The following is a 144,179-nucleotide window of genomic DNA, read 5'->3' on the forward strand; positions in this document are numbered from 1 at the left end:
GCGTGGCCCCTTATGGTCCTGGCCAGATCTCAGAGCTGTGGGTACCTAATTTGATTCAGCACTGACAAGTCATTGTCCATGATGGCTGCTCCAGTCTCCATTCCCTTCCACATTGCAGGTGACTTCCTGTTACCCAACATCCCCACTAAGTAGATGATTTTATATTACCTACTGCCTGGCTTCCAATAGGAGGTCTGTTAGTAAGGTGTCAAGTCTTCCGGATGCCTTATAACCTGCTTCTCAACCTCCTAACTGTATGTTCTCTATTCAAATAAAAATCCCATTAACTAAGAGAATTGTTGTCTAAATAAAGAGTTCAGAATGAAACACATAAATGGCTCTCTATTTACTTAGAAAGTTCTGTACTAACAAAGATTACCCAACTTGTTGATGTCAAGATTTTTATCTCTTTTTTGTCTGGCTTTTGGTGATCTCTTTGTGGTATGGAGCCATGAATTTTATTTAAAGTCATATGACACAAACATTAAGAGAAAATGAAAAATGTCTTCTTTGGAAAGGCAAAGCCTGTCTTTCAAACAAACTGAAATTCAATCCATCACGTATTTAACTGAATGAGAACCTTTTCTTGAGATAAAGCTTGGGAAGGTAGGAGGTAAAAGTCTTTAGAGAAGAAAAGTGGATAATAGTTTTTAATAGGAGTAGTCTCATTTCTTACTCATCATGCGGACTTTTAATTTTAAACTTCATTGAGTCTCAGCATTCGAGACATTTATCAGGATACGAGTTGATAAGCTGTTATGGAATTTACAAACCACTGTGTGTAGAAGGGCTGAAGGGACCTTAGGAAAGGCCAGACCCCACTGCCAAGATATTCTTGCTGTAGCATCTATTCTGTTACTTAAAAAAAAAAAAAATGCATCTCCTGTTTAAATGGACTGGTGGCTACAATGGTCTTTGTTTTCTTCAAACTATAAAGTCAAATCACACAGGGATGCAAGAAGAACGAAGAAGATGAAAACAGACCCTAATCTCCTAGTAGAAGTGGAGAGAAATGCACCAGGCTTTTGACGGGACAGCCGTCATTTGTCTCGGGCGTCAGGACTTTCCTCACTGAGAGTGTTCATGCATGCCTTCAGGGGTGCTCTGCTCTCACTGCATCCACACCACATACCTGTTCTTTGAAACCCTCAGGCCTCAGCCCTAATACCTGAGGGTCACATGGGGAGGCCAGAGGACGGGAGCCACCTCTACCTGAAAGTTTTTGTTTAATGTTTTAAGCTTCCAATAATGTTTCCCAGAGATGCCAGCAGATCACCTCCACTTCCCCAGTGGCTCAATTAGTATCAAGACAGCATCCTGGATGTTTAAGCCAATCCAGTCCAGTTAGCCTCCTCCCTGCAGAGAGGAGTAAACTAAGGCCCAAAGAGGGAGAGCAACTTGCACCAGGACACAGAGTTTGTGGAGCTAGGAACAGACTCAGTTCTCCTTGACTCCTTGTGCAAGAACATTCCTCCTGTCCCATATAGCACAAGAGCATAAGAGTTTGGGGACAAGGGTGGGCTGTGCTGCGCGTTGCTCCTTTCTTCTATCCTTTTTCTCAGCTTCCCCAGCTCTGAGATCCATCGGCTTGAATCTCAGTAGTCATAGCCTAAAGTTCTAAAGGTCAATTTCAGCCTTGCAGCTCTCTGCCCTTCGCCCTACGGCTTCCTCTCCCCTATGGTACTCTCTGCAGGGAGCTTATTTATTTAAGAAGGAGAGAGTTAGTTACCCGCTTGCTCCCAATCTCTCTCTCCAGCTCTTCCTCCCTGCTGGGTTTTAGGCTCAGATGGAGTAGCCAAAGGGAAACAGGGAGGCACTGGGGCCTGTTAGCTGAGCCTGAGATTCAGCTCTGGGTCTGATTCCAACACTCAGGTCAATAGTTGGTGGTTGTTATGAGTGAGGTGGAGGGCTCTCCCCCTTTACCTGGAGGTTCTGAATGACACCTATTAAGGACTCTTGGGATTCCAGGAGGATTTTCCCAGAGTGTAATAACCCTGGCTCGGCCCACTAGAAGGAAGTGAGCTTCCAAGTTCCCTCCGCTACTTCTTCCCCAGGCAAATGACCCAAGTCTCTGGGAACTCTGATGACAGCAAAGCCTGGAACTCTCCTCCAGCAGTCCACACTTGGTGTGTCCCCTTCCTCTCACTCTCACACAAAGTTAGAGGGTGGAAAGGAGCCAGGTTGTTGTAAATGGCAGTATTTCATCTTTTCTTACAACTGAGTAGCATTCCATAGTACACACATACCACATCTTTCTATCTAAACATCCATGGAAGGACACTTTTGTTGTTTCCAGACCTTGGCCACCACAAATAATACTGCAATAAATGTTTCTTTACAAATAAATGTTTTCAAAATTTTCAGGTGGATAACCAGAAGAGGGATTGCTGGGCTACATGGTAACTCTACTGTTAATTTTTCTGAAACCTCCATACTGTTTTCCATAGTGGCTGTACCAGTTTATATTCCCACCAGCAGTGAATGAGGGCTCCTTTTTCCTCTACAACTTAGAATTCTAACATTTGTTATGTCTTGTCTTGTTGATAACAGCCATTCTAACAGGTGTGAGGTGTCTATTTTGATTTTGATTTGCATTTCTCTTATAGCTAGGGAAGTTGAACATCTTTTCATGTATCAATTGGTCACTTGTATGTCTTCTTGAGAGAAGTATCTGTTCAGGTTCTCTGCTCATTTTTAATTGTATTGTTAGGGGTTTTTGGTGTTGAGTTGTATGAGTTCTTTATATATTTAGCATATTAGCCCCTTATCAGAAATATTGTTTGAAAATATCTTCTCCCATCTGGCTCGTTACCTATTTGTTTTGTTGATGGTTTCTTTTGTTGTACAGGAGTTTTTTCAGTTTGATAAAGTTCTATTCATCTAAAAATTGTCACTTTTCGCAGATAGCATGATTCTTTATATAGGAAACCCTAAAGACTCTACCAGAAAACAATTAGAAACAATAAACAAATAAAGTAAATTTGCAGGATACAAAATCAATGTATAAAAGTCCACTGTATTCCTGTGTAATGGTGATTTTCAACTTTTTAAAATCTCATGGCACACACAAACTAATTACTAGAGTTCTGTGGAACACCAAAAAATGCATTATATATATTTTTTGATCTGACAAAAATAGATATAATTTTGATTGATTTACCAAAATGGTAATTACCTACCCTTTTTGCTCCAAAGTGACTTTTTAAAAAATTAGGCGTCTATACTTGTATATAAGGATTTCTGATACCAAGAGTTAACCAATCAGATGCAATGTTATTATGTGACATAACCCAAAAGATGCAACTTTATTATGTGACCTGTATAGGGTTAGGGTTCAAGACAGGCATTCATACCAGAGGGCTATTGTTGTGTTAACCGTTGTGTTAGCTGTTGTCACTTTTTCAAATTTGACAATCTAAGGGTAAAGAAGTCAGTGTCCCTGACTAAATAGTCAAGTATTGCATGTTTAAAAATTTTTGCAGCACACAAGTTGAAAATCACTACTGTATAATGACAATAAAATTCCAAAAAAAAGAGAAATAAAAACAAAATTCCAGTTGCAATTGCAACAAAAAGTATAAAATACCTAGGAATAAACTTCACAAATGATGTAAAGGACCCATACAGTGAAAACTACAAGACATTATTAAAAAGAAATTGAAGAAGATGCAAAAGAATGGAGAGCTACTCCATGTTCATGGATTGGAAGAATCAACATAGCTAAAATGGCCATTTAACCTAGAGCAATATACAGATTTGATGCAATCCTTATCAAAATCCCAAAGGCATTTTAAAAATAAATAGAACAAAAAAATCATCAAATTTGTATGGAACCACCAAGCCCTGCAGCCAAAGCAATCCTGAGAAAAAAGAACAAAGCCAGAGGTATCACTTTCTCAGACTTCGAATCATACTATGAAGAGGCAATCAAAACAGCACGGTATTGGCAGAAAAACAGGCACACGGACAAATGGAACAGAAGTGGAAGCCAGATAGAACCCGCATGTATATGGGCAAATCATTGTTAACAAGGGAACCAAAAACAAACAATGGAGAAGAGGAAGCCTCTTCAATAAATTGTGCTCGGAAGATTGGAAAGCCACATGCAAGAGAATGAAACTAGACTGCTATTTGTCACCACACACAAAAACTAATTCAAAATGTATCAAAGACCTAAATATAAGACTTAAAACAAACAAAATACATAGAAAAAAACATAGGTACTAAACTTATGGACCTTGGTCTTATAGAGGATTTTATGAATTTGACCCCGTAGGCAAGGGAAGTAAATTCTTAGTCCAATTTTAGCAAGAACCCTGCTAAATCAGTTTAGAGAGAATACCCTACCTTTGATCAGATCACCCTTGATATCTGGTCAAGTTCCTTGTCCTTCACCTTTAATGTTTAAGTCCTTCTGTCTTCAGGAAGAATCCTCCCCACTTACTCCAACCCTTGCCTAAAAAATCCTCAGCGGTTTTTCCTGTAGTTAGAGTTAAGCCTGATCTATTTCCCCTATTGCCAGTCTTGACACCTATTGTACTGTTCCCAAATAAAGTCTTCCTTACCATTCTAATGTGTCAGAATGCATTTTTACTTTAATAGTTGTGAAGGGTGGAAAGGCTCTAGCACTCTTACTTTGTTGCCTTCAGACATTAGAACTGGCCGAATAATCCACCTTGTTTTTCTTTTTATGTTCACCTAGAATCTGATGGATTCTAGCTTCCAACATTGTTTAAAGGTTAAAGACAATATTCACCGTTTTATAGTTCTCGTTGTTAATTAATACATTGGCACTGATGCTGGTTTAAATACCTCTGTAATTAAGTTAGTCATGGAGCAGTATCCCCAACGTCAAGCGCACTGACAAACATCAAGTTTCTGGGGTCACAGAAAAGGGACCAGAAGGTGAGATCTGGCCATAATGAATGATAACATTGAAGAATTCCTGCTGGATCTTAGAAGACACAGCTAACTAATAAACAGCAGCAGCCAAAGTTTTTGAAAATTTCTTATACGTTAGGGATGGGGAAGTAACATGGGTGATATAAATTATTTTGGCTGTTGATTTCAAAAGTTAAACTTTCTTCTTTCCCACTGTCTGTACCCCAAGACCCAGTCATGTCTATGTTTTTACCCACTATCTCTCAGACCTACCGTGGCTTTACCTTGACCTAGGGATCTTATTTAAAGGCAGGTTCTGGTTCCTAGGCCCTAGCAGGGGTGGGGGACAGCAGTCTGCATTTCTAGGAAGTTCCCAGGTATTGCAGATACTGCTGGTCCAGGGACACCCCCCCCGACTTTGAGTACAGGAGGGGAGGTGCAGTATCTCCAGTTATGGAGTATTGCCACGAACTCTTAATTAGCTCCCCTGTCCCCTCTTTCCAATCCATTCCCTGCCCTACAGCCAGAGGGGTCTTTCTAAAAGGCAAATGTGAACAAGTTCCTCCACTGTCCTCACCTCCCATGACCTGGGATCCTGCCCCTGCCTCCCACTCTGCCTTCAGGCTCCCACTCCTGTCTCAAGCTCACTGTTCCTGCCCCCATGAATTAGGCTCAATTCCTACAAGCACCCTGTGATTTCTACTTCGGACCTTTCTCACAAGTTGTTCTCCTCATCTGACAAACCTTATTTCCCTCCTAATTACCATCTGCACCCTCCCACACCCTCTCAGGCTTTCGAAATCCAGTTCTCTGTCCTTCCTCTGTGACTCCATAACAACCTGGACTTTTATCATTGTTCTTATCAACCCATATTACTTTTCTCGTAATTCTATTATTAGATCACAAGTGAAGGAGAGAGAGGAGTACCTGTATTTGCTTTCGGTGTATCTCCATCACATTGTTTCACATATAGAAAATGTTTAAAATACATTTACGAGTTGAACTGGAAAAGGGAGACTATTCAGGAAGTAGACAGTGATAAGGGATTCAGACTTATACCTCATTTGGTCTTTTTCCTAGACTAACAGTCAGCATTACTAAATGTTAAAGATACAATTAATTAGGTTGTCAAACGGAACCACACAATCTAAAGATAACTACTGTAGCATAACACTAGGCTTGCAGTTCTGTTTAAATTCTGTCTTACCTAAGCAATACAGAATACATATTTTATATATGAAACAAGGCCGCCCTGAGCAACTGTTTTCTAGTTTTATAGAAGAGCTAGCAAAATATAAGCATAAATTGCAGTAAGATATGCAAAATAAGGAAAGACTGGATGATAAGTAAGGGGTGGGTTTAAATGTGAAATAGCCTTGTGAGAGACACTTCCAGAAAGATGTTCTATGTGATAAGCAGTTCTTGAATCTTAGTATGTGACATGTTGTGGATGGATCCAATTCTAATTTCTAATGAAAAATTACATAATCTCTTAATGAAAAATTTTAATTAATGTAAAGTTTTAAGGTCTCATAGGCACTGAAGCACAGAAATTAAATGAAATCTTTTCAAGAATAAAACAGGTACACAGGCTCAACATAAAAATCTATGTGGTTGAATTACAATACATCACTTCAATCTGGCTTATTTATTTTATTATATACATAATATATTGATAACTGCTATATTTTCATATCTTTCTTTTTTAATATATTTTATCAATTATGCTATTACAGTTGTCCCAATTTTTCCCCCTTTGCTCTCTCTGCCCAGTACCCCCCTGCCCTCCAGCAATCCCCCCTCTAAGTTCATGTCCATGGGTCGTGCATATAAGTTCTTTGGCTTCTCCATTTCCTATCACCATGTCTATTTTGTACCTACTATCTATGCTTCTTAATCCCTGCACCTTTTCCCCCACTCTCCCTCTTGCCCCTCCCAGTTGATTACCCACCAAATTATCTCCATATTTATGATTCTGTTCCTGTTCTGGTTGTTTCCCTTGTTTTTTGTTTGTTTGTTTAATTCAGTTGTTGATAGTTGTGAATTTGTTGGCATTTTAATGTTCATAGGTTTGATCTTCTTTTTCTTAAATAAGTAAGTCCCTTTAACATTTCATGTAATAATGGCTTGGTGATGATAAACCCCTTTAGCTTTATCTTGTCTGGGAAGCACTTTATCTGCCCTTCCATTCTAAATAATGGCTTTGTTGGATAGAGTAATCTAGATTGTAGGTCCTTGCTTTTTCATCACTTTGAATATTTCTTGCCAGTCCCTTCTTGACTATAAAGTTTCTTTTGAGAAATTAGCTGATAGTCTTATGGGAACTCCCATAAAGTAACTCTCTGCTTTTCTTTTGCTGGTTTTAAGATTCTCTCTTTATCTATAACCTTTGGCATTTTAATTATGATGTGTCTTGGTGTGGTCCTCTTTGGGTCCAACTTATTTGGGACTCTCTGTGCTTCCTGGACTCATATGTCTATTTCCTTCACCAAATTAGGGATGTTTTCTTTCATTATCTTTTCAAGTTTCAATTTCTTGCTTTACCTCTTCTGGCATCCCTATAATTCAGATGTTGGTGTGTTTGGAGATGTCCTGAGGCTCCTTATACTGTCCTCATCTTTTTGAATTCTGTTTTCTTCTTGCCATTCTTGTTGAATGCTTGTTTCTTCCTCATGCTCCAAATTGTTGATTTGATCCCAGCTTCCTCCCTTTCACTGTTGGTTCCCTGTAGATTTTTCTTTATTTCACTTACTGTAACCTTCGTTTCTTTATGCTGTTGCCATACTCAGTGAGTTCTTTGAGCATCCTGATCTCCAGTGTTTTGAACTCTGCATCTGATGGGTTGGTTATCCCCATTTTCTTTTGTTCTTTTTCTGGGGTCTTGTTCTGTTCTTTCATTTGGGCCATGTTTCTTTGTCTCCTCAATTTGGCAGCCTCCCTGTGTTTGCTTCTTGGTATTAGGCAGAGCTGCTTTGACTCCCTGTGTTAGCATGGCCTACTGTAGAAAAGGCACCTGTAAATTGTGTGGGGTGGAGCCTAGGTAATTACCAGGGCCAGACAACCTGCTTCACTGCTTTGTGGCTCTGTGGGGGTTGGGGAGGGCTCAGAGAGAAGACAGTGCTGGTCCCTGGCTTCTGGAGGTTTGTTTGGCACTTGCCCCATTTCCAGTCATTTTACCTACTCCCCATATGCATCTGATGCCCTTCCAGCTGTTGCCCTGATGCTGACTCCCAGAGTGGGTAGGTTCACATATGTTCTAAGACTGTGCTGGCCCTTTAAGTGGAGTCTGCTGAGAATCCTGCAGTTTCTTCTGCCTCCCCAACCCCCACTGGTTTTCACAGCCAGAAGTTATGGGGATGTATCTTCCTGGCACTGGAACCCTGGGCTGTGAGGTCTGACCTGGGCCTGGGATCCTCACTCCCAAGGTATCCCTCCCAATTTTTATCCCAATTTTTATAGAATGTGGGACTGCCTGTTCTGCCACTCCATGCCACACCGCATCTCCTCGCCTCTCTGCCCGTCTCTGCGAATCTGCCTCTCCCAACTGTCCGAATGAATGTGACTTCTTTAAATCCTTGGTTGTCAGCTCCCATACAGTTTGATTTTCTGACAGTTCTGGGTGTTGTTTTGAGGTTTAGTTGTAGTTCTCTCTGTGGTTGTGCAAGGTGAAGCGTGTCTACCCACACCTCCATCTTCGCTGGAAGTCTCATAATCTTCTTTTACTATGCTTTCAACTAGAGTTTCTTTGATTTTCCAAGGGAAAAATGGCACAATAAAACCTCTAGGCTCCAGCTTACCTTTTTGTTTTCTCATAGTTACCAGATCCTAAAACTCTCCCCTGTTCTGGCTCAGGGTTCTGGTGTAGAATAGATCACTTCATCCCTATCAGGTATTATCTGAAATGGAAAAGGTCAACCCTGGGAACCCACCTGCCTTGTCCTGTGAATTCCTCACTAGGAATCAATGCTCTTATTGTCTTTCTTCATGCATAATCTACAGAGCCACACCGAGAGGCCAACAGCACCTGCCCACACTCACCTTCTTAGAAAGAATAAAGAGAATGGAGAAACAGGGAGGGCTGGAGTTAGGAAGTGATTTAATATATTGAAGTATCCTTTTATGTTTTGTATGTGAGAGTATTCAGTATTTTCATGGGTGTGAATCTACTTTCAATACAAGGATAAATCTACTATTATTGGGTACCTCTCCAAAGAAAGCGAGGCCTGGAGAGAATCAATCCCCATCAGTGGCTGATGCAGGAATCAGACTTGGATAAACCTTATTTATGAAGCCCAAGTTCTTTCCTCTAAATTTTGCTGCTTCCAAGAAAGCACAGTCCCAAAGACAATCTCATTTGGGATTTTAATAGTGTTTTTATTTAGTAAAAAAGTAGAAAAAAAAAGGAATGCATGTATGAAAGGAATCTATTCAGGCATCCAAACAGTACGTGACAGGTCAGTATTTGACCTGGGAAGGGCTATTGTTCCCCACCCCCCCTCCAATACTTCCTTCTCTCTGCACACACAGGTGTAACCTTGGCTGCATGTTAGCCAGGAAAACTGCAGGCACCCAGAGACATTGTGTTAGGTAGCAAGTGGAGAAAGCACAGGAGGATTGCAAGCTGCAGGAGACATCTGGGAGTCTTTAAAATATATATTTAGTCTCTTCTTGTTCATTTTCACTGCCACTCCCCCATTCGATAACTTTGTAATTCTCCATTTTCAAGTTGCCCTCTCCCAATAACTTTGTAATTCTCCACTTTCAAGTTGCCCTTCTCCAAACTCCTGCCCAGTCAGATCTTGTCACTCCTCTCTGTGAACCTTCTGTGGCTGCCCATTCTCTAAGGATCAAGTTAGACATCTTTGAGGTGGCCTCCCAGTCCGTCCTCGTTCTGGCCGGCCCAAGCTCTGCGCTGGGGCTTCCGCATCTGGTCTTGCACCACCTGTTGCAGCCAGCCTGGCTGGCCCTCTCCTCCCTCAGGTCCTTGGCACACCGCGTCTGTTCTTCTGTCCAAACCCCCACCCCCCGCCAAGTCCCACTCACCCTCAGGTTCTCAGCTTAGATGTCACTTTTTAAAAGGTCTTTCCTGGGTGATCCCCGCCCCCGTCTCCTCAACTGCCATCTAATCAAATCCCCTGGAATGTGCTTCACTAGCACTCTTCGCGGCACCGATTGCAAACGGCAGGGCGCCTGGCAGCACGGTGCTGGATCTTAACTTTGAATGAATGGACTTGAATTAGATCTTAATTGTCATCATTTTGATCCTTCCGTCACGTTCCGAATCCCTCAGGGGCGTGCCCACCTTTTTCTGGCGCACTCACGGTGCTCTTAGGCACTTTGGGGAGGACCCCGACACAGCGCACCTCGGGGCAGGTGTCACGGCCAGGTGACCTCCGTGCTCCCAGGTTCAAGTGCACTGGAGGAGAAGGAACAGAGGAAGAAGGGATAGTGAAAGCCCAGAGCTCCTGGAGCGCCTCCCGGCTCTCCGACGGCGGCTGCCGGGGAGCTGGACTTCCTCCTTCGGGGGCCGGCGCGCGGGGCTGAGCGGGGCGGGGCGGGGCGGGAGACGCCCCCGGCGGCCCCGGCCGGCCGCCCCAACGGGATTCGGTGCCGGGCGGCCGGTCTGCCCAGTCCCGGGCCCGCGCTCGGCCGCGGAGGAGGCGGTGCGGCCGGGGCAGCCGCGGCGCCGCGCCCGCCGAGGGGAGGCCAAGCCTGCAGAGCTGGCGACTGGCGGGGCTATGGTGGCCGGCGTCCGCGGCGGCTGCGCGCTGGCGGCGGCTGCCCGGGGCGGCCTCCTGGCCCTGCTGCTCGCGGTCTCCGCCCCGCTCCGGTTGCAGGCGGAGGAGCAGGGTGAGTGGAGCGCGCCCGTGGGCGGCGGGCTGGGCCTGGAGGGACGGAACGCGGGAGGAAGTCGGGGTCCAGTCTGCACCCCGCGGGGTCCTGCTCTATTTGGCCGGCGGCAGCTCGAGTAAAACTAAGTTGCTGCCTTCGGATCGCTGCCCGTCACCCCACCCCCAATCGCCTTTGCCCCTCAAACGAGAGAATCCACTGGCGCTTCCCCACTTCCCTCTTCGCAGCCCCACTTAGTTTGCAGACTTCCTGACCCCACCGGCGCGGTGGGAAGTGGCAGGGCTCCGGGGTCGCGAGCGGACGACCCCTGCCGCCTCGGGGGAGAGTCGTAAACGTGGACGCTGCTCTCCAGCGTCCTTTGGACCAAGCTGCTCAGCGATCGGACCGCCGGGCCCTCCCTGCTGCCTTTCCCCCGGCGCGGCTGGAATCCCCAGCCTGTACGCTTTCGGCTCGTACCGCAGAGTCGGGAAACGTTTGCGGGAGGTTGGCGGGCCGTGCCTCCTCCCCTCCCGAGTGTGCTGTCTGCACCCGAGTCGGGTTCAAGTGGCTGAGCTGCTTCCTGGGAGTAAGAGCGAGTCAACCCCCAACCAGGCTAGTCTTTCTCTGGACCTGATCCTTGGCTTCAAGTTGGACCTAATTAACCCACACTGAGTTTACGTCTGCATTTCCACCAGATTATATCAGTAAACCGTTTACCAGTTTACGCAAATCCTTGCTAATTAGTTCTTTTGATAGCAAGGGGCAGCTTTCTGCGGAGTTTTTAAAGTTCTTGGTCCCCTCCTCCTCTACTTCTGCCCTCTGCAACAGCGGTTAGTACGTAGCAGTAAATCTGTCCAGAATACTTTGACAGCTCCTCCACCCCGTGTTTTCTAATGAGTCAAGAATCAAAACTTAACCCAATGCTTTTTTTTCCATCACTGAACAATGTATCCATTTCCAACCTGAAACATTTATACTCAGGATGTTGGTGGTAGTGGTTACTAAGTTTGCTGACATACCAATTTCTATTTTTTAAGGCTCAGGTTTAGATGAGATCTGTCTTAACCACTGTAGCAGAATAGGCAATAGTATAAAATTTTGATAAATATGTGGGATTTTTTGTCATGGGCGTTTCAAGCATTAAAAATGTTTCCCAAGTTCCTGTTTGAAGATGTGCGTTTCATACTGCACGTCTGTGACCAATCCAACATTGTGTCTCTGTACTAATCCCGCCGAAACTGTTGCCCATCTTCCCTAACGAAGTGCAGGTTGGTCCAGGCTGTTGACTGCGTACTTTGTAGAGCAGTTCTCCGCCGACAAGGGTGATTGCTCAGATTCTTTCTGAGCCTCAAATTTGGACTGCTGCGGATGACTCAAGGAAAGAAGAAATTGTCATTTGAATTTCCATGAAACATCCTATATATTTAGGATGTTAAGAGAGCCAATAAAAGTGTGGGTGTTCAATCACAAAGAAAGTTAAATATAGATTTGGAGCATTTACTGGAGAAAAAAAGTCTAAGAACCCCAGTTCTGATACCTCTTGCGTGAAGAGGCATAGTCAGTGATTTTTGGAAATTTCTCACGTGTGATTTTCCTAAATAGCCCTTAGTCACTTATTTTTCAGTTTTCATAAACTGAAGTATGCACCCCCGTTTTAGGTTGTGAGACATGCTGCTGGCTATGCGGTTGGATGATGTTACCAGTGACATTAAGTGTTCTCAGTGTTTAGAAGATCAGAGAGCAGCCTCGCATAACAGTGTGTTTTTTGGCGAGAAGACACCATTTATTACGTTTTACCTTCATTGTTCTTGGAGTCAGCTTAGTCTGGCACTTCTTGCCTCCCCCAAAGATCACCACTCTCTCCCAAAGCTTTGTAAAGCCCCAGCACAATATTGTGAATCAGAATTTCCAAAGGGTGGGGCCTGGGAAAATGTGCTTTTCATAAGTTCCCCCAGGTAATTCTGATTCCAATCAGCTTTGAGATGGTAGAAACATTTTATAATGTTAGGATTATGATAAAGTGCTACCATCTGTGCTGTAGACAATTTAATATTAGAATATTAGAAGTTCTCTTCTTAAGCTGATATCTGCTGTTTTTGGTGAGCGACTTCTTAAAAAGTAAGCACAAGTTCAATCTGGCACCGTCTGTATCATTGTGTGCACTTGCCCAAACTTCTCTTCATCTCCAAGGTCTGAGATCCTATCAGCGCGTAGACTAAATTCCCAGGGGGAGCGACTAGGATTGTATTCATCTTCCTAGCACCTGACAGGGCGTGCAATCAATGTTCCTTGGGTTAAAGTGAACAATCTTTTTTTTTGGTGTGTTTAGGAGGTATTTTCAAATTTTCTAATTAAGGAAAACTAAGTAATAAAAGTTTACTGAAATTCTTTATGATCGGACATCTGGTGCTTCCACTAATTAATTTTGTTTAATAAGCCCAGCTAGCTCTCTTGGCGTGCTTTCTGTTTGCAAGGATGCCTTCTAAATGAAGTACAGCAGAAAGAAGGGAACATGCCAGAAGAACAATATGTTCCATATCGTTTGGCTCTAGTAGATATGATTTGTAACACTTGAACATTAAGTTACACCACATATTTCAGAAAAGAAAGACTTGATGTTAAAGGATTCATTAAACAAATCAAAGGATGTTATTAAAGCAGGGTTTGAACTCTGAATAGTGTCCCAAACTGTATCTATTAACTTTTCATCACATAAATTGATCCCTTTAACCTTGTGGTACTGACTTGGACTTGAAAATCATGTTTAAAAAAACCCATAGCATGAAAATAAGCAAGACATATGACATTTACAAAGAATCATGTTTATATTTATTTATTTTTAAAGACTTTATTTATTTATTTTTAGAGAGAGGGGAAGGGAGAGAAGAAGAGAGGGAGAGAAACATCAGTGTGTGGTTGCCTCTCACATACCCCCTACCAGGGACCTGGCCAGCAACCCAGGCATGTGCCCTGACTGGGAATCGAACTGACAACCCCTTGGTTCATAGGCCACATTCAATCTACTGAGCCACACCAGCCAGGGTGAATTATGTTTTTATTTTAAAGATTTATAAGGAAGTTAAATTAATTGCATCTTTTAGCAAAGGTTTTAGTCATGTTAGGGCAGAAAAACAAAAGCATTTCCAGGGAAACCTTTCTATAGAGTTTTGGACCTACTGCAGAAGAACCAACTGTTCTACATTTTTAAGGAGGTAATACACATAACCCATCTGGAATTGCATTTAGCACATAGTAAAAGCTCAGTAAACACCAAATGCCTTACAATTCACTACTGTTCATTACTAGGATTGCTATTAATGTGACAGATATGTAGGGCCCCTTTGTTCTGCCTCTCCCCACTGCCTCTTGGACCTCATTCTCCAGCATACTCACCCATACTCACAGCCATGCTGGCTTACTTGCTATTTCTCAAAGGTATCAGGCACCCTTCACACTCAGAGCCTTTGCATGTGCTGCTCCCTCTGCCCGGAAGTGTCTTGCCCAAAATATACAGTCCACTGCCTTCAGTTTTTGTTCAGACATTGCCTTCTTGGGAAGGATATCCCTGACCACCTGTAGCCCACTCGCCATCCCCAGAATTTCACATTCCCTTCTCTGCTTTCAGTTTTCTCTAGAGCATTTATCCTTTTCCAACAGTGTATAACTTGTACTTTTATTTAATTTGTTTGTATTACCCTTACAAGATCACAAGGCCCATGAAGAGCTTTTTAGTTTGAACAGTGGCCGGCACAGGATGGGCACTCTGTAGGGATGGGTGCTCAGGGGTAGGTGGTAGGGGCTCAGGGATAAGAAGGCAGTGAAAACTCAGTTGCTGCCCGGTTGTTAAAGACTTGGGGCTGACTCTAGCTAAGAATCAAAACCTGTAATGACATTATATGTCTAGTCAAACTATTGTTTGTAAATAAGAAGTCTGCAAATAAGAATTTAACATAGAGGAATATGTTAAATTCATTCTGCTATATTCAAAGACTGGCACTGAGGAAGGAAGGAAAAGTATTGCCAGACTTTCAGATTGCTTTTTTTTTCATTTGACTAGGAGTAATTTTCCCTTTTTGCAACTGAAAAGTCATATTGATATCATCTTCCAGATGTTCATTCTCTGCTTTGTATATATTTTTTAAAAAATTGTTGTTTGCCTTGGGGCGAGAGAGTGGGAGAGACTTAAATGATGCAGATGGGATGGTGTTTTCTAACCCAATATGGAAATAAATTTTAACTGTGAGCCTTAGTACGAATCTGGAACCAACTACCAACCTCGACTTTCAGGGGGAGTTGAAAAGAAGGGGTTTTATTTTGCAGGCGTGGGTTTGGGGAGGTGGGGAGTGGAATGGGAGAGAGTAGAGACAAAATGGATTCTTTTTTAGTCACCCCCTGTACCTGGTACAGTGCCTGGTAGATGACGAGCTTCAGGTAACTATTTCCTGAGGTAGCACAGGAATGCTGTGGCTGAGGTTTGAGAGAATGAGGTGAAGGGTACTATTCTATAAGTTATTTAAAGAGAAATTGCATACATGACTATTGTGATGTCTTAGGAAACACTGTGCATGTATTCAAGAAAATGACTAAATTCAACTCCGATAGAGTCGGGGAGTCTCTGGGCCTCCCCTCCAGTCTGTACCTGGAAAGCTACCCTGAGGCACGCACTGGCGTTCTTAAGAATAGAGGAGCAGGTGGTGTACTGATTTGAACCAGGTGGGCCAGTGGGTCCCTGAGATCTGCAGATGCTTGTACACTGAGGCCATCTGGGACCTCTTTCACCTTGAAGATCATTTGGGGACAGTGTTTAGACATTTGTGACATTAGCACTCTATTAAGCCATAATGTCATATATGCCTTGACTACTTCCTGCCACCATTTCTGTTTGATCTATTAACCTAGTTTTCATGAACTATGTCCTTGGCAGCTACATGCTGTATGAAAGTATATCCTATCTTTGCAGAAATTTCTTGGGTATTGTATATGAGAATTTTAAGTGAGATGGATTTTTTTGTAGGAAAGGCTGCAAAGAACATTGAAACAAGGTAAAAGCTAATTGGTCCCATGTTATCTCATGTCTCCCTTTTTATAAAGTTACATTGGAACTTTTTTAGAAAAAGAATAAATTTCTTTTCGGATGGAGATTTCTCTCCTGTCTGCTTTCCCAAAGCTCTTCCTTCATGCTTACCAGGCAGAGTAGCTGTGTAACAAGCAGGGTATTGACAAATGATATTGATCCAATGTATCAGAATCCTGCAAAGAATATGTTATACAGAGAACCACTAAGGACACATTTTTGGCACATATGTACACACACACAACTGTATATCCCCACAACAAATAAACAAATACACACACATGTATATACCATCTACTGTCTACTATTTGCTTCTAGTAAATATAGGTAGACAAATATATTTTACTAAATATTATATATATCTAATATATAGATATAGATACACCTAATATATAGGTATATAATATGTGTAAGGTATAAATACAACAACAAAAACTAATACCTGGATACTCCACTGTGTAGTGACTACATGCTTTTATATTCTGCTTTTTTTTTGAACTTAACATTTTATGAAAAGCTTTTCACCATACTAGTTGGAAAAAATTCCAAGTTTATATTTATTTTTACAGTTAGCCTTCAGATAAACCAAGAATTCATTTTCAAGTAATTTATTGAGACTGAGGAATATCCAGTATAAAAGGAGAAATTTTGTTTTGCCCAATTAGCTGTGAGTCTTACCAAGATTCTTGTCTTTTGTGTGATCCAAATAAGTCTTCCTTGCTTATGAAGTCAGAAGTAATTTGCTCATCTGTATTTTATTTGAGAAAAATATTGAGTTAACTTTAAATGCACTAAGTATTAGAAAGGTAATGTGCATTTCTTGGCCCTTCCTGGTTGAGATTTTTAATTTGCATTTAAAGGGGTCATCCTTTAGCTGATTAAACTGTTTGCAGTTTCTTTACTGAGAACTACATTTGTTTTTATATTCAGCCCCCCCCCCTTTTTTTTACACTGAGAGGGGAAGGGAGGGAAAAAGAGAAGGAGAGAAACATTGATGTGAGAGAGAAACATTGATTGGTTGTTGTCTGTATGCTGCCCAACCAGGGACCAAACCCGCAACCTAGGCTTGTGCCCTGACCTCAAATCGAACCTGCGACCTTTTGGTTTGCGGGGTGATGCCTAAACAACTGAGCCACACCAGCCAGGGCTATATTCAGCATTTTGTAACTCAAATTACAACCACTATCTGTAGCCTTTTAATTCAGTATTCAGCATATTTATATTTTACTGGAAGGGCAAAGAACAGTCTTTCTTTTCTTTCATCACAAAATTGAAATCCTTGGAAACCAGCACTATGCGGTTCCAGTTCATTACTGGGTGGGTTTGGTGGGTGTACCTAAAGTTTGTAGGTAATGATATTACCTACAAACTTTATGTAGGTAAAGTTTGGAGTGCTCTATGGAGCACTCTATTCTTGAAAAAAGGAAAACAAAACTTTATTTCACTATTATTTCTGACAAAGAACAAGGCCAACAGATATTAAAACTTATGAAGTTCAGTGATATTTGAATTACTAATGCATAAAATTTCCTTCAGGGAAAATATGTAAACAACTTCTTGGGTCCCTCTTAATTTTTAAGAGGGCTGACTAGATTTAATTCAGCCTTTTTATTGCATTTCACAAAAACAAATTTACATCAGATTGAAATGTAGTAGATTTTAGCCCAAAGAAGGACACTTTTGAGATTTATTAGCCCATGGGACCACTGGAACATGAGATCTGTTTATTGAATTGCTGCTTCTCTCAGGAGTTTAGAGAGGAGATTGCTTATTTTGAGAATTACATGGACCAAGATTTGCTTTTGTTCCTTCCTAGGAAGTCCCTGCTTTTCCAAGAGACTAAAATAGAAGATAGCTTAACTCTACAGATAGAGAAATGGCTGGAACCTGCTGTTACTCCTAGCCCAAGGGTCTAAAAATCTTTTGAGACCTTGTAGCCTTTTAGGTAGGAAATACCCTTTTCTTTCCTCTTTGTCTTCTTTCTCCTTTTTCATCCTCTTGACAACAGTTGCTGTGCTCCACTATAAAGATCTAACAGACACACAGTTTTTCTTCTCAGGTATTTAAAATACCTGGCATTTCTTCACTAAATATTTCATCCGCATCTCTCAACAGTTTCCTACCTAACCACGATGCTGTGAGCACACCTAAAAATACTAATAGTGATATCTTCATGTTTTGCCAGTTAAACCACGCGTCTTTTGACCATTGGTTTGAATAAATGAAGATCCAAACGAGGTCCACAAATTGCAGTTAGTTTTTATGTCTCTTAAGTCACTTTTCATCTAACACTGACCCCCACCCAAAAACGTTTTATTTTCCTGCAAGGAAATCTTTCAGTTGTCCTATGACACAGCTCACATCCTAAATTGGACTGACTGCTTCTGTGTGTTGTGTCTTATACTTGGTGCATCTGTATTCCTGTATAAATCTGAGTTAAACCAAAAGACTTGATTAGATTCAGGCTAAGTGTTTTTGGTGCTATGTAATGCTAAATGTATCACAAGATGCATATATTATTGTTGTTATTATTATTGCCCCACTTTTAATGATGCTAAAGATGATCAGTGACTTCAGGCTTGGTTCCCTTACCCCTCCTGCAAGTAATCTGTGGGATAATACTCTTATTAAAAATACTGTCCCTCATCAACATTTCACACAATGGTTTAAGCATCCTTCGATTATTGTTGCATGTCCAATCAGATTTTTGAATGTAAAAAAAATTTAAGAACCTATTTTCATATGTTTTGATTTACCAGGTGGGGGGTTTTTTGTATCTAATTTAATGCCAACAATTTTAAGAGCTATTGAGGGAACTGGGATTTAGAGAGATGGAATCATTGACCCCAGGCACATTCACATTGTATGTCCAAGTGGGATGCGGGTGCATGTCCTCCAGTTCTAAATGCCTTAGGGTGCTCTCCTGCTCTTCGTTTTCAAGGCAAGTTCATGTCCCGCTGAGATCACGTTAAAGAAAAGAAGCCTTGGAGAAACACATGAATTTATGCAATACATTTCTAAATTAACAGTCTGATTTCTCTTAGACGTGATCACATTCACCACTGAACTATTAAGACTTTTTCTTTCAAATTCCAATTAATAGCTAACTATGTGTTTTTATCAGATTGTGATATATTCAGCAATGCAGAATGTGGAATGTGCAAAGCCAGTGCAATTTTCAGGATTGTGGAATGTGATATGAGTTTTATAAGGTTTCTTTTTTCTTTCTCAAATCTTACACTTCATGCTTCCTTGGATGTATGATAAGATACCATGTCTCTCAACTGAGGTTTGCTAGTCAATGAACATTGATTGCTTTTTCTTTATATATGGTACATACGTGTATATTCACAAACACTCTCATCCTATTTCTTTGTATTTTCCCCTGTATGCTCGAATAATTCCTAAATTGACGCTCTTGTCCAGGTGTCAGAAATCACACCCTGGCTAAAATATATATCCTGAAACATATTGTTGCATGTCCTAGTCTTATAAATGAAATCTAATGTGAAAATAAGTGTTGGAGAATTGAAAATATTTAGGTATGTTCCAACTTTAGGAATAGATATCAAAATAAAACTATACAAAACTGCTATCCCAAGGATTTTTAATTTCAAAAAAGATTCACTGCAAGATCCCAATAAAAAATGAGGGTACTTTTAGTCTCTTTCCACTCAGAGTATATCTTAAAGGGACAAACAGAATGGTCATTACCAAGAGCTTTGGGCATGCAGAATTTCCAGGCCTTGCATGTTAACAAAATCCCCAAGTGATCAGTGTGCCCATTGAAGTTGGAGAAGCAACACTTTAATGCTTCACTCACAGAGCAGTTTTTAGGAGCCGCATCGATGCTAAGCAAAGTGAACCACCTTTGCTCTAGGTAAAATAGTCACTTCTCATTAAACTATTCCCTTAATTGTCTGGTAAAAAGTGCTTACTTTAATTAAAAAGAGAGAGATAAAATTTCTCGAAGTTTCACAAGAAACTAAATTAACCACGGCTACTTTCCCCATGCTAATTTGGAGACAAAAAGGTAGGACTGTAAATAAACTGATGTAATGGGAGTTTTAATACCAGTTGTGCTTTTCAGTAGTAGTGTGAGCTCGGGCAGTGTCTGAAATCTCTCTGCCTCGGTGTCCTCACCTCTAAGAAGGATGACTTTGACAATGGCAGCCTTAGAGCACAGTGACTGAGTTCCATGGTCTCGAGGGTCAGACCGGCTAGGTTCAGATGCCAGCCCAGACCCCTGGGCTGAGTTACGCAGCGTTTCAGACCCTCAGCTTCCTCACACACACGACAGGGAAAGCAGGAGGAATGTGTGATGAAGAAAGGGTGTTGCGGGCATCAACTGTATTTATTGGAAATATCCTATCTTATAAGCTATGGGGTATATAGTTGGATGTTTGAGATATTACTGTGTGTATATGTATATCTTATGTGTGTATGTGTGTATATACAGGGGTGGGCAAAGTAGGGTTATAGTTGTATGTGAAACACAAAGTTTATTCTTGTATTATTATTTATTAATTATTGTATTATTTATATTATGACTGTAAACCTACTTTTCCTCATCCATGCATACACATACATATGAAATATTTATAATTTTAAAAAGGAAACTAATATTAACTGTCAAATATGATCATCTTGAAGATTAAATAAGATAATGTAAAGCCCTTAGAACGCTTTGTAGTGTCTGTCACCTTTTACAAGAAATGCTTGGATAAATGTTCAGGATTAGTAAGATCTCTTTCAAAATTTTATGATTTTTTTCCTGTTTCAATAACTGTTTTGGTTCTTATTGACTTTTTGAAAACTGTATTTTGTGAAAGTGAAAACACGCTTGTGTTCGAAAGAGAGACTACTTACCGTTTTAACTTTTAGAACTCAAGTTAACTTTGTCTATACTTGGTTATATTGGATTTTTTGGACTCCAGAGAGAAAAGTCAATATTGAGTTATGTTTATCTGAGTAAGGGTGATATGCGTGTTTAACATGAAACCAAGATTAGGAAATACAGCACGTTGTAGGGACAGGAAAGACTTCTCCCATTTATCTTCAACTTCACAGTCACAGATTGGACATTACATCAACATCCTGGCATTAGGAGGAAAGGTCAGCAGCCACTTTTCTCCGACTTCCTTATCCTAAGCATCTATTCAACAGAGATAAAACAGTTGTCTTCGACCTGTTTTGCTGTACAAACAAGTTTTTTTTCCTTAAGTTTTCATCTGTGAAATTATGAAACTTCTCCCATCCAATGTGTCTAATGTGTTGCAATGATCCCAAACACTTGTGACTTAAAAACAACACTGTAAATCTTGCTTTTGAACATCAGAATCATGTAATGCAACTTCAGTATTGTTCTTAGAACTCTAAAGGCCAAAGTACACTTCTCCATGTACAGTCTTTAACCCCAGGAGCCCCTTTATGGAATCTCTGTTATGGAATCTGCTAGCCTTTTGAGAGGCTAGCCCAAGAGCCGGACAGTGTGTCCCACAGAACACAACTCCTGGGTAAGGGCCCTCTGAGGAAAGAGTTCCCTGGGAATATTGCAAACTGCATCCCCTGCTAGAGCTTCCCCGTGCTCTGCAAGGACTTTGAGATGTCCTATGGTGCAGAAAAAGGTAGGATTCTGCAACCTTACTTACCTGAAACTCAAACTCTCTTTTGGAGATGAGGACTTGACCTCCTGTAAAACTTCTTTTTGGACTTAGGTTAGGAGTCCACAATGCCCACTCTGGGAGATGCTGGCTTAGCAATGAATGTGCCCTTGGGAAATAGCAGGGCATCCATTGCAATTAGGCTTTCCGGCATTTAGAGCACTTAACACACAGACTCATTCCTCTTTGCTACACTCAGGCATCGTGGGGCATTTTAAAGATAAGGAAAACAGATACATGCTAAGTGGGTAACTTAAGCTCACAGAACCAATGGTTGATGAAATTTGGAGGAAGTTGGCTAATTCAAAGCAATATTCTTGATACTTTCATGTATAATATTTTAAAATAGAAATAGCAATTAAAATATATGGAATTATTGTTAGATTGTTATTAACTTCAATGTCTCTGGTTATATTTTGTTTGCTTTTCTCTTCTGTTGATTATGTTCCAGTTAAAGGTGAGATCATATGATATTTGTCCCTCACCATCTGGCTTATTTCACTTAGCATAATGCTCTCCAGTTCCATCCATGCAGAGACATTGAAGTTAAGAACAATCTAATAATAGCCAGGGGGGAGTGGGGAGGGGACAGTGAGGAGAGGGGATTACAGGAACTACTATAAAGGACTCAGGGACAAAATCAAGGGGGAGGGTAGAGGTGGGGGAGGGAGGTGGGATTGGCTGGGGTGGGGTGGAGGGATGTGGAGAAAAGGCATACAACTGTAACTGAATAACAATAAAAATTTTAAAGAATATATGGAATTATTACTATATGCTAAAATATATTACTATATGAATATATTTTAATTCAATAATTAAAATATGTTGAATTATTACTATGTGCTCAATACTCAACCATCATTACCTCACTGAGTGTTCATGCTAACCCTGGGAGCTGGGCACTCTCCTTGTCTCGGTATCACAGAGGATGGGTGGAAGCCTGGGGAGGTGGAGAGACTCGCCTGAGGCCATTCTTGGGTAAGGCTGTGTGGGATCCCAGTGTGAGAGCCGTCGTTGCGGTCACCTCCCAAGTACAAAAACATTTACGAAATCAGAAAAACGAGAGGTGTGCAAACTCTCTTTCCCCCATACCCACAACCCTTTCTGTGGGAATCACAAGACCTGGAGTGTCACCAAAAACTTTAGAGTTTTAACTGGTTTTACATATAGCATATTAAAGAGTAGCATTAAACCAGATTTTGAGATTCTTTCCCATTGGGTATCCATGGTCCCTTTCAATATGCTAACAGTAAAATTGTGGCTGTCTTTGCACATTGATGGATACAGCCTCACATTACATAGTGAGTTGCGGATAGGACCTCTTGAAATTTGTCCTGTGTTCATACATTCAAACTGATTGAGTTTAAGTCGTGTTTTTAGTTGATAGGAAACATTGTATGAAGGGTTTACACAGAAGGGTTTACTCTTGACAACAAGTCCCTTGTGGTTCCTCCCATTCGACCCTTCGGTGCCTTTCATTTGTTGAGGCAAAGGTATTGCTATTATCTTCACGAGATGATTAGTCATATGATTAGCATCTATTTTCTTTGTGGTGAGAAGAAGGTTTGAAGAGACTCTAAACAGTTTTTCGGAACTTGGCCATCTGTTTCAGTCTATAGCTAGAACATCTTTCAGCAGAGTTTTCATTTTCCTTTCAGGAAAACTAAAGATGTTGAGTAATTGAAGTTTTATCATTATAACTTCTGACTTTTTATTTTCACACAGTCACTCAGGCCCTCCTGCCCTTGTCTTTCCATCCCATTCCAGGGAACACACAAAGTAAGAAAGTTCAGCGCCGCTGGAGAAGAGCAAAGTCCGTAAGAGTGTCTGGCTGAGGATGAAATTAGTAATACCTTAGGAAATCTGTTCGCCTTACCCTCAGACAAAGAGCTCTGTAATAATTGCGGGCTCCTCTTCGTGGCTGAAAAGACTGTAGTCATCAAGAGCGCACTTGCTCTTAGACACGGGAAGAAATGTTCTCACACCCGCGCATGGATAATTGTGTTTGTGTTGAGACCTGTTGTAACTTGATTATTAGAAGCACAAGGATATAACTGTAATAAAAGCATGTTTCTAGAAATGGTTTTACTTCTGTTATATTTTAGAGCACTATTGCCCAAATTGCAGGCTGTGGCTTATTAGTAGGCAATAAAATCAATTCAGTTGACACACCCAGCATGCTTGCTTGTAATTAAAAAATGAAATGGAATAGAATAGGAAATGTCCCAGTGCATTAGATATAATTTAAAAAGTCAAACATTAGACTTCCGTTTGTTATCTATGCATGTGTATCTATGTGTGCTTCCTTAGGTTGGGATTTGGGATAAAAAAATCTGTGTTCTAACTATAGGTCTTAATAAAAAAAATTGAAGGCTGCTGTCTTCTTTTAGGGACTAGTTACTAATTAATCTTAAGGATATTTTCCACTGTTTATTTATCTTCACCCAGATACTTTTCAAATAGGTGTAATTCAGTGAAAAGTTTTCTTTTAATGCCTAAATCATGTTCTGTAGTATGGCAGAGCTTAGTCAGTACTGGGTATATCTTAATTTCACTTTTGTGTTAATGGAACATGATTTGTTATCGAAAGGAAATAGTCTTTTAAGGAAGTTATTGTGTCTCTTTCTTAGTGAGTGGAATTACAGTAGGCTAAATAGATCTTTGGCTTGTGTAGACAAGCACCTAGGATTTGTTTTAAGCTTATTTTAAAAACACCTCGTGTATCCATACCTCTCAAATAGCTGATGTTAAAGGCTGAGAGGTAGAATCACATCCATCAATTCACACAAGTCATTTAGAGACCAGATAATCAGCCTGTGTCTCTGTTTTTGGGCCTGTCACTCTACTCTCAGGAATGACATACCTCTCCCCTTGACTGTGAAAAACTTCAAATGGAAACGGCATTATACCAAGTCCCTAGCTGTCTCTGGCGTGAGTTTTTAATGACAACGTGGGTATATTTGTTTATAGAGAGCTCTTCCAGTCTGTACCTTAAGACTAATGCTGAAAATAGCCTTTAATGTTACAAAGAAGACTAGGTGACTTTGGCACTTTTAATTATATTATTTTATTTATGTGGAATGTTTCCCATTATAGAAAATTTAGAAAATAATTGTAAAAAAATAAAAATCACTTATAATTTCAGGCCATAGAAGTAAACACTTTAGACATTTTTTTCCTTCATATCTATGTGTATACTCTATATTTTGTTCTAAAATGAAACAGTCTTCTACAAAAGCTGCACTCCCAGATTCCTCCCTCTTCTGTTGCCTGCCGTGGCCCCATCCAGAAAGCCATGTTGCCCAGGTTCTGACCAGAGAGGACAGAGAGGCCCAGCTCCTCACCCAAGTTTGTTGCTTGGCTCACCTAGCCTTTGTACTCTGGCCAGTCCTGTGAACTCCGGAGCCTGAGTTCATACCCAGTTCCACCACTTACTGACTCTATGGCTAAAGCCATTTCATTTCTTTGAGCCCCACATAAAATAGGTTTGACTTCCAAAAGTAAATTAAATAGTCTTCTAAAACATGAGCTTAACTTTTTCTAACTATGACATTTCTTGGAGGTATCATCGTTTGACTGTTCTTTTCTAATTTAGATTGTTCCCAAATGTTTAGAATTAAAATACTTAAATAGTATATAGAGGTTACTTGAGTAATTATATGAATGAGTATTATACTTGCAGCCTTTTGCAGAATCTAAACATCATCCATCCAGTTTTATTTTTGTAAGTTGTTTTGAGGATGTGGTTGATCAGTCTCACAAACCAGCTGTGGCTCTGAGCAAACCCCAGGATTTAAGCCTGCTGTCGGAGGGACCGGCCTTCAGATTCCCCAGAGTGGAGAGCTTTCAGTCTGAGGGGAGCAGGAAATGATGCACAGTTTAGTCATCATATGCTTTGGCCATTCAATTACAGCTCCAGGGAAGAAAAAGATAAACATTGTGTGGTAGCCACTTCTGAAGAGTAGACACATTCCCTGCGGCAAAGCTTCTTCCTTCCCCCTTCTCTCCACATTCCCCCTTTGATGTTAGGTGGGTGGCAGTTTAATGTAGCTGTCACCTTGAACTACAGCACCACTGTGCTTCACCGCCCACCAGTCCTCCCAGCACCGCATGGAGCTTAATCATACAAGCTGGACTGTACTTTTTTTCCCTTAAAGATTAGCCTTTATTTGTTTTCCTTTTAATTCAAAAAAAATTTGGGAACCCTTATCATCCAACTACAGCAAGCATCAAAACTTCCCCATCCTTTCCCCCTTACTCTGCCCCCTCCCCTTTTTGCTGATGTTCATTTTTGCAGACAAATCCCAGACCTCATGTCATGCTGTCATTTCAGCCCTAGATTTATGTCAGTGGGCACGCCTAAAAGAAGACGTTTTCTTAGACAACTTCGATACCATGATTGCATCTAGTAAAGTAAATGGTACTTCCCTGATTTCATTTCATACCTCGGTTACCTTTTAAAAATGGTTTTGTAAGTTAGGTTTTTCAAATCAGAATCCAAACAAGATTCACTTGGTTGTCATGGTTCTTAAGTTTTATTTAATCTAAAATGGACACTTTTGAAAATGTCTACTCATGCAGTTCATGGTTGGAAAAGCTGAGTCACTGGCACCCAGAACGTCACAGCCCGAATTCGGCTCATGGCTTCCTCACAGCGTCCATAAACTTGTGCCTCCAGCCCCTACGTTTCCTACAGAGTGAAGATAAACTGGAAGGCTTCATGAGATTCTGAGTCAATTATTTATTCATACATTCTGCTTTTTGGCAATAGTTCTTCTTACGCGTTGGTGTGTTAGAGCACGTTTTGCCTGTGGAGACACGTACTTTCTGTTTGTCTCACCTGTAGTCATTGCGAGATCCACCTGTGGGCTTAGAGGGTGGCACACCTGCACTTCCATTTTACATTCTCCTCAACTTTACCCAGTGGGTTTCCGCCCTGGTGGACAGACCATTGCCAGAGTCGGATGTTAGGGAGCTGTTCATTTTAATAGAAAAATTTTGTGAAAATATCTAAAGGGAGATTTGATAGGGCAAGAGTTTGGGTGGTTTTCCAAGGTTAAACACAAACACGTATGTTAGAAAATCAAATAAAGAGGTGAGACACAGAGTTTTTAAAATTCTAGAGCCATTGCTAGAACTTCTGAGCACTGTAGTCTGGGATCAACCGTCAGTTCAGTAGGGTTAAGGAACGTCCACACACAGTTGTTTTTCTCATCTGTAAACTGGGGCGTGTATTATGATGTCCCTGCAGATTCAATACCCTACGCTCCTTTAGACAAATTTGAGGAACTTTGATAATGCTTTTGGAACAGAGATGTTACAATAAAAGTGGCCTCCTTGATTGATTGTTGTCATATAGATCTAACTTTCTAATGCAAGTTTGTATAAATATTCAATTAAAAATAATTTATATAGAAGACATAGAGGATAACAAAATACAAAGGGTATAGAAATGTATATCATATAGTCTCGCCTATAAGTGGAACCTAGACAACAAAACAAACAAGTGAGCAAAATAGAACCAGAGACATGGAAATAAAGGACACACTGACAGTGACCAGAGGGGAGGGGGGATGGAGATAATGGGGGAAAGAAGGGGAAGGGTCAGGTCAAGGAACACATATAAAGGACTCATGGACAAAGACAACGGGGTAGGTGGGGGGGCCAAGGAGGGGAGGATTGAATGTGGGAGATGTGGTGTGGGTAGGGCAGGGGAGAGTAATGGGGAAAAAATTGGGAGAACTGTAATTGAACAAAGATAAAAAAATTAAACATACACACACAAGAAAAAATAAAAATTATAATAATAATAAAAAATAAAATAAAATAGGAAACAAAAGCCCTTTTATTTTCACCCCCTTCATTTTACACCCTTCCAAACTTAACCAGACTGAGAGGGGTTTTTTTTATTTTTTAATTAAACTTTTTATTCTGAGATAAGGGTAGATCACATGAAGTTGTAATAGAGAGAGATGCTGTGTACTGTTTACCTAATTCTACCCAGTGATAACATCTTGTAAAACTACAGTAGGATATCACAACTGGGATATTGACATTGATATAGAAAATATGCAACATGAACTGATAGATTTTAAACACCTTGTATCTTCCTCCTTGTCCGTGATTTTCAGTTGAGGGAGGCCATGGGATGGAACTACCTGGGTGGGGAACAGTGCTTCTCCACTGGCTTTCATTTGCATGTGTCTGTCTCACTCAGCACGTGATGCCTTAGGCACTTCCTCTCCCTAGCGGTTTTCCATTTTCCCCTTTGGCATATTTCTAGTTCTTTTTTCCCTCGCACGTCATAACTGACATATAACATGGTGTAAGTTTAAGTCTACATTGTATTGATTTGATACATTTATATACTGTGAAAGTACTACCACTGTAGAGTTAGCTAACACCCCCATCACCTCACTTAATTACCATTTCTTTATTGTGGTGAGAACATTTAAAATTTATTCTTTTAGAAATGTTCAATTATATAATGCATTCTGAACTATATCTAGTTCTTCAAAATCACCAAAACTGTGGAAGAACAATAGGGTGAAAATTCCTGATGTAGTTCATACCCTTGGAATGAATTTATCATATGAGTGCTTGCCACAGAAGACCCCATAAATAATCTACTTCCATAGGCAAGAGTGAAATTACAACTTCTGTTGACAGTTTGCTTTTTAATAAATTAGGACACTGCAGCTCCTTTCAGGTTTTTTGGCAGAACGAAGACTCAGGATTTCTTTTTCATAGTGGTGGAAAGCGGGCATTTTCCAAAGAGGCACGTATCCCTCACACTTGGTGGGGACGGGAGGGGTTCGCATTAAAACTGCTCACATTCTGCCTGGATCACAGGATGAAATGAGTTTCCTCTTGGGCTTCAGAGTAGACATGAATAGAAAGAAATTTAATTACCGGGTTGAATAAAAGTGACACCCTGGGATTTTCCTTTGTCATGACATGTCACTTAAGTAAAATTTAGAGTACAGTAATCATGTGTAGGTTGATTCATGTATGATTGTTCTTCGTTTTATATTTAGCTGTGTTTCTAGTAATAGTTTTCACTTGCTCTTTTCTTATTAAAACAGAATTTCACGGTAATAAGAAAATAGGCATTTTAATGTTCACTGGGTGATATCTTGGTGGCGTAGGGGTATTTTTGAGCCTATTTACATGCACAATCATTTGTTTGTACACTAGTTACCTAGTGTTGCCCTATCAGAACGCTCAAAATTAATGCCTCCGAAGGTGTAGGGCAAGTCACAAAAAACGAGAGGCCAGGAACTGGTGGGGAGCTAGGGGGTTGGTCTCTTTTAAAGGGGCAAGCACCAGTCACGAGCCCTGTGAGAATGCCTGTTGGTATGGTTACCATGTCTTCCAGTTTTCAAAAGAAACTACAAACTGAATTTTTTTAAAAAAAATTAAAGCATTTAAAAGAAGACAAATAATTCACATCTTAAATGAAAACCCTGGGCATTATGTGCTTCTCCACCATGTGCTTCACTCTGGTATAATTTTCATTTAATTCTCAACACTCTTGTGCTTACTGCCAGGAAACCCAAGAAATATAGCTATCACCTCATTTAACAAGCAAATTGACAGGCTTTGCCCCAAACCTACTTGCTGTGCTGGCGTCCCTTTCTGTCTGTCTCGGCCTCAGTGTTCCAATCCTTTCTGGACTCGAAACGCAGTGTTTATTTCTCCTCTTGTCTTTCCCACTCTAAGCAGTGAACACCTGAGCCTGCTGATACTTTTCTTGTGCATTTTCTGGGGTTTCTTTCCTTCCTTCCTCCCCTCTTTAGCCAGCTCATTTCCAGCCCGCCCACTGCTCCTCTGACCCAGATGCTCCCAGGGTTCCAGTTCCTGTCATTACCCAACCAGGCTGACCCACTCTTTCAAATGCCTCTTTCATTATGCCTCTTCTCAAAAACCTCTGTGGGCCCCTGTTGCCTACAATACACATTCCACAACTTCCATTTAGACCTCCAGGTTGCAGAGTAGTTTTATCTTAGCTGTCCCTCTGCATTTCCCTTGTATTCTCTAACCTCATCTTCTTCAGGTCAGCTTTCTCCAGATCCAACCTCCTGGCCACCTGCCCAGAATCACGTGGGAATTTCTGGGGAATGGGTGGACCCTTTCCCTATACCTTTTCTGCTGAAGTAAAGGCAGATTCTGGAGTTCCCTCCTCCACCCCCCAGACATTTTTTAAAACATTTTATTTATTGATTTTTAGAAAGAGGGGGAAGGAGGAAAAGAGAGAGAGAGATAAACATCAATTGGTTGCCTCTCTGACCAGGGATTGAACCCACAACTCAGGCATGTGCCCTGACCTGGAGTTGAACTGGCAACAGTTCGCTTTGCAGGACGATGTCCAACCAACTGAGCCACAAGGGTCAGGGCCAGACTTTTTTTTTTTTTTTTTTGACAAGGCCTGCATTATTTAATCTGCTAGAAGAAAGTAGATTGAGGATACCCTCAGGTGAATTCTCCTCTAGTTTAGGGAAGAAGCAGGAAAAGGAAGATGGCTGCCTTGGTCTTTAGCTTCCCAGTATGCCCTTGTTAGGTTTTCCATGAAGAGGCCTTGTTTTACCACCTGAGAGAGTTCCTTCTCCAAATGATTTCTGTTTTCTTCCCTTCCAGCTAAGGGTAGGAATTCATGACTGTTTTTTTGAAGCCATACTAACCACAGGCATTTTGCAATCTGAATGCAGTGTGTGCTCACTTGCCTTGCAGCCCCACCCACTTGTGAGTGCCATCAGATGTCTGCGTGATTAACGTGGTCACATTAATCTACTGGGCCAGGTCGTTGATCAATTGACGACATTTCCTATTCAGGGAAGTCTGAAGATATGTGTTGCTTGAGTGAAGTAGTGATAATTCAGCGAAAGAGAGTCTTTCTTGTCTGCCTCAGCACTTCGTTCGAGCCTCTGACAGGACACGTAGCACCTAGTACCGTGGTCATTCGAACATGCGACCATCTTCCATTTCACTCTGCGCTTTTGCGTGTCCCACGGGCCAGGTCTGGTGTGTGTCAGGCACTCAATACAGCAGATTCTTGACTTCCTCTAATTATCTACCCTGACTCTATCAGGAACCACCAAATCTGTGACTGCCATAAACTGAGATATGAATGTTGAATGGTTGTTAGTCCTCAGCTAATGACAGGCTCTTAAAGTCCTCTCAGCCTAGGCAGCGAGGTCGCTCTCTGAAGTAATATTATTTGCTTCATTGCAGATTTTTACATGACATTGGCTTGCTAGTAGACAAAACCACAAATGGTAAATCTGTAAATGCCAAGGGCCCATGGTGTGCAAGTTTGGATGGGTAGACAGATGATTAGAAAAAATAATATGATTAAATGGTGTGTTTGCTAATGACTTTCCATTGTAATATATGAAACTTTTTGATTGATGGTGTTCAGAAGGTTAAACTGGGAAACAAGGGAAGAAATAACCTGAAACAATACATACTGTTTAATAATTTAACCTTATGTTTTAGTTTTAATTTTTTTCAAAGAAGGAATAAAATACATGAGTTGGCAATTGTACTGGACTCTCTCAATTCTCAGTAAGAGTTAATTTCCCTTCTTAACCCCTTTCTTGCTTTAACAGGTGATGGCTGTGGGCACACAGTGACCTATCTGGACAGTGGCACCATGGCATCTAAGAATTACCCAAGGACTTACCCCAATCATACTACTTGTGAAAAGACCATCACAGTACCAAAGGGGAAGAGATTGATTCTGAAGTTAGGAGATTTAGATATTGAGTCCCAGACCTGTGCTTCTGACTACCTCCTCTTCACCAGCAATTCCAATCAGTATGGTAAGAAAAGGGACCTAGATTTCTGTGTGCATCAAAGCACTTGCTGTTTGGGGGGTGGGGGGATTGTCTGTTTCTTAGTAAAGTAGCCTGGGAACATTAGAAGAGAGACTCGCTTTTTGCAAAGTCTTGGGGTAGCTCACATGGTACATTTGCTTCATAAGCTACAACAAAGACATCCAAGGACATGTTAGTGTTAGCCTGGTGTGCATGCCTCAGGAGCTTTGTTTGAGTTTATGTCTTGCTGGGAAGAGAATTGGGGATGCATGGCATTTGGCTAAACCATCTACAGTTCATTCATTCCTGTGACAAGTATTTATTGGATAGTGATCACATGTCCAGGAGCTCTGTGAAGAACTGGTTGGGACAGAGCAGTGAAAAAACAGAGCCCTTCCTTCATGGAGCTTATATCGGCGGGGGGTGGGGGGAGGATAGGAACTAAACAAACCCATCCATAATGTGAGAGGCAGTGAGGAAGGAAAATGAGAATGGGAAAAGACAGACACCCTCGGGGAGAGGGAGCCTGCATTTGAACTGCTTGTGCTGCTTCCTGCGGGATGGTCAGGGAGGCTTCCCCACTAAGGGGCCGTCTGAGCGGAGGCACAGATGAAGGGAGGGAGTGGACCTCACTTCACACATGTCTGGGGTCAGAGTTTCCTGGGTAAGGGAACAGCAAGTGAGAAGGACAGTTTCCAAAATAACCTTTTGAAATTCAGCTTTTTGTATTTGGGAGTGTACTGTTAGCTCATTGGCGTCTGAGATCACCGTTAACAGTGACCCCACAATCCCAAAGCCAAGGAAAGAGCTTGAGTTTAGACAGTTTGAAAACAAAGACAGAATCTCATATAGAGGTTCTTTTGAGATTAGAGATTCTCTGAAATTCTCTATGCACACAACTCCACAAATATTACAGGTTTTAGGTAAAATTCGGTCCGCCTATTCATTCTATAGGCAGTTTCTCAAACACACAGCTTTCGAGGCTACATCTTCATGGTTACATCTAGCCTGTGGTTGTTTCCTCACTGCAGGTGCCTCTCCCCAGGTGGAGGTGCAGACCAGCCCTGAGATTATTCAGAGGTCTAAACTTACCTAGGCCTTTTCGGGGACAAAATTTTAAAACTTTTTTTAGCCCTGGGAATATTATGTCTATTTTGATGATGGTTGAGTTACTCTTTAACAGAATAAAGATAGTTGATTTCATATAATTGTTTGCAATTTTTGAACTCCAATTTGACCCAAACAGGAAAAATGAGAATTCCAGGGATGCAAAGGTCCCTGGCAACACTTACTGTGCAGCTGCCCCTGGGCAGCGAATCCAGTTAACTTACAGAGGCGCCCTTCAGGGAATCACTCGTTAGCCAGGGAATTTCGTTCAGGTTCAGAGAAGACTTGTGTAAAAGCTCCAGTGTAAAACAAGAGGCGAAGGGTTGCAGGGCCAGAAGCCGCTTTTCCGCGCTGGTGTGTCTAGGGGAGCATGTGCTTTCTGGAGAGATGAGGAGTTAGTTCCACTAGCTGCCAGGGCAGCCGAGGGATCCTTTGCTTACCTCTCCAGTCAGAGGCCAAGGTGAGAAGATCTAGAAAGGGGAGCAAATCTTCCCGAAGCAGGATTGTAGAACTGACGTGGCTTTTTCACACTGGGAATTGACTCCGTCATCTTTGATATATATTTGCAAATATACAGAAAGGAGGAAAAGCGTGGAATGAACTACATATTAGGAGCGAGGCTAGTCACAGTCAGCCACAGTCACAGTTACTGTTCTCTACATTTCTAGAGTCTTGAATTTTCAAGACTTAGACCCTTCACTAGGAAATGAGTAATTAATTAAAACTACCTCGTAGCAGTAAAGCCAAGTAAATTAATTCTTATCTTTAATTTTTTTCTATAGACAGTTCTGTTTGTCTCTTAAAGACAAGTATGCGCTCATTGTAGAAATAAACATAGTGTCTTTTGTATGCTAGGTACATGCTCATCCTTTAGGTAGATTTTTCTGGCATCCTTACATCCACCCTGCAAGGTAAATATTAACTCCTTTCTACAAAGCTGCGTCACAGTGACATTTAAGGAAAATTCCGAAGATCACAACATCTCGATAAGGCTGAAAGGGAGATTTATATCTGCCCCCGTGGCTCCGAGACATCTGCTCCCAGACGTCTCCTTCCCTCTCTGGGTCCCACCACCCAAAGAAAACCATAACAAATAACTACCTTTTCCAGGTGACCAGCCCAATATTACATCATATGGCAATTTTGTTTAAAACACAAGTGTAGGTAATATTTTGGGCATGTTTTTAAGATAAAAATGCTCAGAATTTCTTTTATGGCTAATTTAAAGATTTTCTGATCATTCATGCTAAGGCAAATAACAGACAAGAATAGCAGAAGTTAGCAATAAAAGGAATACATGAAAAGGAAATTAGAATATTTCAATCCTATGAGCATATTTTAAAAGGATTAAATGGCTTAAGGACATGTAGCAAGTTTACAAATGCAGATATCATCTGTGTTGCATGTATATGTTTGTGTCTTTTGTAGTTTTGAAGAGTATTCTTGGAGTAGTCACTTATCCATGTATGTGTAGTGTTCATAATATTTAATCCAGTGACTTGATTATAGGAGATATTCAGAGACAGATGATTTTAAAAGTAAATCATTAAGTTCAATAATAAGGAACTGCTAAGTAAATCAAGTTATAGTTACTTGGAATATTAAATAGCTATTTTCTTAAAAGACTATTAACCTAGAAAGCTGCTTATGCTATAGTATTAGGTAAAATACGAGTATGTAGTAATGTTATAATGATAGAAAAGACTTTGAATACAATAAGTCAGCACATAATGATAGCAAAATACTAAGTAGGACTTTAGAAGGTTTAACAGTGGGTATTATGTCTTCTGTCTACTTTCAATTCTTTAATAAACATATGTTTCTTAAGACAAAACAAATAGATTTCCTTGGACCAAAACCACTAACTAGACATACATTTTAACATAGTTAAAATAGTTCCCTGGTCAGTTTGAACTTTCCCGAGGAGAGCAGGCATCCACAGGGAAGGAGGGGGAGGAGGCAGAAGTGCTTTGTGGTCCTGCACCCGAGCTCAGGGAGTGAGCATTCCTGAGGCTGTTGCTGAGCTGGATGGGAGGGTGGGAGGCCCCCTGCAACCCTCGTGGCCACAGATGCTGGCCTGACTGTGGAGGGAGGGCCTCGTGTCAGCACAGTGTCCCAGGGACCCGGCGCACTGTTTCCTGGGCTGGTGGCAGAAGGCAGTGGCAGTGGAAATGCTGCAGAGGGGAGCTTATGTCCTGGGATACCTCCTGAGATTCTGGTATTCGACAGCTCTGCTGATTGCGATTGCATGTGTGGCTAAAACAGCTGAATAGTTTTACTTTATCCAGCTCAATTTATTTCATTAACTAAGTAATTGTTAAAACCCATGGCCAAGAGATTTGAAAACTCAACACTATCAGACTTTTGAACATGCAGTTACTGTTTTGAAAAAGAAGAATGTTTTCTGGCATTAGTGTTGGTGAGCTCTGCCAAGAGTGGGCCCGCTTGGAATGTGACTGCATCGCCCGTGGTGAGCATGCTGGAGACTCACAGTTTGAATCTTTATGCAGTTCTTTTCTAACGGTTCTCCCCCATGCCCATTGTCTGAAACCTTTGGTTCCTATACTTCGGGTGCTTTCTATCGTCCACGTTTGCAGTAGCAAAATGCACTGTAAGCAGTGTGCCCACACCAGCGTCCATGGTAATCGAGCATAATATGCACTCATTCATGTTAAAAGGCCTAATATGTACAAGGCGGGGTTATTATCATTCTGTTTGCTGTGTATTATAATTATGGCTGATACTGCAGATTCCAGCATCAGTTAGAATAATGTATTTACATGTCCATGGCTAAGTTAAGACACAGACTCTCCCTTTCAAAATACCCTTGAAACAGCCAGCAAACAGCAAAGTTGATAAAGTATATCAAGCTTACATTAGAAAATGTGTTTTTTAAGAGCAAAGTAAGTGTTTAAAGATATTTTTAAAAGCAAATTTTACTTGTAACCTTATACAACATTTTGGATATAAAATATGCATACCAACTTTCAGGGTCATGTGTGCTAATATCCTGGCCAAAAAAGTTGTTCAGTGCCTTACTTTGCTTAGTAGTGGTTGTTTTTACTGTAACTAAGGGATTGCTGAGGTTTTGTTTGAGACCAAAGTAATTGAAGTAACTGAGTCTCCCTTCAAAGGAAACACTAATGTCGCTTTTCCTGTGTCGGATCCAATTCACGATCACAAAGCATTTAGTTCTCAGGGCTCCTGAGTGTCCTGAGTCTCCTCTAATCTGAGACAAGGCCTTAATCTTTCTTTGTCTCTGGTACGCTTTTACAGAGTGCTGACCAGTTATTTGGTGGAAATGTCAGTTGATGCGGGTTGGTTTGATGTGCCCTCATGATTAAATTCAGATCGTACGTTTTTAGCAAACATAACATTATTACTTTTTAAAGTGATCCTTAAAAGTCTTGTTTACATTAATTCCCAGCCCTAGAAACTGTGAGGTCCTACATCCCGCCAGGAATAAGAACTAATTCTGCCATAAGCTTCTTCGCTTCCCTGCCCCCTGCCTTTGTCAGGCGGATGGCATTCAAACTGCTCTCATGGAGGTTATGTCAGTGACTCTCCCAAACAGCCCTCTGGTGTTCTGAGAGGTCAGTGTCATGTGAGACTTCGAAAGGACTCAGCTATAAGGGGACACCTTGTTTTCAGAGGACAGTTTTGGGAAAAAAGCTCATCTAATTTTTGGACACATGAGACCATAGATACTTGACTCAGGTAGCGAACACTCTTCTAGGGTGGAACAAATTCCCTGTGAAGCCTGGAATGTGAAGATTTAAACAAGGGGTTTGTTTAAATAACATTTCTTTAAATTTAAAATGTTGTATACTGCAGTTCAGATGGCTGCTTTGGTGCTGAGATTTGGCTTAGTTATATAAAACATGAAAATATCTTTAACTTGGGGGGAAATTGGTGCTAATCCAGGCACTGTGTCATTCCAATATACTGCATTTAAAATATGAAAAAAATAACACTTTCATTTAAGATACTAAATAGGAACGTCTCTGAATTCATACTGAAGGTCATTTTCTGAACTTTTTAGTGACCCTGTCACCTTTACTAGCCCTCTGGTTAGGTATCACTTCCAGACTTGCTGACCACAAGGACAGAGAGATTTGAATGTACTCGGGGCTTTATTTCTGCCACCACTGCTACCTGGGACTCCAGAGGAAATGTCATTTCTGTTTTCCTGATATTTCAAAAGATTTTGGATCCCAGTTTTCACCTGAAAGTTGCTCTTCCCCTGGTGGGCGGAGATTAGGGTTGTTCCCAGGTCCCCTGAACACCTGCTGGAGGAGCCTTGGTGGGAACCAGGTACCTGGTTTCTCGGGATCTCGAAAGACCTTGTTCTGATGGAGTCTTCTAGACCTCCCCATCCAGTGAACTAATAAAACCAGTCTGGCCTTCAGAATGGATTGAGATTAACAGTTGTGTTCCAGCCTAGATTTTGTTTCCTTGTGCTTAAACAGGTAGACTCTGGAACTAGACTGCCTGTTTTCAATTTCCTGCCTTAGCACTTATTTTTAAATTCTTAACCCCAAGCAAATCACTTAAATCTTTCTGTATCTCCATTTCCTCATTTTTAAAATGGGCAAAATAATAGTATAGACCACATTTGAGTGATTGCAGCATAGATGATAGATGGATGATAGATAGATGATAGATAGATAGATAGATAGATAGATAGATAGATAGATAGATAGATGATAGATAGATGACAGATAATCTAGGTCTTAAAGGAATGATGCCTGCCCGACACATACTAAGCATGCAGGATGTGTCAGCCATCACCATCAGTCCTGCCCCTCCTCTCCTCTTCCTCCTCCTCTTCCTACCTGCCTCCTGAGTTGTCTTTATCTCAGGTATCTAAGCGCAGAGAACGCCTTGGCCCCTCTCAGTACTCTGAGCAGTCTCATTCCACCCAGCCAGGGCAAGCTGCAGCAGCAAATCCTTCCCGACTCCTCCTGGTGCATCCCTAGTGGCCTAAGTTTGCCCAGATCACTCCAAGCCTGCGGGAGGAGTTCCGTAAGCCGGAACTAGCTCCAGATTTTCTCCTTTCAGCCTCAGGAGATGAGGAGAACACACAATCTCTAAGCCTATGGTATGTTCAGCCTGGCTTTTTTAAAAAAATATTTTCACTGCCACTGCCAGTCTGTCTTTGCATTTATTCCTTACTTTAAATGCCTCCTGACTTTCCCCGCTCTTTTGCCAGTGCCCATTCCCTCCAGGCCATCTGAGGTGATCTTGCTAAATATTGTTGTCATAATTTCTTTCCTTATTTTATAATTTTTGTGCCCCACTGTCCGCAGAAACTTGTTAGCCTCCTGTGCAGACTCGCTCACTCTTCCCCAGCCGCACCTCTGCTTCACCTCTGAGTCTCCTCATCTCTGCACCTTTTCCTGAGCGTGTCACACAGGGTCATGCCCCGGGACACTTGTTGATATACCTCCGTGTGTCCCTCTCTTTCTTCCTTTCCCAGCTTTTCTGCCCCTTCTAACAGACACATATGAACATGCACACATACACACCAAGTAAAGGCAAGCCCGGTCCAAGGCTGCCCAACCTAGAGAACTTTCTCTGATGTCCGTCAACTCTAGTCACTGCCTCTTTGTGGCTCATGTTGTTTTTCTAAGGCCTCAGTAGTGCACCAGTCTCAGGCCGAGATAATTATTTTAGCTTCTCTATCAGATAAGAGGTTCCTTGAGCAAGGAATCTTTTTACCATCCCCTATTGCTTAGCATAGTCTTGCAATTAAAGATGATTAATTAACTTTGAATAAACCAGATCACATGTTGCTTGATTTTGGCAGACATATTTAAAAATCTGGATTTTTTACAAAGGATAAGTTATTTTATTCATACTGTAGAGAGATTTATAGTAAGATTCCTGTATCTATAAATGTCCTGACTTCATTGAAAGGAAGACTTGATTTATATAAAATTTTAGGACTCTAATTATTATGTAGAAAAGACTATACAATAATGTAGAAGGTGCCTGCAGTTGAGCATTCAACTATATGCTACTGTATGCTGGGTTTAGTCCTTAGAGTTACTAACTCATTTATCCATACAATAGCCCTCTGAGAGAGGGCCTGTCTGTGACATCCACACATAAGGAAATTGAAGCTTAAAAGGTCAAGTAACATGCTTATGATCTCTTAACCAGATCTGGGATTCGAGTCTGGGCATTTGACTTCAGAGACCTGCTCTTAAGCACTGTGCTTCCGGGTTTGGTATGACAAAAGCCATCTGATCAGGGGCTTGAGCATGAGATGTGGGCTGTGTGGTGCTTGGTGGTTATTTGCAAAAGGAAATCGAAACTTCTGAGAGCCTTCCCCGTGGGAGTATACTGGAAATAAAATGGATTTCTGAGAAATCACTCCCATACAGAGTCAGTATAAATTTAAGCTTTAAAAATACTTAGTCAAAATGCTTAAGGAGGCATCATGGCCAGTGAAACTAATTATAGTTAGTGAAATTATTCAACAGTGTGTCCTACTAAATGATTTGCACTATAGGAAAACCAGGAAGTTCCAGAATTGTCCTCTTACATTTCCTGTACTTCCACCTCCACCCGCAATATTTTTTTAACCATTGTTCATAGGCTTAGAAGTACAGCCATATGAAGTCAACTGTTAATATTTATATTACACTAGGAAGAAGAGAAATGGGAAAAGTAGGAAATAATACTAAGTGTTTTGCCTCACAATTGCAACAAGATTTCTATTACAGTATTTTACAATAATATATCGCTGGCATACTGTAATACGATCCAACCATTATGCCTTGTCTATTGATTTTTTTTTTAATTCCAAATAGAGAAAAACACAAGATTGGCAGCTTCTAGTTTACAAGTCTCCCAGTCACATGGTAGGGAATGCAAAATTCTTGTGACTTTTAAAGAGGAAACAAAAACCTTTGAAGAAATTTCCAGCTTGTATGCAAAGTTGTTTTGGGCCTCAGACACTGTAGAATTGCATTTTTCTCTCCAACAGGGGCTACCGTGGTGGAAATTCTTGAGAAGGACTGCTCTGTTTGTTTTGTTTTGTTTTGCCTTTTGTGCCAAGATAGAATTCAGAAGAATTTTAAACTTATAGAAACCTTTATATCAGCCAGAATGTTCCACACTAGACATCTTATTAATGTAATCATAAGCCTCAAGGAGAAAAAGGTATCAGCCTCCTCCTCCTTCTTTTCCCCAAATACTCCCCTGGAGACTGCACTGTGATTTAGTTTCAGTAATCCCCCTCTTTTGTTGAGAGAGAAGTCCTGGCCTAGGTGGGCTGTGAGCTCCAGTGGTAAGGAGCTGCTCGACGTGCCTTAGCCCCAAGGAAAGCCACACCTTTGTCTAGGAATCCGCCTGGTTCATTTATCATCTGTCACTGATTTTGTCTGGGAACTGGAGACCAAAACTCTCCAGGGATACCACTTACATTCTTACGTGACTATGGTTTCAATGTCACAGTCCGGGAATATCCCTTTTTTATGTTAATTTCCTTCCTTTTCAAAGAAAATGGCCCTGAAAGTTCAGTAATTTTGTACAATGACACTATTGCAATTAGCCAGCAAGGACAAACCTTAGCACTTGACTGCAGTGAAAACAAAGTGGAAGACGGCATCTGCAGCTTCAGCATTTCTGGAGACTGTTGCCCGAGCACGCCTCCGAAAACAGATCTGGGCCGAGCTGGGCACCACTCGTCTGGCCGCTGATCGCGTGCCACGTGGCTGGCTCTGCTGTGGCCCTCCCAGGGAACGTCACTTAGTCTCATGGGCTTGTTCCATTTGTCATAAGAAATTAAACGTGTGCTTTGGAAGCTGCTCATATGGTTAATGAAGGTTTTTAGGAGGATGTTTTGTTGTTTGATTTATGACAAACCTCTCAGGAGTTAGGTTTTCATTTGGTCTCTGGGTTTTTCACCACTGAGAGAGTGGTTAAGCAGGGGGAGGCTCTCTTTCTTTTTAACAGTATGCATCCAGTTTTGAAACACATCCCTTTCACAGATGAAGCAATACCAGTAACTTAGTTTCATCAGTTTCAAGTTCAAAAGCATAGACACACCTGAAGTCACTTGGAACAGTTATTAACCAAGCTATTACTGCCCGCAATGTCCAGGGGTGTCCGACCCGCAGCCTGCCCGCAGCATGCGGCCCAACACAAAATCGTAAATTTACTTAAAACATCATGAGATTTTTTTGTGATTACGTGTTGCAATGTATTTAATGTGTGCCCCAAGACAACGCTTCTTCTTCCAGTGTGGCATAGAGATGCCAAAAGGTTGGACACCCCTGGTAGAGACTTAGGCAGACAATCCATGGAGAACTGAGAAGTGCTAGAAATTGCTGCCTGGATTTTTCAATTGCCAGAGAAGCAAGAGGGCTCGGGGCTTACCTTGGGCAAAAGGTCATTCTTCCTTGGTGGACAGTTTTCTTGTGTTCACACGTGGAAAGATAGAGGGTGTCCCCTCTCCGCTGCTCATGGGATAGTGGCCCCAAACAAGGGATGTGGAGCTGGCCTGCTGTGTTCAGAGCTGTGGTTCCTGTCCCTTTATTCCTTTTTTCCAAGAAATCAGGCCATTGTCTGGTAGGCCTTGGCCTCCTATCAGGTGCCAGATGCCACAGTGCTGTTCTGTTTGGAATCATTGGTAGCTCTTCCCACAATCCAGGCCTACAATTACATTCCACAAAATGTCGAAGTATTTGTTTTTCCTGATTGTTCTGCCTACTTGATGAAGTGCCTTTCTGCTGTGTCCCAGTCTGAGGGAATTTGGGGCCGTGGGAGTTAGGCTGCAAGTGCAAGTCCTATAGAACAGCACCGGCAGTAGTGAAGCAGAACTGTGAGTCCTACTTTGAGGTCTGCCAAAGGTCTTAAAACCCAGTCAAGAAGGGCTGGGGTTCAGCCTGACTGCGAACTGAGGCAGGTTTGCCAACCCAGGAACACCGCCCAGGATGGAGACTAGAACTGTGGTCAAAGTTAGAAGTCACCAAGCTCTCCTTTGGGTTTCCAATGATACTGTCTTTGGGAATGTTTACGTGCAGGTATAAACCCTTCTTTAAAAGTCAGGTTGGAGAGTACTGACTTTTGATACAGTGATACAGTGAACGGTATCATTTGGGCGGGAGTGGGTGTAGAAAGGCTTTGATAAGAAGAGATCGTCCTCGAGGAGTCTGGCTGAAAACTGAGAGCATTGCTTAGGACAGACTGATAGGGTCCTTCAGGGGGTTCCCCTGAACTACGTTTCCCTCTCACTGACGCTCACATTTTTCTATTTTCATCTTTTTCCCCTTTTAACTCTAGGAAGGCATTAACTTCCAGTCTGTGAAAAGGCATCTTTATCTGTCAGACTTCCAGAAAGGCAATGATTGGGATTTTGTTTTGTTTTGTTTTTGCTTTTGCCATAGGCAATAGAACAGCCAATACTTAACTTCTGTCCCTGCCCTGGACCGAAACTGCCTCCTGCTGTTGGGACGGTGGTACCGGGCTGAGCCCATCAGAATGGGTTTATCGGTGGCATTTATACAGAGAGGGCACACATATCCCATTCACTCTAGGAGGCAGGTACATTTTTGCAGCATGTTGACAAGAATGTGACAGGGATTCGTGCCCCTGGGGTAAGGGTGATTAGAAGAGTGTGTGTGTTTACATTTTCTTTCTTTTAACTTCTTCCAGAAATATGTGCGTGCCTGTCATGAATTTGGGAGGGTGCAACCAAATTATAGAGTTTTACTATATTTACGTGTTTTTTGATCTAGAAAATCATTTGTATTGTACCACAACTTAGTGTGATGACACACACCCTTACCTATTGGTATAAAATACACACGATGTTGCAGCCTTTCCTTTCAACTACCATACGACTGTAAAAACTATCTAATTATTTAGCCATGAGAAAGAAGGACATCTGCCATTCGCAAGAACGTGGATGAACCTCGAGCCTATGATACTAAGCGAGATCAGACAAAGTCCAGTGCTGTCTGATATCACATATGTGGATCTAAAAACGCCACGCTAATAAAAAGCAGTAGAAAATACTGGTCACCAGGGGATGAGGGGCTGGGGAGTGGGACGGATGTAGTTTAAGGGCGCAACTTGCTACGAATAGTAAGTCAGTCCTAGCATAGGGATGTGATGTATACTGAGTGTAGAAAACAGTGTTGTGTTGTAACCATAAAGCTTCCTAAGACACTAGAACTTAATTGTTCCAACCACACAAAGAAATGATAATTATGTAACATGGTTGAGGTGCTAATTATTCCTACAATGATGATCATATTAAAATATATAAATGTTTAATGAATGTTTTACACCTTAAATTCTACACAGTGTTATATGTCAAATAGATTTTAACTAAAAAAAAAAAATCCAAACAAGTTCTCAGTGATAATCAATTTAGACTTGTTTACCTCATTGTTTTTTGTTAGAACTTATTGGAATGCTATAGAAATTAAAGGAGAGATTAGTATCATCACCATTTGGAAAGGAGTACATATATGTTTATTTCCTTTAGGAAAAGATATGTGTGGTTAGAAAAATATTTTAATTAATAATAGCAACAATTTACTAATTACTTCATTTTTATTCTTAGCTTTGTAAAACAAGTATCTTTACTTATCTGTGCAACGAACAAAGAAATTTCAAACATAGCTAAACAAACAGAATAAGTTGCAAAAGTCAAGCGCAGTAATCCGACTCACTTTAATTTGGCAAAAATACTTATCATTCTACTTTATTATACAAAAATGGATTTAGTATAAATTGCCTACCTACACTGCTTGTGAGTGCTGTTACTGTTCATCAAAATCTGTGTATCCGTTACACTAACGATTTCATCTCTTGCTTTTCCACACTTCTCCTGACTTCTTTATGGTATTTTAAAATGACAGAGTGAAATATTTTACGTATCTTTATCATCAGGTTTGATTTTTCAGAACAGACTTTTGCAAATGGAAGAACATTTAACTTTATTTCGATTCAAAGAGTATTGGAAAGGCCACCACATGCCAGGTACTATAGGAGCTGCTGGAGATGAAGTGATAAGAGAACTTCCTAACCCCACGGGACATAGTCGAAAAAGAAAACAGACATAATTGTGTGTTTGTTTGTTTTAATGTATTCATTTACTTATTTCACAAATACTTATATAGCTCTCATTATGTGCTAGATAATCTTCTAAGTAATTTGAAGGTATTAACTCATGTAAGTAATTAAATACGATGAGTGTTTCTAAAGAGGGAAGTGATCTTTTTTATTTGGATTTTGCTGAAATTTAAAAATAGGGAACAACAGTGATTTGGGGCATGAAGGTAAACACACAGCATTTCTCGCTTGCCCTTTCTCATCTCAGAATGTGAGATCAAGACAGAACAGAAGAGAAATTCCGTCTCATATCAGGAGAGGAAATGCTCAGTTAAGTTCTGGATGCTCACCTGAATCTTTTAGCAGTTTGGTCCCTAAGTTCGTCTTAGTTAGTGTTCGGTTTCACCCACACCGAGTTAGGGTAGCCTTTTTCTTTTCCTCCTCCCTCCTTAAGCTGATACTGTTGTTGTTGTTGTTGCTGTTGACTCTTCCTGTACTGTTTTATTTTGGGAAAAGTGGAGAAAGAATACCTGTCTTCAAAGTCTGCTTGCTAATCCCTATTTTCAGAGAAATTATTGTGTCTTGCTTACATGACTCTTAAGATAACAACTTACAAACTAAACCGTAACTTGAGTAGTCTTAGGAAGGTGTTTTATTTCTTTTAGCTTCAAATCTAATTTTGTGCTTTGAAAGTTCATTGAGCACCCTATTGCTTATCAAGCAACTTATTCTGGAAACAATATGTAATACTCTTAATTACATAATTTCTACTATAGGATTTCAAAAGGCTTTAGAAATTTTTCTGCTTTTTAAATGAACTTTATTTTACAAATTAAAATAAATTGTATGGGTTAACCAAAAGCTACTGTGAGAGGGAGATAAACTGCATGAGAGTATGTTTACCACGCATTAAATAGTCCTTTAGTTCTGGAACCTCCTTTAAAAAAGGGAATTTGTCAGTTTCTTTGAGCAAATTTAAAAGGCCCCTAGACTATAATTTTTGTGGTAACATTTTCTTTACTACCTGTTTTAGTCAGTAACAAACTACCACAGACTGGATAGCTTAAAAACAACAGACATCTATTTTACTCGGTCTGGAGGCTGGGAAGTCCAAGATCACGGTGCTGGCAGATCAGTACAGTGGCTGGTCAGGGCCCACTGCCTGGTCCATAGCCTTCTCTCTGTGTCTTCACAGGGGAGAGGGGCAGGCAAGCTCTCTGGGGCCTCCTTGTAAAGGCAGTCATCTCCTGAGGGCTCCACCCTCGCCACCTGTGTGCCTCCCACAGGGCCTGCCTCCTGACACTGTCACGTGGCGGCACTGAGGGTTCAATGCATGCATTCTGAGGGGACACAAGCATTGAAATGGTACTTAAGCAAATTTAGGAGGCTCCTCAAATGTTGCTTTTGTGATAAAATTTTCTTCACTACCTAATATATTTGAGCTTTGTTGGTCTTATTTTTACAAAAACCAAAACCCGTCTCTTGGCTAGTTCACAATGAACTACTTCTAGCTGTTACTTATCCAGAGTTAGCCACTTTCCCCCCTTGGCTTGTCCGTATAATCAGGTGCACTGTCAGTCTCGGTATTAACCAAAATTCCAGTTGAGTGATGATTACGTTCTTACGTATGTGTTGTCTGGTAAATTTGACCTTTAACAGAAAAGATGCCATATACCAATTCTTTGTACTAAATTTTGAAATGTGCCCAAAATGTGCTTTGTTTGTAGGACCCTATTGTGGAAGTATGAGAGTCCCCAAAGTACTCTTGCTGAACGCAAGTGAAGTAACTGTTCGCTTTGCGAGTGGATCGCACACTTCTGGGCGGGGCTTTTTGCTGACCTATGCCAGCAGTGACCATCCAGGTATAGCAGAAGAATCAACACAAATCTGTAAACCTTTATCTGTCTAAGAATTCCTGTTGCTGCTTATCCCTGTCTCTGCACAAAGCTATGCCCTCACATACAGAATTAAGATGTGAGGGAAGAGAGGAATGCAGCGCCTCTGTAAGTAGGTCTGAACTGAACGCTTTTGTGGAACATTAGATTGAGCCGCTGACCTATGTGGAAGACAGTTGACCTCATTTTCCTAGTAAATTTGGGTGGGGGCTACTGTCCTGACCCTTCTAAGGTCTGGCTATCTTCTGTAGTCCTCCACCCACCCGTTTCTTAGCACAGGACAAGCCTTTTTTCTGGTCCCTCTCCGCCCCCGCCCCGTGTGCACCAGCATGGGCGGCATGTGAGTCTGAGCAGGATGTAGTCACTAGCACAGAGTCCCCTAACCACGCAGCTGACACCTGAGCAGGAGAAAAGGGGAGCAGGAACACTGATGAGAAGGGAAAGCATGGGCTCTGTCCAAGCTTCTTGTTCTCCGGAGGAATTACCGTGCAGTCTACTCTCTGTCTGCCCAGGGCACAGAGGTGCCCAGAGTTTCTGCTTTTATTCCCGCCTGGCAGAAGTACTCTGGGAAGGGGGGCACTGTTCATTTCCCTCTTGGCCGGTGAAATCTCACCAATCCCAACAGGCCCCAGCTCGGCCAGTGTTCACCATATGTTGCTCCCTAAGAACGATTGAAAAGATTAAGGAAAGAAAGAACTATTGCAGCAAGTGTGACATATTTTGGAAACTATACTAGGTTGATGTAAATGCATCAAAATCTATGGCATCTTAGCATCTCCATTGGTTCCATACCCAAACAGCACCCTCTTTTTGAGTCCTTGGTCCTTACTGACCAAAGTTAAGAGGCTGTTCATGTTCTTGGTAAACATGTGGTTCTTGAGTCACTCTGCTAGCTAAATTGTTCAATTACAATGTTCCTGAACCTTCTGTATGAACCACTTTGGGCTTTAAAACTGTTTGCCTTCTGCCAAGGGAGGCCATGCACATGATCTTTGTAGCCATGGAGTGGAGAGTAACTACCCATTGCTGGTTTTTCTATTGGAAACAGTTTCTGTTGTCACTCACCAGACAACCACTGAAACACTGCCGTGGGGGGCAGAAAAGAGAAGTGAAGGGAACTGTTGAATCCAGAGGACATTATGCTCAGTTTTGATTTATTTTCAAACAGAAATATGTACATAACTAGATAATGAATAAATGCTTTTTAAAACTCGTCTTTTTTATTTTAAAAGAAATCTTTCAAGCACGAGTATCCTAACTTCCATGTAGTCCGCTAATTACAACTATCTTTATGACAGATTTAATAACGTGTTTGGAGCGAGCTAACCATTACTTGACGACGGAATACAGGTAAGTACAGGTGTCCTGGCTGCGCCGCAGTCGCATGTTGTTTAACGTGTTTCCCTTCACATCAAACCAGGTATTATTTGTACTTCATTTTTTAAAGGAATGTTTGAAATGGTTTCTCATGCAACAGACGTCAGCAAACTTTTTCTGTCAAGGGCCAGATAGTAAATATTTTGGGCTTGGCAGGTCATGCAGTCTCTTTTACATCTATTCATATAGTTTTCGTTGCCAGTGTCATGCAAAAGCCACCACAGACTGTCTGTAAACAAATGAGCAGGGCTGCGTTCTGATAAGACTTCATTTACAAAAACAAGCAGCAGGCTGGATTCCGCCCTTGAGCTGCAGGTTGCTGCTCCCTGAGTCCTACTCTCGTACCAGGTGAGCTCATTTTTTACCTGGCCTGCCTTTAGGGGTGACTTTTGTTCATTCTTTGACTTTCAGAGGGTGTTGACTTTGTCCTTCCCACAAAATGGAAACCTACTGGGAATAGCAGATGAAAATTTGCATCCCAGCTTTAACCAGAAAGATCGCTTAATCTCTTTGATGTGCATTTCCTCATCTGTAAAGTAGAAGAGCCTAGAGCAGGGTTTCTCAACCTTGGCACCATTGGTATTTTGGGTGGGATGATTTTTTGCTGTGAAGAGCTGTTCTGTGCACTGTTGGATGTTCAGCCGTAGCCCTGGCTTCTACCCTCTGTGTGCCAGTGTGATGACCCAGAATGTCTCCAGACATTGCCAAGTATCTCCCCGTGGGCAAAATTCACACCCAGTTGAGAACCACTGGGCTGGAGATGGTTGCCAACAAGACTAACACCAGCTGTAACTCCTTGCAGTGCCTTCTCTGTGCCAGGTGCTTAGTGCCTGGAGTAGCATATAAGCAACTCATGTGAATGTTCCAACATGCCTGCAGGGCAGGTCCTGTTATACCTCGAAAACAGAGGCACAAAGCAGTTAAGAATCCTAACTTGCCCAGGACTCCACACTTAATAAGTGTACCCAGCGTCAGGCTGAGGAGTCCATGGTCCTAATCATCTCAGACATTCTAGTAAAAGAGATTATTTTATATGCAAAATAAACTCTAGGGTTAATTACTATTAAGTCTGCTAGAGGAAAAACAAAAGTAAAAATGACTAGTAATTAAATAGTGCCGGTGAAGTTGCCGTGCATCCGATGTAGATACTCGCCAACATTCTCTAAGGTCTTTCAGCCCTACTTGTGCAGTGCCAGTGATCACAGGGCCTCTGGGTGTCCGTGATCGTTTTCCGTCCCCTAATGAAAGGGATATACTGAGGCCATCAAAGCCAGAGACTCACATGCCACACCTGACTAGTTAGGGGTGCTGGCGCAACAATAGCCGTCCGGGGTGAATGAATCAAAATCATGCCTTTTTTTTTGTCAGATCAGCAAAAAATATATTTTTTGTCGTGCTACAGAATTTTAGTAATTAGTTCGTGTGTGTCATGAGATGAAAAGGTTGAAAGCCGCGGATTTAAGCCGTGGCCCAGTTGTTCTGTAGTGTTTAGGGGAAGATGAGGTAGGATGACTAACACAGGTTCATAGTCCCTCACTTACAACTGTGAAAGGCAGGAAGCCTTAGAAGTCAAAACACTTTTTCAACTCATTTGGTGGCAATACCTGATTCATGTGACCAAAAAAAGTATAAATTCTGAAACACATCGGGCTCTGTGGGTTAGGATAAGGAATTGTAAACCTGTAGCAGGATTCCCCGTTGTTTTCCTCTCTTAATTCCTTGATTATTGCTGCAATGCTGGACTCCATTAGGTCAATGGGGAAGAATTGTAAGTTATTTATTTGGGCAGTTTTGGTAATTAGATGTTGTTACTCATTTAATTTATTAAGTCAGCAGGAGGAAACTGAGAGGAAATGAAGTCGAAGCAACTGCTATTTTGGAATATGTTTGGGCTGGTAGACTCTTTTTAAACAAACCGACTAAACATTGCACTGTGGTATATACAGAAACGAGCACTCGGCCTTCTTCTTCAAGTTGTAATTGTTCTTATAGTATTGTGACTTTCTTTCTGCTTGTTTTTCACAGATGTATAGTTGTCATTCACAGCCTATTGGTAGGTAGACTCTTGGAGGAACTCCAGATGAAGAAACTGAATTTAAGGGGGATTATGTGCCTACTCAGGGTCAACAACTAGCTAGGTAGTACCAGGGCAAGGTTCACCCTGCCCTGGACCCCTCAACCACACCATATGCCCTGAAGGGTTTCTGGGTGGTTTCTTAAAAAATAACTGTTAACTAAATGGAATATCCTAATTTTAAAATACACCCTCTTTGGTCAAACTTGTGGCAAAGTAGTTGCTAAGGGATGGGATATAGGGGAAATAAGGAGAGGTTGGTACAAACTTCCAGCTTCCAGAAGAATGAGCTCTGAGGACCGAAGTGTAACAGGATGACTAGAGCTGATACCAGTGTATTGTATAATTGAAATTTGCTAAAAGAATTGACCTAAATGTTCTCACCTATATATTTAAAATACAATATTTATAAATAAAAACATGCGAGATGGTGGATGTGTCATTTAGATGGCTGACATAAATCATCATGATGTATACTTTAAATATGTCGCAGTTTTTTCAGCTGCACTTCAGTAAAGCTAAAAAGTACATATACCTTTTTTCTGATTACAAAAGTAATTCATAACTAATGTAGACCATCACTGTCCAGTATTAGCTATGTGTAGTTATCAAACACCCGAACAGTGGCCAGTTCAAATTGAGATGTGCTCTAAGTATAAAACATACAGCAGATTTGTAAGACTTGGTACAAAAAAAAAAAAAGGCTGAATATACCTGACTGATGATTTTTCCTATTCATCACATGTGGAAATGATAAAATTTGAATATATTGGGTTAAATAGAATATATTGTTAATATTAGTTTTTGTTTCTACTTTTTAAAAATATTTTATTTAGTTAGTTTTTTAGAGGGGGAAGGGAGGGCGAATGAGAGGGAGAGAAATATCAAATGTGTGGTTGCCTCTCATGCACCCCCTACTGGGGACCCACAACCCAGGCATGTGCCCTGACTGGGAATCAAACCAGCAACCCTTTGGTTCTTAGGCTGGTGCTCAATCCACTGGGCCACACCAGCTAAGGCTCTTTCTACTTTTTAAAATGTGGTTACTAGAATATTTAGATTTACGTATGTGGTTTTCATTATGTTTCCGTTGGATTGTGCTAGCAGAGTGAACCAAGGCATTAGAGTTAAGTACCACAGAAAGGGAAAGTTTCTTAAAATCCCACTAAGATCCAGAGATCTAATTCCTTGTCTTTTTTTTGTTCATATAAAACCTAAGTTTTTGTTTTATATGTTTTAAATATATCTTTTTATAAAAATAAGATCCTGCTATATGTAGTGTTTAGAAATTTTGCTTTTTTTTCTTGAAAGTATTTTTTGGATATCTTAGGATCAATTAAGATGCATTAGGGAAGCTCATTATTTAAAAGGGTTTATAACAAATCCTTATATAAAATAAATACAGAAATTATTGTGTAAAACTTGCTTTCAGAGTAACATTTTAATCTGCATTTTCATAAATTGGGTTTCTGGTTTGTCATCAAAGTGGTCTGTGGAAAAGAGAAAATGGTTTTAAGTATACTTTTAAATTTAAATCATTTAATAAAATATAAATTCTTTCTTTCTTCCTTTTTCTTTTTTCTTTTCTTTTCTTTTTTTTTTAGCAAATTCTGCCCAGCTGGTTGTAGAGACATAGCAGGAGACATTTTTGGGAACGTGGTGGATGGATATAGAGATGTAAGTGATTGAGGGTAATTTTATGTTAGGGAGGAAACTAAAAACAGTAAGCGCTGTTGCTCTGCCTAAATTCACTACAAAGTAAAGCCAAACAAGATATACAACTCTGTGGTTAGTTACACAGTTCTCTCTTTTCTAGGAATAAATGATATGTTAAGTATAAAAACTAAGGTTGTTCATGTATTCATTCCTATTTTTAGCATTTCCCATTTAACATATTATAAATGAAATGGTAAAACAAACAAACAAAAAAACTCTTTTTAACATCTAAGAATAGAATTCTATCCAGTTTTGATACCAGACCATCTTTTTGTTACAGTCCATTTCTTTATTTTAACGCTCCATTTGCTGCATGGAATAATAGCCCAAGGCATGAACACTCACAACACAGAATAGTGACCAAAGAAGCCTTCTGCCCTGTTCTTACATGTTATTCCCAATTTCTTATGTCTGATGAGACATTCTGGGCTGTGTACATTTTTCCCAAAGGAAAATAAGTTCACAAGATGTCATTTTTATAAAAGATATGGCTCGTCTCCAGATATACAATCTTTCTTTTCTTACTATTTACAGATTTGTGTCCAGTAAATCCTGATTTTTAAAATGTTACATTGCTGTTGAAAATAATTGGGTTTCCAGGGATTTGCTTGAGTTATTAGAAATGTGATGGTGCTTTTTTCTAAGAGCTATTGGCATGTGTCTGCAAGCACCAGGAAAACATACATGTTCCAGAAGTTTGATAATACATCTCCAGCAGGGAGGAAAAAACCTGGTTTTCGTTTGTGCTTTTAGCACATCCTGATTCTGGAAGCAGTGGCCTTTGTTATTTTGGTCTTTATTTCCTTTTTCATGTATTGTCTTTGTTTACAAGATTGACACAGGATATTCACTTGTCCTATAAATTGTTTGAACCTTAAAATGGTTTATGCTACCTCAGTTTGAGGGTATACTTGGAATAGGATATTCCTAAATGACTTCAGGAAATTAACGAAGAGAAATTAAAAAAGTATAGTTTCCCCCCAGGGAAAGAAAGTTTGTCTTTATTATTTCCGGTACCATGCAAGAAACCTAAGAGTTGTGTGCAATTAGAGAAATGGCATCATTTTTCTTTCTTAGTTGTTTATCTCGCCTCCTCGTGGCAGCTTTCTTTTTCAGTGTAACAGGTTTGCTGCGCAGGAGACCTAAGTACACGATTTGCAAGCACTACAAGCAGGCTTCCCATTTGACTCACTTGCTGGTTTTACACCATTTGCTTTTAGAATGATTTTTCTGGAGGGGAGTTTTGTATTTTGGAAACTAATCTCATCAAAGAAGTCTGATCAGTGCCTTTTTTAAAATATCATGGGCATATTAGATATCTATTGCTACATCACAACGTCACCACAAACGTAGAAGCTTAAAACAATACATGTGGTATCTCTCGTGTTCTGTGGGCCATGAGTCTGGGCATGACTTAGGTGAGTTCTCTGCTTTGGTGTCTAATGGGTGCACCCAAGGTGTCAGCCAGGACTGCAGTCTCATCTGAGACTGGACTGGGGAAGGATTTGCTTCCAAGCTACCATGGTGTTGGCAGCATTCAGTTACTTAAGGGTGGTCAGATGGAGAGGATGTTTCTCCCAGGGTTTTGCTAGACGTTGTCCACAGCTCCTTGCCTTGTGGGCCTCCCCCACATCACTACTTGCTTTTTCAAAGCCAGCCAGGAAGAGTTCTCTAACAAGGGAGTTTCCTAGCAAGATAGGTTACAATCCTATGTAATATTAGCACGGGAGTGGCAGCCATCACCTTTGCCATATTCTGTTAGCTAGCAGAAGGCCACAGCTCCTACCACACCCGAAGGGATTGCACACTAGGGGAATACCGGGAGGCAGAGATCCTAGGGATTATTTTGGAGGCTGTTTTATGGTACTTTCATCGTAGGAAATGTGTTCAGCAGTAGCAAATCTTTTTCTGGAAGCATCTTTGTAAAACCAAAGCATATCCTGTAGGGCAGGATGACAGAACTTATCAAACAAGTTACCAGAGGAGCTATTGATGGGAAACGGGTGTCTCAGGGGAGAAATATGTTGTCCTAAAAAGCAATTATGGAAAAGGAATTGATTCATTCTGTGTCGTTCCAAACAGCAGAACTAGGATCAGTGGGTGAAAGTTACAGGAGGGCCAATTTCAGCTGCATATGAGGAGTCATTGAGCAGAATGGAATTGAGCAAAATGGAATTGGATGACTCAAGAAGCGGTGAGGCTTCCAGCCCCTGCAAGTGCCAAATGGAGTTATCACAACTATTTGTCAGACATGCCAGTTCACCTTACATTCCAGGGCAGAAAGAGATAAGCAGTTCTGCGTGCACCCTGTAGTAGGTTTGTAGGGTGCCCTTTAGGGTCACAAGGTGACAGACCATTCGAAAAAATGCCAGACAATCAGCGATTTTCAACCTTTTTCATCTCATGGCACAATAAACTACTTACTAAAATTCTGTAGAACACCAAAAAATACATTGTAATTTTTGTCAAGATGACCAAAACATAGGTATAATTTTGATTCATTCGCACCAGATGGCTATTGTTGTTTTGGCTGTTGACATTTTTTTTTTTTTAATTTGACAATCTAAGGGAAAAGAGGTCAGTGCCCCTGACTGAATAGTCAGGTATTGCAAGTTTTAAAAATTCCTGAGACACACCAGTTGAAAATCGCTGCCAGGTATAATCCAGTCCAGCCTCTCCATTGTGTAGATGAACTGGGAAGCCAAACCCCGAACAATGAAATGACTTAAGCATAGCTGGTGGAGTTAGACACAGAGCCAGGATGATGAACTAAATTGCTGAGTTTAAATCCAGGACTTTCCCGTTACACCTGGCTCCTCCATGGTGTGCCCTGAGAGTCTAAAGCAGCGATAAGAGATCTTTTTAAGAAAAGAAATTTTAGGGAAAATAAAAATGCAGGCTGCCTATTTAGTTTAAAGAGCATGATGTTTTCCTTTTTTTCTAATTCTTAATATTCCTTTCAGAAACCAAGAAGGATAGCATTTGCATCTGTGTTTTAGTGTTCTCATATCCTCTGTCGTGAAATCTTTCCCCCCTTTTTTCGACTATGGCACCAGTGATTGCAAAATGATTCACTTTGCAAAGTCTAATCTATTAGATATTTGAGCTCTCTAAGTTAAAGATCACAAACATTCTCAATTTTATTGCAGCCATGTTAATTAGAAAATATGATTTGTCTCGTTGGTCCTCCTAATATTGTAACGTAAATGTGAGTGAATTTTTCTGCTGAAATAAGGTGGACAGCCTGTCATTAACACAAAGAGAAATTCCCAAGTCCAGTTACTGATATGCAATTTCATGAGCTGCTTTTCTCTTTTTGGCATTAGCCATCCTGGAGAAGTGGAGCATTGCTAAAGCTTATTTAAAAAATGATGCTTCTCAGCACCTCAGTCCTGGGCTGTCTAATCATCCTCCCACATAGGTCTGTGCTCATGGGGACCTAGGACCTGGGCAACGCTTTGAGAAGTTCCAGTCCTCCCTCCAGCCCCTTTCCAACAGGCCAATTTCAACCACAGGGCCACCTGCTACGCAGCCAGTCAGGTGCTCCTGCTTGGGTTGTCACACAAGACAGCAGCTGTTGAGTGTTTTGACATTACTATTTTGGATTTTTATACCTTCTTAAATCTCTAAATTAATCATAAAATAAACTGTGGTGTGGAAGGTTCACCTTCTCAAATGATCCTCAGTATGTACATCTGGCAAACCAAATGTAAGAAACTGATCTGTTATCTATTTCTGCTGAACAGTTATCTATTTTTGCCACTCCAAAACTCAGTGGCTTAAAATAACAACCCTTTTATTTGCTGCTGAGTTTGTGGGTCAGCAGTGTGGGCCGCTCTTCAGCTCCCTTTGCCTAGAACTGCTCCTGCAGCTGTAGTCATGTGGCAGGACACCGAGGGCCAGAGGGCCAAAGGTGGCCTCGGTGACACGTGCAGCAGCACAAGACAAGCTGCAAGGCCAGTTCGGAGTCAGTGTGGGGGGTGACGACACAAGGGCGCAGCCACCAGAAGGTGTCATTCACTAGGGAAACACTACTGCTATACATTACCTCTTACCCACCTGGTGGGTAGGCTCCCAAGTTAGCCAGCATATGCATGGTGCCTCTGATGGCATTGAGATAGTTCTATCCAAACCCTTTTCTCCTCCCCCCTTTTACCTTTTTAAAAAAATGAATTATAGTTAAGCAATGTCATGGGTCAGTTAGGGATCCTGACCACAAGTTAAAACAAGATGGAAAACTTGCACTATATTTTAAAGGTATTGTTGAGTAAGCTGTGAGTGACAGTGTTGCCTTGTTTCAGAACTCTTTATTGTGCAAAGCGGCCATCCACGCCGGAATAATTGCAGATGAACTGGGAGGTCAGATCAGCGTGCTTCAGCGCAAAGGGATAAGTCGCTACAAAGGGACCCTGGCCAATGGCGTGCTCTCCAGGGAGTAAGTACTCTGCCTGTTGTTTTGAGTGGAAGATACCTCGAAGGCACCATCGGCTCATGATTTTGAAAGAGCCCCAGCCATGTGACACAAAGGGTTTGTCAACTGAGAAGAATATGTGTGTTAGAGCAGAATTTATGGTGTCTGTATGGGAGGTAAATGCAGCACTAAAAAGAGCTCACTGGTTATGCTGACAAGTAAATTAAAAGGGCACCCGTCTGAAGTCCCCAGGCAGAGGAGTATCCCTACTTGAGTGCTCCAGTGGGAGAGAACAAAAAACGTATTCCTTTTTAGCTTCTTCAGTTTCAGTGACTTATTGGTTAATCCCCAACATTACTGAAGATACTGAAGGGAGACTATGGGACTGAAATAAATTTGTCTGAACTACAGAGCTCCCCAGAAGATCCCTAGAGATAATCTCTTAATGGTAAATAATAGTTGGGAAGCGAAGAAAGAGGACTTTTGTTAATGTTGTGAACTGCTCTCTTTGGTGTTAGTCTCTCCTCTTTTAGCTTCATAAGAAGTATGTCAATTACTTTAAATGTTTCGGCCTCAGCTTTTAAAGCTTTTGGGTTCCCTCAGCTTCTGGAGTGGAAACTGGGGCCCTTAGGACTAAATATAGGCCCGCCGATGGTCCAGATGTCCACATGTACAAACAGGCATGGTCCAGAGGGAGGCCCCCCTTGGAAGGACGCCTAGTGAGGGAAAAGTACTCCTCTAGCCACTGTGTTTATCTCTCTTCACTCTCTATGTGCCCCTGGAGATGTCTTCCCACTACAGCAACTTTGGTTTTTTGTTAAGTTGTCACATGGAATTGGTTCTGAGGATGTAGCACAAAGCAGAGGCTATCGGCAGTTCAGGGTCCCAAAGCAGGAAAAGGTAGGTCAGGGCCTATGTCTTCTACCACCAGCCAGCTTGGGCGTCACTCTCCTGTCCCCACCATTTGGCCCCAATCCCTTCTTCTATGCAAAAAGAACATGATCATATTTGACTGTTCCGTTCTCACAATGGATTGTGGACTATCTTACCTAGTAAAAAAATAAATCACAATATGGGGAGTAGATGGGTTCCCAAGTTAGTATAAATACAGTGACTCTGATGTCACTTTGAGGAAGTTATACAGTCATTTCTTTCTCTCCCTACTACTTTTAATTTGAATGTATTATAGTTTAGTAATATTGTGGGTCAATATGGATTCTGAACACAAGTGGTAACATTTTTATAAGAATATGTGTTTTATGTTTCAAAGAACCAATTTATAAACTCACAAGTAAACTTTGAGATAAAAACTAATTTCTGGGTTTGGGGATGTTGGCCTAACCTCACCAAGTTACTACCCAAAGTTGCGAGCATGATGTTTCCAAAGGCCAAAACTCAGAGTTTGGAGTAAGCAAAGGTTTATGGATCGAGAAGGTGCCAACCAAGAAGATGGGAGACCTAATCCTCAAATCCACCTTAAGAAAGTACCGAGTGCAGGCTTCTTTTATGTCAAGGGAAGGGGAAATAGGAGGGCTGTGTTTTTAAGGCTCAAGCATCAGGCAGAATTCCTCTAATGACTAGCTTGTTTATATGCAGGGCAAAGCAGGAGCTGTTAGCTTGAAGGCCATGGGAAGAAAGCAGGCTTACACACGCTGCAGTCAGAGACCGCGCATTTCACTCTGTTGCAGCCGAAGAGGGGACGCAGTGACTGACGTCAGGTGAAAAGTTTGCTAGGTATCTTCATGAAGAATGCAAGCCTTGGGTGTGATGGAAGGCAGGCCCAAGGCTTAGAGGGACATAGGTCTTGGTAGAGTCAAGACCTGGCAAGAGATGCCGGAGAGGAGCTGTGGTGCCCGTCAGCACACCATGCTCACACCCCGCTCCCCTCCAGCAGGCTGGCTGGCAGGTGGCGGAGGAGAAACGGCAGCACTCCCACTGGCAGTTCTGAGTTTGGGGGTGCGGTGGGAGTAACTGGAGAGGTGGTTCCAGTGCAGTCTTTTCATAGGCATTACAAGCAACGCAGTGTGTGACCTATAAGAGCCAGTCGTCACCAAGGACCGGGCACACTACACGCTCAGCTGTGCAGGCTCACCCCTTCATGTTTCTGTTCTCCACCTGACTGACCTTCCCATCTGCTTTCCCCTCTGGATGGGATTTCTTGCAATGAGGGGCCCCAAAGTGTTTTTTTTTGTACTATCTGAACATTCATAGACAAAGTAGTTCTAAATGAGTACCAAAGTTAATGTCTAAAAGCTTGCAGATGCCTTTAGAAACTAAAATCTTTACTCAAGTGAACATTATATACAACAAGGTCTGCCCGGAAAAAGTCCTGCCATTGTTAATGAAATGAGAATGGTTTGCATGACATTGATGTTAACTGCCAGCCAAGGAGAGTGGACTGGAATGCACATGTGTGAATAGTAATGACTTCACTGTACTAGTCAGTGGGGGCTGTAGATGCCATTGAGTGAGCATGTGTATTATGTGGCCGTCACCTTCAAAATGACTGAGTGAGTAGAGCAATGAATCTGTATCAGATTTTGAGTTAAGCTTGAGTATTCCTCTGTGGAAACTAATTGGATGATTCACAAGGTCACAGCTCTGGGCAACTGGTGATTGGCAGCTTCATCGCAACAACACCCCAGCTCATGCATTGCATCACCTCTCGTGCAGAGTATTTTGGTGAAACATCAAATCACCCAGGTGACTCAGCCCCCTGACAGCCCAGATCTGGCACCCTGCAACTTCTGGCTTGTCCCCAAACTAAAATCACCTTTGAAAGGGAAGAGATTTCAGACCATTGATAAGAATCAGGAAAATATGATGGGGCAGCTGATGGTGACTGAGAGAACTTTGTGAGGTCCCAAGGTGCCTACTTTGAAGGGGACTAAGGTGTCATTGTCCTATGTACACTGTTTCTTGTATCTTCTTCAATAAATGTCCCTATTTTTCATTACTACATGGCTGGATACCTTCTGGACAGACCTCATGTATATGTATATGCATGTGTATACATATATACAAACATGTACTATATACAAGTGAAACTTTATATATGTATTATATATGTTCATGCATAAAGTGATTGCTTGGGCACCAAAGTTTTAAATTCTAGCTTGACCCTGACTTTTGAGGATCTGTGTCTTTTTATGATTTTGATGTTTTTTCTCTATTGATACTCGCGTGCTATTTCAGGAAGGCCTCAGGCTGTGGCCTAGATTTCTTGGGTGCTGCTACTTTCAAAATGAATGAAAAAGGGGCTTTTGGCTTTAAATCTGTTTTTTGGAACCTTTTGTCTGTGTTTATATACATTTGAATGCTTCTTTTGTAAATATAGGATGGTAAAAAGGTTAACTTGGACTTTATTTTAGTTTTGAGGAAAAATTAGTAAAACTATTGAATAATAGTAAACATTATATTCTCAATAACTTCTGCAATATCAATTGAGCTTCATACATGTGAAGTGGCTTTGTATAATTTGAAATTAAACTTCAGTACCAAAAAAAAAAGAATACAGAAATCTGAACCATTAATGAATTAGGAAAATTTTGCTTCACATCCCGTACAGTTATTTGAACAGATTTTCCTATTTTTGTGTTGGTGTGAGTGGATAGAAAATCCAGAATTCTTTCAAGCTTCCTTCTTCCTTCTGGCTCTGTGATTCCGCACCGACTTTTTGTCCTGTGAGAGGAGGAAGCCGTAGGCTAATGCAGAGCCTTTCACTCATTAGGATTCCCAAATCTGCAGGGAGCAGTTGTTTTTATCTGTGTTGTTTTGCTGTTGGGGAACCAGTGTACATGCGGTCATTGAACTTCTGTTCCCACACATGATTGTTTGGTGCTCAGGAAAAAATACAGAAGGAAGCATTGCAGCTGAGGAAGAAGGAGTCCCTAAAGTAAACATCCAGGGTTCTTCTGGGGTTCATCCGGAGTCAGCTTGCTTCCTGGATCCGAGGAGACCAGAACGGAATCAGGAAGAGGCGCTGACTTCACACAGAGGATGGCGGCCCAAACCACAGGCTGGGAAGGCTTTTCTTTCTGTTTACAGCAGAGCCTTCCTGATTGCTTCTGGGGTCCTCTGGGAGGGCTGGCAGTTCCTGGAATCTGACTGAATTCATTCAGCCTAATGTGTGAAAGCCTCATCCCCAACCTCCCTGGGGCACTATTTTTTAAAGAGGACACTTACTTACCTATAGAATTCTTTACATGGCCGTGCTGAATTAGTTCAACAGAGTGAAATGGAAAAAGCCTATTTCCGCTGATAGTGGAGGAAAGCCAGGACGGAGCTGTTAAACGCCGAGCCTTCCCTGACATCTTCTCTGTGTTGACTCCAGAGTTATCCTTCCTACCATAACTTCTCTTTTTCTACAACAACAAAAAATAAATATTTCAGTGTTTCCTGGCAGTGGGAACAAGGTTAGGCTCTTGGGGTTGCAGCAGTATTCTTTGGGTTTATTTGGGCCAAATTTCAAGTGAAATACTTAGTGCAGGAACACTAGAGATAATGGACAATTCAATCACAGAAAGGCTCTAAATATCTCTTAATAAAAATGTAAATGTTTATTTTAATTTTTTTTATTGTTTATGCTATTATAGTTTTCCTGATTTTTCCCCTTTGCCCCCTCCACACAGAACACCCCACTCCCTCAGGCACCGCCCCTCCCCACCCTCCCCACCCCCACCACCATTGTTCATGTCCATAGTCATGCGTATTAGTTCTTAGGCTACTCCACTTCCTGTACTGTACTTTACATCTCCCTGCTTATTCTGTAACTACCTTTTTGTACTTAATCCCCCACCTCTTCACCCATTCCCCCACACCCTCCTCGCATCTGGAAACCATCAAAACGCTCTCTGTATCCATGATTCTGTCTTTGTTCTTGTTTGCTTAGTTTGGTTTTTAGATTCAGTTGTTGATAGAAATGTATTTTTCCCATTTTATTGTTCACAGTTTTGATCTTCTTCTTTTTCTTAAATAAGTCCCTTTAACATTTCATGTAATAATGGTTTGGTGATGATGAGCTCCTTTAGCTTTTTCTCATCTGGGGGGCTCTTTATCTGCCCTTTGATTCTAAATAATAGCTTTGCTGGGTAGAGCAATGTTGGCTGTAGATCCCTGCTTTTCATGACTTTGAATATTTCTTGCCAATCCCTTCTAGCCTGCAAAGTTTCTTTTGAGAAATCAGCTGATAGTCATATGAGAACTCCCCTGTAGGTAACTAACTTCTTTTCTCTTGCTGCTTTTAAGATTCTCTCTTTATCTTCAACCTTTGGCATTTTAATTATGATGTGTCTTGGAGTGGGTCTCTTAGCAACCATTTTATTTGGGACTGTCTGTGCTTTCTGGACTTGCATGTCTATTTCCTTCACCAAATTAAGGAGGTTTCATTTCATTATTTTTTCAAATAAATTTCCAATTTCTTGCTCTTTCTCTTCTTCTGGTACCCCTATGGTGCGAATGTTGGACCTCTTGAAGTTGTCCCAGAGGCTGCTTATACTGTCATCATATTTTTGGATTCTTTTTACTTCTCGTTGTTCTGATCGGTTGTTTATTTCTTCCTCATGTTCCAAATCATTGATTTGATTCTCACCTTCATCCACTCTACTGTTGTTTCTCTTTAATTGTTCTTTATTTCAGTTAGTGTAAACTTTGTTTCTGACTAGAGCTTTTTTATGCTGCTGAAGTCCTTAAGCATCCTCATAACGAGTGCTTTCAACTGTGTATCTGACAGATTGCTAATCTCCACTTCATTTAGCCCTTTTTCTAGAGTTTTGATCGGTTCTTTCATTTGGTCCATATTTTTTTGTCTCCTCATTTTGGTAGCCTTCCTGTGTTTGTTTCTATTAGGTACAGCTACTTTGACTCTGTGTCTTGGTAAGGTGGCCTAATGTAGTACGTGTCCTGTAGGGTCCTGTGGCACAGCCTACACTATCACCCATCCTGGGTACTCAAGGTGTACCCTTCTTGTGGGCTGAATATACCCTCCTCTTATAGTTAGGTCTTGGCAGATCTCTAGGATGGATTTACCCAGGCTAGTCAGCTACAAGGACTGGCTATGACCACTGACCACCAACCTCCTCCCTCCATGGAGTATCAGCTGTGCAAGGGCAGGGTGGCAGTGCTCCGATGTCGTCTGTAGCTGTCCACTGGGTGCACAGGCTCTGGGGTTTCCGACGTGGTCTAGGCCAGTGTCAGTCCCCACCTATGTTTTTCCCAGAGTACGCTGTCTGAGCTATAAAGCTTTCGGAGATAGTTGCCATTTGTGCTGACTTTGGACATTTCCCAGGCAAAGCCAAGCTGTGAATCTAGGCTAGCTGCTGCTAGTGCTGGGCCTGGGGCTCACCGAAGCCAACTGTTGCTTGTTTGATAGGATTTAGGAAGTTGTGAAGCATGAGCCAAGACCAGTCATTCATTTGGAAAAGCAGCTTGGGAGGGCCCATAAGTCTCTGGGCATCTCCAAGGTGGGTCAAATAGTCTTAGCCGGATTGACGGAGTCTCAGATGTGGCACCAGCTTAATGGTTCTGCTGGGGGAGGGTTTAGCAAAGAGACAATGGCCTCTCCTTGTCTTGATGCTAGACACCTCAGTTTCTCCATGTATACCACTGGTGATTTTTAAGCTGCTACTCTGCTGCTGGAGCTCAGAGGCAGTGAGTCTGAGTAGATGAGTTCATGTGTGGGTTATTTAAGAGCAACTGCTTGGGGCTCCAGAAGTTTCTAACACTGACTCAATCCTCACTGGTTTTTACAGTTGGAAGTTGTGGTGGCTTATCTTCCTGGCACTGGAACCCTGGGCTGGGGGGCCTGGTGTGGGGCTGGGACTCTTCCTCCTGAGATGTCCCTTCTGCATAAAAATTCACTTGGATATGGGACCAGCACATTCCACATCTACACCCCTCCTACCAGTCTGAATTGATGTGGTTTCTTTAATTCCGCAGTTCACAGACTTCCATTCCACCTAATTTCTGATGGTTCTGAGTGATGGTTGTCCTATATTTTAGTTGTAATTTTGATGTGGTTGTGTGAAGAGGTGAGCCATGTCTGCCTACACTGCCATCTTGACCAGAAGTCTCAGAGCTAAACCTTTAAAATAATACTCTCAGTTTGTTAAATAATGGAACATACAGTGATATCTACCTTTTTGTGTTTACCTCTAGTATCTAGTAAGTACTATGAACAAAAGATTAATCTTGAGAATTCCAAATTTTCTGTTCATTCTATGCATTTCTATACCATTGAGTTGGTGATGGATTTTTTAAAAAGTTAAATACAGTGTTAGGCCTTACGAATATCGTTTCTTCCAAAGAAGACAACTGCAGAATAAGGCTGATTTGGCAAGTTCTCCCATAAGATTAGTACTGGCTGTAGAGCAGCAGGGCTCCCAAGGCCTAAAGATCAAGACTGATGAACTGAAGACTGTCTTACGGGGGTGAGGTCCAGTTCAGGCCAGTCATTGAAATGCTTTCAATTTTCTTTCAATGACAGCTGCATCTTGTCATCTAGAAGCTGGTGCTGGTTTAGGGCTTGGTGCTGTTGCTACACTGGGTAGGAGTAGGAGTGTGAATGGTGCTGTTGCTACACTGGGTAGGAGTGTGATTGGAGAGGGAACAGTCTGAGGCTGTTCAGAACAACATCCTGGGGCAGGACCCCTGAGAAAAGGAGTATAGAAGTCTTCAGAGAAGGCAGCTAGCAAATGACATGCTGTTGTTCTGAGTAACCAGTTTTCTTCATTTCACTCAATGGTCCTTGATTGTTGACAATGAGTGGGACGTTTATGGTGACTCTTGAAGCAAAGGAAGTATCTTCAGGGCAGTGATCCTTGCTGCCTCTATCATCTTATAATAATTAATTGGATTTAAGGTTGTTCCTGAAACTGTATACCTGTACATTTCTTTTCAATACAATGATTTTGATTCAAATTCACTGTCTCAGCGTCCTGCTCACTTGTCTCCTGTATGAATTTAGGAAAGTCGCTTACCTTCAATGGGCTTGATATTCTTGATCTACAAATTGCCAGCGATGAAGATGGTAACAGTGGCCTTGCTGGGGCACTGTGAGGATCACGTGGGGGGAGGGAAGGCTCAGAGGGCCCCGTGCCAGAGCTCTGTGTCAGTCATTAAAGTTCAGTGAAGCAACTCAGTGCCTCCTGTTTCTGCTTACTGTTTCAGTGGCTCCCTGTCAGACAGGCGATTTCTGTTCATCTCCAACGGTAAGGATCATGCTTTTCTTAAGAATTTCGTATTTTAAAATCCTCAGGGTTGGTTTATTTCTCCATATCCCTCAGATGATGTAGTTGAAAGGATTTTGTTTGTCTTTTCCTCAGGTCACACATCACCAAGTATGCTGTGACTTAAAAATATACAAGACCAGAAGCCAAATTAATATTAAGCAGAAAATATTTTTCTTTATAATCTAAGGTCTCTCAAATTTTTGCCAAAAAGAGTGAAAATTTTAAATGACATTTATTTTAAGATAAATTCCTTTATGTTAGATTTTAACATAGAAAATCTTTTAAATAGTACAATTGGATATGTGGGTTTCTTGAATGAAGCTATTGAACATGAGTATATAAAATAAAGGCTCTTGTCCCCTCCATCATGGCATGTAGTCTGTGTAAATATTCTCCCCCTCATAAAGTAGAATATTTTAAGGGGAACATTATGAGTACATCTTCTTTGCCCAGGAAGAAGAGTGTGGCCTTTATTTGGTCCCTACACATTGCCTTGGGCATGGTATATATTTAAGGTCCTGTGGGTGGGTGTCAGATACAATTTACTGTTCTTCACAGCGCCTGACATACCTGCTCTTCAAGGGCACAGAGAGTGGAGCCCCACTCTGATCAAGTGAGAAGAACTTCAGTATGTTAAACCTTTAAGACACCTTGCACTTTGTTAAAATCAGGGTGAATTTAGGTTAGAAAGGGAAATCTACAGTGGGAACACGGAGATGTCACTTATACAGGATGTGACTTCAATGAGGTCTATTGAAAAGAAAAGCAGCAACAATTTCAAGATACTGCAGTACAAATAAGTCAAGTGCAAATCTGAGTCATTAAAAAACTAATAATTAAACAGTTGATTTGCTATCACAAGGGAAATAAAACAACTGACTAATTTTGAGTGAGATGGGGTACTTTTTTTTTGCTTTCGTTTTTCCTTTGGTGTCTGAAACATTTTACTGCTCTTTACTCCTAGGCTGCAGCAGATCCTTAAGTTTGGAAGCTCACGGGCAGTGGATCGATGGGTTTGGAGAACAAGTTCTTTGGTCTCCTGGCCAAACCCAACTTCAGGACCAAGGGTCGGGGAACAGCAGCAAGAACCACAAACAGCGAGAGTGGCTGGAGATAGATTTGGGGGAGGAAAAGAAAATAACAGGTACTGACACAGGTGCAGTTTCACAAATGCAAAACGACACGGTTGAAGTTATGTTTCTGATTTACACAGAGGCCCCAAAGTGCGCCACTTCTCCATCTGCACATGGTCCGTGTGGGAGAACCTGGGTGTGGGTTGCAAATGTGAATGTATGGAGTAGAGGCCTGACCTTCTATGTGGCGTACCTCCCTGTGAACACACGCCCCTGTGACCAGGTGTCTAAATGCAGATAAGAAAAGTCGGCCTGTGAAATGATTTGAGATTTCAAATGAGGGGGGAAAATAGAAATGTGAAGTTAAAATATATGCTATATGTAACATATTTTTAAATCTACCTATAAATAATATTTTCTTATAAGGAATTAGGACCACAGAATCCACACAGCCAAATTTCAACTTTTACGTTAAGAGTTTTGTGATGAACTTCAGAAACAACAACTCCAAGTGGAGGACCTACAGAGGAATCGTCAATAACGAAAAAAAGGTAAGAGAAGCTCTGGGAGAAAGAACCGAGTAGAAGATCAAGCCTCCAAGTATTTTCATCAGCGAGTTTCCAGAAAACAGATTTGCAGCACCACCTCAGTTAGATAACTTGACCTTTCTTTGCAAAGCCTTGTACCTTCGGTATTGAGTGTCTAAAAAAATGCAACAGATGTAGAATCCTGGTGTTGGTTTCATGTAACTAGGTATGAATGGGTTGATAAAGACCTAAAAACTAACTAGTAGAAGCTTCAGGTAAAAGCTACCTGTTTCCACAGGTGTTTCGGGGCAACTTTAATTTTCACGATCCAGTGACGAACAATTTCATCCCTCCCATCGTGGCCAGATATGTGCGGGTTGTCCCGCAGACGTGGCACCAGAGGATAACCTTGAAAGTGGAGCTCATTGGTTGCCAGATTACACAAAGTAGGATTCAGGGCAAGTCAGTAAGTAATTCAATTCTGGTCATGTCCTTTCATAAATTGTTGTTACTAATGTGGTTTTCCCAATGTCTCTTCCCTCCCAGGTAATGACTCACTGGTGTGGCGCCAATCCAGTTCAAATTCTGTTGGTTCAACTAAAGGCGAAGAGGAGACAATCACGAAACTCATCCCCTTTGAAGAAATGCCCACAGGTAGAGCAGTTATTGTTTTATGATTTCCTCAAGAGTGTAACTGGTACTCCAACCACTATTCCAGTATCTTCATCAAAAGCTTTTCTTTGTCACATACACGGCTGCACGCAGATGGTTGAGAGGTATCTGCTCAAGTGTAAATGGTGTATATCTGCAACTATTCATTGCAGTATTGTAAGTACAAATGATAGTGTTTGCCCTTCAAACTCTAAGTAAATATTTTATGGAAAAATAATAGCACATCCATGCAATGGAATACTCTTTAGCCATGAAAAGGAATGTATTTGTAGCCCTGGCTGGTGTGGCTCAGTGGATTGAGCACTGGCCTGCAAACCAAAGAGTCGCCAATTCGATTCCCAGTCAGGGCACATGCCTGGGTTGCAGGCCAGTGAGGGGCGCACGAGAGGCAACCACTCATTGATATTTCTTTCTCTCTCCCATCCCCTCCCTAAAAGTAAGTAAATAATAATCGCTTCTTGGCCTTTTGGCTAAGATCAAGTGTAGTAAAAGTAAGTAGATAAAATCTTTTTTAAAAAGACTTAAAAACACAACAAAAAAAGAATGTTAGTAATTTACAAACCTCTTTGACATAAATTGACAACTTAAATAAATAAGCAAGGCATAAAACAGTCTATATAGCACTCGAATATGTGTGTGAATATATATATTTTTTCTAATATTTCTGGAACAATGTCAGGAAACATAATTTGGCTTTTTGTGGAAGAGAAACAGAGGTAGGAGACAGACATTATATTCTATTCCTTTATATACTTTTTAAATTCTGAACATGTAAATGTATAATTTATTCAAGTAATGAACATTAAAAGTACATTTATTTTTTCAGAATATAAAATAACTTGCCTATTAATTTTATAAAATTTGGAAATATTAGAGAACTATAAATAATATAAATATAAGTGCTATATATCAGCATCAATAGATGACTACCTTTTGACACAGTGATTCCACTGCTGGGAATATACTCTAAGAATCCCAGACACCAATCCAGAAGAACTCATGCACCCTACGTTCATAGCAGCACTATTTACAATAGCCAAGGGTTGGAAAGAGCCTGCATGCCTATCAGTAGATGGATTAAAAAACACAATGGAATACTACACAGCAGAAGAAAGCAGGAATTCCTACCTTTTGTGACAGCATGGTTGGAACTGGAGACTATCATGCTAAGTGAAATAAGCCAGTCAGTAAAAGACAAATGCCATATGATCTCACTTATAAGATGTGTCTAAAGAATAAAATAAACTAATGAGCAAAATAGAACCAGCGGCACAGAAACATGGAACAAATTGACAGCTGTAAAAGGGGAGGGACTATTTGAAAGAAGGGGAAGGGATTAGTCAAGGAACATGTATGAAGGACCCATGGACATGGATAATGGGGTGGGGATTGACTATGGAAGTGGGGGGCAGGCTAGGTAGAGGGGGACAATGGGGGAAATAATTAGAACATCTGTAACAGCATAAACAATAAAACATAAAAAAATCACCAAGTTGCACTATATCTAATCAATTATGGTTATATTTATAACTTTGAGACAAAGTGATAGCACACCATATATTCCATTCTGTAGCATGTATTGTTTTTCACTCACCATTGTATTATGAGCATTGTTCAATGTTATTAATAGTTGAAAAACACAATTACTATTATCTTTGTAATATTTCTTTATGGACATATGACTATTTAGTTAACCATTTTCCTATCGTTAGATGTTTAAGTTGTTAAATTTTCCCAAATTTCTGCTTTCATAAATGACACCAGGGATATTTATGTAAATTTGGTTCCTTTCTAAGTTCCTTATCCTTCCTTTCATAAACATTTCCAGTCCTGGTTGTCTCTCTGTGTTTTCTTCCCAAGGATCGCAGGTAAAGAAGGGTGAAGAACAAATTCTTCTCCTTTAGGTTGTATAGTTTCTACAGGCTTGGGGCCTGCTGAGTGCCTGGTCAAGGGCCCTTTTTTTGGAGCGGAAAGAGCTTTGGAAGACACAGGGTGCTGCTTTGCACGGCAGTGTGGAAACGCTGTTGGAGGCCATCAGGCTGCATTTCCTCTCAGTCCACAGCGCCAACGCCCTGGCAGTGAGGAGCTCCCATATCCAGGCCTCTGTATTGTCCAGGTCCAACCCTGGCCGCTGTCAGGGGGCACTGGCTGCTTGAGCCAAGCTAGAGCTCCACACCGCCAAAACTCTTCACCTGTCTGCATAGCTCCTGACTGGGTGGGCCAGCTTTCAAACTCCCCCTCAGTTCTGACTTGGGAGTCTAAGTGGCCCAAGCAACAAGCTCAGAGTAAATGTTAATCCCTGAAGAACGTTGAAAACTGCCTTTCCGAACGAAATCTTGCCATTTGTGACAACATGGATGGACCTAGAGGGTATTATGCTAAGTGAAATGTCAGACACTGAAAGACAAATACCATCTGATCTCACTTATATGTGCACTCTTAAAAAACAAATTAAGCAAACAAACAAAACTGACAGAGGCTTACAGATACAGAGAACATGTTGATGGTTGCCAGATGAGAGGGGGGCTGAGGGAGTGGGGGAAAGGGGGAAGGGATACAGGTGTACAAATTGCCAGTTATAAAAACAGAGAGATGTAAAGTACAGCATACAAAATAATAGTCAATAGTACTGTTATCACTGTGTATGGTGGTAACTCCATAAGTTACATAAATGTCTAATCACTATGTTTAATACCTGAAACTAATATAATATTATGTGTCAACTGAAAGTGAAAAAAAAATTAATGATTTAAAAAATTAAAATAAGTAAAAGAAAACTGCCATTGGAAGTAGGAGGGGGAAGTGAGGATAAATTTTATTTTCCTAAACCTTAGCCAGAAGTTCGAATTCTCTCTTTTTGCTTTCCAATGTCAGTAAGTGCCTCGACTGTATTCCTTTTCCCCCACGTGTTAACCCTTTGAAGACCTTTCAAGTCAATGTTGAGCTTTAGATCATGAAGCATGGTTGCGGTCGATTCTGCTGAAATGTGGTGCTTCCACTCGTAGGAGCGAACATCGCGATGGTTGCGACCCCACTGGTGCTCCTGCTCGCCCTGCTGGTGGCTGGAGTGGGGATCTCTACAGCCCTAAGGAAGTATGTGACTTTACATTGTTAAATCTCTTCTCTAATTATGTAAACAATCACAAAACCAAAATGTTTACTCTTCAAATGTTCACGTAGAAAAGCAATATTACTTCTTCCAAAATAAAATGCCCACTTATAGTTACAAGTTAGATAGAGGTGGAAAGTACCAAGTGTTATTTCATAAACAGTACTTACCAGTACTGAGAAACCCTTTCAGTAAAACTTTTTTTTGTCTCGATAGGAGGAAGAAGAAAGGAAATCCTTATGCATCCGCTAAAGCTCAGAAAACAGGTTGGTTGAAATCTCTGTTCACAGTTTTAATCTGTCTTTGAGGAAGGGACAGGATCTGCTGATTAAAAGCACCATTAGGTCTTCTGTGGCACACACTTGTATAGTTAAAAAGAATAAACTCTACATCCTTTGTTAGCAAATTTATAAGGAAGGAAAATATTGTATCCTTTTTAATTCAGAGTCATGGGGCATTACTTTTACTTTTGTTCAACGTCATCCCATCATTCATCAACATTCATTTTGCTTTTCTCTCTTTTTTTTTGCCATTGGAGTTTACACCAACACATTGCCTACCATAAGGAGAAGTTATAACAGCCCCAACTGTGAACTTAACATTGTCCAGCACTCAGCATCTGCAGGCTTCCATTGTATTTTGCTGAGAAAGTGGGAGAAGGACTAGGCTGGACTCACGTTCAGGTTTCAGAGAGTCCATAGGACACAGGTTGCCTAAGCAATGTGGCAGCAGCGGTCCAGAGAGAGGGCAGTGGGGCAGGACTGTTGAGAATCTCAGACACACTTTGAGATTTCACCTCCACAGGGTCTAAGCAGCCAGCTGTGTTAATTCCTCCGGGTCCCAAATGCCATGGGAAACCATGGCCAGGTGGTCTAGCACAGGGAGAATCTGGGACCTGATGGGTACACAGGTACATTTTAAAGGCACAATGGAAAGCATGGTTGGGATAGTGCTTGCTGTGGTTGTAGCCACTCCCAGCATGCTGTTTCTTCCACACACACTTGAAGCGCTGTGCCAGTGAATTTATCACAAGGTCAGCCGGCAGAAAGCAGCTTGACCTCAAGCTCAGGAGGAGCACGTCCTGGAGCCATGGAGAATGTGCATTTTACCTCTAAGATACTGCTTTTTTTCCTCTTATCTGTATTCCAGACTGTTGGAAGCAGATCAAATATCCCTTTGCCAGACATCAGTCAGCTGAGTTTACCATCAGCTATGATACTGAAAAGGAGATGACACAGAAGTTAGATCTCATCACAGGTGACGTGGCCGGTAAGTGCCAAGCCTCTGTGACAGTTGCTTGTGGGAGAGGGGAGACCAGGAGAGAAATGAGAGTAAAATCCTGGTGTTTGCACGGGGTCCTGTAAATCAGTAATGTGTGAAGTTTCCCATCTGCATCCGGTACGGAGTTACAAACGGACACTGAGTATTTCTCAGACGTCCCATTCAGCAGAGGCTCTTACACCTGCAGGGGCTACAATAACACCCAAAGCAATGACCCTGAAGTACCACTAAAAGCTGGAAGCACTTAGTTAATCTGTTTTTGTTACTAAGGTTTTCATTAAGGCACTAGGAAAAGGGGACTAGAAAGATGAATTTAGTACAGCTCCTGCCCTTGAAGAAGAGGAGATAGGAGATGAAAAATCCTGTCCAGTGTTAGAATGGCCTAGGTGTCCCTGATAAGCCATCGTCAAGAGTCAAGCTTTACTGGTGTGGCTCAGTTGGCTGAGCGTCCTCCCTCAAAATGAAAGGTTGCGGGTTAGATTCCAGGTCAGGGCACGTGCCTGGGCTATGGGTTCTGTCCCTGGCTGGGGCAACTGTGTACAAGAGGCAACACTGATCGATCTTTCCCTCCCTCTTTTTGTCCCTCCCGTCCCCTCTCTCTAAAAATAAATAAATAAAATCTTTAAAAAGAAAAAAGTCAAGCTTCTCACACTAAAATGTGGGAAAAGATGCATATTTTTGCTTTTGTTTTTTAAATTTCTAATCCATCCAGACTAATACTTTTGTAAAATACAACATAAATTAGTAGCAACGATGAAGTTTTTATAAAAATATACAAAATACAAAGCTCTAATTTTTTTTTTAATTGGACTGAAGAGACATAGAATTACTCTCTCAGATGGCTGTTAAGTTTCTAAACACTTGCTCTCAATGTGCGTACTCATTTCTTTGCAGATTTGTTACAAACAGTTTTCAGACGTGTAGGCGTCTGCAGACCACACTCGGTGGTAGCACTGCTCCAGTTTCTTGCTTCTCGGAGTGTGTTCTGAGGACCAGCAGCCTCAGCAGCATAGGGGAGCTTGCTGGAAATGCAGGCTCTCAGGCCCTGCCCCAGGCCTGCTGAGCCAGAACTTCCCCCGGTGATGCGCATCAAGTCGGAGGCTAGCCAGTAGAAAGGTTGCCTGAGGTGCCTCAGGGGCAAAGAGAGCATCTCTCCCCAAAATCCTGCTTCTTGTTCCTTTCCCTTGAAAGTTCAAGTTCTCTTTTGGGGGTGAAGCCAGGAGAGGGGCGAACCCCTTGTCTGTCCTCTCCTTTCTTTCATTCATTCTCCTTCAGCTTCCAGTGCAGTTCCTCCCTCTGCCTCACCGCATGGTCCTGCCCTCGCCCCCACTCCTCTGCCGTCTCTCCCCGAAGCAGTCTCACCCACTCCCCAGCTCCCAGTACAGCCCTAGCACATTCGTCCCCTCCTCTGCTCACATTCAGACTTCCCTCTTGGTCCCTAATGAGTCACTGATTCGCACCTGCTGGAATTGCCACCTGCCGGTGACACCAGTTCTCGGGGGTCCAAAGTCAACCCCCTTGTTCCTAGCCCTCCCACATGCGCTCCATGCACAGCTCTTCTAAGTGGCTCCCCAGCTCTGCATCCCAGTCTTCCAGGCCTCACCCCGGAGGGCCTGAGGCGCCCCTCTTTCCTCGTGTCCGGCCTGCATCATCGGAACACCTCCTTCTGATTCCCGTCTCCGTCTCTGACGTGCGGCCTTCCCAAGGCTGCTCCAGTTCCTAGTTTGTGACGTCGGCGTTTCATTTCTCTTTGCTTTTTATTTCTCATTTTCTTATCTTTCCTTCTGCAGTCCATCTCCAGACTTACCTCCACCTGTATCAGTCTCTTTTGTAGAATCCTCAGTAGGTTTCTTCAGAATTAAATCCGACTCCCTAGCGACACACTCAGTGCTTCTCAGGCTCTAGCTAATGGTCAGCAGTGTATCATCCCTGGGACACGTGCTCAAACTCTAGCTCCCCTGGCTGCCAGCTGTGTGTGGTCTTGGAAAAGCTACTTAATCTCACTCTGCATCCGTTTTCCATTTGTAAACATGGAGTAATAGTCCCTACCTCATAGTACAATTCTTCTCTCTCTCTCTCTCTCTTTTTTTTTTTTGAGATGTAATTAATTGACATCTTAATATATTAGAATGGTGCCTAATGACTCAGTAAATGTGAGGTTTATCATTATCACTAGTTCCCAACCTACTATTTTGATCTTTATATTCTACTAAACTACTCCTTGGCCCACACACTCCAGCCACATCAATAGGCCGTTTAATTAGCCTCTCCCCACCCCCGTCCCGGCGCCCGCCCCCCCCAAATTTGGCATTTCAACATCCAGTTTAAAAGCTCCATGAAGTATTTTTGCCCATCCTCCTAATTAGGGTTAAACGTAATCTCTGCGTCTCCAGGATCCGGTGACCCTGGAGGCCTCTTAGTGCAGCAGTATGGCTGTGTGAGCCCCTGCGTGCGGCATCTATGCCTTTGACTTCTTGGTCTTTCTCACTGCCTGGTGGACATTGGACACTCCGCAGAGAGTTGGCGGAGCGGAGCGCCCTCCTCTACAAACACCTGATCTGTCGGTGTGCCCCTGTATTGCACAAACGATGTGCTTCTGCTCTTTTGATTTCAGATTACCACATGATCGGCACTGGGACAGTCACCAGGAAGGGCTCCACCTTCCGGCCCATAGACACTGGGGCGCACAAGGCTGGGGGGAGTGCAGAGGCCGGCGGCCACTACCACTGCCCGCTCCCCGCAGGCAGCCACGAGTACGCGCTGCCCTTGACCAACCTGGAGCCGGAGTACGCCACGCCCATCGTGGAGCGGCACCTGGCCCGGGCACACACCTTCTCCGAGCAGAGAGGCTACCATGTGCCAGCGCACAAGCACTCCCTGTCTTCTGGCAGCTTCTCCCCGGCTGCAGCCGGGCCCTGCGCCATGAGCCAGGGCTATCAGAGGCCACCGAGCCCTGTGCTCACAGACTCAGGCTACGATCAGCCCAAAGCCAGCGGCTGCCGAACCTCTGAGTGTGCAAAGCCTGACTCGCAGCCCCAGGTGAACGATGCCTACTCAGCCCCCAGAGACTGCCTCAAACCCCTCAGCCACACAGCCGTGACTGCTCTTTTGTGAACACACTGTGAAAGAAACCTGCTGTGGTACTGAGCGCTGGGCTGTGTGCGGCACTGGAAGAAGATAGGTTCAAGTGCGTGTGTGTGCGTGTGGGCGCGTGTGTGCACACACGTACGTGTGTGTGTGTGTGTGTGTGTGATTTAATAGGATCCTGCGGTGGAGTCCTAGCGACCACCTCTCATACTGTTTACAAAGTTGTGCAGCTGGTTTTGTTCCGACCCTTCCAGCAGGAGCCCTTCGGTTTTCGTTGGGCTAGAAAAATGAAAACCTGTAGCTGGCATTTTCATTTCTCTACCTGTGATATTGAGCTGCTTGGGTGTGCAATGTGCAGTGTGTACAGAGTTGTATTTAACAAGAATTGAAGTAGCTTAAGTTTGCTTGATCAGATTTTAGTTCTGCACAGAGGTTAAGTGGGAGAATACAGCTGTGGCAAAAACGTATAGAATAATATGTTCGCTTGTTAAATATGTTTTCTCTGATACTGTGTTAGCAGCAGGTCTGTTTAAACTTAATCTTGTTGTTATTGTGGCTCATTGCCTTTGCTTCGATAACTAGAACTAAAAGCATTGTTAACATTCTTCTCCTGGAAGGAATGAAATTACTTGAAGCATGAAAAGCACACCAGGGTGGTTGCTAGCAATTACGATTGTAGATTAAAAACACACACACACACACACACAGTCACCTCAACAACGGCCTGTTCCTCAGACTCCCGTGCCGGCGGGGATGTGCAGCAGCTGGTCAGGGCATGCACGCAGCCAGCAGAAGGCCTCTGCCTGCCCGAGGGACCTGGACCCCTGAGGAACTGGCCTTCATCACACTTTGCTTCTTCCTCACGTCAGACCCCTCACATCTTGCATGGCTTTCACATGCAAATCCACCCTTTTCAAACTGTCTGCAAAGCCAAAGGCTGAGACTTCATGGTAACCAAAACTGCTCTCCCAACAAACTGAATGAAGCTGGCACAGAAATTACAGTCTGAACCACTGTGTCAGATACTTTTGTACCTCAGATTAAAAATATTGCTGAGACCAGACGCCTACACTTTTCGTGAGTTTCTTCAAAAATAGCACATTGTACTCAGACACAAAAAAAGTCATTTTGAAGTGTCTTCTTACAAGAGTGATCGAGGCCACATCGAAGTAGAGCTTTTTCTGCTGAGATGGCTGAGAACTGAACTGACTTTGTAGGAACACTTTCCCCCGAGTGTGCGTCTGCAATTGCAGATTAGCCCAGACCTCAGCTGTACCTCATGTTCAGTGGTTTGTATCCGAGTTTGCATTGTGAGTTCACTGTGGGGGGCTGAACCTCTTTTGCCAAAGAGGCAAATAGGTGTTTGTTCGTTTGTTTGTTTTAATAGAAAATGTGGACCAAAAATATCCTTTCTCTAAACAATGTATTATCATCTTTCTTGTATGACTCTAACTCTCTGTGAAAAATATAAATGCTAAAATAGTGAGGGTGCTGAAACATCACAGACTACCTGTTCGATATCGTGGAGGCTGAACTGTGCACTTTGTGGCGTTTACGTGGTTTTGTATGCACACTAATGTAATAAACGATGGCCAATCAAATGCCTCTGCCTCTCATCGGTGTCTGCTTGCGGCTCAGGCCCCCAAAACAGGCCACTGGCACAGGAGAAGCAGCAGGGACGTGGTGCCAGACCCTGATCTGCCACACAGTACCTGAAGACTGGGCCAGTCGTTGCGGGAATAAATGAAGACGGATCACACAGGAGAGCGAGCAGAGGCTATTCCAGAACTTGCTCCAGCAGTGGAATTAGCCACCCTCACCAGTATTCTGGCAGGGAGAGAGAGACTCCAAAGCAGCAGAGGAGTGGGAAAGCTCTCTAGTGGGGAAAGGGGCGGGGCCAGCTGTGCCCTGATGGGAGGCTGTGGGCCTGGGGAAGCTGTAGGCAAGATTAACTAGAAGTGGAGCCTCCTGTTCATTGGTGGTTAGGGGACATACTTGGTTTTCTCTGGTTTGTCCTAAGTTGGAAGTGGGGCAAAAATTAAGGACGCTGAGTTATTAATCAAATCCTAGAGTTTTGGGGTCAGTTATCATAGGTGTTATTGTCTGGCTTCCTGGTTTGTTACCGGAAGGATTAGCTGGACTTTCTATAGGTCTAATTTATCACAGGCTGACCTTCTGGCCTGGTTACTGAGGATAATGGCTTCATTTCTTGTGTTTATTGCTATACATTGTGAATTTAAGTTCTGTATTTATGTATGGTCTTAATCATTATCCATTTGTATACTCAGTCTGTCATTTTATAAACCTGAGCCTCAAATTGCTTATTTGTAAAAATCATGTTCCTGTGCCTTCCTGCAAGGCTTACAGATAAGAACTCACTGGGACAACACTTATCCAAGTGTTTGTTCCACAACAGGCCACTCTTTTCAGTGGGCTGTGTGCAGTACTTTACCACTAAACCAGTGGTCCATCCGCACAGACTTTTGTACAAGGGAGCTCTTTTCATCCATCCATTTCGTCCCCTTGCTGGTGATGTGATCCCGACAGAAAGGGGAGAACAGGACTTTGTTTGGGAGCAGCACTTCCTCTGGTGGCCGCGCTGTGTAGACCAGGGTGGGTGAGCAGAAAGCTCTGATAAACCCTGCACAGCCGAGCCTGAAACGAGAGGGGAAGAGCAGAAAGATACCATGTCTTTTCTTTTTCAGTGTTTTGCAACACCAGCACATACGATAAAGAGAGATTGAGATAATCCCAACTTTCCTGTTTCTTCTATGTTATCAAACCCTGTTCGGAAGCAGAGGCTGCTGTCTGTCACATCGGACAGTTGAGGTGGAAAGGCACCTACTCTGACATCCACGCTGATCGCAGAGGAGGCCGAAACTTTGGCCTGGGTTTACCACTGTTACTTAAACTTTCCTCAGTATTTATAATTAGCCTAGAAAAGGTCTAGAAAGGATGTGAGAGATTGTTCTGTGCTTATTACACTGGCTTTGGATTCTTAGAAAGTGGAGTCACATGTATGTTCTAGGCACAACTACAGGCACTATGAATAGCTTTTCATAAATGCCTCAGTTCAGCAGTCCAGGCTGGCCTCAGTATTCTCAAAATGCTTCTCTGGCGTTCACTCAGGCACCCCATGGCTGCTCAAGTTCTGGGAGCAACATCACTCTGCACTTACGATGATAAGCCGGGACCCGGGAGCAGTTGTTCCTGTAATGGGAAGCTGGCATTAATTGCGACCCTGCCCCAAACATAGCCCATCCGGTCACGCAGAACTCGCCTCCAACCCCCACCACCGCGTTCACTCCCCCTTCAGGTCTCATCTCCCACCGTGGGTCTCTTTCCCAGCCTCTCTTCCTGCTCTGGGAAAAAATTCCTCTAGAGGCTTTAAAGGTTTCGCCCTGCTTACGGTATTCCGCAATTTTATTACTATGTGTTCGGCTGTGAATTCATTTGTATTCATAGAACTTTGGACTGCGTTTCTTTGAATTTTAGCACTCGTCATGATCAACTCTGAAAAATTCTCAGTTCCCCTTTTTATTCCAATACTACTTTCCTCTTTGCTGTTTTCTTTATTCACTCCCCCTGGAAACACTATGGGATGCTCATTGGACCTTCTCATCCTATCCCTTCATGTCTCTTATTTTCCATCTTTTTATCTTTCTGTGCTGGATTCTGCATAAATTCCTGAAAGACAATATGTCATAGTGGCTCAGTGCACAGACATCTGACTTCCCGGGCAACAAACCCCCCACATCTCAGCACCTGCTTCCTTGTGTGTAACTCAGGAAAACAGTGCTGTCCACCTGCCCGTGGCACCTGTTAGGAAGCTTAAATGAAGCTTCAGAGCCGTGACTGGCCCACATGAAGCGCTGTGTATCTAAGGTTGCACATTATACCCCAGTTTACTAATGTCCCCTTCTGCTGCCTAATCTGCTGTTTAATCTAATCACTGAGGTTTTAATTTCAATTTTCCTAAAAAGATTTCTGGAAGATCTGCTGATTCTTTTTCAAATCTGTCCTTTTGTACACTATCTTGGTATTTTCACAAACAACTAAGCTTTAAGCTATGAGCAATCCAATAATTTCCTTTCTTTGCTTTTGCACTTTCAGTCTTTCCTGTATCTCCTTTTGTGGAGAGTTGCTAAGCACTTCCTATTTGAATCCATAATTGCACAAATAAACTCCTAAAATGTTTAATAAACCTCAGTTTTTCTAAACCCACTTCTTAATCCCTAAAGCAGAAATTGGTTATAAAAGGGCCGTTGTGAAGACTCCTTCATCTCAGTGCTTTGAACACAGTAGGTGATGGATACATATTCATTAACTCCTTTCCTTTCTGTCCAATCTGAAATCTCAACTGTCTTCCAACACCATGTCTTTTTCAAGAGTCCTTTTCAAGCAGAGGTTGCCTCTTCTCTTCACCATTGCACTCATTGGAGCCAGGAGGCAGTGCCCAACTTCTTCCCGACACCCACACTCTGAGCCCCATTCATCCCCACTGTCACCCCCATTCAAAGCTATGATGTTCACACCACCGAGCTCTACCACCTTCTCTTCCTGCTGTGACAATGCCTTCCAAGCTGCTTTCCCCACTCATTGAGGACTGTCATCTAGCTCCAGGTGACCTCCATTCATCCTCTGAATACATGTTGGAGAATTCAGTGTCCAACATGGTCACTTTTATGGCTTTTTGACCCCCTAGTAAACACCATTACATTCACACCAGCTCCACACTCATGTTAGCAGCAAGAGCTCCAGCTCTGACATCTTAGCAATCCTGTCTGTGCTTAAAATCTCCTATTCTTCTGATACCCCTTCTGGTGATTAAGCCCTTCATCCTACTTGTTCATTGATCTCATTAAGATATTTAATGCCTTGGTCTCATCGTTTTCCTCTGGTTGTTAAACTTCTGAAGTTCTATTTCCTTCCCCAACTATCACTTGAACTCTTTTGTATCAACACTTTCACTCCATTTTCTTTCTAGGAAACCCAAACATTGAGGCCCCAACTATTGGGTTGGCGAAAAAGTTCACTTAGTTGTTTTTTTTTCCCCCGTACGATGGATCGAGTAGTGCTTAGTTGTCTTTAACTTCATTCTTAACAATTTTGTTAGATTGTATTGTGATGGCTGTCATGTTCAGCATGCATTTAAAAAGAAAACTTATTAAAATTGGTGATTTTTTGTGTAGCCATTTAAATATTGAAGATGGAAGAAAATAAACATCATTTTCAGTGTATTATGCTTATCTTTTAAAAATATATTTATTGATTATGCTATTACAGTTGTCCCATTTCCCCCCCTTCACTCCACTCCATCCTGCCCACCCCCTCCCTCCCACATTCCCCCCCTATAGTTCATGTCCATGGGTCATACATAGTTCTTTGGCTTCTATATTTCCTATAACTGTTCTTACCCTCCCCCTGTCTATTTTCTACCTACCATTTATGCTACTTATTCCCTGTATCTTTCCCCCCCTTACCCTCCCACTCCCCTGTTGATAACCCTGCATGTGATCTCCATTTCTGTGGTTCTGTTCCTGTTCTAGTTGTTTGCTTTTGTTTTGGTTTTAGGTGTGGTTGTTAATAACTGTGAGTTTGCTGTCATTTTTACTGTTCATATTTTTTATCTTCTTTTTCTCAGATAAATCCCTTTAACATTTCATATAATAAGGGCTTCGTGATGATGAGCTCCTTTAACTTGACCTTATCTGAGAAGCATTTTATATGCCCTTCCATTCTAAATGATAGCTTTGCTGGAGAGAGTAATCTTGGATGTAGGTCCTTGCCTTTCATGACTTCAAATACTTCTTTCCAGCCCCTTCTTGCCTACAGGGTTTCTTTTGAGAAATCAGCTGACAGACTTATGGGAACTCCTTTGTAGGTAACTGTGTCCTTTTCTCTTGCTGCTTCTAAGATTCTTTCCTTCTCTTTAATCTTGGGTAGTGTAATTATGATGTGCCTTGGTGTATTCCTCCTTGGGTCCAGCTTCTTTGGGACTCTCTGAGCTTCCTGGACTTCCTGGAAGTCTATGTCCTTTGCCAGATTAGTGAAGTTCTCCTTCATTATATTTTCAAATAAATTTTCAATTTTTTGTTCTTCTTCTCCTTCTGGTACCCCTATAATTCAGACGTTGGAACGTTTCAAGATGTACTGGAGGTTCCTAAGCCTCTCCTCGTTTTTTTGAATTCTTGTTTCTTCATTCTTTTCTGGTTGGATGTTTCTTTCTTCCTTCTGGTCCACACTGTTGATGTGAGTCCCAGTTTCCTTCCCATCACTATTGGTTCCCTGTACATTTTCCTTTGTTTCTCTTAACATAGCCTTCATTTTTTCATCTAATTTGTGACCAAATTCAACCAATTCTGTGAGCTTCCTGATTACTAGTGTTTTGAACTGTGCATCTGATAGGTTGGCTATCTGTTTGCTGCTTAGTTGTATTTCTTCTGGAGCTTTGATCTGTTCTTTCATTTGGGCCATTTTTTTTTTTGTCTTGGCACACCTGTTACATAAAGGGGCAGAGCCTTAGGTGTTCACTGGGGCGGGGTCACGCTGGTCGCTGCGCTGTGACGCTGTACATGGGGGAGGGGCTGAGACAGAGCAACAGCGCCTGCTCCACTCTCTGCCCGGTTTAGGTCATTCCCTCCACTACCCACAGGCAAAGTGGGCCCTTCTGATGCTGATTCCCGGGTGGGTGGGTTTGTGCACGCTCTAGGCCCCTGTGGGTCTCTCCAACGACCTCTCCTGTGAGGCTGGGAGTTTCTCCTGCTGACACCTCAACCCCCACCGGTGTTTTCAATCAGAGGTTTGAGGCTTATTTCCCCGCGCTGGAGCCCTGGGTTGTGCGATCTGTCACCCAGTCCACCCACCGTTCGTCCCGGTTAATCAATGTGCGAATGTGGGGCCACGGGGTCTGCCAGCTGCCGTACTGCCTGCCCCGTTTGTTGCACAATCTGCCACCTCACTGGGCCCGCCAGCCCCCACCTTGCCTCGAGTCCTCTCCACCCAGCTGCCCATCTCCGCCCCTCCTACCGGACTGGGTGAGTGTGTCTTCTTTAAATCCTTCATTGTCGGACTTCCATACAGTTAGATTTTCTGTCAGTTCTGGTTGTTTTTTGTTTTGAAGTTGTTGTTGTCCTTCTTTTGGTTGTGCGAGGAGGCAGAGTGTGTCTACCTATGCCTCCATCTTGGCCGGAATTCACCAATTTTTTTTTTTAATGCACACCAGTATGACAGGTGTCACAATATAATCTAACCAAATTGTTTCAAATGAAGTTAAAGACAACTAAGCACTACTAGAATCATCATATGGAAAATATTAAATGAACTTTTTGGCCAACCTAATATACAGAGTCCAGCAGAAGTAACACCTGCTTGAGTGTAGTTGGTAGGGTAATAATATGGGTGTAATAATTTATGTTTAATTTGAACATTTTGCCTAAAATGTCACATGGTGTGCTTGAGTGTAATATTGTTATGTTACAGAATTTCATGCTTATGATGTTGTAATAAAAGATTTTGTAATAAAAAAGAGGCATTATTTGTGCTGGACCCTGTCCATACCTCATTGGGTTGTGGTGAAGATTACAAGGGTTGATACTGTAAACCCCTTGGAACAGTGCCTGGTAAGCACCATGTTGGCACTGGCTATTTTATACATTATTTAAATTAAAAAATATTAAATGTTTTTCTTCCTTGTTGATTTGTATATGTTGCTCCTTTCCTAAATTACCTTATCATTTCTAGTAGTTTTTAGTTGATTCTCTTAGATTTGGGAGAATGTGATCATAATGTCCACAAGTAGTGTTTGGCACAATCTCCTTCACGATACATATTGGCAATACCTCCAGTGCCATAATTAAATGCATCTAGTATATCTCTACTAAGCATGATGCTGCCTTTGGGACAAAGATTCTATATGTTTTTATGTTAAGAAAGCATCCATTTAGTCTTATTTTTGCTCACCAGGAACAGGTGGAGAATTTCGACCAATGCCTTTTTAGTTTCTCTGGAGTTAGAAGAAAATCATTCCCTAGGACCCTTGTCTAGACCCAGCCATATGATTAATTACAACATTAGATGTCCCGGTATTAAACATTCGGTTGTGATGTACGATCCATTGAAGTGCCGCTGAATTCGTAGTGGTAACACTTTATTTAGGGTTATTACATTGATATTCATTTGCAAGATGGGCCTTTCGTTTTCTGTGTGTCAATCTTTGTTAGGCTTTACTAGCTTGACAAAACATTTCGAAGTTTTCTTCTTCCTTTAAGTTTTTTTGTTCTAGGTATTGGAATTATCAACTTGTTAAAGGTTTGATGGCACTGGCCCACGCAGTCATATATTGTGGTAATTTGTGTGAGAGGGCAGCACTGTGACAATATTTTCTATGGAAATCTAAATTTTTAAATTTGTTTTGATTACATTTTCTTAGAAAAGTTTTACATTTATTTATATAGAATTGAACAAAAGAGCCTTAACCTTTTAGTTTCCTCTGCTTTTATGGTTAGTTCTCCCTTATTTCTTATATTTTACATGCCTCTACTGTTTTTCATAACTAGGTGAGCCAGTAGTTTATCTATTTTTGTCTTTCACCTCTGAAAAATCAGCTTTTTATTTTTTTAGTTCTATTTTCTGGCTTTGAGAAGCTGACAACCCATTTGTTACGGGTCTAGGTAGAAGTAAAGATGCCCTCTACAATGGTGAGGGTAAGCCTGGGGAGGCACCTGGCGAGAATGGCACCTTTCTCTGAGGTCGCAAATATCCTGTGGCAGCCTTGCTTCCTGAAGGTTACAGGGACCCACGATGTACACATGAAGAGGTCGTCTGTGTGTGGGGGGCAGGGGGGGACTGGAATGCTACAGTCTCCAGGACGGAAGACTCGACCGTGTAACTTCAGCTCTGGCATTCTAACATTCGCTCAAACACAGAAAAACTATTGCTAGTGATGTTTCAATCCAGCTCAGCCATCATTAGTAAAAACGAAAACTGCATCAACCTGAGGTTCCATCAAACTTTGCACCATTTAAGAAAAAATACAGTATTATTGAGGAGAAAGACTGGAAAGCCAACAATTTCATCTGTATTTCCTTTGCCCTCTTTGAAAGTAGCCTATTAAAGTAGAATCAAGGACAGAATTCCCTGGCTCTGACACTTACTACCTGTGTTACCCTGGACAAGTAATATTACTTTTCTAGTCCTCAGTTTATTCATCCTAATAAGTATTTTATTTGATAATCTTCACAAAGCCTTCCATCCAGCTCTAAGTGAAATTATCACATTTGGAATCTGCTGCCCCCTGCTGTTACTTTACCAAACTGCAAATTTTACCTTTCTAAAGCCATAGAATCCAAGTTTTAGTCTGTTTTACATTTTGTGTATCTAATTTTCTTCCTTATAGTTCATGTATCTATCTTCCTATTTATAAGCCTATTTATGTCTTTCTTTTACAACCAAATATCCTCTTAACTTGAGCTTTAAAATAAACTTGTTACTTTTGCTGTTCAAATCTCCCAATTTCTTTGAAAGTTTTGTAATCTCCTACTATTGTGATGGATGGAATTTTATGTTTTTAGTTCTATTGATTTTTGCTTTATGTATTTTGAGACTTTTAAATTGGCATATACAATATTAGAATCACTTTACCTTTGTAGTGAGTTGATTCTTTAAGAAATTAAGTAGCTTTCTCTACCCCTTATAACACTTCTTTTCTTCAAGTCCATTTTTCTTTTATCTATTTTCTCTGTATCTGAGCTGGCCTTTGGAGAACATATGCCCTGTGTATATCCTTAACTCCTTCATTTTTAAACTTTGTGTCTTTTTGTTTTAGTTGTGTTCCTTATGAACAACTTGGAACTGGATCTTTTTTTTTTTCCCCCCATTTGAATTCTTTTGTTTAGCTGGAGAAGCCTCGATCCAGCACTCTCAAAACCCAATCCCAGCAACGCTCACCTGGCTCCTGCCAGTACATTTTGGTGTCTAGTCTTCTCGCTTAACGCACCCAGCACATCCACAGCCAGGCTTTGCTAGAATTTAACCCTGTTTACAAACCTTGCAGCCAGAAGTAGGTAAGGCAGTCATTGTCTGAGGGGGCATGGGGGCTGGGATGCAGCCTCTGCAGCCCCTTCTAGCAGAACAGAGGTGACTCTTTAGGGAAGGGGTGGGCTACTTCTGCAAGACCAAAGGCAGTAGGGACTGCAGCGTCAGTATCCTCAAGGGTACCCATCCAGATGTCCCATGGCACGTTTCAAGGTTCTAGGTTTTCTCCAGCAGGGCCTTGACTTTCACAAAATAGAACATGGCTGAACATTCAGGTCTCCGAAGCTCTGTAACAATCAGGTGGCTAGACTGAGTCTCAGCTATTTCAACCCCGGCCTCCTCCTAAGCTCCCCTGAGGTCCTCCGGCTCTCATGCTTCTGCACTCACAGCTCCCTAACAGCCCTCGGTCTCTCATTATCCTTCTGTAGGTCAATACAACCCAGCAGTAACCAACCAACTCAGATCTCCTTGTAGGCATTGTTCTCCCCAAATTTTTCAAATGCCTGCATCACTGAACTTCTAGAGAACTCCTCGCCATGGGGACATTTACCCAAGTTAACACGTGTCTGGGTTAAACAAGACCATCTCCAGGCTGAGTGATTTGCTAGAAAAACCCACAGGACTAAGCAAAAAGTATACTTACAACTATGATTTATTAGAGAGAGAATATCAAACAAAACCAGCCAAGGAAAAAGGCACATGAGTGAACCAGAGAAAACCAGGCACAAGCTCCAGAGTCTTGTCTCAATGAAGTTTTACGGGATGAGCTTAATTCCTCCAGGGAAGCTTGCCTGAGCCTGGGTATAGGAGGCCAGGGATTTTATCTGGCTCAGTCACGTGGGTGTGCTATGCCTAGCACGTACCGAAATTTCAGATTCCCGGAAGGAAAATAGGTGTTCAACATGAACCCTATTATTTGTACAAACATTTCAGGCACAGGAGGCCACTCTCATCAGTTAGGAAATGGGGGAACATGCTCTTCAAATCCTCTTTGCTGGCCATAATCAAAGGGCAATGTTGCAAACAGGTCTCTGTAAGGACAATGCTTTTGAGCTTCCTATGGTAACTCTTTTCGGCCCCCACCTGTGAAATATTCAGTAACTGAGCCATGACTTGCACCAAGGACTACGTATATTCCACTTAGAGACCAAGATGTCATCCTCTTCACCCTTTGGGTGAAAGATGAGCCAGCCCCTAATCTTCTCCTAACCTGTTTCCTCAGATCTCACTCCTGGTCCATTTATGTTAGCCTGGGTCCTCCAAGAAGCAAACACCAAGACTGAGAAGCGATCAGCTCTGTAGTGGACTAAATAGGGGCAACGCTGGTGAGAAGAAATCGGGAGGGAGTTGGAGGCTACGTCGTGATGCAGGTACGGCCCCCAAGTGAGTGAAAGGATAAAGGAAGGTTGGGCGAAAGCAACTTAGACTGTACTGTAATCCTAAGGGAGTCTGGCAAGACTGTCAGGGCATCCTCAAGCCAAAGCCCAGATGTCCTAAAATCCCTCTCAAGATCAGTCCTTGGCTGGCAGTACCGTGTAAGAAGTGCAGCCTCTGTGTAAATGCAGCAACAGATTCAGAGTGCAGCAGCTAGGCCTGCCTTCAGCCTAGTACGCTCCCTTGTGGTGGGGTTCGGACATTTTTATTCTCAGCTGCCACAACAGTGATTACAGCTTTCAAGATACACCTAAAAAAGGATTGTTTCTCACTTCCAGGTAAGATGGAGGTGTAGGTAGATACACTTTGCCTCCTCGCAAAACCAAAAGAAGGACAACAACAAATTTAAAAACAAAAAATAACCAGAACTGCCAGACAATTGAACTGTATGGAAGCCCAACAGCCAAGGAGTTAAAGAAACATTCATTCAAACTGGTAGGAGAGGCGGAGACAGGCAGTTGGGGCAGAGAGGACGCAGAGCAAGGCGGTGGCTGGCGGAGCAGGCAGTCTCACATTTGCATGCAGATAAATCGGGAGGAACAACTAGGGAGCGAGACAGACCAAGCAGCCCAGAGTTCCAGCCAGGGAAAAGAAAGCCTCAAAAACCTCTGGCTGTAAAAACCTATGGTGGTAGGGGAAACTCCCAGCCTCACAGGAGTTTGTTGGAGAGACCCAAACCTACCCAGCCAGGAATAAGAACCAGGGGGGCCCAATTAGCTTGTGCGTAGCTGGGAAAGCCACTGAAAGCTGGCCAAGAGCTGAGCAAGCAGCACTGTTCCCTCTCAGGCCCCTCCCCGACAGACAGCCACAACTCAGCAACCTGGGTTGCCTGCCCTGGTGAACACCTAAGGCTCTGCCCCTTACAACGTAACAGGTGCACAGAGACAAAGAAGTATGGCCCAAAGGAAAAACAGATCAAAGCTTCAGAAAAAATACAACTAAGCGACGAAGAGATAGACAACCTATCAGATGCACAGTTCAAAACACTGGTAATCAGAAAGCTCACAGAATTGGCTGAATATGGTCACATTTAGAGGAAAAAAGGAAGGCTATGCTGAGTGAAATAAAGGGAAATGTACAGGCAGCCAACAGTGAAGGGAGGGAAACTGGGACTCAAATCAATGATTTGGAGCAGAAGGAAGAAATAAACATTCAACCACAACAGAATGAAGAAACAAAAATTCAAAAAAGTGAGGAGACGCTTACGAACCTCTGGGACATCTTTAAACGTTCCATCATCCAAATCATAGGGGTGCCAGAAGGAGAAGAGGAAGAGTAAGAAATTGAAAACTTATTTGAAAAAATAATGAAGGAGAACGTCCCCAATCTGGTGAAGGAAATAGACTTTCAGGAAGTCCAGGAAGCTCAGAGTCCCAAAGAAGCACACACCAAGGCACATTATAATTACATTAGCCAAGATTAAAGATAAGGAGAGAATCTTAAAAGCAGCAAGATTTTAGGAGACAGTTACCTACAAAGGAGTTCCCTTAAGACTATCAGCTGATTTCTCAAAAGAAACCCTGCAGGCAAGAACGGGCTGGAAAGAAGTATTCAAAGTTCTGAAAGGCAAGGATGCACATCCAAGATTACTCTCTCTAGCAAAGCTATCATTTAGACTGGGAGGGCAGATAAAGTGCTTCCCAGATAAGGTCAAGTTGAAGGAGTTCACCATCACCAAGCACTCACTATATAAAGTGTTAAAGGGGCTTATCTAACAAAAAGAAGATTAAAAAATATGAACAGTAAAATGACAACAGCCTCACAACTATCAACAACTGAACCTAAAACCAAAAACAAACTAAGCAAGCAACTAGAACAGGAACAGGATCACAGAAATGAAGCTCACATGGAGGGTTATCAGCAGGGAGGTGTGAGGGGAGAATGGGGGAAAAGGTACGCGGAGTAAGAAGCATAGATGGTAGGTACAAAATAGAGAGGGGGAGGTTAAGAATAGTACAGGAAATGGAGAAGCCAAAGAACTTATATGTACAACCCATGAACATGAACTAAAGGGGGGGAATGCTGGTGGGATGGGGGGTGCAGGGTGGAGGGGAATAAAGGGGAGAAAAAAAATGGGACAATTTTAATAGCATAATCAATAAAATGTACTTTAAAAAAGAGACTGTTTATCAAATAAATATTTAGCACCAACAACACAGGGTCATTTGCAATACCTTTTAGTTTAAAAAACAAAGTTATAAAACCACCTAAAATAGAACATTGATTAACAATATAAATACAAATAATCTTTTACATTTAATAAACTTAACAATTTCCTATGTGATATTGTTCTGGGGAAGAGACTTTTCCAAATTACTCGTTTAACTAGAAGGTTAAACTGACACATAGACAGCATTATTACATTAGGACTAAGTCAGGTTTAGTCCATTACAAAAAAAATATATTTCTACATGTTCATAAGAAGTAATTTTCTGAAATATGACATATTAGTACTTAGTGCAAAATACCATTTGTAAGTTTCTCTTCCTGATAACCTCAAATACTCTTAGCAAAGACAAGGCATTCCTCCTATACATTTTCTACTTAGTTCCTATGTAGGCTATACATGAGCATATGGAAAACTTCTGAGGCAAAAAACGGCAATGCTTACAGATATTTCTAAAATATACTGTACACATAATTTGGGAACTCTAAATTATATGTGCTTAGATCAGAGATTTTCAACCTTTTTCATCTCATGGCACACATAAACTAGTTACTATAATTCTGTGGCATACCAAAAAATGTATTTTTTGCCAATCTAACAAAAAAAAAATAGGTGTACTTTTGACTCATTCATACGGGACAACTATTGTAGTGTTGGCTGCTGTCATTTCTGACTTGACAGTCTAGGGGAAGAGAGGTCAGGGCCCCTGACTCAACAGTCAGGGGTCACACGTTTTACAAGTTCTGGTAGCACACGAGTGTGCTGGAGCACACCACTTGAAAATCGCTGGGTGAGGTGATGATATGGAAGAAGGTCCTCTTACATAGTATCTAATAGGATTGGTTTTCTCATTTTCGTCAATGTTATCATCACGGATAACACTGGCTATCAATATGTGCAATACAAAACCGATCCAAGGAGACTAGAGTTTTTGCCATCTGCTAAGTTTCAACAGAAGCTGGTCCTACAGTTGCTCTGGCAGCTCCTTCCAGTCAACGTGCTTTTTTAACTAACTCAGATTAAACAGTTCCTAAAACCAAAGAGTTAACTCCTACCCCCAAAAAATGGTTCTACCACAGTAACAAGTTCAGCCTTTGCATATACATTATGACTTGGTACAAATAACAAAAGCTACTAGAAATAAATAATAAACTAAAATATTTAATTTGAAAGAAACAAAATATTTTTAAAAATGAGATCAATACCATTTTTAATGTAGAAGATGCCATCTTTATTTACAGGCTAATAAAAAAATATTCAACTCAACTAGATATATTTGTCATAAATCCTTCTGATTTGAGGCCAACCCTAAGTGGAAGAACAGATAGGTGGAATAGGGTGTCGATTATAATTACAATAGGAATGTCAAATAATGTGCAACTTAGGCAAGAATTAATATATTTTGTTTCTAAACATAAAAACAAACTAGGTTCACTGTGGAGGGGAATAAAACCAGCAAAGACAAACTGCTAACTTTTGACAACTCTTCAGTTATAATTACCAAGACTTACAAATTTTCATCTCTCTTAAATCTATTTTAACAAGTCTAATGACCTAAATGGTGTTTTTCCATTATTCACAACAGATCGTGCAGAAGAGAGTCTAGAGGTTAAAACGTAACTGGATACACACACACACACACACACACACGGCTCTTGTACTCTATTGAAAATTTTTTCTCAGCTATTCTCTGTGTGCATTTGTGTACTTTTCTTTTTCCTTTTCAACTGCAATAACTTCGCAACAGTTCTCTCCTCATGCATTTGGTTTTGCCCTAGAAACCTGAGTGAGTTCCTTTCCTATACAGGTGAAAATTTAAAAAATTTTTTTTAAAACTGCTTCTCATTCAGTCCTTTGGAAAATAGCCTACAATCCTTAGTTCATTCCCCAAAGGCCATATATATCTGAAATGAACTTTCAAAGGGGTCATTACAAAATATCTGTCAGGAGCTCACAGTAGCCTCTGAGCAACGGTCCTCTCAAGAAGGCTCGCAAAGCAAGGTGAAACAAGAATCAAAAGGGAGCTGACCCGTGCAATTTTAAATTCTAAACTACCCAGAACATTTTTCATTCTGCTCATCAGCCCTTGAAAGGAGTCATATCATAACCATCTCACACAATCCTTTTTGTTACACAGCATCCTCAAAAACATGCCAATGGAAGGCTGGAAAAAACTCTTCATCGGCTTATTAGATGGTCCCTTAGTTCTAAAAACCAAAAGGTTTTAGCTCGTATTTCCTAAGAATTCAGTCATAGGTATTCTCTGGAAAAATGCCATGGTTGTCCCATTCGACTGTTTAAAGAAAAATAACATGGTTTCAAGTCACAACAAAAACATTTTCAGACATGTTACAATGTAATTTTTTTGACTGAATACACTGGCTAAAATCCTGTTTGCAGATCTCATGTCATTCATCGGGCGTATGTGTTTGGAGGAAGGGAATGCATAAGGAAAAAGCATTTGTTTTCTATTAAGAGGCCTCGCCTAGCATGTTAGAAGCAAACAAGAGCATGTAGCTTGCTTATTCAGTTGTGCAATTAAATACCAGCTTTTGCTTAGGGGTGACTTTATGCTACAAGGTATCTTAATATCAGTAACAATATATACTATGAAGTGCATTTCTATTACAAATTAACACAGACATATTCAGATGATTAAAACCATCCAAAACAAACCATAAATGAGCAATAGTTAAAACATAAAATTTATAAATAGCAAAACCACCAAATAAAGTATATACATTTTATAGATTTACCTATGAACAAATATATAGTGCATCTAGGAAAGACAGGAAAATGTGTATTATATCTCATGACATCTGAGTATCAGAAATAAAGAACTGATGATACTCTAAAAGCCTTGCAGGCTTTCCCCTCACTTAACAGTCCATTATATGTATATCCTTTAAAACAGTAATACTGGCAAAAGTATCACCTCTTTAAATGCAGTATTTTCATTTTCCCCAACAAGGTACACTGAGTGGCCTTCACAATAGGAAATAAGAGCAGGTACTCCATGCTTAATCCTGGGATAATAGAACTAGAAAAATCTTAGTTTGCATCTGAAAAGCACTTTAGTCAAACATATACTGATGTGAAAAGTCGACCAAAACAATTCCTGTATCCAAATATCTTCACCTTATCTTTCCCACCAGTGCTTTAGCTTTATAAATGATTGGCAAATCAGTTACTTTGAGAGAAAACTGCTGTTTGAATGCAATGTATTTCATTGACACAGTAATACATTTGAGCTTTTAGTGCCAGAAAAAACATGTATCTTTAAGTGACAAGACTATCGCAACAAGACAAAACTCAAAATGTATAAACTGCCTTTTGTAGATCCCAGAAGAAAAGCACCGGAGACTGATCAGTAACGACGTAATGCTCCAATGTCATGCGCAGAGGATCAACATAATTGAGGACAGGTATTTTACACTCATCTGCATTTTGTTTAAAAACCAGAGAAGTACAATGTACAGTGACTTTACAGGAACTGCTTCTAGTGCAGCGCTGATTGGTAAAGGATTGCTTAAAGAAAACTATTTTGTACTGCACTGCATAAAGCTGAACAGCAAACTCATCACAATAAATGATCATTAAGAACTGATTTAGATATCAGGATGCAAAATAAATTAAAAAAAACCTATAATCATTCTTTCAGTTAAAAAATATTAAGTCAAGCCTACATTTCTGCAATTCATTAAATTTTGTCCTTTGAAACACCACGCTTGACATTCTGGAATATACGATATGAATTCATTTATTCTCTTGTATTTAAAGACTATTTCTTATAAAATACTGGTCAGCACTATCCTCCTAAGTGGGAAAGGAACCAAATAAAACAGTAGTGCTTCATGTGGTGCTTAAGAGCCTAATAATACCCCTTTGGAAAACACATGCTTTGGTACTTCACAGTTTTTTCTAAGAAAATCAAAGCTGCTTTACATGCAATAGCCAATTATGATATACCACAGAAACAGGGAGTTCAGTGTTCAGAGTAGTTCACATGAAGCCCTGAGGTACCCGCCTTTCATTTAGGCAACACACAGCCGCTCTTGATTGGTACAGTCTTTGTCACCGTCTTCCCTAGTGCCCCAAATTCAGAAGAGTCTGATTTTACAATCTGGTCTGGGGATAGGGTCAGTTTAATAGGACTTTTTATGATACAGACTGTGCAGGTCATCTAACTTAGAAGCACTGTCTTCCAGCGGAGTCTCACCCGAAGTTCCCAGGTCTCCATTCTCATGTCCGTCAGCTACTGCCTTCTTGTTAAATCCTAAAAGAGAGAATCAAAGGAATGAACGCCCACTGTAATTTATAACTGTAATTCGAGGCAAACAATGGGCCCTAGACTAACCAAGTTAGTAATTTCTGAAAAAAGGAATTCTTCTTTCTTATAGCAGGTATCAAACATTGTAGAGATTTTAAAAAATATTATCTATTAGACCTATCTAAAAATTGTATAAAAGTTCCTACCAAATTTCACATTAAACAGAGTTGATAAGTGTAATTGTAAAATTCAGTCATTTTTAATTACACAAATATCTATTGGACTGTAAGTTATATTTTTTCTTTTACATTTTGCTTTAAGATTATTTAACTTCAGTTCACTAAGGTACATACTACTTTATTGCTAAAACTCTTGTTTATTGGCAAGACAAACTAGATAAAATATAAAATTAATTTTGGTTAATCTATAAAATAGATAATGGGCTTTCAAATCAATAAGAGTGACTGACTGTCATCTATGTAGTGAGCTATGAAATAAGCACACATGGTAACCAATAACCAATGGATATATTTTTTTGTGATCTGGGCAGTTAATTGCAATGTATCCTAAGAGCACGCATTTTTAGTGGAATCACAACTGAAGCAGTCTGCAATTTACGTAGGGGACAGTCCTCTTTTAGCCTCAGCTGCCAGAAAAGGAAGCAACAAGCCTTCCAATCCTGACAGAAAACAGGAGAAAGAATGACAGACAATGAAATCATGGGGCAAGCAGCCCGAAGTGCAAGGTTCTGGCATCCTGCCCCAACAGTTACCACTGCTGTCTGCGTGGATAGCTCATATGTCCAAGTTTAGCAGAAGGGCAACACTTCACCGAGTCACTGTAAGTTCTCAAACTTTGGGATGCCCTTATACTCTTAAACAGTACTCCAGACAGCTTTTGTTTATGTGCGTAATTAATGTCATGTGGGTTACTGATGTTTACCATATTAGTAACTAAAACTGAGAAATCTAAAAAAAATGACTACATTGTTAAAAATGACAAAAAATACAGTAAATGTTAACATAAATAACATATTTATTTAGTGAAAATAACTGTTTTCCTGAAAAAATTTTGTCGGGCACTGGTTGGGTGGCTCAGTTGGTTAGAGCCCCATCCTGATATGCCAAGGTTGCAGGTTCAATCCCCAGGCAGGGGACATACAAGAATCAACCGATGAATGCATAACTAAGTGGAACAACAATCGATATTTCCCTTTCTCCTTTCCCCCGTCTCTCTAAAACCAATCAATAAAATTTTTTTTAAAAGATTAAGTCAGAAGAGCAGCACTATTTTACAATTTTGTAAATACACTTAATGTTTGGCTTTATAGCAGATAGCTGGATTCTCACATTTGCTTCTATTCAATCTGTTACAGTATATAAAGTTAGTTCACCCTCACACAGATATGTAGTTGGAAGACAGGAGAGTAGTTTAATAGCCTTTCCAGATAACTATCAATATTCTCCTTTGATACTACACCACAATTTGACAATATGGAATTTGAAAACTTTTTGCACTCCGTTCTGTTAAAATCCATTTGTCTATCTTGTATTTTGAATGGCTCTTCTGCCCACGCAGGATTTTGTAACATCGTACACACTGGTCATTTTAAAAATATTAGGACACTGAGTTATGTAGCATTTCTAAAAGCTGACACATATCATTTTACTATATGAAAAAATAAAACACATTCACTAATATCACCACCAATCTTATTAGAAAATGTTCTTAAGTGTCGGGAAGCTGTCAGCTCTTTGTGGTTGACGCATGTTTTACAACATCGTAATTTTCACTTGAAAGCTCACATTTGTTCACTGGTAATAAATACTGTCAGTTGTTTTTCTTGAAGTGATGGACTCATTTTGTTCATTTTAAAGACAGTGACTGTGAAGTCGTCTGAACAACCATGATTTGTCAGTCATTCTCTCAAGTAAAAACTGTCTTCCATGACAAAAAGGAATAGTTCAGCTAGCAACTTAATCATTTAAGTACTTTTCTTCGAGACTAGCATCTTAACTCAGCACACCACTAAGTGCATATGCATACTTTCTATCTCGTTCCAAAGAATATTTTTAAAAATGTACTCAAGGGTCCAAATTTAATAAAATGAAGCTTTCTAGTACTATTTCATCAAGGATATTCATAAGCGAGACAAACATTTTCTTCTACTTCTTTTTTTTTTTTACTCTGAGTGGATGGCAAGGGAGAACACAGTTAATTACTGGTGCACTGGTGCACGGGCTTGATTCACACTAAGGCACCAGCAGTTTTATCCCCATTCTATCAGTACAAACACTAGTACAAAATGACAGCAAAACAAGACAAATAATGTCTTAGAATTATTGGGAAAAATGTTGATATCATGAACCCCCTAAAAGGTCTCAGGGACCCCCAGAGATCCATGGATCATAATTTAAGAACCACTGTATTATGGAAAAGAAACTGGTAGAATTTTTCTTTAAAATGACTAAATGACAGCAAAGGAACTAAATCAAAAATCCTCAAGATCACATATCCTGATTCTAATAGCAATAATAAGGCAACAGTCCACACACTTATTTCATTGTATTATGAGAGGAATTTACATTAAGACAGATGACATTAAGATACACTTAATCTAACAGGCGTTTTTGTCTTTGCTTTAAAGTTAGAAAACTTAAATTATATGTAATTTTTAAGGAACACTTGTAGTTTAGTAACTAGTAATGTTCTTGTCTTAAGGTCCAAGAAGAATCTAGAAGAACTTCTACGTAAATAAAATGTTAGCATGGTTACTGGTTACGATAGAACTATAAGCAAGGGAGAGCTATCCATTCAGTTAACGATGGTTTCCCCATTATTAAAAGTGTTACTGAGGAACAGCTTCAGCTTTCAGATTTTAAAATTTTGTTAATAATAAATACATTAATAAATTTTAGAGTGAGTTTTACCTTGTAACACTTTGATTTCCCCACTTGGGCCTTTGCAGCTAGCACCAGGATTACTAGCCCCCTCTAACTCATCAAGGTACAAACGGTAACGATGTCCACTCTCATCCTCATACTCTACATTTTCATCATCAGAATCCACTTCTGGAGCCACATAAACAACTTCAAATTCAATCTCTCCTCTCTAAAATGGGGGGAGAAAATGAGGAGGTCAAGTTATTATAAATATAATTTAAGAAGGATTTCTAAATTATTTGGGGTGGGGGATAAGATGAACCTCAGATGCAGCTTCCTTTCAAGACAACACAGTGGTATATGCTAGAACCTCAAAGGGCAGAAGGCAACTCAGAGGCCACAGTGAGCAGACCGACGCCCTGAAACGTCTCTGTAATTTCTTTTTAATATTACAGTAGTTCTGTCTACTCATGACAATATTTTTGCTAATAAACCTCAAAAAGGATGTTTAACTATTTAATGTATAGAATTCTGGAACAAATGTTCACTTGCAGTTATTTTGCCATTTTGTGCTTTACATAGCAATTCAGCAAATTCATCTAAATAGTCAGATATTAAATAAAATTGCACCTAAAAGCAAACTTTTCACACAAACTTTTCCTTGACCAATTCAAGAAACCACTATACAATGATTTCTTGTTTCTTACTCACTAGGTCTTGAACCTTTTCTTAACTTTCACTGAGTACGAGACACAGTGTTTAATCAAGGTATTCTGTTCAGTAATAACAGTAATCACTGTATTTATTGGGCAAAATGATATCCTTAATCCTCAGAATAACACTACTGTAGTCTCTTTTACATGAATGAGGAACTTGAGAAAATCCTAGAGAAAGCAGATAATTTCCAATATGATGAACAAGTAAAACAGAATAATAGAAATACGACTCCCAGGTCCTCGCTCTTTCTACCATAGCAGACTAAATGTATAATTCTACAATTACTTTTTAATAACAACCTTATGTTCAAGTAAAAAGTTACAGATTATTTTATGTTAAACAAATTCCAAGCTATAATTGTCATTTAATTAGAGACTACAATCAATACACATGAGTATGGGATCTGCAACTCTCTGAAAATTATGGCCTGCCTTTGCTCAAAAGAAAGCATGTCATTTTTTTACTGCTGCTCACTAAATTAAGTCTCTTTGATGCTCCTCTTTTCCCAGCAGTTTAAGGTGGTTTCAGAATTGTAATACATGCTTAGTGTTTCCTTAAAACTTTATGAGTGCCTATCTGTATCTCCTTCAGCACAGCAGCCATGCACCCCACCCTCATGCTACTGGATGGCAGCCAAGCTGGGCTGCGAGAACCCTAACTTGAAGAGACTGAAGTTGCATCCTTAGCTCTCCCTTATGAGAATATGCTCTACAAGTACCACTTTGGGGAGACAGGTGGATAGTACGGTGGATGGTAAAGTTTGGGAAGACAGAATTAGGTCTGTGGGCAGCTGTCACAGACACACAGGTTTAGGGCTTACTATGAGAAACAGCTTTCTGAAAACCATCAGTGCACCACAATGGAATGGACCGCTTTACCAAGTCCTTTCATGCAGTTAAGTTAGTAATATTGTCGAGCTTTATACATCGTGTGGAGGTGAACCAAATGAGCTGTAAATTCACTTTCAATTCTGAGATTCAATGCTACATTCGCACACCACACTTACGATACAACAAACATCTCAATATACTACCAATACCTCTTTAACTCCCTCAACCCTACTCTTAAACAAAAAATAGATCTTAAGTACATGGAATAATAAATATGACTTCTGTATATAAATCCCAAACCTATCATTTATTTGCCTGAAATTTTGAACAAATAATATATTTCTCTATGCACCTTAGTTTACTTGTTTTAAATAAGAGGGCTGGGTTAAATGACTTTTAAGGATCCTTTTAATTTTAACATTTATGACTATAAAATAAATCCACTTTCTAGCATCATTTTTTTATAACACCTTATATTTACACAGTGTTTTAGTCAATGACGGTGCTGTGCTCTCTAATGTCAGGTCCTGCTCTGAGCACTTTATAATGTGCTAACATCCTCCATCCTTACAGCTCTCCGATGGGGACACGGCAGCACCGCAGCACGGAAGACTTGACCTGCTCAAAGTTGCACAGCTGTGGAAAGGGCAAATTAACCTCCTTTTCCAGTAAACCTGGCTGAACGTCTTCTATAAAAGCCCCAAATCAAAAACAAACGAACAAAAACTAGTATCTATACAGAAACACTTTACTACTTTACTACTTCCCTCCTAGGGAAGTATAAAATATTCAATAGATTCAAAAAGAACCAGTGGATAGATCTAATTTTAATTTCATAAAGGCAAGTTACCTGCTGGGAAAGAATGGTTACAGCTTCTTTATGCTTTGTATCCCTTAGGTTAACTCCATTAACAGCCAAAATAGCATCTCCAACGTGCAGCCCTCCACACCTATCAGCAGGTTGCCCTGGGTGGATCTCAGAAATGAGGATTGGAACACCATGTTCTTTCCCCCCCTAACAAAAAACACACCAAAACAAAGGCAATAAATCAGTTTACTCTTTGTATAATCACAGGCTATTCTAACAACAAATCTTTTTAAAAATATATTTCATAAACACCTATACACACTGTCTCTAGATGCTGAGTGAAATCTTCTTTGATGCTTAAGTAATGATAAGTAAATTATTATGAATATCAGAGGGTTACTTCTTAGTAAAAGTGAATGATATACATGTGCTTTTCTAAAAAGCATTTTAGAGTCAAAACAACTACAACCGCTACTCTTTTAAACACAAATGTTTTATGTATTGGCAGTCTATAGCAGTATTAGATTTTATCAAATCTATATCACTATAAATGGTAAAAAAAGAACCCTTTCTTCCATGTACCACAAAAATAATTGTAAGATCATAAGATGAATCTTAGTTTCAGATGTATTAAATGTAAAAAAACATGCAACACAGAATTAATGAAATGCAGTATTTGGCACATGTCACTTTCCAGCTTGTATCATAGTTATTTGTGTGTGTGTCTGTGTATCTGATTTCTCCATCATATAAACTTTTCATTATAAGAAACACTTTTACATTAAGCAATACCAGAAATAAAATGAGCTTATACAGTGCTTAAGAATTACCAAGTGGAAATTAGTGTAAAACCGCCTTATTTATTCATCTGGAACAAAGCACTGAATAACAGCAAAAGAACTCCAAATATATGTATTTCATAACAGACTGCTGTCCGGAACGTCTGCCCAAGAGAACTCTCTGTAAAGGCATCTCATGGTCCTAAAAAGGAGGATTATGTAGACCCAAGAGCCAGTCAAATCTGACAACAAAGAAATGAAACAAGAAAAGATAACACATACTCTAGAGAAAAAACAATACAACCTGGAGCCGTTTAACACAGAAGAAAATGGTTATATCCATTCCCAAAGGCCATTAAAAGCATCACAGAATATAGAACAGAACTATGACCTGAGCCATAATAAAAATGTTTAACTCTGTTTACTAAAGGTGTACTTAACAGTTATTAGGAAGATTTACATACCAAAACACAAACGCAAAGAACTTTACACAAAAAGGGTGCCCATGGGGATAAGTTTAGTTATTTAGAAAATGTACCATATTTTTCAGACCATAAGACACACCTACCTATGTTTTAGGGGAGAATAGGAGAAAAAAATTTGAAGCAAAGAAGGTGGTAAAATATTTAATAACATCCTTTAAAGCTGAAATCCTGCAGTGAGCCAGGTAAGCTGCATTCAGACTATAAGACGCACCCCCATATTTGGGGGGGGGGCGCGCAAAGAATGTGTCTTATAGTCTGAAAAATGCGGTATCTAAAGTACTGTTTCTCGATCATGTCCAGTGAAGGAGTACAATCATACCAGATAACTGTAGGAAAGGACACTGAAAATACTACTTCTTACTGTGATTGAAATGCCAAGGCCTTCATGGTCTTCCTTAAGGAGGAGAACTTTTCTAATTGGACCAACACCTTGGCTTTTCTTTAAAGAGTCTTGATCCTTATTGGGGGAAAAAAGAAAAAAAATTAGTATTACATAAATAATACAACAAATAGAGTAAACCCTTGCCATACGACCTGCTTTTATTAAATAAAGAAATCTTTATTAATTTCCTGTAATGCAGGGGTGTCAAACTCATGTTCGCCAGGGGCCACATCAGCCTCGTGGTTGCCTTCAAAGGGCCAAAATAATATTAGGACTGTATAAATGTAACTACTCCTTAACTGTTAAGGAGTTGAAATTACATTCAGCCCTTTGAAGGCCACCATGAGGCTGATGTGGCCCCTGGTGAACATGAGTTTGACGCCCCTGCTGTAATGGATACATAGTATAGTGTTAAGAAAGTAATTATAGATAAATGAAAATAGTTGTTTTGTTAATGTAACAGACTGTACAGTTGATTTTCTCACCCATTTATCAAATTCTGTAACACTGATAAATAATCTCTTTTTACATTGTAGGACATTACAAAAGAAATTATTGCCAGGAATTAATTGATGAACAAATATCTTCAAGAAATAAAAGTGGGTAATTGTTTATCTTCACTGGAAAAAACCATAAACATCTATATCCATTTTGACTGATTTGTAGAACTGGAAAACAAATTACTAATGGGATCATTCATTAATTTTTCACTCCTTTGAGCTCTAGAGTCCACCTTTTAAATAAAAAACCTTGCTCCACTAATAATTCCTTCTCTGATACCTTTTCTCTTTTCCTCTCTACTCCAAGCCTCTTCCAGATTTAAAATACTGACCACGTACAAACACAAAACAAAACGAAACCCTTCAAACACTTACTATCATCTTTAGCTACCATCCCCCTCCATCTTTCCTTAACCTTCACAGCATTAATCCTCACCTATCTCCCTGCTTGCCTCCCACATTCACTACTCCACCCACTGTAATTAGGGTTTTGCCCCAACTTGCTCAACTAAGTTGTCTTCTCTACAGTAACTAGTAACCAAAATGGCTACATCCAACAAACACTTTGAATTCAGTCACTATGCAATTTAAACCTTCAGAAAGTTGATACTGTTTCTGTTTATTAACTGCTCCTTGAAACCCTCTTTCCTTTGGTTTCTACTACACCACTTTCCTAGATGGCCTGTATCTGCAGCTCCATCTCAGGCTCCTTCCTTTGGTAACCCGTTTCCATTTCCTTCCCTCATTCCATAAACGTTTCTTTCCATCCTTGCCCTCTTACTCGTTTTACCTTAAATATACGTTCCCTGTGTGACCTAATCAATTGCATAGTTTCAATTATAAACAGATGAATGATCTGCCTAATATTTCTTTAACTGAGACATCTCTCCTGAATTCCAGAGTCATTTATCCAACTGGATATAGCTTGCCTATCCACTGGCACCTTGTACACTACATGTCTAAAACTGATCTCATCTTTCCCCCCAAACCCTCCTGTTCCTGTATTTGCTTTGTAACTGAATGCCATCAACTCACTTAGTTGCCCAAATCAAACACCTATTGTCTCCCTTCTCACTCACCCACTTAACCACAAGCAAGTCCCCTCGACTCTCATTCTGGCGAACCTGCCCTTCCTCTCAAATGCACTTGCCAGGCTCTCGTTCACCTTCTCCTCAGGACAGTATGGTATCTTTCTAATGAATCTCCTCACCTGCAATTAGACCCTCTTCCAATACATCCTCTCCACTAGATCACGCTGTCAAAAAAATGTTAAATCTTATTAAATCCACTATTCTATTTTACAATCCCATGATTACCAGGTTAATGTTCAAACTCCTTTATTTAGCATAAAATAACTTTTCTCATTTGGCCACTGCTTAAAAGTTAATGGGGACCACCAATGTCCCAGAGAAGACAATGGTGTAAGTGTTTACTGCTATCCCCACTCCTCTCCCACCAAATCCATGTCCATATCAATTCTTCTTATAATACCCTTTGCATTACTAAAGCCAACACATAATTTTACCTAGGCCATGCTTTCTCTGCTGCTAAGATATGTGACCCACTAGGCAGGAGTCTGACGTGTTCTTATTACAGTAAGGTCTGTATTATCAGACAGCTGTTGTAATGAACTCTGATAAAGATTTACCCGGATAAAAAGAAATACACCTGTACATGGTGGCTAAGAAAGGAGAAAATTAGACACAGACTCAGATGTCAACTTCCATTTTAATTCAAGAACAAACAGGTGTAAGCATTAGTTCACAGCCTAGATTTTTAAAAAATGATTTTATTTACTTTTAGAGAGAGGAGGAGCGAGGAAGAAAGAGAAGAGAAACACTGATGTGAGAGACAAACATCGACCAGCTGGTTCTCGCATGCACCCCAACTGGGGACCACATCTGCAACCCAGACATGTGCCCTGACCAGGCATTGAACCGGAAACCTTTTGCGTTGCAGGACAACACCCAACTGAGCCACGCCAGAACTGACATTGAATCAAGTTACCCAAAATTGCCTTAACCAACTACCTAAAAAATTTTGCAACTTAGCAATATGACTACACACTGCCTGCTAAGCTTAAAACAAATTTAAAACAAATTCATGCCTAATCATGATCCAGGAAAATTTTGAAATATGAGCCAAAGTACTAGCAATATATATTTACGAGCAATAGTTTGCTATCTTCAGAAATATCACTTTCAGGTCATTACCAAGTACGTAAAGAGCTATGGGTTATTAGAACTTTAAATATGTATCTGTTTTAAATAAGTCTGATCCCACTTTCACTTTCTAAATTAAGGTCTTAAATACTAATAGAATAAAAACATGAAAAGAACTTCCGATTAAAGAAAGAAGGAAGCGGCTGAGTGGGAAACAGAGGCAAAGCAAACGTACGTGGCCCGGTGGTGCCTGCATCGGTCGTTTCAGGTCATTCCGTCCTCTACAGGCTCTGATGACAGTTTTGTGACGATGCAAATGTATTTCAGCTTCCAACTGGTTCCAAAGCTTATCGTGAGCAGGTCCCTTCATATCTCGTCCTAATAATTGTATTTGTTGGACCCTTCATATGGTGAAAAGAATTAATTGTTAGTTTTTCCTTAAGGGCAGTACAGAGAGAGTTCAGAAGAATTACTGAACATAAGTAGCTTTTGCAAAGATATAAGCTGGTAATAAAAATAATACTCAGGAAACTCCCAATGTTCCTCAGACTTACAAAGATATGAAAATTCTGAAAAGAACAGATGTCTTCAAGGGGAAACCAGTTTAAAGTACATAAATGAGACCGTTTTTTAGTCATATGCTTAATTCAAATGCATCAATGAAACAATTTAAGAGACCAATGTCAATTAACATGTGTTTAATTTCTTGCATACAGTCAAGGTGGGTCATCAAACTCAGATACTGTTTTTGTTTTAAATCCTTACCTGAGGTTATGTTTATTGATTTTGGAGAAAAAGGAAAGGGGAGAGAGGAGTGTGGGGAGTGGGAGGAAAGGAAGGGGGAAGGGAAGACAGAGAAGGGGAGGAGAGATAGAGAGAGAGAGAGAGACAGACAGACAGACAGACAGACAGACATTGATCATTTGCCTCTCATACATGCCCTGACCAGGGATCAAACCTGTAACCTAGGTACATGCCCTGATTGGGAATTGAACCCACAACCTTTTGGTGTACACGATGATGCTCTAACCAACTGAGCTACTCAGCCAGGGTGAATTCAGATGCTATTTAATACTAGTCTTCAGATGAGGCTAACTGTACATAAACATTTCTTCTAACAACATTTTCTTTTTATAAAACGATTACTTTAAATGTGCTAAGTTATTAGAAAATGTGTACTTTAAGGTGATATAAATTATTTTTAGTAGCGCCACATCAGTTCTAATGTGACATTAAGACAATGAGCAGAAAATTATTTAGTACCAATAACAAATCACCGAAGTTTGTGAATGATTGTGAAAATTTAATACAAGCAAAACTCTGTCTTATTGTGGTATCACTGTTATTCCAACATATTTCTGAGGGGCAAGAAAGATCGGATTTCAGTGACCACAGAGGGAACTCTATGGAAACTGTGCTGTACGTGTGAACGTGATCTGTTACACTATCAGGGCAGAAACTGGCTGAAACGTGCAGCTGTAGAGTGTTTGCATTTCAAGTAAATTACTGTCGGTGTGTGTGTGTCTGTCTCTGTGCATGTAAACCAGAAATATTTCTCTAGTATGCCTAAAGAAATCTGCAGTATATAAGGCTATCGAATTAAGTTAACAACAGTAAGCTGTAACCACCCATAAAATAACTCTTAGGGCAAAGATTAACATTTCATTTACCATAGAGGTAAAAGTCAACCTCGTTACATACCCACTTGTCACCCGAGAGAACAAGGGTACCCATGTTTACGCACCTTCCCGCCAGCTCCTTGTCTAAGTACTTGGCAGCCAGTCTTGCCCCATACACCTCTGCCTGGAGAACAGCGATGTGTCTCCGAAGCGCTTCGTTCTCTTTTCTCAGCAACTTCACTTCAGCTTCAAGTTGAGCTTCTTTCATTTTTTCTTTTTTGTTTGCTTCAAGCTCTCTCTCCTATTGTAATGTTTTTAAAAAAAACATAATGTAATAAAAATACTTTCAAGACTCTGCAATAAACCATGTTCCTTAAAATACACAAAAGCACAGTGTAAATATTAACAAGGAAAGCATATGATAAAAATTACTTTATTCCTACAAAATAAGAAAACAAAGATTTGGATCAAGTTCTTTTAAACTAGTACCAGGAGGTGGTGGAGCCACTTCTAGTGGGAGTACTGAGGGAAGCAGTCTTCTTTACGCCTGTGTTATCATGTACTAATAAAAGTGGCTTCAATGGACAACTGAGTCCGCTCTCAATTTCCTAAAAATGACTCAAGAAACTAGACTAAAATAAAAGTCTTTCTGGTGGTTGTGCCCAAATGTTTAATTAATTTTAATGCAATAATTCTGTAAAGCCAGTCAAAGCAAAACCAGTCAGCTACATAGGGATATGTTCTACAGCTCATCTATCTGAGGACTACAAGAAACTTACAATGCTTAAATTAAAGCATATTCTAGCTAAAAGAAATGTTATGGTCATGGGGAAATGCTGGTAACAGCTGCATTAAGACCTTTACGCATTAAAATGTTATACAGATAAGAATATCTATGGTGTGGATTATCACTGAATTCTGGGGTCTGGCTCATTTATCTGTCCATATGTTAAAGTAACTGAAGAACTGTTTTCTGAGGAAAATACTTGCCTGCTAATGGAAGGGTGCATATCCATTTTTAGCTCTCATAAAAAGATGTCATCCTATGTTCCACTTGGTTGATAGTTCGTATGTGTGAATTTACAGGTGTTAGCCAGAGAATATAACCTCAAGGTCTTTGCCATCAAATGTTTATCAAAACATGTTTCTCATATGTGAGAAACAATGTTCAATTTATCTTAAAAGTGTGGAGTACAGTATGTTCAAATGAAAATGCCTTCAGGGTCCAAGCACAGAGCAGACAGGCAGGCACAAGGCAAAGCAGGGCGGAAAACCGAGGGCACACAACCCTGCCTGAAGGCAGTCAAATTCAAAGTCACGCACGCGCAAACTGGGTGGCCAAACAAACCCTTCTGAGAGTTGATGAGGACTCTGATAGATATTTTAAGTGTTATTTTTCCATCAGAAAATAAATTCCAAACAATAAAAACTTTCACCTATCCTAAGTAGAACAGCTTTTACTGATTTACAGAATGGACTCTATAAAGCCTGTGAAAACACGGTTATATTTGTTGATAAGATGTGGAAGATATAACTCACTATACTGCCACGCCCCTTTATGAGATTTGAAGACCTATCACAGCATCAGGAAAAACTTTATCTTCAGCAAATGGCAAATGATATTTTCTACTGTATGGGTTCTGATTATTATAATTATTTCTTTTTTATTCTGGATATTAACAAGTTGAGATATTTAAGCAAATTTTTAGCAATTCATGGAATATAATACGGTGCTAACTTAACTGTCCACTTTCGTCTACTACAGTGATAGTTTTAACTGTAGTTTTGACTATAGTACATCAACATGTACCATATTTAAACACCAATATGTAATATATTCAAATACAAGACAGTGAGTTACACCATCTTAAAAATAAAATTATGTACAAATTAAAATGAATGACAACTTCTTTGATTAAAAGTATTTGTTATTATGTATGTGATAAACAGAAGGAAGATTAATGATTAATCAGCAGCAGGCTTTTTCAACTTCTGTTAAAAAATAACTAGTAAAACAATTTCAAGATATTGCTTTTAAAGAAGTTGTAGAACTAGTAATCTAGAACCCTCCTTTTTTAACAACTTTGGAATTATGAATATGTCAGTTTATTTCGGGACCTATTCTTAAAAGGCCAGGGATCGGCTCTAAGAGAAGCCACAGTGTAGATAACACGAACAACTTTTTATATGGCATTTATTGAGATCAATGATATTTGTTTCAGAAAAAGAGTTCCTAGAAGACCAAAAATTATTTGGTTTGCTGGCTAATTAAACTTTATGTTGAGAATTATCTACTTGTAATGACTTTAATGAGCTATTTATACAAAACCTACAAAATCTGAGACACAGATCAAGTCACCGCTCTGCTGTAATGATCACCCCCTAATGAACCTAACAAACTTTCAGGCCTGAAATTAACAGATGAAAGTTAAAAAAAGGGACTAAAAAAATTGAAGTTGATCACTTTTACATTTAATGAAAAAACAAAACCAATTTTTTTTAGTTAAACTATTTGTTATTATTAGGTAATAACCAAGTTCATTTTGTATTTAGAGAGCCAAACTGTGGATTTTCAAAAAAAGTGAAGCCACATGACAAACTGGAACCTGATTAGGTTGGGAAAGTGGGAAAAATATTAAGAATTTATATATTGTGCCCTGGCTGATGTGGCTCAGTGGACTGAGTGCCGGCCTGCGAACCAAAGGGTCACTGGATCAATTCCCAGTCAAGGCACATGCCTGGGTTGCCGTCCAGGTCCCCAGTAGGGGGCGCGTTGAGAGGCAACCGCACATTGATGTTTCCCTCCCTCCCTTTCCCTCTCTCTAAATATAAATAAATAAAATCTTTAAAAGAAAGAATTTATGTATTGTTATTTTTAAAAATAATTTCTAGTAAGGGTTTTAAAATTCAGCAAAGGCCACTCAATTATTTTCAAGACTCCTAAAGTTACAGCACATGCAGTAGATCAGTAGATGAGTAAGAAACCAACATGCACATTCTTCTTCTGGGAGTGAACTCAAATAGCAAAGGAGGAAGCTGGTCCTCCTTAATATATCTTCAAAACACTCCAGTGAGAAAACCAATTGCTCTTTTGGGCAAGTTACCAGGCTCAGAAAATGTCAAAAGTTGATGAGCTCTGGAAATAATGGCTACAAATCACACAGGCAAGAAAAATCTTTTCCTTTTTCTCTGACAACAGAAAATCAAGTGTAATGTAATGTGCACAGGAACCTCACACATGAGAGAGTAAGAGACTCTGCACGCATGACAGCTACACGAATCCCTAACAACAGGTAGTGAGGGGAGAACAATGGGCCATCTGCTTAACTTTTCAGGCACTGGCACATTGAAAAGCTGCCATCATTAACATCATTTTCAAATGCAATGTGACAACATGTAATATGCAAATAAAACACCAAGAACACTTCAGCATGACATATTAAAGCAAAAGAGAAACAACATACTTACCAGCTCCTCCACAGAGGGGACAGACTTAAGATACAAGAAAAAAGTTTTATAATTAGAAAAACATCAAACAAATGAATTTATCTAGTGGTACAATCACTACAGGGAAAATTTCCATATGCTGAGTATCATTTGGGTAACATTAATTAGAACAAATATATGTGCAAATCCATAAGCAATAAATAGGAACTGTACAAGAGGGCACCTAAAAAGACCCTGGAATTATCTTCTAGAGGACAAGCCCCTTGTAGTACAGGCTTCCTCTACTACGTGAGTGTTCTAGGAACCCATCTGTACCAGTGTACCAGCTGGTGGTGGTGTGAGGCTGCATGTGGCCTCAGTAAATTTTTTTTGAAGATTCAACACATTTGCCCACTTCATGATGGATGGTTTACAAGTACACCTGCCCACACCACACTGAGTGTTCAGCAGTTTTTGATCAAAAATGGTATGACTCCTATGCCCTACCCTCCCTATTCACCCAATCTCACCCCAAGTGACTGTTTTTTTTGTTGTTTTCCTGATGAAAAAGGTCCTCAAAGGGAAACATTTTGCCAATGTGGAAGAGATGAAAAAACACGGCAGAAGCACTCAAAAGGTATCAAAATCAAGGAGTCCAAAAACTGTTTCCTATTCTCAGTACCCGTTGATTATTGATATCATCCCTGATCACTTCTGGGAGATGAGATTTGGGATGCTCATGTTGATCTTTACACTTCCTGTATTTTCTAAAATTCCCACAATGTGCACACACTGCCTTGTATAATTAAAAAGGCTTCCTAAAAATTGTCCCCTCCATCCTCTAAAATGCATGTAAGTATATGTTACCCTCTGAACTACTTACCAATTTTGCTTTAATGGTGCCAGAGTCGACACTTTGCCCAGTTTTAGCATGGAGCTGCAGCTGAATCGAGTGCAACTGTAAGAGCTGATCGTGCACTTCTTTCTCCAACACAGCTTTCTCGGCCTGGGTCTCTGTCAGCTCAGATTTCAGATCCACCAACTGTGCCTTGTACAGCAACAATACAGAACATTAAGTAGGCTTCCTTTTCTTTATTTCGACCCTAATAATTACTACTTAAGAGTGACAAGGAGAGACTGCCTTTGAAGTGAACAGATGAACGCTAGAAGACCAGTGTCTGACGGAGCTATGACATCCATGTAAACTGACATAAAAGCAACAGTAGGAGGCATCCGAGTGACGAGAGAGCTCTGCCACAAGCAGTATCTTCTAACACAGAATGCCACTTCATTCTACTTTGCTTACTTTAAGGTGTTCACTGTTTCACCTTCATCTACAAGGTTATTGAAAAGATACAGGAAGGGGATGGTCCATCATCCTGTAGAGACAGTATGTGCTACAGTGGTCAGCTCACATTAACAGTTTCTTAGAAGAGAGGCCAATCAGTGGTACCTTGTCTTCACCCAGAAAAACACTGGCCCAATTCAGCCTTCTATCTAGTAGTTACTTTTGGTGCTAAAGTGTGAGTTTCTAAGGCTACCGTAGGTCTAAAGGTCAGAATTAACTTTAAGCTACAGTTAACTGTTACAACATAACAGAACACCTCATCAGAACCACTTACCCATTTAATTTGAAGTTTCTCATTTTCCACAACCAATTCATTGCTTTGTAACAGTGCACAGGATATGTCCTTAGTGTGTGTTTGGTCCTCCCCACTAGCCAGTAAATTAAAGATCAAGGCAAGGTCTTAGTTTTATATTCAACATAATTTTACTAAGCATCTAGGAATCCAGAACTGTGTTGGCACAATGAGAAAAAAATTGTGAAAAATACTTTAAAAATTATAATTATTTATGCCCTTGAGACGCTTTCTTATCAATGATGTGATAAATATGCATGCAAATCAAATAAGAAAAATGTGGCAAGTAACATATATTTAGAATGGGTCTAGTCCCAAGGAAAGTCAAAGCAAAGGAAGGTTTAAAGAAGGTTTGTGAGGACAGAGTTTAGAAGGGCTTTGAAGGAAAACAACAAGGACAAAGTAGAAGTAATACAACAGTCTAGAGAGGAGAAGAAGACTAGCAGAGGCAGAGACAGGTTAGAAGCATCTCAGGTACATTCTCTAAGCACCAGAAGAACATGTATCTATATCCCAACTATACCAACCAGTGCCTCGTACCTAAAAGCTGCTCAGTAAGTATCTTAAAGTTGAAATGACTTCTAATAGTAGCCCTGTGATTCCAGATAAATCATTCTGTCTCCCCAATTTTAACATAGGAGTAACATCTATGGCCTTGACTATTCTCATAAGATTGCTAAGCTTATGTACAAAAGCATGTAGGAATACGGAGGCGTACTATCAATGAGATGAGACTACCGAGAGGGGCTGTATACTGACAGACTGGGTGAGGCTCAGTAGGAGGAATAGGAGAGTGAGGCTGGATACAATGAATGGCTTTGGATATCACACCAACACTGAGATTTAGTGTGACAGGAAGTAACTCCAGGCTCTCAAAGACATTTTTGTTTTTAATAACAGCTTTATCGAGATATAATTCACCATAAAATTCATTCTTTTAAAGTGCACAATTAATTCACTGGTTTTTAGTATATTCACAGAGCTGTTCAACCATCATCACTATATAACTTTGCGAACATTTTCTCTCAATGTCATTTTAGTAACATTATTATTTAGTGACAATATTTGCAGGTGAGGTGAAGACAGGGACACTAACAACACCCTATTGTAGCTTTCTGAATGATGTTACCGTGGTAAGTTTATAGATGAGAATAAAGCATTTTACAATGCTGAAAGGAAACTGTCGGCAACAGGAACAGACTGGCTGTCCAGTGCAAGATTGGGTCAACAAAAACTCAAAGATTTTAAGTTCAGAGAACAGTGCAATCGTTGATGGAAATAGTAAGATTATTAAGATGGTAGCTTATTTAGACATACTGATTTTTGTGATTTTTGTGTCTGCCATGACATAATCAAAAGAAGCTATTCTACTGAATGTTGGAAATAAATAATTGATAAATTGGGGCTAGGGGGTGGAACTAGATGCACAGAGATATGAATTAATATCCTAAGACTGCTTCAAAAGAAGAACAGATGGCCAAGGACTGGGGCTTGGGGAATAATAATTAGGGCGGCCGGGGAGGCAGAAGAGGTGGCATGCTATGAACCAAACCAAATTGCTTGATAATATACACACTGTGCTGCATCTTGTTTTGTATTTTTTGTTTGCTTTTTACTTCCTGGAGATCACTCTCTATCAGCGGAACTTCTTCATTCCTTTTTTATAACCTTTATTGTTTATGTATATCTTAATCAGAGAAGTACACAAATAATGAATTATGGAAAGTAAGCACACCAGTTTAACTACCACAGATGTAAACAGCAGGACTACCACTCCAGGACTCTCCCTGTGGCCCCTTCCCAATCCCGACCTCTCCTTCTCCACAAAGGAAACCATCAGAGTAATACACTGAATTTTCAACACCATGAAACGTTTCTCTGTTTTGTTTGTTTTTTTAAATCCTCGCCAAAGGATATATACTTATTGATTTTAGAGGGAGAGAAAGGGAGGGACAGCGGGAGGGACAGGGATGGGGGGGAGAGAGAGAGAGAGAAAGAGAGAGAGAGGGAGAGAGAGGGAGAGTGAGGGAGAGATAGAGAGGAAACATCAACATGAGAGAGAAAGAAGAGAGACTATCTCTCCTACATGCCTCAGCCAGGGATCAAATCCACAGCCAAGGCACGTGCCCTGACTGGGGACAGAAATCACAACCTTTTGTTGTACAGGACGATGTTCCAACCAACTGAGCCACCCAGCCATGGCCTGCCAGTTTCCAAATGTTAAATAAATGAAATCATACAGTATGCACTCACTTCTGTCTGGCTTGTGCCTTGAGAGTATGTTTGTGAGATTCACTCATATTGTTTTGTGGAGCTGTCTCATTCGCCTTCATCCCTCTGTGGTATTCACTAAATAAACACACCGACCCGGAATCTGGAGTTAGTGAGGGTACCTCCACGTCTGATCTTGCTAAAGACGCTATCAATGTTTTGTTTCTTTTGTGATTGTAGTTTTTCTGTTTTAAAAAAGATCTTTTTTTAATTTAAAACTACGCATTCATTGTGATCTTTCTCAGACCAGAAATACTCAGCGTACGTGTGCTCATCACAGCAGGAAAGCTGTGACGTTCTAGCCCAGCACTGCCCAATAGAGTATAGTATGAGCCACATATGTAATTTTACATTTTCTAGTGGCCACGTTAAAAAAAGAAACAGGTGAAATTTATTTTTATAGTGTTATATTCTATTTAAATCAACGTATCTAAAATATCATCTTTCAAACCACAGTAATCTAAAACAATTATAAAAATATTACTTTATTTTTTCATACTAAGTCTTCCAAACGCACTGTGCATATTACACTTTTAACACATCTCATTTTGGATCAGTCACATTTCAAGTTCTCGAAAGCCTCTATTAGGGTAGCTACCCTATTGGACAGTAAAAGTCTAGCCCTTTTATTACGAATCTGAAGCAGGAACAAATTTCATTAAGATTTCCATACTGAAATAAATAGCAATACAAGTAGTGACTCTGTTCTTTAAATGTAGTAAACATATATACAAGATTAAGTAAAGCAGAACTTCATGTTTCCATTGCCTCATAGAAGAGTATATAGGTTAACAGTGTTACACAGTATCTTTCACAAATACTCCTAATCTAATAAACTTAGAGAAGAAAAACTTGCATGTATGACAAAGATGTCTTACAAACTTTCATCCATTTAACAAACTTCAATACAAAAATAAATTATAAACATGTAAAATCACCTATTACTAGACAATATTCAGTATACTTTACTCCTTTAAAGTACATAGAAGCCTGGTCTAGGAAGTACCTTCTTAGTCAAAAAAAAAACACCTGCAGGGTTGTATGGTCTTTGAAACAAAATAATCACAAAAGGAAAAATAAGCATTTGAATTAACTATGTACTTTTTGAGCAATATGTAGCTTATTCTAAATACACCCAGAAATAGTTCAAAATAAGCCATTTAATTTAAACAATTCTTATCTCTTTTTTTCACCCCACTGTCTTTCACTCTTCTATACTTGTCTAACTGTTTCTTTGTGGTGTTGTCTAATATATGCCTCTCCCTTGTATTTCCTATAAACTGGAAGTTAGATCAAAAGGCTTAATTTAATTAGACTTAAATCTTTGCGGTAAGAGGTATACTATATATTTCAACAAGCATATATTGTTTGTTTGTCCCACTATTTTTTTTCAAACCAAAAATCTCATGATTAATTACTGAGTAACACTTCTAGAGTGAAGAAAGAAGCTAAAGAGACGTTCATTAATTAATCTGGCAGGCCCATATTCAAATCAGAAATAACTGTGTTCTAAAAGGGCAAGAGAAACAGGGAAGTATGCAGGTCTTTCAAAAGCAGCCTATTATAGACACAGACAGTAAGTACACAAACTTCTCAACAGGTTGCTTAACTTTAAAATAATTTTTTAAATCCTTTACAAAGAGAGGATGTAGGTATCACAATTCAGGGCCCAATTTTATTTTTTTGGAACAAGGGAAGTGTTTAGAATTTACTCTAAACTTAGTGATATTTAAGTAACTCTTATCTATGATTTTAGCACTTTAGTTGCTAAGAAAAGTTAGTCATTGGTAAATATGTCAAGATTAAAAAGTTCCTTATTTTACTTAATGGTTACCCTCCTAATATCACAGAATTTTAGAATTCAAAGAGATCTTAAGAGAAAATGAAGGCTATTATTGTGACAATTATATTGACACAAAAAAGCCAAGGCCCATCAAGGCTGCTTTTATTTTTAGGTCTACCCAGTCTGTCAGTGGCAAAACAGCACCCTGGACCCAAGTCTGATTCCCGGGACAAGGCAGTGCAAGTGTTATTAAGCAATCAATCGGCCATGAGGAAAAGTGTGTTTCTGAAGCTACTAATACGTATGTTTAATTACAATATTCACAGCTACCACAAAGCAAACATCTACTTACCACGTGGCAGATATACACATCGTACATTATCTATAATTCCTCTTGTACTCCCTAACTTTTTATAATAGTTAAGGAAACTGGAAATCAGAATTTAACCAACTGCCTCAGATCACACAGCGAATAACTAAGAAGACTCAAAACCAGCTTGACCATGAAAATGCAAGAACACCTTTCACCTCACTGTCTTGCCTTGCTCCTTGGCCACACTGGAACTAGCAAAGAGTGAAAATTAAAAAGAAACAGCTGCTTTCAACCTTCAACTCTTAAATTTTCGAGTGGTATAAAAAATGTTTTAAAACACAAAACCAAAAACAGTTAAAAACTTTATTACACGCAGACTTTATTGAGATACAATCTTGTCACTTTTATACATTTGATCTTGAAGATTCATTTACAGAAAAAATAAAACTAACCATCAAGCCATTCTTTCCCTAGAGCTCATTAAAAATAAAATGATCTCATTCTAAGAGGTTCTCGGAGCCTTAAGACCATGGCCTTCACTTCACCTAAGCCATTAAACCAACACTAGTGAGTAATGATTCTCAAAATATGGTCCCTGGATCACCACTCTCAACTGGAATGGAGTTGGGAGACTGATGAAAATTCAGGACATAGTGTGCATGTCCTGAATAACGAAATATTCCCAGGAGTACAAAAGACAGAGAGGCATTTTATCTAAATAATATTATAGGGTTATCATCACAATTTATTTGTATTTAACGTAGTCATTACTATTCTATTTCTCATCTCATACTTTCAAAATGTCCAAACTTTCCAACTGGTAATTCCTTTCTAATGTAATTCTTAACTACTGGATTCCACTCTGTGGCACAAAAATCAAAGTAATTTTTTATTCAATTTCCTATTATTCCACTTTGCTAGATCTTAAACCTCTGTCTAGATAATCTTCGAAAAATACACAAGAGCTGTACTGTTTTCTTTCTAATCATAAGCTAGTTCTTACTTCTTTAACGCTCTTATGGATAGCACTGCCAATTACTGGCAAAACATCTTTATTTTGCATATGAAGAAAAGTGATGGGGATATGAAGAAACTGAGGCCCAAAGAGATTGAGTGAGTTGCCCCAATGGGATCAAAACCCAAACCTCCAGACATGTAATTCTGAAAGTAGTAGGGTAAGGAAGCAGTCCACGTGAGAGAACATTACCCAATCTCAGAACGAGACAGGGCTCTCAGGAAGAGCCCCACGCATGCACGCACACCCTACTCCACACCAGCACTCGTGCACCGGCATGGAGACCCACGCGCGTGGGCACGGACATACATGCACATAAAAGCTCATGTGCCCCCAACTTGCTGAAGAACTACAAAGACAACAGTTGACTCCAAACAGCAGTTTAACTGTAATGAACCACAGCATAGAAGGCTGTTGATAAAGATGTAAATATGATCTCCTTCCACATATCTTGTTTTATAGTACGTGTACAAAAAGTTATCAAAAGAAACAATTATGCTTTAGAATGTCTATATGCTTTTATGTTTGAAGTACAATTTAGGATGACGAGTACAGGAATTTAAATCTCTAGCAATTACACGATTTCTAAAATTTATCATCTACACCCACCTACTTCCCAAAAGGCTTTAAAGCTTATAAGGCAAGTAAAAGAAATGTAAAAAATAAAAATCTGATAGAGATGGCAGGGTATCACTATAAAAAAATACCACCAAAGTCCTGGCCTGGTGGTTCAGTCGGTTGGAGTGTCATCCCGTGCACCAAAGGGCAGGGGGTTCGAGCCCCAGTCGGGACACATATGGAAGGCAACCGATTGATGTTTCTCTCTCACATTGATGCTTCTCTCTCAAATCCATGTCTCTCTCACTCTGTCTCTCTCTCTCTAAAATCAATAAATATATTCTCAGGTGAGGATTAAAAAAACACCATCTTATTACAGTTTATTATTGAATATTAAATTTCATACTGAGTTTCCTATTAATAGGAAAACCTTGCAGACTATATAATTCTCTTTTTCTCATTAAAAGGGCCAATGACATCTTATCTGGTGAAACTGTCTTTTTTCCCTGGAACTAGACTTTTAAAAGGAGGTATCATAGAGACTCTTATATAAAGGATCCAAAACTACCCGACAGACAGAAAAGGCAGAACCATTCTTCACAGGGCCTTTGCTCTAGTGACAAAAGTTATGGGGATAATGTAACCAATGGAAGCATTTTGATCCCTTTCTTTTCATCTACTCCTTCAAAACAGCAGAACAAAGCCTTAGAGCTCATCTAATTTAACCCACTCCTTTTATAAAGAATCTTCCTCTATTTTCTCCCTCCGTCTGAGGTGGCTAGCATTTCTCCTGCTATCCAAGATTATAGGAAGCCAATGAGTCCTATTCTAAAACAAAGACTGTGACCAAACTGAAAATATATTCCAAGGTCAAACGTGAAAACCTCTGCCATTCCTCAAGATAGGAAATGATATTCCTCTTCATTACAAGTCGGCTCTTGAAACAATCTGCTCACTTACCCTATGAAAGTTCTGTGAGAAAACTCCACCTATTTGCTCCAATTTCCTCTGTCCAAGCATAACGATCGCGATCTCCATCTGTCACTAATTCTTCCCAAACCATTCCACAGTTCAAGACAAGCAAACCTATCTTTCCTTTCACTGTCCCAGACCATCACACATTCATTCAACAAGAACTTACTACGCACCAAATACATGCCAAGCACTGGGCTGGTTTCTGGGGCACACTGGCAGAAAAAACAAATGTGGATCCTGCCCTGCAAAGTTTAGAGTGGCCTGGTGCAGGAGGCAGCTCATAAAAATAATAAATGGCATATAAAATAACCGCATTGCATGTGCCAGGCACTGTTTTGAATATATTCAAATTTTAATTGTCTCACTCCTCACAATAATCCTCTGAGAGACATAATTTTTGTATAGAGAAGTACAGAGAGGTCAGGTAACTTGTCCAAGGTCATTACAAAGCCAGCAATATATAACTACAAACTATAACAAGTCGTATGAAAGAAACTAAAAGAAGAGAATTAGTGGGGTGGGGTGTGTGGTTACTCACCTGGGAAGTGTTTCAGTTATTATGGGAGCAACAGTGCTCACAGGTCTATGGGATCTTTTCAGAGGATGCACAAGGTCAAAACTATTCTCAGAATAATCAAACATTATGCGCCTGTTTCACTGTGTTAGCATTTGTACTGAAGGAGCAAAAGCAGCGGTAAGTAACATGCTGCTGTTTTGTACAAGCCAGGGCAGTGGCACCACCGTGCCAGCAGTCCCTGCACTCGTCTCTACTATGCACTTGCAGTTAAAGAAAAAGCCCACGTAAGAATGTCCCTGATGAAGCAGTAAAAATTATTACTTTTTAAAAATCTTGGCCTTGAGTACCTGTGTTTTTAATATTCGCTGTGAAGAAACAGGAAGTATGCATAAAGTGTACCCACAGCATACAAAACTATGTTATCTCCAGGACATTATACAATCGCTGGAGTTGCAAAGCTGAACATTTTTTTGTGGAAAACTATTTTTATTTGAAAAAAGAACAAACTATGGTTCTTAAAATTAATAATACACTTGGCAGATATGTTTGTCTTGAGAATAAACAAATTTGTTATTTCAAGAAAACAACTGACACTTGTTGCCAAAAAAAAAAAAAAAAATTTGTGCTTTTGAGTGAAAAGTAGAATTTTGGAAAACATGAATCCATCACCAGCACTTAAGACTTTTCTGATGAGAAAGACATTAATAAATGTGATCTCTTGATATTGCATAATGAGATGTACTAACATTTGAAAGATCTGCATAACTCAGTGAACCAATATTTTCAAAGTAGCCAATGCACAATACTAAAATCATGCCTGGGTAGAAGACCCATTAAAAGACTACATAGATAAACCAATGTAACTTAATGCAACGGTGTATGGAAAGTTCATGGATAGAGTTTCAGGCCCCACATTGTAACTAACCTTTAAGAAGCTATCTTTTACTATCAAAGAAGAAAATGCACAATAATCTGAAAGGCTATTAAAATATTCCTTTCTTATCCAACTACATAACTCTGTGAGGTCAAATTTTCCTCCTATACTATACCAAAGCCACATACCACAACTATTTGAACATAGAAGCAGATGTGAGAATCTAGCTGTATTCTATTAAACCTGATATTTAAAAAAAAAAATTTTTAACTGTAAAACAGTGCTACTCAAATTTTTGACTATATAGTTATTTTTCATTACAAATGATATCTATATTAATATGTAATGGCTTATTGTTGTTTTTACTGCTATAGCAAATATTTTAAGTTTTCTCAGTTTTAATTTCTAAGATCGTAAATAGTAGTACATATAACTCACATTGTTTAGAAAAGCTGTTTGGGGACCTCATAAATTGTAGAGTAAAGGGGCCCTGAGACCACACAGTCTGATAACTGCTGTGTCAGAGTTTCTGAAGGACACCTATCTGACTCGGTCACACAGAATAAGAGGAAAGAATGGTTAAGATAGGTCATTGGAGGTTTATCCAGGTCAGATCGTACCGAGTTTGTCAGCTATAATAAGGAGTTTCATTTTATTCAAAGTACAATCAAAAATGTTTAAGCTGAATGACATGATCAAATATATGTTTTAAAAGAGGCAGCTGGGTTAATATAAGAGACAACATCAATGAACCAGGGTTGAGGGTCTAAGATGGAGGCATATAGACAAATCGGTGATGAATTTTTGAAAGTACTTTGATATCAACCTCAAAACGAAGTTCCAAACAATATAAAATGCTTCCCATTTCCATCTTAATGTTAAAGAATTCAGCTGCCCTATGGTTAAACTGATGGTGGAGTGAAAAACATCAACCTACCCAGTAGTCTTAGAAATGTCATAAATACACAAATACACTAAATCCATACTCAATATTCTTATATAATGATGTTTAAAATTGTTTTTAGTCACAGTCTCAAATTTTTCATAAAATGGAATCCATGAAATATTAACTCACAAGTCGTATCCTTGCAAATCAGAGATCAGGGGAGTCGAGGGACCTGCAGATGCAACCACTCACTCACGGCAGACACTGCTGAGACACTACAGACACGGAGTCAGCGAGACAGACGCTGCCCCAGCTCTCTCGGCACTTGCACTGCAGAATGACTACCGGTACCTGGAGGACTCGCGGCAGAACACTAGACGTGTTTCAGATAATTTATTCATTCAAAGAAACACTGAGTATACAAAGTGTGCCAGGATCTGGAGACAAAAAGTTTGAGTAAGACGGGGATTCTGCCCTAAGACTTTCACTGTCTGGTAGAAAGAATTAAAAACAAATATTTCCAATTATGATGCAGGGTGTTGTAAGCACTTTTATAGAGCTGCCAATTCAAAAAGAAGTGAAGGGGGTCAGTCACGAAGGAGAAAAAGTTGACTTGAGTGTTACACAGGAATCAGCTAATACATGGAGTAGAGAAAGGTCTGAGATATGAAAACCCCTAGCAGGTGAGACAAGGATAAGTAGGTAAGAAACATTGGTATTTAATATGTGTTTCAAATCTTTAATTTTATAAAGGGGCAGAACACCAATTCTGTAATCTACATATAAATCAACCTCAACCACCTCAAACACTCAATATGGTTTGGGAGCACTATGAAACAAAATGCGTTCATAAGGAGATATCATTACCCCCTAAAGTCATCTTCACAAAATACTTGATAGTTATTTCACCTAAACATAGTCCCGACCCTCAAAGAGCCTGCCCTCCAGAACCAGAGAGATGTGGTAATCATTAACTACAATACCCGCAATGTGACAAACCTAACAGTCCAGGAGGGTTCAAGATGTTATGACGGCCTCTTCCTATAGAGAGCAGAGAGGAGCAGGGTGTGGAAAGCCGTCACAGAGATGGTGATGTAAGTGGTATCTTGAAAGATGAGTGGGTGTGCACTACTGTAGACAAAGGGGACAGAGAAGTCATTATGCACAGAAGCCTAAGCCAAAGCAGAGATGCCACGACAGGGCAAGGCTGATTTACAGGACTGCAAATAGACCGGTTTGACTGAGGCGAGAGTAGCTAAGAAGGGGTGACAAAAAATAAGGACAGACAGAACGGGCACTGGTCACCATGCTACAGAGTCTGAATTTTAGCCAGTAAGAAATAGGGAGGTATAAAAAGAAGAGTGACAGAATCAGAGTTACCTTTTTTGACATGAACCAGTACAATGAAACATTTTAGAACAATTTTGACAACTAAAGCATGGTTTGAAGGGGGTAAGAAGCAGTAAGGAGACTGTCAGGAATATACAAGAAAAGACAGGGACTATTAGGAAGTTACAATAAGGAATAAGGACCTGACAATCTCCTAAATTCAACTCATGATCTTTCCTGCCAGACCTGCTCCTCCTGGTAAATAGCATATAATACCATTACTCAGCGAACTGTCTAAGTCTCCTAGGGCTGTCCAAACAAGTAATCACTAACTTGGTGGCTTAACAGAACAAAAATTCCTCACAGTTCAGGATGCCAAGAGCCCAAGACCAAGGTTATGTCAGGGTTGGCTCCTTCTGGAGACCCTGAAGGAGAAACTGTCCCACGCCTACCTCCTAGCTTTTGGTGGCTGCCAGCAATCACTGACATCTCTTGGCTTGTAGACCTGTCACTCCAAGTTCCGAGTCCTTCTTCACATAGCCTTCTTCTCTGTGTCTCTGTGTGTCCTCTGAGTGTCTCTTTATCAGGACACTCTCTTTGGATTTAGGGCCCACTCTAATCTGCCATGACCTTATCTCCATCCTTACATTAATCACAGCTGCAATGACCCTAGTTCCAAATGAGGACCCATTCTGTGGGTCCGGGTGGACGTGAATCTGGGGAGGCAATATTGAACCTACTATAGGCATCAACTAATACATTTCCCAAATAGAAATGTGGTATCATCCCTAACCCCTAACCCTTCCTCTTCCTCATCCTCTGCAACTACAATACATTATCAAATCCTGGTTCTACTTTTTTAATTGAAGATCGTCTCCTTTTCTTCATCCCCATTACCATTTTCATTTCCAGGACAATCTTGTCTCTATAGCAAACTCCTCGATACAGCACTGGATGAACTCAATGATTCCTCTCATTACTGTGCCAGTTAATAAATAAGTAAGTACTGCTGGAGAAAGTCACGTAACAAGGCAGACTGGTTGTACCATGAATTCATGATAACTAACTCAATATAAGTCCTCGACATTGCCTGGTAGTCTTTCTGTTTTTCTGGCCAACTGGCTTTCCCACTCTTCCGTGAGTATTTCAAATATTTTTCACTCTCCTTAAGCTTTTACTTTCACCCACTTTCAGGAGTTGTCCTGGGCTTCTACTTTATAGAGAATAAAGAAACCATCACACAAAAACCTGCTCAACCTCCCACCTTATGCCCTCATCATCTCTCCTTTCCAAGTATAATAGCTGTCCTTTCAATATAAGGCCACTCTCTGTACAAGTATTTTGGATCTCATCTTCATTCACAAATCTTACTAATGCCAATTATCCCCCCTTTTCTCTACAATATTCAGCTCTCCTCTGAACTAGATGGTTCTTATTGACTTATAAATATATTTATTTTTTCATTTAAAAACAAAATAAAAACAATACCTCCCTTGAACACCACTCTCCCTTCCAGCTCTTGATCCAGCCACACTCACTTTCTACCTGCCTTTCTCACTATCTTCTCCGTCTCCCACCAGACATAAATAAATGTGTTTTTGAAGACTTATCTAGTTCTCTAGTCTCAGGCCCCTCACTTAATAATCTCTGTAAAATGGGAATAGCAATACTAAACCTGCCCCACAGGGCTGTTGTGAGAATTAGATGAATCAATATATGTAAAAGACTTGGGGCTGTAAATCAAGAAGGACACTGATACCATCGTGTTTAACCCACTAAATTTTCCTAAGAACTTCGATCAAATTCCCCCAAATAGTTCATGCATGCAAGAAATACTATGTCTGTGTGCAGCAACAGCCATTGATCCGAAATTGTTAAAAACGATCAGGGCTCTAACTGTCTGATATACAAACCTAGTTTATCAGTGTGAAGGTAGATCTAAAAACTCAAATGTTAAAAGGGGGTTTAAGGTATTCTGATGACAGAATCTTTGAGCTTAGTCTTAGGCTAACACTGTAAGCAGCTTGGTGTAGTTTCTCATGTAGTAGGAAGGTGGAAGTCTGGACCCCTGGTGGCCCACACGTCGATCAACACCCTTTTTTCTACTCCTGCCTCACCTCACTCCTTTCCTCCATACATACACACCCACTCTTCGTCACATTTGAGGCCCAGGTGCCCCAGTGGGCAGTTTTCTAGTCGTTGCACTGATGCGTTCAATGGGATCTGATGGTTGGAGTTGAGTGCCACCCTCTCTAGCGCCCGAAGCTCACCTCCAGCTTGTGGTTGATTTGGGACACAGTCTGGACTTTGTGGCAAAGCTGCGCAAAGCAGGAGCTCAGGCTGGTCATCTTCTGTCGCCCCTCGTAAGTGATGTCTGCCTGGTCCGGATCGATCTCGCCCAGGAGCAGATCCACATCCACGAAAGCCTTGTCGAACTCCTTCTCCAGCACCTCCAGCCACCGGAACATGGAAACCCCACCGGGTGAGACCCCCATGGCGCAAGAGGCGCCCCCTGGTCCCCCTCCGGCAGGAGCCGGGCACGGGCCGCCCGCTGACATGGCGCCGTCTAGGGCCTCCCCCGACTGCTGCTGACCCCCACAGCCCACCCCACGCGAGAGGAACTGCTGGGACTGCGGGGATCCCCGCGAACGCACGCTCGTCCCTCCCCTCCCTTCCCCTCGCGCAGCTAACACAGGCAATGCTGTCCCGGAGTGGCAGGAGCCGCGAGCAGAGGCAGCGACGGAGGTACGAGGAAGAACCCGCCGGCCCACCTCCCCGCCAGCCCAGGCCGCGCAGGCGTAGCGAGGACTGAAGCGGACGCAGCCGGGGGGACGAAGTGGGCGGGGCTAGGATGCGACCTTGGCCTATGAAAAGCGTCTGCTGCGGACCGGCCCGTCAGTGGCCATATTGACAACTGGCAAGCGCCTGCTTGAACGCCCGAGGAGCAGAGGCTCATGGTGTTGGCTTCCAAATTGGGAAGGCCCGAGGGAGGGAAGGGTGGCCACGTCTTAGAGGGAAACCGCTTCCGCTCGTTTGACTTCACAGTGGGCGGGAGCCGTTCTAAAGTCGTCCGGGAAAGTTGTGGCAGTGACGTCCAGGGGCTGGGAAGGGAAGAGTGGGCTAGGCGGTGTGAGCATGCGCAATGGCCACGTTTTACCTCCAACATCCCTGTTCCTGTTTAGGGTGCGGTGGGTGGATGCACTGGCTCTTCTTGGTAAACCAGGCCCTTAATTCCGGGTGGAAACTGAACGTTCAAGGGCAGCGGCCGACCGGGTTTTGCCAAATTAATACAAGACGTCGTGTGATTAAGAGTCAGGCAGGCTTGGGTTCAAATCTTAAACCCTGGCACATACTAGGTGTGCCATCTTACTTGTATTCTCTATCCTCAAAACTTCAGTTTCCCAAAATCACTCAGTTATAAGGTAAAATGCTTATTTCAGTGCTTGGCACTTGGTATTCCTTATCATCACACCACAGGTCATACATTTCCAAAACAACTACTTTAAAAGGTGTATTTATTTCAAAAATTGAGCCAGTGTTCCCATACATGACATTTTAGAAAAATTTTGACGACCCATCTATTCATAAATATATTGAATGCAGACCCATTTTGAGGCATTGGGAACACGAAAATAAATGAGACATGATTCTCACTCAAGCAGAGCTCACAGTGAGTCTAACCTTCAGAGCTACAACTTTGAATTTTTCAGTACCTTTGGGAGTGTTTAACAACTGTTCTTTACCATAACGCTTACTCACTTTCAACCAACCCCCTTCCACTTCCAGAGCCGCCCAGTCTTGGACACCAAAGGAACACCTAGTCTCAACAGAGTAGGCTGGTAGGAACTGTCTCTCCTGAATTGCCTAGGAGAAAATTTTACTGGCTGACTACAGACTCTTCTGTGTTATCTTCATGGTACAAGATGCTTCTGGTTAATCACCACTGAAGCCGGCACTGTGTTCCCCTTGCCAACGCAATGCCAATGAGGAATGTGAAGTCATAGCTTGAGTTTGCTTTCTGGCTACTGCATGAGAGTCTGGTTAGCTTCAGTCGATAAAGGCCTTTGGCTTCAGCAGACTTAGCTAAGCAAACTAACCGCGATATTCTTCCCTAGACCCTTCACACAGGTTTTAATACACAGAAATAGTATAAAACTAAAATTTGTATCTTTCTCCATTACCCTCCAAGTTAACTTTATTTGCATCTTCAGTATTTGCAGGAACATCATTACTACAGCTACCAATTTCCCAACCACTTTTTCTCTACGTAATAGGGTTAGCAGTGAGTTTTCAGGAATTTGGGGTGGGGAGACACATAACCTAGAATCACAGTAATAGCTTTCGGTTATGGAGTGCATACTGTGGTTAAATGTGTGCTATTTGCGTTACATCTTTGACCCTCACAAAATCCTGAAAGGTAGCTAACACCATTTTTTTATAGATGAGTTATAGAGAGCCTACGTAGACCTTGGTAAGGTCATACAGCTGAAAATTAACTGAGGTAAGATTTCAATCTACGTGTCTTTTTCTCCAGTGGTTAACATGGGTTACAGAAGAATGAGGGAAATAATTTTTTCTCGTATAAGTTACCAATAGAATAAATCAGCAAACAGCCTTTTCAAAAAAACAATTTCTTCTCAGTTATAGCCATATGCAAATATATTAATATATAAGAAATATTACAAAAGTGTAATTGTAATGCTCATTTGCTATTATCATGCTCTTTAGTTATATGGACTACACTTAAAAATACATTTTACTTCTTTAAAAAATTCAGCTTCCTGCTATATTGTGGGTACTACTGAAATGCATTTTTCAGTGTCTATATGTTTCCAGGGCTCTGATTCTTGGTGCATACCCCCATTTTCAGGATTGTAGCACCCAGCCGCATTTGTTTACAATCTTTGCATCTTCAACAAGTCACACCCTCTGGGTCTCAGAATACTTTCATCACATATTGTTCCTTCTAATTACCATGCAGGGTAGCAGCTGCCACATCCCTGTGTGCTTGGTATCTTGCTGTTGCGTGGCAATTTCAATTATTCATGAGGTGCCCTCACTGTAGACATTATCTTTTGCCAACAGTGGTTGGGATTTCGAATTTTTGCAAGTCACAATCTACTAGGAAGTGAAAAGCAGGGTTTGATGTTCAGGTGCTGCCATCTGTTGGCAGTGTGCTCTGTCTACATTTATTGCTTTATCTTGATCTGCTCTGGAATTTGGAATTGTATGTGATCTCAATACTTATGGGATTTATTTACCAAGAGATAATAAAATCTTGATATTTACATTTACAATAGTATTGGCTCAAACTTCCAATAACTGTTTTATGAATCATGCTTACGTGATCACACATTTCTAACATAACTTAAATGTGACAGTCTTGTTTTAAGAACTTACCCTGACAGAATTTTACCACAAGGTACTAAGAATAAATAGGGTAGGGACTGAGGAAACTGAGGTAGAAGGGAAGATGCTGAATATTTGTTTGGGAGGTATTAGTAATTAGCTATAAGGTTAAGAGTTCAAATATTTATTAGAACATCATTAATAACAAAGGCACTGTGGTGATGGACATGGGAGATCTACCTTGGATTGGAGAGGGAGGCTACTATTTATTGAACTCTGCGGTGTGCCAGGCCCTATACTAAGCTTCGCATGTATCATTTTATCTCCAGCATCCCTACCAGGAAGAAGAAAATGTATTAAGTAAGAGCTGTTGATCACGATAAATAGTTCTTTGATGAATAAAGAAAGCTAAGGAAAACTCATTGCTATTTGACATGAGCTATGTGGGGAAAGTCCCCAAATATACCATATTCATGTATATTATGTATGTTATATTTACTCCTTTAGTAGCAATTTGAAATTTTGTGATAGAGGTGCTCACGAAGTAAGTTTGGGCATTCCCAAGTGATTTATTAGCCTCATTCTCCTGATCATTTCTTGTATACACACCAGTAAGACAACTGTTTGTTCTCTTGTTCCTACAACTTGAGAACTTTGATACAGTGATTTAGGGTTAGCTCAGACTTCTCTTTCAGGAAGCCTTTTTCTCCTCACATGAAGCTATAGATTCCGTCGCCGTTCAGTGTCCTGCAAATGCCTGCTGTAGCATTTACCTTACCTTTTTTTAGAGCCCCTTAGACTGCGAGACCCTCGGCGCCAATAGCTGTATCTTATTTATCTTCAAATCCTAGGTCCTAACACAGGACCTGGAATATAGTAGGAATGCGGGAAATATTTGTGTGATCAGTTGAATAATTAAGATAGTACCATAGTCTACCTAGGAAATTCTTAAAACAAGTCACTTTTCAAGACATACTTTGATGACTGCTAGAGAGCACAAGTAAACATATTGTCGTATTGGCTCAGGAGTTAGGAATATCTATAAAATACATGTTAAGTGTCTGTAAGATACATATTTTCTTAAAATGGAAGAAGTATTTTCCCGACCTAAAGAGAAAAGTTTATTTAACAATTATCTTGTTGATTTGACTGATAAGTCGAGTATAATTGAGGCTTTGAACGTCATTTTACCTACTCCATAGTTGAAATATGTGAGATACTACATTCTATATGGTGTACCCAAATGTGCAAACAAAGCACAAAAAAATGTTTTAAATCTCTGACTCTATTTTTATTCCCTTACATTCTCAAACTCTGACTATAGCCACTTTCCACAGTTAGTCTGATCGACATTCTTAGTTTATCCTTTCCCACAGCTCCGGTTTGGTTCAGCATTATCTAAAACCACCCTTTATCAACAATGGTATCAGAGTTTCCTAATATTGATTCTTCCTCTTTCATCCACTGTCAAGTCCCTGCCTGTTTCTCAGAGGGCCAGGCTGCACAGATCAAACAGACTCCCCCGCATCGGCCTCTGTCATTTATGTTTCTTCTAGATTAGTTCTATCAGGCGCCCCCAGTTATTGCATTCTGAACATCTTTAACATTTAGCCTTGCACCTACCTAAAAAAGTACAAGAATCCCATAAATCACCTCATTAGAAAGTTCGTAGTCTTCTAAAAGAACAAGTCAGGAAAGTGCAAGGAGCAAGTGCACAAAAGCCATGTCACAGAACAGGACAGTACTCGGAATAGAATCTGTTGGCCCTCAGTTTACTGTAACTAACTCAAAACTCGACTGGTTTTTACGGTCATGCTGGGCCAAAACTGTGAGGGTGAGATTTCTAGAGTGCCCTTTGTTGCTACAAATGGAGGACGATCCATATTTGTTTAGGGAATTCCCTACCTTATGTGACTTGAATATTAGAAATAGAGGCCTCTTTCCATAAGGAACTGAAAATGTCAGATAATCACTTTACCAGCTCTTGAGCACAGGCACATGGCTTAGTCTCACCTCAACAAAACAACCCACCTGAAAATTTTAACGTGGAACTGTCAAGGCAAGGATCAGGTGTGGAGCTAGCCGTGTCCTTTTCAGTAGCAGCCGCGCCACCAGTGGTATCCAATTTTCCATTCAGGGCCGGGGCCAGGACATGCATGTTCTGTGGTGACTCTAGACTGAAGTGGGATTTTGCCTGTGGTTCGGGCTATGTAGCCTTCCTTTATTCTTGTCCATCTCCAAATCTGATTCTCCAGGCTTCCCTGCATCCCTGTGTGCCACCCCATTAGCTTTCCATAAATCCTCTTCTGCCGGGATTTGTCTGTGTTGCTTGTAACTAATAACCCAAGCTGATACCGCAATCGTTTATTGAGACCCTTTCTTTGCCCATGAACATGACATGCTTTAGTTCATTTCATCTCTTCTTTTCTGTAAAATGGAAAGTATTTTCCACGTTTTAACTTCATTTTATAGAAGAAAAAATTGAGATGTAAAAAGGTTAAGTGGTAGAAAAAATTATTGTTTTGTTTTACTTTTGACTTACGCTCTTTTTGCAACATTCTCCAGAAGCAAACAACTTAAAAAAGAATCGTATTCACAATCACTTTATTCTTTTAAATTTCTTTTATCTCAGAAAGAAATTTTCATAAGTTAGAGTCTTCTATTTAGCTCTTGGTTGATCAATTTTACAATAGAAACCGTAAGTCAATGCTTCTATATCTAAGTCAGGGAGAATTTGAGGTTTCTTCTCTGGAATTCATTTTCCTCCCTGTAACGGAAACATGCCCTTCGCTTTTAATAACACAGAAAGGACAGTATCCATTGCATAGAAGCACACTCTGTGTTTATTGCAAGGTTTCCTAACATGGCCCCATTGACATTGGACCTCACAATTTTCTGTTGTGGGGGCTGTCCTATGCATTGCAGGGTATTCAGTAGCACCCTGGCCATTACCCTCTAGATGCCAGTAGTACTACCTACCCAACCACCCTTAACCTTTTATTGTCATCAACAAATGTCTCCAGATATTGCCAAACTGACCCTGGTTGAGAATCACTGGGTTATAGAAATAAAGATAAGAAAGTAAGTCAGGAAGGATCCTGGCTTGAAAATGTGAACAAAGACATAAATTTAATTCAATTTAAGTTCAAATGCAGAGCACATTTTTAAAAAGATTTTATTTATTTATATTTTTTTTTTATGGAGAGGGGAAGGGAGGGAGAAAGAGAGGGAGAGAAACATCAATGTGTGGTTGCCTCTCACACACCCCCTACTGGGAACTTGACCTGCAACCCAGGCATGTGCCCTGACTGGGAATCAAACTGGCGATCTTTTGTTCCCAGGCTGGTGCTCAATCCACTGAGCCACACTAGCCAAGGTCAGAGCATATCTTTTGAGATTGCAATCTCTCTTGTGTTGAAAGACTAAACCTAGATTCTGAGCTGTTTTTTGAAGAGAGTTTTTGGCTGAGTCATTGAGGTTTCCATACTTGAGCAGGCACGCATGTTCCTTTACTCAGTTTTTCATCACCCACAGAAGCCAAGTAATAACAATCAGATTAGTTCTTGTTAAGTCCTTTTTAAAGAAAAGAGCAGTATACCTCACATTCAGCATCAGAGACTAAGCTCAAGAGCTAAAAACCCAAGCTAAAGGTAGGGGATTTGATACCCATGACCCTTAGTAAACATGCAAAAATTCAAAAAGTCAGCAGAAGGTAAACTAAGAAGCTGAGCAATTGTAGCAGTTTTTATGGCTGTTTCCTAGCACAACATAACTCCAGAACAGGTACAACCAAACATGCATGTCCTTCAAGCATTCAGATTCTACGTTTGTGTTATACTTTTTCTGCAGTTTATAGTATCAACAAGACGTCACCTTCTACCTGACAACAGAAAGTTGACTTCTCAGCCTAACCCTAAGTAAATACGTGTGGTCTGGGGAGCAGATGGATCTTTTATTCTTCAAAACATTCTCAATCTTTTTGTGGTCAAAATTATTTATACTTATAATGGTAAAATCAGGAAACAAACCTAAAAATCTAACACTTAGAAAGTAGTTAATCAAATTGAGCCAATATTCTTGATGGACCATTACATTTAAAGTTATATTTATGGAGACTATAAAATAATGTGGAAAAATCTTATAGTAGTGACAATTGAAGAATATAAAGTTGCGTGTGTTTACAACCTGATAAAATAAAACTAGACACAGTGTCAAATAGTTGTATATTACAGATAAAGCCAAAATTGCTGGGAAACTTTACAAATACTGTGGAAAAGAAGGGAAAGAGAAACATAGTGTACAGTGTAATTTCAAGGCGTGATCAAAGCAGAGAGGGTCCGGTGGCCACGAGCAGAGGACTGAAGAGAGCTCATAGCTATGCTGAGTAACAAAACCATTAGCTGTCATTGATGGCACATGAGAGGTAAGGATTTTGCAGGCATTTTGTTTCAAGTGACAAAATATGAATTTACCTTTTTAGCAACACAGGAATAAAAAAATGTTCAATAAGTATTTCTCTTTGTTGTTTCAAAGACTAGGCAGAGAAAAGAAACTGGGAAAATGTTTGATTTTGGATTTTTTCCCCTCGTCATTCTTCCAGATTTCTTTTAATTGAGCATTACTTTGCGATTTGAAAATTCTAAAAATTAAAAAGATAATTTTATTACTAGGCAAGAGAAATAAATAATAAAGTTTGTCGAAAATCAGAATATTCACAGAAAAGAAATCTCTTATCACTCCTTATCTCTGATAGTAAAAGAAAATAAGCCAGAGGGAAAGCAATCAGAAGAGAAAACCAAAAAAGTCTTTTGGGAAAACCAGACAAAAATCCCTACTCCGGAAATAGAATAAACTGGATATTACATTAAAGAAACTTTTGGCTTCAAAATGAAAACGTAGCAAAGAGAGGTAAGGGTTGAAGAGGAGGTCAGAGAGCTTTTACATATTAGAAAGGACTCCTTTAGAGCAAGCTCCTGTGGTCGATCAGCATGGGGAGTCTTAGGTCTTCTACTTGGGAGGACAGAGCTTTTCTATATTATCTTTTGCTTAAAATGCTTTTAAATCCCGTAGCAGGGACAACTAAGGCAAGACAGAAAGCCACCACAAAGGAGTGCCCAGGAGCAGGGAAGTTCTCCCTCTCCTGTCTGACTTTACAACCAACAAGTTCCTCTGAAGAAACGAGAGGCATTTTCTTTTATTATTAAAAATAGATGAAGACCCATTTTGATGTTTAATTTTCATTTGCGTCAACAATGGTTTTGATTAACAGAATATTTTCCAAATACAATATTTGGAAATCAAGCGGATCCAGAGGTGGATATACTGAACATGTTATCTGTAGCTCCAAACATCTCTCCATTGCACCCCATTGTTTCACCTAGCAATAAAATGTTACCGGAACAATATCAAACCGAAACCTGCCAATTTTCCCATCCTAGTTAATGTGAGAAGCAAACACCTGCCTGTTGCAGTCCTGCAAAAATGGTTTTAATATAGGGTCACAGAAAATTCAAAGGTTTTATAACCCCCTATAAAACAGCCCTTTGTCTTTTCCCACTAATTCCCTCATGTCACATTTAACAAAACAAGGAAACTACAGATAATAGAGGTGTTTGCAGATTAGCCTTCCAAGCCATAAATAACATAAGGTTTTGCTCACCTACAAATATTAAGGCAGCTTATCAATGTTTAAACCCCTTCCTCTTTGTAATGGTCGCTAACATTTTAACCCAGGCAAATTGAAAATTTTTCTTTCCTGTCTCCCTACATTGACAGAGTACACATTCATGAGATTCTATCATCAGATTTCATGGTATAAAGAGCGAGGCATCACCTAAACACTCGCCTGCTTTCCAAGAGGCCCTGTTTTGGAAGATGCATCTGCTTTATGCACTCCTTGTTTTGCTCTCTTTTAGCGATGGCTTGGATCCCAACTGTCCCGCAAGATGCAGCTGTGACTCTGTGCTGTCGGTGCAGTGCTACAGGCTGACGGAGGCACCGTCAGGCATCCCCTCCACCACCAAGCAGCTGTACATCAGCCACAGCAAAATTCAGCATCTTCAGGTAACTGCTCTTTTTACACTGAAGTTGGTGCAATTTATTTTGTACGGCAGGGTAAAGGGTGAGTGTGGGATTGTTCACTTAATTTAAATAATCAGAACTTAAAAGTTAAAATGCAAAACTTGAAGGTTAACACTTAAAAACAAACAAACAAAAAGAGTAAAAACGTATCAAGTTTGGGTAGTTACACTAGTTACCAGCTTGCTCTGTACTACTGAGATGGGCATATGCCTCTGGATATTTCCAGGGAAGCAGTCAAAAAAAAAATTTTAAACCCAGAATCGATAGTTAGTGATATTTTATTTTAGTTTTTATTCAAATTTTTTTCTAATTATGTTGTTGTAAAAGTACAGAACTGGCTCTTTCTTAACAAAAAGAATTTGGGAGCATATGGCCATTTTATATCCCCAGGATTAAGAGTAAGTCCTTTTGGGGGAAACATAGTTTTCTTTATGCTATAGAAAGCAGGCGATACTAAGAGCATTATAAGACTATCAAGGTGAACCCAGCATATGAGAATCATTCTTACAAACCTTACATCCAACCAATCATTAGCATCTTTGAGAAACCTGCACCCGTTTTTGGTTTGCCATGTCTCTGCAATTCCCATTCTATGAGCTTTCAGTTATGACTGCTACTTTGATGTGTACCTATTCAAAGTCACCTTTGGTTTTGGCCGTTAGTGTTTGAAAGGGATCAAGAGACCAGGATTCTCTCCCTAAATTGGCTCCCTCCCTAGAGAGACAACTGTCTCAGCAGGCAGTTAAAAGTCTCTGGGCCTCACTTTTTACCTTTATGAAGTGAGCATACTAGATTAGATGGGTGATCCCAGGTCCTTCTAGATGGAAACTTCTGTGGCTCTCTGACTGTGCCTTTACTGCTCACTGCTCCTCCCCCACAATCCAAATCCTAAGACAAGGAAAGGCCTCTCTGTGAACCAGGGGCAGAGTCAGCAGGTGAACATACTTTCTCTTCAAATAGAACCCCCTCCTTTCATTTCTTAAGAAATGTTCACGTAGGCGCACAGAAACACGGAGGGCTTAGACCCTGTGTGGTATTTATGTCAAGCCTCACTAAGCACGACTGCCCAGTCGTCATCTGTGCACTTTCCTCTGCTAAGCCAGTGGTGCCTAACGCCAGAGAGCAGGTCTGACCTGGTCAGCTCGCAGCATCCAAGCAAGACAGCTGGTTAAAGGGCCAGATGCTTAAATATTTGTTCTGAGGACTTGAGATGCAGAGAGCTAAAGGGTCAACTAGGCCTGGTAATGATCCTCCACTGCTGCTTTGAAGCCAATAAGATGAAATTATACCTCTCCTCAAATTCAACTTTTGAATCAATCCATTTGTCACTGGTTTCAGTTCATTGAACAGCAATATTGCGGCTTCACTGACTTTAGCCCAATTAACTGTCTCTTGGAAGGGCAGTTCCCAGGAGAAATGTTGGTGAAACACAGAATTGTTTTGTGAAGGACATAAAAGGCTCTGAGCAATAATATTTCCCTTTATTCTGTTGAAAACACTTAGGTTTTGAATGACCATATTTCACTTGTGTTTGGTGAATACAATGTATATTCAGTTTATTGGTTTGAATTACACAACAGGATGCCTATATTCAAAGAAAAAATACCTTAAAATGGATCTTCAGATTAGTTGCAATAGAAATTATATATACACATATAAATACATGCACACATATCACGCATTTATATGCATGTGTACACATATATACACGAGTGTATATATACAACACACACACATGTGTGACATATATATCACAATTTAAAATATTTCTATTACTTGTTTATATAATTCAATCATGTTTGAGACTGGGAATAAAAGATGAAAAAGTCAAGTTCCTGCCCCCAAGAAAAGAGGGATTTGTGCTCGCTTCGGCAGCACAAATACTAAAGTTGGAACGATACAGAGCAGATTAGCGTGGCGCCTGCACAAGGGGGACACGCAAATTCATGAAACATTCCATATTTTTAAAAAAAGAAAAAGAAAAGAAGGATTTTATTTATCTGCTCACCCGTAACAATCCCTCCGTCTTTGAGGGTGCACGCCATCAGGCTATAAACCTCTGGGTTCTGCTGTGCGTCCTACACTGTGCTGCCGGCCCCTCCCTCCTGTCTGGTCTTCCTCAGCACCTTCAGCCCTGCACTGCTGGGTGCCTTCAGTGTCCAATATCCTACTTTCACCCTTCCTTGAACTCATAAAAAATATCTGTCTGCATTTTTACTTGACCACGGCCATCTGCTGTCTTAGTTATATCACAATCCTGTTTACGCCCGAAACTTTACTCAGCAATCTTGAATTCCCATACCCACTCTCTGGCCCTTATCCCCTTTCCATTCAGCTCTCATACCCTGCACTTACCTTTCCACCTCATGGAGAATCCTAACCCTAGATCTACCCATGTTTCTCAGATAACCAGTTTACTATATTTCTTATCTTTTTTAAATACCCCTTTCCTTTTTGCATCCCACAATGAATTATTTCAACAGCAATCCAGCAAAGCCTCAGTCTTAAATTAGGATGACCATTTTCCTTTGTTTCTCCTGTACTTGAACACCTGAGTGCTGCTGGAGGGGATCATTCAACCTCTCTGCATGTGTGTGTGTGTGTGTGTATTCAAGGTCTCTAACTTCATCTGGGTCTTCAATGTCATCCATCTATTCTTTCAATTCTCTGTCTGTTTCTCCCTATATTCCTTCAACATCTTCCAAGACTTCAGTATGGTTTTGGATTCTCAATCCCTGCCCTCCTCATTCTCACCTCTCATTCTGACCTCCCATTTTATTGACAAATCATGACAAAATGAAGGCCAGCTGTCTTGATCTCCCTCAGTTCCTGCTGACCGTACACTAACTTGTCACCATCCAATTCTGCAAACTCTTTCCTCTGGAGAGGAGGTGTCCCTCCCCGTCAAAGCCACCTCGCTCTCCTGCCCTCGAGTCCATCTTTCCCACCTCTCCCAAAGCTGGCTCCATCACTCTCCCCACTCCCATATCTTCGGTTGCTCTTTCTTTACTAGCTCCCTGTCCCAGCCTAGAAATATGCTCCTTTCATTACAATAAGAATAAAAATTAAAACCTTTTCATTTCATGTCTCCTCTTGCAACTATCTTTATTTGCTGAACTGTGACAGGGCAGTCTGTACTTATGTCCCCACTTCTTCATCTTCTACTTATCCTTCAGTTCACCTCTGATTGGTTCCTTCCTACTCCACATTACTGAAACTGTTCTCTCTCAGACGTTGGCTCACTCCTATTTCTCGAAATTCTCATTTTCTTGCCTTCCATGACTCTACTCTTTTCAGTCACCGTTATTTCTCCCTGATATTTTTTCTGCCATTTTTACAGGTTTCTTTTCCTCCACTGCCCTTTAGTCTGTGGCCTTTCCAGGGAGCCTCAATCCTCAGCCATCCCTTTTCTTACTATGCACACCCTCCTTAGATGACTTCACTTTGTGTGAGTGGTCATGGTTCGCGTAACTGAGTTTCTGTCGTAACTTTCCTCCATGTTTGAGACTTGTCCAGCTGCCTACTAGACCTCTGATTAAAATAACGGCCTCGAGGTTTATCTGTGTTGTAGCATATGTCGGAATTTCCTTCCTTTAAAGGCTGAATAATATTTATGTATAACCGATATTGTATGTACCACTTTTTGTTTAGCCATTCATCAGTTGATGGACATTTGGGTTCTTTCCTATTTTCAGCTATTATCTAATGCTGCTATGAACATGCATGTCCATGTTTGTGGGTGGACATATGTTTTCATTTCTCTTGGGTTTATACCTAGGAATGAAATTTCTGGGTAATATCATTCAGTAAGTCTATGTTTAACATTTTAAGAAACTGCATCATTTCACCTTCCCACAGCAATGTAGAACAGTTTCAGTTTCTCCCCATCTTTGCTGACATTTGTTGCCTTTCTTTACCTTTCTTTTTTGTTTGTTTTTTAGATTGTAGCCATGCTAGTGAGTGTCGGGTAGTATCTCGTCATGTTTTGACCTTTATATGATTAATGGATAATGATGTTGAGCATCTTTTCATGTGCTTATTGGCCATTGGTAAATATTTTTTGGAGAAGTACCTATATGAATCCTTTGCTCATTTTTAATTGGGTTATTTGTCTTTTTACTACTGAGTTGTAACAGTTCTTTATATATGCTAAATACATCTATCAAATACAGTATTTGTGAAAAATTTCACCCATTCTGTGGGTTGTTATTTCATTTTCTTGATGATGTCCTTTGAAGCACAAAAGATTCCAATTCTTATTAAGTCCAGTTTATCTACTTTTTTTCTTGTTCACTTTTGCTTTTGGCGTCATATCTAGAATAGCTTTTACCAAACCCCAGGTCACAAAAATTTATGCCCATATTTTCTTCCGAGAGTTTTATATTTTTAGCTTTTACATTTAGAGGCCAAATAGGAATGTCTTTATGATGGCGGTCGATGAAAATTATTGCACTTTACATCTTCTGTGGAAGACGTTACTTAAAATTCCTCCTGGGTAAGAAATACATAAATAGGGTTTATCACTGAGTGAGGGAATTACGGAAAATCTCTATACTCTACCCATACTTTCTAGAATTTTTAAATAGTCTACAAGGAACAAGTGTTGCTTTGATGATCAAAAAACAAATTCCAGCACTGTTTCAAAAATTTCTTGCTGGCTTGGTTCACACATGTCTGAGGCAGACACGGTGGAGGTGGACGTGTGGCAGTTTTGCATGTACACTGGGCCTATGAGAAGCCCAAGAAAGGCACGTGGCCCTCTAATGCTTGGAGCAAAGCCAGCCCAGAATTTAAACCAGAGACAAAGCCTTTTACAGGGAAGCCAGCAGGAGGTGCCTTTCTGCTCTACTTCATTCTACTTGCCTTGCTTATTTTTTTAAAACTTTGCACATACTTTATTGTAACTTTTCTCTTCATGTATACTGAGATGACTAAACTGTAAAACTGGGATGGCAGGAATTACACTTAGCAAAGATTCCTGTGCCTGATTGTTAACATCAAGCCACACAGGCCTTGCTTTCTAAGCAACATTGGAGAAACTACCTGCAGTGCCGCGTTTCGCTCTACGGCAAAGGCACCTCTCTCCGTACCTCCTGGCACAGCCGTGCTTGGGTCAGGGAAGTGGGAGGACAGGTGCGGCAGAGTTATTTCTTTCCCCTTGTCAGCTCTGCAAACCCACTGAAAAGGTGAAAATCAGTGGGTATCTGCCTCACTGGTTGTGCCACCAGAACTGTATATCCTTGAACTAAATGCATGTTATAGCGATAAGGTTAAAGCTATATTTGCTTGGGGTAAGATAAATTTGGTTTGAAAGCCCAACTTTTCCACTTGCTAGCTAGACATACCTGAACAGGTTATTTCACCTCCTTGAGCTTTCGTTTCCCTCTCTGAGAAGAGAATGATCATGCTTACACATAGGGCTTTGCAAAGATAAACAGAGTAAATAGTTAAATAATGGTAGCCACTTAATTCATAATCAAAAGTAATATGCATTGACTCTGACAAAAAGAAAAAGGTTCTTTATGCTTAATAAAAGAACACAACTGTCCACTGGGTTCGGTTCAGGACGTGGACTGTATCACCTGGTTAAACCTGGCCATATACTTACAAAGAGGAATCAAGACAAACTGACAGACTGCAGCCCCGATGCCTCGCTGCTCTGGCAGCAATGTTTCAGGGTCAGGGGTCACTCAGAAGTGGAAGTACTAGTAACATCAAGTTCGTCTTTTGGGAGATCAACAGTCCAAGAAGTGAAGATCTGTGTCTAGTCATTTCTGACTTTATATGAAAGAAAAGCTTCAAAAAGAGTCCTTCAGAATGGAAAGCAGATTAAAGAATGCTTTGGGGAAGGTCACTTAATTTTTTTTTGGCCTGAAATTCTTCTCATATCTCTCTCCCTCTCTCTCTCTCTTGTAAAATAAACTTTATTTCTTTTTAAATTTATTTTTATTGTGTTTCCCCATTACCATTTATCCCCCTTATAGCCCTCCCCCACCCCTGCAAGCACCATACCCTTGTCCACACATGAGTCCTTTTCTTTTTTGCTCAAACCCTCCACTCCCTAACAGCCCTCCACCCCAGCCCATAGCTGTCATCCTGCTCTCTCTCTATGAGCCTGTCTCAGTTTTGCCTGTTAGTCCAGTGTGTTCACTAGATCTACATATGAGTGAAATCATATGGTATTTGTCTTTCTCTGACCAGCTTATTTCAGTTAGCATAATGTTCTCCAGGCCCATCCGTACTGTCACAAATGGTAAAATTTTCTTCTTTTTTATGGCTGAGCAGTATTCTATTGTGTAAATGTCCCATAGTTGTTATATCCACTTATCTACTGATGAGCACTTGGGCTGCTCCCATATATTGGCAATTGTAAATAACTGTAATGAACATAGGGGTGCTTATGTTCTTTTGAATTAGTATTTTGGATTTCTGGTGCAGCCACTGTGGAAAGCACTAAGGAGTCACCTCAAAAAATTAAAAATGAAATTGCCTTATGATCCAGGTATTCCACTTCTGGGAATTTATCTGAATTCTTCATCTTTTACATGGAAGATTTGGACTAGATAATCTATAAGATTTCTGCTTCTCTAAAACTCCATGGTTTGTGTTCAGATCTCGTTGTCCACACACGAGTCCTTTCTCAACAGGAGTTGTTTTCTGAAAACAGGTGTAGACCAGATGCAACAGAAAATGCATTAGAAAATGGTGAGCTGAGGAAGACAGGTCTTTGGAGCCCACAGAGCTTGTTGAAATTCTCAGCTCTTTTACTCACTAACGTTTTAGTTTCCTCATATAAAAGCCAGCGTTGATAATAGCAAACTTGCAGGGTTATTAGGAGAATTAATAGTAACATTAAAAAAAGCACTTCAGACTTGCAGATATTCAACAAATACAAGAACAAATTTGCTATTACTATTGAGATTAGGACTACTCAATACAACCAGTTAAACTGTAAAAAAAAAAAAAATCAAATGTTAGCAGCAAAATGTTAGCTGCCTCACACCAAAGGCAGCTGTGAAAACTATTAAGATTAAAAACATCTGTTCATGGAAATTTTAACATGAGATTCTTCTAATAGAATATCGTATGAGGAAATGCTTGAACATAATTCACATCACATGTCCTCCCAGAATTTAAGTACCTATAATAGATCTGAGATGCAAAATGAACCCACTCTGAAGATATTAATTGTGCATTGGTATTATAAAAGGACTCCACTACATAATGAAATCAAACATTCAGAAACTGTAGGTAAGTCAGTCATGTAAAATTTGCATTGAAAGTTCCATCTTAACTGAATTCTAAAGCAGGCTGAACATTTTGTGAAATTCATCAAGCTGTCTACAGGACAGCTTCCTGGAAGAAAACCTGGAACAATTCTTTCTACCTAAACCTGACCTTACTCAGAGAACCAAATACCGAGGATTCCATAATCCCACAGAAAAGATAGATGGCAAGGTAGGAAGTTGGTGGACTTGTAGAGAGAAAGAAGTACTTGAATATGCAAATCGTGGACAAAGTACATCAGAGTTTGTACTTCCTACAATAGGACAGGAGTAGCGTTAGGTCTGGGACACGCACACAGTGTACTTCTTGCTCTACAGAGATGGAGACACACGTGTCCTGTGTGTTTCTTCATGGACCTTATTTGTCGGTGGAGTGCAAACTGGGAGTGCAAACTGGGGGCAATGGGGGCAGAGAGCGGGAAGCTGGTTTCCCAAATATAATACAGTTGAAAACATTTCTTTGATAGGCCCATCCCCTTGTTGATAATATTTAGGACATTTAAAACTCTTACTTGGAATGCTTTAAAAAAATCAGAGGTAATTTATAATTTCAAAAATCCAAACAATGCAAGATGCAAATAGTTAGTGAAGATCCCATGTAATCTCACACCCTAGAGTGAATAGTTTGGTGAAAGATTGTTTTTATTTTTGGCTATTATAAGATGATGCAACAAAGAACATCGTATCCCATAAATCGTTAATGTGTAAGGACTTCTGCCTTGAAGTAAACCTGCTGGGTCAGGGAACGTACGGCGAAAGTTGGCCAGTCCTGCATTCTAACAACTGTGTGAAAGTGCATGAGATACTTTTGATGCCTTGCAGTATTAGCAATCATAAATAAAAATAGTCAGGCCCCGAGTTTCCATCCCTTTCCAAGAGATAATTTAAAATAGGTCCTGAAAGGAAATTCGAAGCATCAGAATTGAAAGCTAATACATGTTTTTTTTTCCTTACAATAATCTTAGTTTACTGTTTTTGTCTCCCCTACCTGCCCCTGCTATTTTTTGTTTGTTTGTTTGTTTGTTTTTGTAGCTATCTAACTTCACCAAGAAGTTGGCTCTAGAAGATTTTATTCTTCTGGCCAGTGGAACAGAATCGGTAGAAAATGATACTTTCAAAACTCTGAGTACCTTGAAGACCTTGGAACTCTGGAAGAATAAGCTCAGACGAGTCCCCGGGGCTCTCCCAGCCAGTCTTGAAGTGTTAAAACTAAATGATAATTCAATCTATGTCCTACACGGATCTGATTTTGAAGGACTGGAGAAATTAAAAACCCTTGAACTTAAAAACAACCTGATCTCTTCTCTCTCTCCCAGCATGCTCTCCTCCCTTGGCAGTCTGCAAAGTTTGATGTTGGATGGCAACAATATCGAGTCTGTAGCTGGACCACTGGCACTGCCCCACCTGAAACGTATGAGTATGGAGAATAATAAACTACATTTTATACCAGCTAGCTTCTTTACTTCTCTTCAGTCTTTGCAGTTCCTCAGTTTCAGTGGTAACTTTCTGACTAAAATTCCCATTAATCTGCCCAGATCCTTGCTCTCTTTAAAGATGGAGAGAAACCAGCTCAAAGTGGTAAGGTTTCGAGATATGAAACACTTGGAGAACCTATCGCATCTTTACCTGTCAGAAAACTCACTCTCTTCCATCGAAGGGGCACAGCTCCTTGCCAATTTAACCACTCTCGAACTGTCCCAAAACCAGCTCCAAATGTTGCCCCTCAGACTACCAGCAAGGCTACAAAAGCTTGATATTAGTAATAATCTGATTCAGAGAGTTACAGTGCAAGACTTCCAGGACCTCCGAGACTTGAAACATTTGTTTCTGGACAATAACTTTGTCAGCTTGTTCGAAGCCGGAGCCCTGCAGAGGTGCTCCCAGCTCTCCAACCTGGCGCTGGAGCAGAACCTGCTGCTGTCCATACCACTAAGGTAAGGGAGCGTTACGATTTATGATTCTACTATAAAAGTTCCGGAAGGACTGGGGCAGTTAGCACCACATACAGGCGAGAACTCTGGTTAGAGCAAACATAACTGACCTGACTAAGGCCATCCAAGGGTTTAGGGGGAGAAGTTTTAAACAAGGGTTTGGCATCTCCAGGCCGCAGGCTGAATACTGCACTAACTTACTTTGCCTATGTGTCTGTCTGTGAGTGTTTGAGCCCATTTGTGTTTTCCTTGCGCTCTGGTTCTGGTCGTGTCTTCAATCTCTCCTCTCTCTCTCTCTCTCTCTCTCTCTCTCTCTCTCCCCCCACCTCACATACACGTACACCTTCATACTCTAACATTTAATGTCGGTTTCCAAATATTTCTCCCTGTGTACCCAACCCACTGTACATGTTTCACTAAACCAGTCGTAATTTATAATTAATGTACATGTTTACATTAATTACTCTATTTGTTTTGTGTGTGTGTGTAATTTATTTATTTATATTGTTATTCAGTTACAGTTGTCTGCATTTTCTCCCCATCCCTCCACCCCACCCCAGCCAAACCCACCTCCCTCCCCCACCTCCACCCTCCCCCTTGATTTTGTCCATGTGTCCTTTATAGTAGCTCCTGTATACCCTTCTCCCCACTATCCCCTCCCCATCTACATTTTAAAGTAGATAGCTAAAAAAACAGTAGAAGAATACAGTACTATTATTTTCTATAAAATGATATTATGATGTTTATTATATGTGCCTCCCAGTGGATTCTTTTTCTTTTTAGCACTTTATAGAAAAAAAGCTTCTTGCCCTGCTTTTATTATTATCAAATTTCTCATAATATAACAGCTTCTGGCCTCTATAGAATCCCATGACACTCTATTTACTTATTTTCATTGTTAGTTACAATAATTTTTCTTACCAATGACAAAAGGAAAAACTATCTTTGTTATGTGCAAAAGTTAATTTTTTCTAGTTAAAAAATTGCTTTTTCTTATGATACACTGTGGTAACCATACCCAAAACAAAGCCTCAAAAAGTGATTTTTCCAACTGAAATCCATCCATACTTTAAAATATATATTGATGTTCAGACCTCACTTCAAATCAATTAAATCAGATATTCAGGGTTGGGACCCAGACATTGGTGTTTTTAAACAGTTCCGCAGACGCATTTAATGTGCAGCCCGGGTTGAGAACTCGTGGGCAAGGACAGTGGGGCAAGTAACCTGAAATGGGAATATACTTTTCCTGAAGCTTAAATTAAGCAACATAACTGTCTGCTCTGTCACAGAACTTGGCCAGCTATGAGAGCAAGTTCTTGTAGAGAGTGATCTTTAAATTCTCCATCACCACCGCACCCTCACTCCTTGCCTTTTCTTTGAATTGAAGTGGGAATGACTCAGAAAAGTTTCTCTGTGGTTTTCCCCCCAAGAAGAATTAAAACCACGATAAGATCCCTTCCTTATATTTAAATTAAAAATTTTTTATTTATAAGCTTTAAAAACACACACTCTTTTTTATTTGTATGCTTCTTATTTATACACGGTTACACTTTAAAATTCAGTTTTCTATAAATAACGGTAAACACATGCAACCTACTTCTATCACAAACTATTTCCACACGTTCCTTCTTCCGCCTACCATCTTCCTTCTACGTTTCACGAGAATAAGGGTTTATGGTTTTAGGTACACATATATTAAAGTATCCACCCCATTTGCCTCAATATGCTAATTGATAGAAAAATCATACCTGACACTTAATAACTGCTGGTAAAATCAGCAATGAATTTATATACATTTATTGTTTCTTACAGCAATCCTGTGAAGGAAGGGACATTGTTTTACTTCTATAAATTATTGATTCATGTCCCTTTCCAACTAAAATACTGGGAACTTAGTATTTTTTCTTACCAATTTATTTATGTGATTCCATTTGATAAGAAAAATATTGAGGGGTTTTATGATGAGGAACCAGAAAAACAGCAGAGAGTTATAAAATAAGGCTTATGAGGAAGGGTTAAAGACCAATGGCAAAGACTGAGGTTTGCACTTAAAATTACTTTTTAAAAATATTTTTTTCTAGCTTCAGAAGGGGCTGAACTGTAGAAAAGGCGGGTGTTGCTCAGTCTGAGTGTCTTTACAGATTGGTCATGACCTTCCCTCCATCCTGTGTCTGTGCTTCTGCAGGCTCCCCGGGACATTAGCCAGGCTGGACCTAAAAGGCAACGCCATCCAGGATATTGCCGAGAGGGAGCTCAAGGATCTAAAGCAGCTTCAGGTTCTAAACCTCAGGAACAACAAGATCTCTGCCCTAGACTTCAAAGCCTTGGAGGGGCTGCCTCGCCTCCGGCACCTGTATCTGGACGGAAATCCATGGAATTGCACCTGCAGCCTCCTAAGAGCCAGGGAGGTCCTGAAGGCCAAGGGAACGGACGTGAGGGGAGGACAATGCGCAGCCCCAGCTGAAAGACAAGGGGAGAGCTGGATGTCTTCCAAGAAGATCATGAGGCAATGTGAGCAACACCTACACCTGACCGAGAAAAGCAAAGAGGCCAAAAAGAAGTCAAAACCTGAGGAGCACTCCAGCATCAGAATCAACATAGATGATGATGATTATGATTATGAAATCGATTAAGTGTAGGCTTAGTTTACAGTTTAGAAAAAGGTTTTGTTTCTTATTTTTAAATAGGTTTCATTTTTAGAGCATTTTTAGGTCTGCAACAAAATTGAGAGGAAGGTACTGCGATCTCCCCCACATGCCCTGTTCCCCACACAGGCACAGCCCCCCCCCTTACAACAGCCCCCACCAGAGAGGCACATTTATTACAGTCAACGCGCCTGCACCGACACATCATGGTCTCCTAAAATCCACAGTTTACATTAGGGTTGGCGCTTAGTGTTGTACATTCTGTGGGCTTTGACAAATACGTAATGACAGGTGTCCGTCATTATGGGATCATGCAGAGTAGTTTTGCTGCCCTAAATATTCTCCGTGCTCCAGAAACGGTTTAATGCTCAATGTTGTAAGTAGAAATATACTACATATTTAGATATATGAAAGATTCTTTTTTGTAAGTCTTTTTCTTTATTAGAATGAAATGAGTGTTAAGATAAGGTGGGGGGAGGAAAGTAGAAAGGAACAATGGAAGGAAGATATAAGATTCCTCCCATGTTAAAAGTAATTTCTTTGTGTTTTATACTGAAACCTAAACAAATAACAACATCAAATAAAATTGCCATCTGGCCAACTTCCTGCAAATGGAGCAGTTCATTTTATCAAATTAAAAGGGATGATTTTGTATGTGAAGCTGGTATAAATGTATAGGTATGTAGACCTACACTACAGGCTTTCAGTTGCAAGCAATAAAAACCAAGTGTGACTGACTTAAGCAAGAAGTCAGCTTTCTGCTAATTCTTTGCAAAGGAGCTCACAAGTCTTCTCAAATCTCTGCTCGGCTGCATCTGCTCCTCCCTTACTCCAGAGGGAAGAGGTTCACGGATGTCCTGGTTTCAGCTGGGAAAGATACCGTCAATGCTGATGCTCAGAAAAATCTCCCTACTCCGAAGGAGTCGCCCGTCTCTCCATCAAGTGACTCTCTGGTTTCAAGGCTGTAGCCCAAAATTCTGGTTCCCTCAGTATAAAAGGGCGGTGGTGGAGGGAAAGGTAGGGAAGGCTGGAAGGGAGTCTGTTGATGTTTAACTCACGTCTTTTATATAGGTTGTATAGATTCCACTGGCCCTGAGAAACTGAATTTTTTTAAAAAGCTCTATTTTGCCAGGGGTCATGGCTCACTTACATCACTTATCATTTAGTTAATTAATAGTTTGCTCTTAGCTAATTTTGTTTAAATAGATATAGACACACCTGAAATAACTACCATCTTTACACGTCAACCAGGAACTCAGTATTTTTCCAGCATATAATTGTCTAGCGAATGTTAAAAATTAGATTCTTGCCAGATTATCAGTCTGAAACCTCGAGGAATGGCAAAGGGGCCCCCAAGCACAGTTTTGTGACAATAAGCTATGTGGACCTGGTGCCATACTAGTAATAGTAGAGGAGCACCTTAACATGTTGATTTAGGAACATTACCGGCACCGCCCCTGAGCCCTCGGACTGCCTTTATTCTAGTCGGTGTCTGTTTCTGACAGGGAAGAGCTGGTACGATGGATTTCCCTCCCTTTTTCTCTCTAAAGCAAGATATTGTTCTAATATTCTCTATAGGTTTTCACAAAGCACTGTTTCTAGGAACGCAGTGTAAAGGATTGGATTTAATAGTCATTATTCAACTTCCAAATAGTCGCTGACAATTGCCCTTCCAGTATTCTTATCCCAATCTATCTTGGTTTCCGAAAAATACTGAGTGTGTAGTGGCTTCTTCTCACCTGCTCTCTCCCCACAACACACCCCCACACTCTCCTGCCCAGTGTCGGGTCGTTGTCTTTCAGGCTCACGGTGCTCGCTTCTGCTTTATGGTTCATCATCGCTTTTTAAAGAAGAATCACAAATGCACTGAAAATAATACTGTCTGAATACACACAAAAAAATGTCCATGTGTTAAAGGAGAAGTCCCTCGTGATAATTATTCACTTGAAAACGTAATACAGTTCCAAGATGGGATCCACATGGTGAAGACTATGTACCCAGACTATTGATCCCACCAGATCACTTCCCCCAAATGTGGAATAAACTCATTAGTCATGTTTGTAGACGCCTGTTTCAAAATGGTCATCAGCATTTACCCTCAGTCTTTATGATTTTGCCAGTCTGATGGGGGAAAAAACAGTCTCTCATTGTTTGCTTCTCACTTTCCTGACTACTAGTGAGGTTGAGCATGTTTTCTCTATATTTTAATCCTTTGCATTTCCTCTTCTGTTTTCGACCTATTCATATCCTTTGGTCATTTTTTAAAATGCAGTTCTTTGTCTTTTCTAAACATCAATTTATAGGGTTTCTTTGTATAGGAGGGATTATCGCTATTTTGTCAGCTGTATTACTAATATTTCCCCCCAGACCTTCCTTTTCCTTTATCTTGGTGTATGATGGTTTTGCCTTACAGAAAATGTTAACCTTTAGACAGTCAAATCAGTCAATCTTTCATACATAAAGCATACATTATGCACATATAGTCTGTGTATACACTAAGATATATTTTAGTGTGTATATTATGTGTGTATTTATATATGTATACATAAGATATGTCTATCTCTATGGATATATAGATATACATCTTAGTAACCTATGTTTCAGTATTCTATGTTACTTAGAAGTTATCTATGTAACTCATATCAATTAATTAATTAACCTGATTTAATATTATCTCCAATTGTTAAAGTTAAATAAGAATCTTGGCAATTCTATTTAAAATGACATCACAGATTATAATTAATATTTACATAAAAAGTTCATCAGAATTTATAGAGTTCTAAATTGTTGAATGTATAATTTTACCTTTTTTCCTAATTTTAAACATTATGTGGAAGTAAATGTAATCTGATCAACAGCCCAGAACAAGAAGTTCAAGAAGTTCAGATTAACTAGTCTCTGTATGAGAAGACACAACCAGGGAATGAATTTCCAGATTTATTAAAAACCGAAGCTGTCAAACACTATGATTCACCCAAGGACTTTGGATTCCTATATAAAAATGCTTATGACCTAAAAGTTTCTGTAAGAAAGTGATTTGCTTTTCCTTAAAAAGCCAGTACACAGCTTAGTTTCTTTACTTTCTTCAAATTCTAGAAATATTAGACATATAAGTCTATATATGTACTTTTCTGCCTCTATAAAACCATCAGAATAAAGCTTCTTTTAGTTAAGAGATTTTGCAGTCAAAGTCAAATGTCGGCCAACTTTTTACGTAAGTGGCCAGACAGTATATATTTTAGTCTTTGTGGGCCTTGTGATCTCTGTTGCAAATACTCGACGCTACGGTAGACAATTCACGAATGAATGGATGTAGCTATGCTCAAATAAAAGTT

At 40.5% G+C, this 144,179-nt stretch overlaps 3 protein-coding genes, 1 non-coding gene and 1 pseudogene across 6 annotated transcripts; 4 read left to right on the top strand and 1 right to left on the bottom strand.

Annotated features, from left to right (window-relative positions):
* The first annotated feature begins 10,395 nt into the window (after positions 1-10,395).
* DCBLD1 (discoidin, CUB and LCCL domain containing 1) lies at positions 10,396-74,516 on the top strand. Of its 2 annotated transcripts, none has more exons than XM_045188711.3 (15): positions 10,396-10,731; positions 31,056-31,268; positions 45,170-45,304; positions 46,636-46,687; positions 50,393-50,465; positions 54,806-54,939; positions 63,082-63,122; positions 64,108-64,287; positions 64,643-64,767; positions 65,042-65,201; positions 65,290-65,397; positions 68,421-68,508; positions 68,741-68,790; positions 69,674-69,793; positions 72,420-74,516. In XM_045188711.3, exons 1-15 carry the CDS (start codon positions 10,620-10,622, stop codon positions 72,917-72,919), a joined length of 2,091 nt encoding a protein of 696 aa, XP_045044646.2. In that variant the 5' UTR covers positions 10,396-10,619; the 3' UTR covers positions 72,920-74,516. The 2 variants fall into 2 exon arrangements, with proteins under 2 accessions (XP_045044646.2, XP_024407602.3); XM_024551834.4 differs by having other exon boundaries at positions 10,403-10,731; positions 65,042-65,189.
* LOC112297447 (U2 spliceosomal RNA) lies at positions 65,866-65,941 on the top strand (annotated as a pseudogene).
* A 13,851-nt stretch (positions 74,517-88,367) lies between the features above and the next one.
* GOPC (golgi associated PDZ and coiled-coil motif containing) lies at positions 88,368-120,505 on the bottom strand. 2 transcript variants are annotated; one of them, XM_045188712.3, is made up of 9 exons: positions 119,820-120,505; positions 106,272-106,436; positions 105,431-105,454; positions 102,088-102,263; positions 100,579-100,744; positions 97,661-97,756; positions 96,078-96,242; positions 93,729-93,909; positions 88,368-90,804 (listed from the first exon to the last, which is right to left on the bottom strand). In XM_045188712.3, the coding sequence occupies exons 1-9, from the start codon at positions 120,105-120,107 to the stop codon at positions 90,674-90,676; spliced, it is 1,392 nt and encodes a 463-aa protein (XP_045044647.1). In that variant the 5' UTR covers positions 120,108-120,505; the 3' UTR covers positions 88,368-90,673. The 2 variants fall into 2 exon arrangements, with proteins under 2 accessions (XP_045044647.1, XP_024407603.1); XM_024551835.4 differs by lacking the exon at positions 105,431-105,454 and having other exon boundaries at positions 119,820-120,431.
* An 8,267-nt stretch (positions 120,506-128,772) lies between these two features.
* LOC112297250 (nephrocan) lies at positions 128,773-140,862 on the top strand. The gene is made up of 3 exons (XM_053913873.1): positions 128,773-128,961; positions 137,298-138,199; positions 140,385-140,862. The coding sequence occupies exons 1-3, from the start codon at positions 128,773-128,775 to the stop codon at positions 140,830-140,832; spliced, it is 1,539 nt and encodes a 512-aa protein (XP_053769848.1). The 3' UTR covers positions 140,833-140,862.
* Positions 130,839-130,945, top strand: LOC112297462 (U6 spliceosomal RNA). Its single transcript, XR_002974034.1, has one exon. It is a non-coding gene; the product is annotated as a U6 spliceosomal RNA (small nuclear RNA).
* Positions 140,863-144,179: the final 3,317 nt, after the last annotated feature.

The sequence above is a fragment of the Desmodus rotundus genome, chromosome 11 (assembly GCF_022682495.2).
Source record: "Desmodus rotundus isolate HL8 chromosome 11, HLdesRot8A.1, whole genome shotgun sequence".
Classification (NCBI taxonomy): domain Eukaryota; kingdom Metazoa; phylum Chordata; class Mammalia; order Chiroptera; family Phyllostomidae; genus Desmodus; species Desmodus rotundus.

Coding starts and splice junctions, on each gene's coding strand:
- DCBLD1 (XM_045188711.3), top strand. CDS start 10,620: ATGGTGGCCGGCGTCCGCGGCGGCTGCGCGCTGGCGGCGGCTGCCCGG. Junction 50,466..54,805: donor TGGTGGATGGATATAGAGAT/GTAAGTGATTGA, acceptor GCCTTGTTTCAG/AACTCTTTATTGTGCAAAGC. Junction 69,794..72,419: donor CATCACAGGTGACGTGGCCG/GTAAGTGCCAAG, acceptor TTTTGATTTCAG/ATTACCACATGATCGGCACT.
- GOPC (XM_045188712.3), bottom strand. CDS start 120,107: ATGTCAGCGGGCGGCCCGTGCCCGGCTCCTGCCGGAGGGGGACCAGGG. Junction 96,243..97,660: donor GCCTTGGCATTTCAATCACA/GTAAGAAGTAGT, acceptor GTTTTTTGTTAG/GGGGGGAAAGAACATGGTGT. Junction 93,910..96,077: donor TAACCATTCTTTCCCAGCAG/GTAACTTGCCTT, acceptor CCCCCATTTTAG/AGAGGAGAGATTGAATTTGA.
- LOC112297250 (XM_053913873.1), top strand. CDS start 128,773: ATGCATCTGCTTTATGCACTCCTTGTTTTGCTCTCTTTTAGCGATGGC. Junction 128,962..137,297: donor GCAAAATTCAGCATCTTCAG/GTAACTGCTCTT, acceptor TTGTTTTTGTAG/CTATCTAACTTCACCAAGAA. Junction 138,200..140,384: donor CTGCTGTCCATACCACTAAG/GTAAGGGAGCGT, acceptor GTGCTTCTGCAG/GCTCCCCGGGACATTAGCCA.